Genomic DNA, 139,475 nt, shown 5'->3' with positions numbered 1-139,475 from the left:
CTGCAAATGCTTTCATACAGTGTCATCTGTTTTAAGGATAACACATTTCAGATGTTTATGTCTAGAACAGAAAACATCCTGTGTAAGAGAAAATAATGTGTAGCTACTGTGTTGAGGAAGACAATCCTTATCTTACCACTGGAATAATTATTTTTCAATGTGATCGTGCAAACAATAAAGCATTATGGCCAACAAGAGCCAAGAAAAGCACACACCTGCTTTGGAACCGTACAGTGGTCCAGCTGAAAGCCACGGTACGACCTAATTTCCCAACACTTCAACAGACTCTTGAAATACCAGTTTAGGAATTAGTCCAATAGAAAAGGCCAAAAAAAACAGATTCACCTTCTTTTCTCATATTGGAGAAGAAAGAGAGAGAAACATTTCAAAAATGTGTTGGTAGACCTAGTGAAAACATGTACCAAACAGGAGTCCCTGAAAGAAATGTAGGATCTGGGAGAGGACAAAACCCACCTACTAATACCAAAATAATTCTGCCTAATAAGTAAGTCTCATTTTGATCCTCATCAAATTAAATCAAAGCAGCTCATTGTGACTTGATCTGGTCTTAAATTACAGACAGCTCTGGTAAAAAAAAAAAAAAAAAAAAAAAAAAAAAGACAAAAAACAAACCCAAAAAACCAAAAAAGACAAAAAACAAACCCAAAACTCTAAAAACTCAAGATATAGCTAGAAGATAAAATGAAATGGTAGAAAGGAAACACAAGAGATTAAACAATTACAGTAAGTTAATGTGAATGGTTTATTAAAAATTGGTTTTACTTGTCCTGAAATACTTTTTGTTTGGTTTTGATCTTTTTGCACTTATGCCCGGAAGGCTTCATGCAAGTCCTTATGCAAGGACTTATGCCCAATGGCTTTTGCAGCTGTAAAACTGGCAGCATCAGAGGGATCAATTCTCATGATCAGCTATTTACTGGTACAGAATGAGTGAAATAGTTTTAATGCTTCAATTTTTTTTTTCTTACTGTGATCTCTTTTTTTTACTCGGATTAGAAATCTGCCTCAAAAACTGCCTTTCAGTTTTATGTGTGTGCACACATGAACCAGTTTCTACATGCATAATGTGCTCATGCTCTCATAAGGGCTTTTGAAACATCTGGAAACAGTAATGTGCTGTACCAGTTGTAATTTAAAAGTATAACACTTATATTTTTATTTAAAATTCATGTCATTGATTAGTATTTCAAGTGACTGCTGACACTTAGAATAGTAGCCTCCTTGCCATGCAAACCCAGTACCCCTAGTTAGCATTGCTTGCTCAATAACCCAAGATGAAGTATTGTTAAATTACTAATTTCTTTGTCAAAAACCCCATTTACCCCAAGAAATTTTCCTATTCACCTTTTGGCTAAGTCTTCCTACAGATTCTCCTGTAGAGTATAATGATTTCATTTTAACAGGGAGATGTCTCCCTGCTCATATTTTTTAAAAACAGCTTCTTGTGTAATCATTCCTTTCTGACAGTTCTATTAAACTTATGTGTTACAAAAGCTTTATTTTAAAAATTCTCTTTTTAGGACATATTTGGAAATTAAAGCAAGAATGAAGTGCCTTCCCACTTAGTGTAAAAAATATCATCTCACAATCCATCATAGGACACTCCAATCAGTGTGGTCAGGCTTCCCTAATAATTTAATACTTATTCAAGACCAAATACTTAATTCAAGACTTATACTTCCTATGGGCTGCTGTGGGCTTGCTGTTAAAAAGAAAAGAAAATACAAAAGCCCTGTCCTGCCACCTTAACTCAGATGTATTCCAACTAGTTTTTGATTATTTGAGCAAAGGTGGTAGGGGCAACTTTTACAGACAGAGACAAGCCAAATTAGAAAATTGCTATTATAAATAAAACACAACACGGAGAATTTTTCATTTATAACTCTCAAACTAGTTTACCAAAACAAATATGACAAATGAGAGTTTTAAAAAAGAAAACTCAGCTAAGTGACATGCCCAGGTCTGTATTTCTCACCAGCAACATAAAGAAATGGAAATCAAGCCTACCTAACATTCAAATCCTCCTTTCCTCAGACACTTGCCAGGCCTTCAAAAAGCACAGTATGCAGTTTTTAGGGCTTTACATGAAATTGGATTATTGCCCTGCATTTCTAACAAGTTGTCTGCATAATTCTCAGTCTAACCACACTTGCCTTGATCTGAAGTGACTGCCCATATCCAGCCCAGTGAGGCATTTTGCATACGCTCATTATTGGCTTTTGTTGTATTCTGCCTTTCCTTCTGAAAACATCTTAGACAACTAACTGTGAATGCCAGAGAGATAACGGATAATTAGTCAAGAGGTAATTTGGAGACTAACTGTGAGGAAAAATGGATTGCATACTAGATATGGCCCACTAATGAGTATTTTGATCTTTGTTAACGGAAAGATAATGACATTGAACAATGTTTAACAGAGGGATCTTCCAAAAGCATACACTTGGGTGGCAATTTCCAAGAGAACAGAGCAGGACTGCATCCAAAGCAGGACTGCACCCAGTCTTCAAGCAGCCTGGGCAGCGATTCTGAGCTTGTAGACCTGCTGAGCAGAATTTCACCCCTTAATTCTTCCTAGCAGACACAGAGGGGAGCAGCCAAGAGACACCTCAGCCATAGAGGTGCCACAAGCAGGCACTGCCTCAGAGTTCAATAAAAGAGGCATTTTTCACAAAGTAGTATCTCATAGAGGTGGATAAATACTTACAACTATTTGTAAGTATTTAAATACTTAACCTATGTCCATTCACAGCTCTGCCTCTCAGTAACACCCACTGGAGTTTGTGAACACAGCCTGTAGCTTAATCACCGTCAAAGAACTGAGACTAAAGTGTCCTCTAGTTAAGCTGGTCTCAAATCTGAGTTTACAGGACACTGCATAACAATTTTATGGGTCTCTAGACTTAAGTTACAGCAGCCACTACATTGCTTCCACCAGTCATTTCTAGGTCATTATACCCAAATCCTAACTTGTTTTGTTTTCATGTTTCTTGCAGAAAGGAAACCTCTAAGCCCTACCCCTGTACCATTAACTATTGTCCTCTACAAGATCTGGAAAACATGAAGGCTGTAGCCCTCTTCATTTGTCTTGTAGGACCAGTTTTTGCTATTCCAGTAAGTCCTCACCATGCTATTATTATCAGGCACTTTATTTCCCATTCTGAGAATATTCTATGCTTATGGATGTGCAGATATTCATAGATTTGTCTTTTTTAGACCCACCCTGTAAACCACAAGCTCAGAACTCATATATGGAAAATTCCAGGAAAGGTACTCTTCTTGTTCTTTAAACAAAATGAAGTAACTTACATTATTCATCTTAAATATAAAAACGTATTACCACATATATACTGGTTGGCAAATTGATTTATGTTAAAAAATTTTATGCCCTCTCACATCAAGAATTAGTGCCAAGTATCTCATGCCTTGCATATTAACAATTGCAAACAGGACAAAATCTAAATCTCAAAATGGAAGTTTCACTTATTGACAAAATTACCTTAAATGAATCCCCACATATCATCATTACCCATATTTGTACAAGAAATAAGCTCCGGTGACAGTCAAAATTGTTGTTACCACAGCTCCAGTATAGGAGGAGGATGAAATCTTCAATTTATCACACCAGAGTCTCAAATATGCAGTCTCAAATATGTAAGAATTTTAGCCACCATATGTTTCATTATTCATGGTGCAGAGCAGTAGGCACAGCTTATCCTGGCAGAGTATTCTGTGGCTGACAGGCCAGATGCCCTGATGGCAATGAGACAGAGGATTTCACCAGCCCTCCCTGTGCCACATATGTGTGCTAATGATGGAGCTCACAGTTTTGTATTCATGACTGAACCAAATAAAAATTCCTTTTTATTGCACTGTTCTGGTGAGCCTTTGTGAATCAGACACAATGGATCTTTTCTCCAAGCCACTGGGTGTTTCAGAACTACTAAACTTAGATCATGCTCTGTATTAAGAGATTCAAAATCCCAACTCTTATGCTAACCATTTTTAAAATTTTTAATTTTAAACTATATCCCACTCTGTACAGCTTTCCAGATACATTTCATATCAATCTGGATCATGCTCTGCACTACGAAAACAAAAAATTAACTTTTCCTAATGAAGTAACCAGCAGAGGAAATGGTATAAAGATTAGTTTGCAGCCTACAGCTGTCTACCAGAAATAACACATGTAAGACACTTGCATCAAAACAAAACCTTGCAACAGCCAATGAATCATCAGTTCCAAGTGTGTGCATCATCTATCAAAGGCCAGTTCTCCCCCACAGCATCTAATCACAGATAGTGACTAAAATTTGCCCAAGTTCCTTCACGAGCACCTGAGTTCTAAAAGCTGATTTTTCCCAGGGGACAAAGGTATAACAGAAAGCAGCATCTGGAAGCTGTATCCAGGCTCATCTCTGCAGAACTGGTGCAGGACAAGGCTTCCTGTCGAGACATGAGCCAAATCTTTCTCAAACTGCTGCTTCAAACACAGGTACTCACAACAGAAAATCTTAAAGACTGTTTAGCCTTGTGTTTTCTGAATCTGTAGAACTTTGAAAAAGCTCCACAGTGGATTTCTGTTAGATTGGAGCAAACATACAATCTTCCCCTGAAAAAGTCAGATTTGGAGTTGATACAGTGAATATAGTTCCCAGTGCTATTTCCACATCAGCAAGGACACTGGGCAAAAGACAAAATTGTAAAACATTAAGATACCACTTTGACATTAGGAAATAGGATATAGCTGATTTACAATAATCAAATTAATATTTCCAATCCTACCTTTAAAAATAAAATAAATATAAGCATTTGTGAGTAGAATGCTTATTTCCAAGCAGTCAAACTAAAGGAAAAAGCTATTCCAGCAACTTGGATGGACCAAGTGAGAAGGACCATTCTTCCCAAATAAAATCTCCCAAAAGCTTTCAGAAATATCAGCATCGGGTGCTATGTGGTTGTAAGCAATAAGCAACACTGAACATCCATACGTGTTGTTCAGAAACACACACAGCAGCAGAAAGGTAATTACTTCAGCAAGACCTGACAGTCCTTTTAGTACCTGCTTTCTCCTCAAGCATTTGAATCATTTCCACTGAAGGTACTACTTTTGCTATTGGCTTGACAGATTAAGAAAAAAAAAAAAGACATTCAAATATCTATTGTTGATCTTGTAATTGTCACCACACACAATAGTTCCTGGTGACTTCAGCCAGGAAGTAACGAAATATCGGACTCAAAGTAGATTTATATATGGATTATAAAATCAATGCAGGGCACTTCTCGGGAATTACTACCACGACACCTTGTGAAAGGTACTTTCTCTTCACCTGCTCCTCTTTTCCCAGGTCCCTCATTTTCCCCTTATCTGTGCAGAAAGTTGTGTTTCCCTGAGGTAAGTGATAATTACTGCAGCCTACAAATATCTGTGGTTATGACTAAAATACTAATTAAGCATTTTGAGATTTCACAAGACACCCATATGCATCTGTCTCTGAAACAGAGTTGCACAGACCTCTCCAGAAACTCCATCAATAAAAGAAGGGACAGATAAACAGATTTTCTGAGAAAGAGAAGGCAGATCAGCTGTGAATGTCATGCTCTGGGCTAGTTTAAGAGGAGCACATACAAAGAAAACAAATTAAGCCAGTGCCATGCTTTGCAATACAAGGCAAAAACAACACCACATCAGCTTCAAATAAATCCTGATATTTATTAATCTATTATTTTAATTTTTTTTTAAGAGTGAATATATTCATTCTGAAGCCTCAAAGGAAGAGAACACAGGGTATGTAGACAAGGGTGATTTGCTGCTTACTCCCAGAAACTTAAAACCAGGCTCTGAAGACAGGGATGAGCCCCAGACCATTAGGAAACAAAGAAGAACTGGGAGCGAGCATCAAGTGAAAAACAGCCTGAAAAGCATCGATTTCCTTGTACTGCACAATAAACTAGGTTTGGCTTCTGATAACCAGGACAGTGACTCTGGGAGCAGCAGCAGAGAACAGTCCAGCTCTGAGCACGACCAGCTCAGGAAGCATGAGAAACACGGGAACACGGCAAACCGACACCTTCCAGGCCACGCAGAACACCCATTGGGCGCTTTCAGCCTTCATCACGAGCATAACATGTGGAAATATAACAAAAATGCTGTTGGCCTGTCAAAAAAAAACAGTGAAAGCGATGAAGAGGAAAGCATGGAAGAAGAGGATGAGAAATGGGATGAAGAAACTGATTACAGAGACACAAAGCACAAAGACCATCAGACACGTCAAGGTGACCAATACAAAAGACAGCAACATGAGAACAGCATGCAATTAGATGAACTCCTGAGAGATTCCAGCCAACCAACCTGGAAAACCAAGAGACACAGCAAGAAATTTGACCTAGAGGAAGAAGAGAGGGAAAACAGGAAGAAGTCCTATAAAGAAGAAATCCCCCTCTCTCAAAAAACCCGTAATGAATATCAGGATGGCAAACAGCAAAGTCAAGAGAGAAAATACAATATTCAAGTGAACTATCAGAATGATCGTGACACAGTGGTGAAAATAAAAGATAGGGAAGACAGTAATGATGATGACGGTCACGACAGTGGTGACATTGATGGTGAGGAGTATCTCAGCAATACCTGGAAAGACACAGCCTATGAGGAAGAGGAGAGAATCCAGAGTAACGACCAGGAGAACACCAGTACTGAGTCTGAAGGGGAAGGAACCACTGAGGATGACACTGCAGTTCGCAAAGAGACTGAGGATTACCAAATTGTCAAGATTAAAGACCTTGCTCCCTCTGAACAAGATGATCATGAGCCACCTGATTCTGACAACAAGCAGCAACTGAAAATGAGTAGCTCCATTCAGAACATGAATTCAATGGACAGTGAAGATAAGGTAAATTATCTTTAAAATAAAACTTGAATACTACAAAAAGGGGGAGAGGGACTAGTTCCAATTTTAAATTCTTGATGATTGAAATGATCTGTTGGAGAAAAACAGGTGACTTCTTAATATGCAGAAGTCTCACCTCCCCTTATATTCACTATTCCTCTGGTTCATGCTGTGTCACTGCACCCAGAGCATTTAGGTGAATTGGATCAGAAAGGACATGAACACCATTTGCAGAAGAGCTCCAGACCCAGTGGGCTGTGTAATGAAACACACAAATAAATACAGATACACAGATGCAAAGCCTGAAACCCAGTCTCTAGCTTACTAGGCCAGCCTGTTCACTCATCTCGCACAAAGATTTTAAATGCTACTACACAAAAGTGAACAGCTTGGAAAGGCAGGACTAGAATCCATAGAATAATTATAAGAAATTCAGGCCTTACTGAGCTCCCATTTCTCTCTCTCTCTCTACCTCCTACTCTATTTTTTTCCCAAATAACAAGAGCATGGTAACACTACCAGAGGCTTTATGCTCTTCTCACAGATTTTGCATAGCAACCTCTCTCTGCTGAAAACAGAGCAAACTGTGCCTCAGTCGGCTCTGTATTTGGACCTGAAAACAAATTAGTCCAAGTATTTTTTTTCTTCCCAAGATTTACCACAACTTTCTGTTTATGCCTCTGTGACTGTGCAGGTTAAGACTACAAACAGTTCCCGTGGTGAGATGGAAAGTGTCAGCAACAGGAATGAGCAGGCTGTCCTTGGTAAGCCCCAAGCAAAGCTGTCATGTAACTCCCAACTCTCTGCAGCTGGGCAATCTGCTGGTCTGCATTTCTTTTCTGCCTTTTGCAGCACAGGATTTCACATGACTGAACTGTGTTTGTACCTAATCCTCTGTTCCCAGACAATCCCTTTCATACTCCCTTGGACTTAGTAATTTGTTAGTGAAAAACATTTGTAGGCAGTGCACAAATTTTTGTGTCAGACATAAATGGGGATTACCTTGCACTGAGAGCTTTCAGTTTCAGAACAGCAGCTGGAATTCAAATAGGAGTGGGACAAAGGCCAGTGCTTGATTCAGCAAAGACAGATGGGATATGTTTCACCAAAAGAAGCTGGAAGTGAACATCAAACAGAACAAACAGCTTTTTCTAAGGGAAAAAAATATTATTTCCCCATCCAATACAAACCGGGTACTGCTAGAAGTTTCATAAAAATCCTCATTTAAAGTTTGGCTTGTTTTATTCAATACAAAATCCAGCTTCGTAACAAACTTAAAAATGCAAACTTAAAAATGCATTTGAACTTTTTGATGAATACTGGGCTGTGTTTTGCTTTTGCTCTCAGAAGTATCTGACAAACACTTGGCTTTATCCCATCACCCCTAATAGTCCCTCTTTCCTGCTAGGACTGCCAGACACGTGTCGGAACTTCCACTGCAAAAGAGGCAAAGTCTGTCATGCAGACAAACAAGGGGAACCCCACTGCATTTGCCAAGATCCTGCTGCTTGCCCTCCCACCGAAGACTATGAGCATGTGAGTATTTCACCCAGTGCACAGGACTGGGAAAAGCCACCTGAAGTGTTCACAAGGTAACATATTCCCCTGCTATTATTTAGCATGGTTCTATAGCCTAAAAAGCATGCAAATGAGTTTGAGTGATTCCAGTAATTGAAAAATTAAGTATAAAGCACCCAAACTTACTAAGTGTGGTTTGAGAGCAATATGAACCCACATAACTACAGTAACTGACTTGCTTCACTCAGTCTCAGGGATTGTAGCTTGCTAAAAATTCTGTGTATCCATTTGGTATTTTAGAGCACCTGCTGAGTACACATCCAGTGAAATAATCCCTCAGCATCTCAGAGGCTATATCACAACCATAAAATTAAACTGAAGTGTTGCATAACTGGGCAAACAAGTACAGACAACTAGTCCTCATGCGGGCATACAACAACTACTAATTCCAATACTTCTGATCACATGTAGTCCCTGAGGTATTCACCACATGATGCTTTTATTACTGTAATGCCTCTGAGTGACAAGGATTTTTCTCAACACAGTGGTGGGGTGATGGTTTTCCTTCCTCTAGGTTTGTGGTACAGATAACAAGACTTATGACGGCACATGTCAACTCTTTGGCACCAAATGTCAACTGGAAGGGACAAAAATAGGACGCCAGCTGCACCTAGACTATATGGGCTCCTGCAAACGTAAGCTTGTTTTCCTTTGAAGAACTGAAGAAAGAGCCAGTAGCCTTAACCCATCTGCCAGCCCTAAATTACCCTTCTTCCTGTAATCTGCCACTTGCGCATCCATTATCTGCTAATTAAGGCCTTCAAAACCCTAAACATGTTTAAAAAGTATTTGAAACCTAGACATCTCTCCTGTGCTTACACAAATTTGTTGTTGACCTTATCTTCCCCCTGCACTGTCTTATATGCTCCTATTGCTATAGCCTCTGAAGATTTTTGTAAATCCTTGACCAGAAAAACAGTGTTTACAGAGAGCTAATAAATGAACATGTCCATCTCAAACCCCCATGGAAAACAAAAAAACAGAAAACGTCAACCAAACTTAGATGCCAAATGCAGCAGTCAGGATCTAAAAGCCAGAACTGATTTCCAACCTCTTCGACTGCTGCATATGGTAGAAGGAAAGTGCATTTCTAGCCAGAATATTCCTTTGCTGTCAAAAACTCTGCTTTCATGCAACTGACTGATTAGAGCTTCACTGCACAACTATGCTCAAAAGTTGCACAGATATAAAAAGGCTGTGGCTTGCACAACTGGTTAAGCACGTGCACTAAAAAAATTGTAGATTTATAATTGAACACATTAAGTGCATTCAAAATTTTATGTATTAACAGCTCCATCAATTCTAATTTTTACTGGAAGTAGATCTCAAATCTCAGAAATGCTTGAATGGGCACTTAACAGATGACTTGTTAACAAAAGCTTTTCTCTTTGGCACAGACATCCCTCCCTGTACTGATTATGAAGTGGATCAGTTTCCCCTCCGGATGCGGGACTGGCTTAAGAACATCCTTATTCAATACTATGAACGTGACCTGAGCACTTCTGGGATTCTAACCGAAAAGCAAAGGAATAAGGTCAGCAATCCTTTCCAAATAAGATCATGCAGTTACATGGACTAGCCCAGAACATCTCATACAAAATGGCATGAAGTAGATGACTTCTGAGATGGCTTATTTCCCACCAAAACATGCATTGTTTGCCTCAGGACAGAAGATGTGATAAAACTGGTTTAATCTCCTAATAAGCTGAGGCTACTTCCCCCCTTAGCTGAGTCTGACAAGCCACAAGAATTCCACCTCCTTTCTAGTTACTGCCAAAGATGACATGGACAGCAGCAAAATTGTCCTGGACTACCTAAGGCAAGCTTGTCATGCTGCATATGGTCACCAACACTAAAACACATTTCCCTAGGGGTATTTTATTAACAAGTTTCATTTCTCCAAAACATCTTCTTGCCAGACAGCTCTCTTCAGGACAGATCTTCAACCCAAAACAAAAAATAACAATTTCTGTGTTGAGTTCAGGTAAAAAAGATCTACCAGAATGACAAGCGCCTTGTGGCTGGTGACCACCCAGTTGAGCTGCTCCTGCATGACTTTGAGAAAAATTACCACATGTATGTGTATCCTGTGCACTGGCAGTTTCACCAGCTTGATCAGCACCCTGTTGACAGGTAAAAGAATATCTGTGGTTCAGTTCTGATTTGCTGATTAAACTCAGGCTGTTTTACTTTTCTAAACACCTCAAGGGATTCTCTACATACAGAACCAGTCCCTTAGCTGTTAGAAGCCAGTATCACTCCCTCTCAGAACCTTTTCCCTCATTGTTTTTCTGATCATATCCTAGGTCAGAATCTGCTATCCTCTTGCCTTGCATGATCATGTATTACACTGTAAGCTCTACAGTGTCCTAATACCTACCAATGCTCTCAGCCAGGAAGAAGTCCTGTTATTACTGAAGCTAAGAGAAACAGGCTAAGTACAAAGGACAGAGCCCTGGCAGCAAAAATCCATCAGTGAGGTATCCACAGTTTTCAGCTAACAGCACAGAGGTCTCTCAGTTTAAGGAGCAGATATAGTCACAGTTCAGAGGAAGCTTCCAGCTTCTGAGAACATAACTCAGATTTCAAGCTTTTGGTCATATCATGCAGTGATGGGATCTTTATTTCCAAGTTCAGACCTTCAATATTCTCAGGACAATGATACCTACTGTTTTAGAACACAGTTAAGCACTTTGAAAGCTTGATATCCTGAGAATTAACAGCAAAACTCCACAAGTGATGAGTTGTGAGCAAGTTGTTCCTTTCAATACCTGTAATTACTACAAAAGTAATACTTGTTCTAGGAAAAAAGATGTTGGCAAATAAACATGCAGCAAAAGCATTTTAGCTCATCAGATATTAGACATCTTTATCATGACCTGGGATATATTCACTACAGAAGCACCATAAAAAAATCCATTGGGGCATCTCTGATAAAGCCATCGTTGTTGTCTTCTAGCATTTTAGATCAGCTTTGATAATCCTGCTGATTTATTAAGGAAATGCAGCTCTCCATACCTGCCCTTTCTTTCAGATTATTAACACACTCGGAGCTCGCACCCTTGAGAGCCTCCCTTGTTCCCATGGAACACTGCATAACCCGTTTCTTCCAAGAGTGCGATGGAGACCAGGACAAACTCATCGCTTTGAAGGAATGGTGCCACTGCTTTGGGATTAAGGAAGGTAAACCCAAAAGAATAGGCAGATGTACCTGACAGAATGTTCCCACCAAGAACATTACTCACACATCAGCAAAGGTCTGAGGCAAAGAAATTGTAAGCAGAAGCCCATGGCTACTGTGCCGAGAGGAAAACAGAACACTAATAACAAGACTGCAAAGGGTCAACAAGGGTTAAGGGTTAACAACATAGCACAGGTTAATCCCAGAAGAGTTATGGGACAGAAGGCATTTGGCCAAACAGGACTGAAGAAATGTGTTCAAAATCCTACTAGCAAGTCCCTAATTTTAAGCAGAGGCTGATTCTAGTCAGAAGTCAGACACACGGAACCTTTGCTCTTCCCAGAATTTTTCAAGCTCTTCTGATGACATTTTACCAGTCATGAAGGACTAAAGCTGCAAGGACTTATCTAAGTACATGTATACTTCTGCCAGTGATTGCTCATTCATAGCATCAGTCACTTTATTGATAGTGATACAGCATAAAAATGTCTCTTTGGCATAAAATGTTAATAATGTTTTCTTCATCTTTGTTGCAGAGGACATAAATGAAAATCTCCTTTTCTGAGCCCGGCTGAACAGACTCCCACTACTGCACTAAAACTGATGAATCCTGCTTACTTCTGTAATTAACAGCTGAACAGCTTTCAAGAAAATGGTGGAATAAGGTTCACTAAATTCTTATCAAACAACCCAAGTGCACAAAATTTCTACATTCATTAACAGCAGAAAAATGTAACTACTTCATAGCTAAAAAAAAAGTGTTTCCCCCCACATGTATCCATGATCTTTCTGAACCAATAAATACTACTAACCTAGTGACTAAGCTGTTCACAAAACTCTTCAGCAGAATTATAGAATGTAGATTTTATCACTCACTGAAATGGGACCTGTTTCCTTTATTTACTGTATTGTCAACACGCTGCATAGAAGTCTCAAATAAAATAGAAGTCTATTGGATATACGGGTATTCTCACAACTTTGTCAAAGAAAATTGTGTTTATTTCACCTCTGCCCATCTTTTGCTCTCATCAAGAGAGGCACAATTCAAGCATAAAAAAAACCCAGGACAGGATGAGATTATTCCTGAATCTCCGTAAATTTGTGATTTTAAGGTAAGCACTTCACTGAAAACATTCCAGGCATATTCTGCTTTAAGGAAAAAGCCCAAAATTCTATTCCTACAAAGGATGATCAGCAAACACCTTTCACCTGAACCACGTCACCTCTCCAAAGAAAAGAAGATGGGAGTCAGAAATGCTATTTTGGTAGCTTAAATAGTGGAAGTCCCATCCCCCTCTGCTAATTTGCCCTGGAAGCAGCACAGGCTGATAATCGTAGTCCAACGCCAGGTTGATGCCCTGGGATACAATGAATCAAGCTGTGATTATTTTCAACACAAGAACTTCTTATACAAACCAGAGATTACTTCCTAGCACTGCCATTTTTTTTTCCGTAATCCTTGACTTGTTGCTCACTTCACATTCTGCAACATTACAAAGCAGTGTGTAAATAACTCAGACTGGATGGCATGTACAAAAGCACATTCTCTATGCAAGTTCCATTTGGAAAAGATCCTTTCTCTGGGACTTCAAATGTCTTGGGGGAGAAAGTAATTTTGACAGCGCTTCTCCAGCCTGGCTGCAGCCTATTGCTTATTTGGTCTTTCTGGTTTTTGTTTAACCCACACAGAGTTGGGTGGCAGAAAACACAGCTCTCAAACTTCAAGTACACTGCCAGTTTACACAGCTGGCCTCAAAAGGTAATGACTTTAACCCACAAATTCCCATTTCTTCAGGAAAAAGAATTTATGCTGTCTCTCAGTTTGCAACTTCAGTACTCTCAGTATTATCACCTGAGTACTCCTCCAGCATCACTACAGTCAGAGTATCTTCAGTGAAAAATAAACAACAAATACTCTTTCCATAACACATTTCCTCTGCCAAGCCTGTCAATCCTCTAAGGGTTAGTGGGGTTGTTACCAAAAACACCCTGCCGTTTTTATTAGCTGAGAAGTAAACTAATAACCCAAAACATCTGAAGAAGGCATGATTCATGACATTTTGTGGTTTCCTGATGCAAGACAGGGTATTAAAAACTGTATATAGAGACTGCAGATCCACATCCCCTGACTCTCGAAGAAGGGTGTGCTCTTGTGGGTCACTCTTTCAAAACCCAGCTACACTGCTGGGAGTCTACTCTGCATAATGCATCACATCACAGAAGAAATCAGATAGGCAGGAAGAGGTGAGCAAGGGTTGAAAGAAAAATTAATACCTTTTGACATTACCTTTTCCTTTGAAAGGAGCATACTAATAACTCTGCAAGAGTCCCATGGTCTCCTGCATAAACACCCATAACTCCTCCAGGTTTCTCTAGCTAATTGGGAGGCAGGGGTAGGGATGAAAAGGAGAAAGTCCTAAACCCATTAACTAGTTAAGCAGGGTGTGGATAAAGTCTCAACAGTGCATGAGTGTGTCACAGTACTGTTACACACAAAATAATTCCACACCATGACATTTATCACCAACTTACTTCAACACATGGATCAAAATTCCTGATGTCCTCAGGTCTCAACATCAACTTTCATCTGTCACTGTCACCAACTCCTGACACCAGTACACAATTAACAGCTATTGATTAAAAACACAGAGAGAAATGTCTGCAACTGTTGTGCAGCCCCTGTTAGCAGCATAAATGCCATAGAAGGCCCCCATCAGCCTCCTGACTGCAAGTTACTCACATCACCTTTAGGGTAAGAAACCAGCAGCATTTACAAGATTATGCTTCAAGGCTGCTCTTTCCACTGATTCTGTTTATGATGCAGTCTCCACAACAGCTGTACTGTACCCCACAAGCTGTGGGAAGAGAAGGAATCACGAAATTCAGCTCCTCAAATCAGTCATGAAGTTTCATCTTCCAAGTTTTCTTTTGACACAGAGGCACAGTCACACATTCAGATGTGAATCCCAGCCACACTGTAAACTAAAAAGTAATTGAATGTGAAAACTAATTTCTCAAAGCAGAAAATCCCTGCAAAGATATGTTAAATGAAATGACTCAGAAAAGAAATTTCACTTTATTATGCAGCACTTAATTTAAGTCCTTATTCAGGTTATCCTACAAGTCTCTCATTCCTTAGGGATTCATATTCCTGAAAAGGAATCAGTGCAAAAACAAAGAGCCTGTGAACTACCAGCAGTCAGAATGCCAGTGCTGTCATGCAGATCTGCAGACATTATGAAACAGCTGCAAATAATGAAGCCAAGAAAGCAAAGCGAGAGGTCCACATTCTTCTCATTTCACACTAGCTAAGAAATCAAAAGAAGCAATCTGAAGTCTCTGAAAAAGCCTGTGTTAATCACTGTCCAGTGTTTCTCCCAGCTGAATTTCACAGCATTTTCACTGAGGATGACAAGGACATCTGTTTCAAGGCTGGAAAACATATTCTCCTCTCAGAGTCTGTCAGTTCCCAGTTTCCATCACTTGTGGCACTCAGAGCCAGGATCCTCACTCCAGTGGGCTCCCCGTTTCTCAGTCACCAACTTGATGAAGTAGCTGTGACTCGCATACAGCTCAAGCTTCTCACTGATGTCAACCCACTTTACCACTCCGGCATCATCACCTGCTTCCAGAGGCAAGTTATCCATCGTCTCACCTGTTCACAAAACGAGAGTTAGAACATGCTATTGCATCTTTTCTTCCTGCTTTTTCCCCTCTCACATCCTATTAGTTCTGCCCTTCCACAATGCTCCTTCACTGGCAGCAACCTTCAATGGCTTCTCAGAGAAAAAACAACTAAATCTCTCACTGATTCTGTGCTGGAAACCTTTTTCAGACTTGCACTATTTTAAGGCAAATCTGAATGGCAGAAATGGTGTTAACACCCTGTCATTTTTCCTAGGATATCACCAGCAGCATGAGAAGTTACTTTAAACGATCATGACAACATGTACTTATTACCCCAAGTTTAGCCAATACACCTGCCTGGATTTTTGCTTGTTTCCTTAATATTTGACTGCTCCTTTTCTCACATACTATTCTGCAGGACAAACTGAATTCTGAAACATATACAATTATGAAAAAAAAAATTAAATTTTACAGAAGGCCCCAAAATAAAAAATACTAGTTTTTAAAAGGGGATGCATAAAGGCTTCTGAATTGCTTTTTTTTCCCCCAAATTTTCACTCTGTTTTTAAAAAGAATCTCAGGACTTCATAGACAACAACCAAGGAAATGCTCTTCTATTCTGTATTGTAAACACAGGCCGAAGATACACCATCTCCAGTACTTCTGGGGACTGAAAAGTCTAGGACCAGTGACATGTGAAACTTCACAACTGGCACCTACTATCCAAAATTCAGTGGAAATATCATTGCATGAAGTCTCTGGCTTGAACATATCAGAAGCATCTAAGTAGATTGATTTGTCTTACAGGTGAAAAATGGGAGTCCAAGATAAAAGATCAATTTAAGAATCTAGTCCCATATTTTACACCTGACTTTCATGCTCCCCTGATTTCACTGCCATTCTCAGCTCAACAACAGCCTCAATTTCAAACTAACACATGGAGTAAAAGGCAATTAAGAGCATGCCTGGAGATATTTACCTGTTTCATCATGATAGTTCACAGCCTCTGTCTCCATCCAGGCATTATCAGTGTTACGAGGGTCATCCACATATCCTCTGTACACCTATAAGGCCCCAAACAAACCAGAACAAGCTCAGTGTCAAAACAAACAAGGTGGAATTGGTCACACTTTTTTCTTTCCCTCTGAGACATTTGCCCTTACAGAGTTTTCAACAGCCCCTTCCATTTCCTACACCTCAAGAAGATGAGCATCACAACTTATTTTCATTTCAGCTGCACTTCTTCAGGTTCCATACAACTGTGAGTTACATGAACAGCTCAAAAGGCTACCACAAGAGACACAGAGCTCACCACAAAGTGTTCCTGGCTGAACAGCTTCTGGAGCTGCTTCTCCAATTTTGCTTTCTCCTCAGGGGATTTCTGCAGAGAGTTCAAGGCCTCCTCCTCAAATTCTCGCCTCAGGGTAGCAGTGATCTTCTCCCCTGGGTCCACCATCCCCTTAGAGGGGGGAAAGCAAACAAACAAAAAAATACTATCCCTCAGATTCTACATAATTTAACTCCTAGCTCTCAGTATATTACATCCACCTGCATCACACACGTGCCATATCTGCCTCATGGCTTCACCAGCAGGGAAATGCCAGCTGCCTCTGAAGCTTTGTCCTTACCCCTGGAATGGCCCACTCCCCACAGTCTCTCCTCTTGATGGCTACAAACTGCAAGATGTTCTTGCCAGAAACTGGATGAGCAACTTTACTGCCACTTCCATCCCTTTTCCACCTGCAGAAAATGACAAACAAGAATATGTTTTGCTGCTTCTTGACACCTGGGCCTGAGAGAGGAACAGCAAGGCACTGGAACCTGTGTGGTGACAAACAAAGCAGAGAATGAACAGTCAGGGGCGACCGACAAATGCCATCCAGCACGACCGCAACCAAGGGCAGAACACTGAGGGTTTTCCTCAGCCAAAAGGGCAGGAAATGCCCATGAGGCATGTTTCTGCAGCCAGGCTGGTAGCAGCAGTTCCTCTGAAAGCTCTCCGCGCTGCACTTGTGCTAATTCATACTAAGAGGATCAGAATGTTTCTGCTGGAACAGAATGGTCACACAAGCTGCAGCAGCGCCAGGACAACGCCACAAGCCACCATCGCATTTAGTGAAGAACTAAGAAATACCAATAGGCAGAGCAAAAAGCTGTCTAAACAAAAAATAAAATAAACCCAATTCCAGCATTTACTTTCAAGGAAGCAACTCAGTAGCATTGGCATCCTTCTGGAAAGGGGAAGAAGTAAAATGCACCAGGATGATTTTCCACAATGGTTCTGTCTTCAGCATGGCACTTTGTAGCTCACACCTCTGTTAACCACACAATCTTTTCTGAATGCTTTGTGTAAAACGGTTAGCACGTACACACACCTCCTGCTGGGAAAAGCACACCAAAACAAAGTATACAATGACAAAAAGAGCATCCTAATCCCACCTCCTCCTATCATAGACTAGATTAGTGTTTCTTACATGACAAAGGCAGAATGAGCTTACACATAGAAAACACACAGAGAAAAGGGCCATGAAATGTAACATCCTCCCCAGAGAAGCAGAAAAGAAGCAAAATGCATGGGTTTTTTCTCTACTGCAGGGTACCTTGCAGTTACCTGCACCTTACCTTGTTACAATAGGATCAGCAGCATGGTTTGGTCCCCAGCGCCCCAACAATCCTCTGCCGGTGAGGCCAGTCCTTCCCGCTGGATTGCTGAAATAAATGCCACAGTACATGACTCATGTAGTCCTGAACTGGTTCCAATTGGAAATTAAGCCCAGCCACACCCAGCTCCTCTGATCTCTGAGGACCAGCTGAAACAAAAGGGAGTTTATTTTCTGCTAAATTTCCAAACCCTTAACACATTAAACGTATTTATTTCCCCACATTCAAAACATTCTACAAAAAAAAACCCAACCAAAACTAATTCAAAGAAAACCACAAATCAAGATTAAATAACAAAAAAGGGAAGGATAGCAACACATATTTTGAGTTAAAGCACATATATGCTTTAAAGGGCAAGAGACACAAGATGTTTTTCTCATTCATCAACTTAGATTCATCAAACTAGATTCCATTTTTCTCTCTTGGCTTTGTCCTAGCAGGTACCATGTATTGGAACTGACAGACCTGTAAGACACTGAAACTACACCACTGAAATGAATATGCAAATAAAAACCCCCACACTCACCGGGGTCTCCCATTTTCGACCACATACAAGCCATTCAGACTCTTCCTCTCCACTTCTCCATCTCTCTCATTGAATTTGGGAGAAAAACCTTCATCGCTGTGTGGCAAATAAGAATTTAATAGAGACAAATTACAAAATACAAAAGCTTGTATGCCAGCCATCAGACCAGCAACACCCCTTTGAGTGTGTTGATGAGCAGATTTTACCAGAACTGGAGTTGCAGGCCCTCCCTTTTCTAAAGGAGGCCAGGAAGTCCTAACTTTTTCTGATTACAGTCCCTCTGTATTTAGTTCTGCAGGCAAAAGTGCAGAACTAAAGTATTTAATATTGCATCTCTCTCAATCTTCACTTAGACAAAGTGTTTCAAAAGCATTTTTGTTAAGATTAGAGGTGTAGAATCACAGAATCATTTTGGTTGGAAAAGACTCTTAAAATCACCGAGTTCAGTGCAGCGCTGCCAAGCCCACTACTAAACCATGCCCCCATGTGCCACATCCAGATATCTTTTAAATACCTCCAGGGATGGTGATCCCACCAGTTCCCTAGGAAGCCTGTTCCAGTGCCTGACAAACTTTTTGGTGAAGAAATTTTTCCTAATATCCAATCTAAACCTCCTCTGGTACAACATGAGGCTATTTCCTCTTGTCCTATCCCTTATTACTTGAGACAGAAGAACTGACACCCACATTGCTACACAGTCACAAAAAAAAAAATCTGTAATTAGTTCAACCTTTCACATTTCCTGAGTCAGAGCGCTCCCTTCAAAACCTACAATTACACTTTCTTTTTTCATGTTGCATTCCAACTATGAATAAACAAATAAGTGTATCACTAAAATGTTCTTCCAAATTCTTAAGGAGAATTAGATTTTTATTTAGCTCACAACACAGAGAAACACGTGCACAGCATCAACAGCTGTCCATTATTCCAATCTCAATCATCAGCTCAGTAAAGTCATATATCAAAGGCCTTCACAACAATCCAAACTACTCAGGTCTCTAACCACCACCTTCCTTAATCTTGACGTTCACACATCGCTGTAGAATCACACATCACTTAAGATGATCTTGTTAACTCCATTCATGATCATTTCCTGCTTTCATGTTCACAGGGGAAAAGAGCCACCATTTCCACTCACTTGATTTGGGGATCTGCCCAATTGGGTCTGGCCAAAACAGACTTTGCAGTGTACTCCATGGGATTATAATCTTCCCACTCAGTCATCCAGCCCACTTTATCTTCAGGAACTTGGCAACGCTCAATGTGTGATCCTGGATATGGGGATGTGAGAGCTTTTCTGTGGTGGAACTTCAAATTACAACTGTTGAACATGTTTACAGGATGAAGACGGGACCAACAGCTTGCAGATAAATTACTAAAAGAAAAGAAAAATAAAAATAACATCTCATTCATTACGTTTTAACATGCTCTTTAATTCCCAATCTTTAAAGTACATTACAGCAAGTGGAATAGACTCAGCTCTTTCACAGAATCAATTAGGTTGGAAAAGACCTTTGAGATCATCACAGCCAAACTATGAACAAATATCGTCGTGTCACCTCGATCATGGTACTGAGCACCACATCCAGTCTTTCCTTGAACACCTCTGGGGATGGTGATTCCACCACCTCCCTGCGCAGCTCATTCCCACGTCTAATGAAATTAGAAGAAATTTCTCCTAATATTCAACTCACGAAACGCCTCAAGTTCACAACAAAAACCTTTAACAGAGACGTGGGAAAGGGCAAAACCGCTCTTGTACTTTCCAGTAATTACATCACTTTAAGGGACAGCCCCGCCTGCCTTTCCCCCCAAAGGGACACCGCACACTCCGGCCAAGCTCCTCCTCGGCGGGCAGGGGGTGCACGGCAGCCCCGGGATCTCGGCCGAGCCATGAGGCGGCTGCTCCCGGCGGAACAGGCCGCCGGCAGCGACACCAGGGCCCGAGCCGAGCTCCCGCCGCTCCGCCACCGCCACAGCCCGTCCTACCTGTGGGCGGGACGGCGCTGGGCAGCGCTCCGGGCGCTCAGCAGGACGGAGAACGAGAGCACGGCTAGGGCCCGAGGCAGAGCTCCGGCCGGCAGCTGCATCGGCCCCGCCGCGACCGCACCGCGAGCGATGCCGCCTCAGCCCCGGGGCCGGGGCCGGGGCCGGGGCCGGGCCGGGGCGCTGGGCCGGCGATGCGAAGCAGCCCGCTGCAGGATGCCACTTCTTGATCCCACTGCACGATGCCGCCCCTTGATCCCGCTCCTTGCCGTCCCGCGCTGTACAAGCTGGCCCCGCATTGGCGACGGGGACGACGTCAATGGCAGCGCCCGCTGCCGGCTCCGGCTGGGGCGGAGCTCCGTCGCCGAGGCACCGCCGCGGTGCCGGGACGTGCACTGGCACTCAGGAGAGGGTTGGTAACACGCCCGTGTTTTGGCTGCCGCTGGGCAGCGCTCCCACATCAGCGCTGTGTCCCCAGCATTCCCAGCCGTATCAGTGGGCAAGATCCTGGCCCAAAACAACTAAAGGGTTATTCCATGCCACATGATGTCCGCTCTGACATAAAACATAAGGAAAGGAACGGGAGGGAGGGTATTCGTTATTTACAGTGTTTACCTTCCGGAGCGACCGATGTGCGTGCGGAAGCCCTGCTTCCCGCGGGGAAGTAGAGAACAACCTTTTCTCTTTTATATCTTTTCCTTTAATCAACTACCTCATCCCAGGGTAGGAGTCTCCACTTCCCACGTTATTGTCCCTGCCCTGTGGAGCCCGGAGAACGAACCCACAGCGCAGTTCGGAGCGCGGCCGGGCCCCCGCACGCCCGCGGCGTCGCAGCGCCCCCGCCGCGCTCTGATTGGGCGCCGAAGCCCGGCGGCGCGGCCTCGGCAGGCTGAGGGGCGGCGGGCGCTGGCGGCTCTAGCGCGGGTCGAGCGCCAGGGGAGCTCCGGGAAAACAATGAATCTGTTTCTGGAGCTTCTCCTGTTCCTGGTCACGCTGCTCTACTCCTACCTGGAGGCTTTTGTGAAGCTGTTCGTGCCTGTGAGGAAGAAGTCTCTCAGCGGGGAGCTGGTGCTCATCACGGGCGCTGGCCATGGCGTCGGGAGAGCGACCGCCTTGGAGTTCGCCAAGCGCCAGAGCAGACTGGTTCTGTGGGACATCAATAAGGTAATGGGCACACTCGTGCCCTCACTCCGTGACCTCGGAGTCCGCGGGGGATTTAGGGACGTAAGAAGGGCAGCAGCACCACATTGCACCCCCATCGCCCAGCCCCTTGCAGCCCGCTCCCATCGGCTCCCGCTTGGCTCCCCCGGCTGGGATGCTGAGCGCCAGGAGAGGGTTTGGCCCCACTTGCAGCGGAGGATGTGGGGCTCTGGTCCCACGGTCACTCGGTGCTCCTCGGCAGGGAGCGGGCAGCAGCCGGCAGAGCACGTGCGAGAGGGAAAGAAGTGCTCGGGAAGCTGCTGGAGGAGCTGCTGCCTGGGCTGGCAGAGAAAGCCCGCTGGCACCAGAAGGCTGTTTGCAGAGAGGAGCAGGGCTGCCTTCACTTGTTCTCTCTGGAGCCCCGGGTGTTTTGCGTGCACTGCTGGGAGATGTGTTTTCTCTGCACTCTCATCAGCAGCATCACTGTGCCGGGCTGTGTGTGAGCCCGGCTGCCCTCTGGGCAGCTGCACGTGTAGATGGCACCTCTCGGAATGTTTACACTGGTCCAAGCTCAGATGATTTGACTGGAATGCAAAAATGCCGTGGCAAGTGGAGGATCGGCAGATACAAACATGCAACATGACATTCTGAAGGAATCCAGGCCAAGTGCTGGGTGTAAGTGCAACAGGGTCGGTGAGACGTTTCTGATTCTGACACACTGGGTCAGCAAAAGAGCTCATCATGAAGCTGCAAAACAGAACCCAGCCTTCCACAAACAAAAATATGCCAAACCTGAGACAAGTTGAGTGAGAGGATGGATAAAAAGGGAAGATAGTGCTGAACATTTTCAGTGTCTGTTCATGGTACCCATTATGCCTAAGACCAGACATTGGAGGGATGGGAGGAGGCATAGCACCGCTCTCCCAAAGTGTACAGGGCTGCAGTGAAACAGAGGATTATCCATGTTCACTGGATGGAATGGGGGAATTTAGGTATAAATCTAGTAGCGAGCGACACCTCGCTTCAGTGCTGGGTAATAGATTGTAAGCGTGGGTGTCAGCAGGAACTGAAATATAGTATCAAGGGAGATTGTGGATTCCAGAGGATTTAGGAGTATGCTCCTCCAACCCAAGTGCCTTGACAAGGCCTCCTTCTTGGGGGCTCTCAGCATTAAACAGCAGCTGGTGTTGAGGACAGCTGCCCAGTCACCCACCACGGAGATTGCTGAGTTGTCCCAGGCTGTTTGTGACCTAGAGCTTTTCACTGCACATGTTCCACTAGCATGGCCTTCTGGCGCCTGGGAACAGGGATACAACAAAGTCACCTCTGCTCTGGCTTAGCGAGTTGATGTAATGACTTCAGGGAGCTTCTGACCTGTGTGCATCAAAGGTCATTCTGAAATTAAAATCTTTCTACATTCTGAAATGTGGAGGGCGCCTCTCTTCTCACACCCAGCATGCAAATGCAGAAACACATAGAGCCAGTTTTCATATCTCAGGGTGTCAGCCAGGCCTGTATTTTACAAGCTGTTTACACTCACAGTGCTGCCTGCTGTGCTGTGATGGGCACCATGTGCCCCCTTTCTGCAGCCTTGCTCTGTCTGCCTTACCAAGCTAAACTCACTCTTGTTGCCACCTTTCTGGCTGTCACCACATGCAGATCCTAAATTTAAGGCTGAAATGCCTGCCCTCTCAGCAAGCCCACCTATAGCTCTTTCCTTGGGTAGCCATGAACTCTTCTGGGGCTGGGCAGTGGTTGCTCAGTCCAAGGACATCTTCAGCCTCTGCTGCTCAGCTGTGGTGAGGGGACAGCTGTGCACGGTGTCTTTCTCTTTGCCTCTTCCAGCACGGCATTGAGGAGACGGCAGCAGAATGCCAGAAGCTGGGAGCCACCGTTCAAACCTTCGTGGTGGACTGCAGCAAACGGGAGGAGATCTACAGCGCTGCAGACAAGGTGGGGCAGTGTCGTCGCGACGGGCTCCCAGCCGGGTAATAATTAGCATTGACTCCATGATTCACAGAAGGCTGATCAATCTCTTTATCATGTTATTATAATTATTAAGAAACCCATTGCATGTATAGACAGTTACAATACAGTTAGACCAAATTAATCCTCCAATCCAAACACCATCACCATCAGCTAATTAAGAAACCGCCCTCTGGTAAACAAATCTCACAAAAATGTAAAAATTGTAAACAAATGTTCACAAAAACAGGTGCAACAAATGAAGATAAGAATTGTTTCTCAATATTTTATCTGATCTTCTCACAGCCTTGCCCAGAAAGGCCTGGGAAAGTTATGTTTTGCTCTCTGTGGCCAGAGAACTGCTGCCACAGGGCAACAGGGGCACGGCCAAAGGCTTTCCCAACCATGCTTGATTTCCCAAGAAGGCAGGAAAACTAGAGAAGACATGTTGTGCACAAATCCTGCAAGCCCTTGGAAGCTCTCCACTCCTCACTGCTCTCTGGACACAGAGTGCTGTAGCATTTCCAAGATCACAGCCAGGCTCATCCTATTTGGGAGGCTCCAGCATATCCCATCCTCTTGCCAAGTTTGCTCTCTAGGGTTCCAGCCTCTGAAGGAACATAGACAGCACTGAGAACATATGAAATATTTTATTGTAATGGCTGTGGCCCAGCTGCCTCAAAACAGTCTGTACCTCCGTGGTCCCAAGTATGACTACACGGTCCAAACTGTGCACAGTTTGTGGAACACAATAAACAACACTGGCATTAATGAATGGGGAAGAATCAGATCTAAACCAGATTCCATGGCTCTACTGCAGAGTTCCTGCCACATCTAGAAATGTGGCATGATCTTCCTCTCTCTTGAAGATGCAATGTTAAGAATTTAATTATGGTTCATCTTCCCCACCCTTACTTTTCTTTTTTTTTTCCTCCTGAGTGACAGACAGAATTTTGGGCTTTTGTTTTCTCTCCCAAAGGTGAAGAAGGATATTGGGGATGTGACTATCCTGGTGAACAATGTTGGTGTGATTACAGCTGCTGACTTTCTCTCGACTCAGGACCACCAAATAGAAAGGATGTTTGAAGTCAACATTCTGGGTCACATGTGGGTAAGGGCCACCACCATCTCTAGCTACAGTTTTTTTGGGAGTGTCAATGAGGATGCTTATTTAGATCAACCATTATTAGCAGTGCATTACCAAATGAACTGTTAGAGCACAGGGGCACCCAGGCAGACTGTGCTGGGAAACTGGAATGGCCTCTTGCTGATGTGAGCTGGCTGGTGACAGCCTCATCTGCAGCACACACAGAAGGCCTCTGTCAGAGGTGTCGTGGGGCTGACAGGCTGGGAGGCTTTCAGCAGTACTTGTTTGTGGCAGAAGAAAAGAGAAGCCATAGATTGACAAGTGCTTTATTGTACGTGCTGGGTTCTGCTGACACCTGAAACCTTAAAAGCAGCAAAGGAAAGATGTGAAAACCATCTCTTGTTTATAGCCCACTGCTGAAGCCTTTGTTGAGCAGGTTGCCAGCTGCACCACTGGTCAGAGAGCAGGTATCTCTGTGGCTCTGGGAATCTCGTAGCTTCAGGGATAGCTTTGGCCACCTAGTGGATAACACTGAGAGTCAGTGCTGAGGATGCCTAAGAAAAGAATGTTCTTTTCCTCCTTCCTGTGCCCTGCATTTTGCCTCTTGGTTTAAATGACTTCCAAGACCACGAGAGCTTTCCTGCCAGTCATGATGGACAACAACTATGGGCACATTGTCACGGTGGCTTCAGCAGCAGGTCATTTTGTGACTCCTTTCATGGTGACATATTGGTAAGTGATTTTGAAATCAGCTTGCTTATTTTTAAAAAATCTTAATTGCATCTTTTCCATCAGGAAGTACCAAGTATTTAGCTCTGACTGAATCGTGGGCAATGTTTGTATGAAAGAATAGTCATGTAACATATCTCCTAATGAAAGACTCTCCTGTTTTCTCTCCCCACCAATGCAGACTTTTGCTTAGTAAAAAAGGTATCCTCTTCCCTTCTCGTTAGAATGTATTTTTTCTGATTTGTTGTAGTGTTGTCAAGTAAACCCGTACTGAGGTGTCCCTTTCTGTCCCAAGCCATTCCTCACCCAGCCTGTATCACTGCATAGCTCAGGTGCAGAACCTGACACTTCACCTTCTTGAGCCTCCTGCAGCTGTGTCCTCAGCCCACTGATAGAGCCTGTCCAGGTGTCCAGCAGAGCCTTCCATCCCTTGAGCACATCAACTCAATGTCTCCTGCACAATTACTGAGGGTGCCTTTGATTCCCGTGTCCAGATCACCCATAAAGACATTAAACAGGACTGGCCCAAGGTGGAGCCCTGGGGAACACCACTGGCGACCAGCTGCCAAATGGATTTATCTCCATTCACCACAGCACTCTGGGCCCAGCCATCCAGCCAGATTTTTACCCATTTTTACCCATTGAAGAGTCCACCCAGCCAAGCTGCAAGCAGTCAGTTTTTCCTAGGAGGATGCTGTGGTGGATGGTGTCAAACATTTTACTGAACTCTAGATAGATCCTGGATAGGCGCATCCACAGCCTTCCCCTCATCTACTTGGTGAGCTACTTGGTCATACAAGGAGATCAGGTTGGTCAAGCAGAGCCTTCCTTTCATAAATCCATGCTGGCTGGGCTTGATCCCTTGGTTGTCCAGTATGTGCCTTGTAATGGTACTCAGGATGATCTCTTCCATAACCTTGCCCACAACCAAGGTTAAGATTACAGGCCTGGAATTCTCTGGATAATCCTTCCAACCCTTTTGTAGATGGGTGTTACATTTGCTAATTGCCAGCCAGATAAAACTTGTCCAGTTAACCAGGACTACTGGTAGGTGATTGAAAGTGGTTTGGCAAGTTCTTTCAACAGTTCCCTCATTACTCTGGCATGGATCCCATCAGAAGTCATAGGTTTTTGAATGTCTAATTGGCACAGCAGATCACTATCCATCTCCTCCTGGATTATGGGCCCTTCCCTCAGCTCTCTGTCACTAACTTCCAGCTCTGAGAGCTGAGAATCCCGAGGGACAACTGGACTATATTAAAGACTGAGACAAAGAAGGCATTAAGTTCCTCTGCCTTTTACTCATCCTCTATCACTACACTATCTTCTACATTCAACAAATGATGGAGATATTCCTTGACCCTCCTTTTGCTGTATTTATAGAAAAATTTTTTATTGTGTCTAAGGCCAAGTTCTAGTTGGGCTTTGGTCCTTCTAATCTTCTCCCTACATGACCTTGCAACATCTTTATAGTCCTCCCAAGTTATGTGACCCTCAGTCTGGAGAGAATACATTGGGTTTTTTTCCTCAAAGTTCCAGCCTAAGTTCTCTGTTTAACCAGGCTGGTCTTTTTCCCTGACCACTTGTCTTTCAGCCACAAGGGGACAAGCTGCTCTTGTATATTTCACAATTCCTTCTTAAAGCATATCCAGCCTTCCTGGACCCCTTTACCCTTCAGGACTGACTCTGTCAATCAGTGTCCTAAACAAGGCCAAGGTTTGCCCACCAGAATGCAAGGTGGAAGTTCTGGTGCCCTTCTTGACTTCACCCACTATTGAAAACTCTTGACATTTCGTGGTCCCTTTGGCCCAAGACTGCCACCAACCACCACATCACCTACCAGTCCTCTGTTCACAAACAACAGACCTACCAGGGCACCTCTTCCAGCAGGTTCTTTCACCAGCTATGTTAGGAGGTTGTCTTCCAAACATTCCAGGAACCTCCTAGGCTGCTTTCCTCTCTGCTAAGTTGTATTTTCACCACACATTTGGTAAGTTGAAGGGCTGGAAACCATGAGGCTTCTGCCAGCTGCTTGTAGAACACCTCATCTGCCTGCTTGTCCTGACTGGGTATCCTATAACAGCCTCCCACCATGAGGTCCCCCCTGCTGACCTCCCCCAGCCTTCTGCTGTCATGACATCAAATTACTTTTCTACTTGAAACGTGTCAGGAAAATCACGGTGCAGGCACTAAAAACCTCTTCGACTGTGTGTTGCCATCCTGCATCACATCCAGCCTTCTATAAAGGCAGCTACAGCTGCAGCAATGTTCCCCAGGAACACTCCTCCTTAGAACAATCTTTTCCCGGGAATCCTCGTTCTTAGAGAGTCACTCACTGTCAGCAGTGTGAGAACTCTTCAGCCAGGGATTTTACTGGGATTACACTGCCAAATTAATAAACTGATTCTGTGGTTTTCCTTTTTTGGAGTTGATTTAAACCTCAGGCCCACACCTATTTCCATGGTAGGTTGTTCCTCATTTCTGCTTGCATAATGCTTCTCTATTTCAAAAGTCACACAAAACTGTTACAAGATGCTTCTGTGTGGTACAATAAACAGTAGTGGGTTAATTTCCATTTCTACCCTGCCCATCTTTCCTAATTTTAGAGATTCAGGCTGCATTCCTTCTAGTAATCTTCTCTCATGGGAAAGAACAGGATGTCCATTGATTGATGCGCTTCAGTTGCAATTTTCTGAGAATTCCTAACATCTGTCTGTCTGTTTGCAACTAAAGTGCCCTTTTTTGAGATACCTGCTATGCATTGTGCAATTAATCCACAAGTTTCAATGTCTAATCCACCACTACACTCTGGCACAGGCAAACTTAGAATAGTCCCTGCCCTGTCTCTCAGATGGATTATATTAGTTGGAGGATTTTGCCTCCACATATCAAGGAGCAGAAAGAGGAATAAAGGGATAGAGGGCTAGAGAGCACATAGTGAAAATAAGGGGTACAGGTTAGGATGTAAGGTAGTGCAGAGGTGCACCAGCCCTCACCCCTCCCCTAGCCCTTATCTTGAACAGCACCTGAGCAACTAAGAGGCAGGTGATGGTCTAGGACATTCGCAGTGGTAGAAAGGTGGAAATAGGATTTCTGCCTTCTCATTTGTACTTGCTCCCTTGCTGCAGCTCAAGCAAGTTTGCTGCAGTTGGATTTCATAAAGCTCTGACAGAGGAGCTGTCTGCCCTGGGAAAGGATGGAATAAAAACAACGTGCCTTTGTCCGGTTTTTATAAACACTGGATTTGTCAAAAACCCCCGTACAAGGTAACTCTCAATACTCTGCATTCCTGCCTTTCCTTCTTTGCATCAAGGTACTGCATATTATCCCCAGCTTTAGGCCTCTGTTCCAAGTGGCTGTATAACAACCGTTTGTATCATTGGCTATAGAAAATCTGCAATGTCCTTTAATTGTTGCTTTAATTGTTGTTTAATTGTCCATGTAATTGTTGCATTTGTGAAGCCTCCTAGATCAGCTGGTACCACCCCTTTTTATCACTGCAGCTCTTATGTGTTTGCTCTCCTGTGTAGACTTGGAAAAATTTTGGAGATTGAAGAAGTCGTAGAGGCTTTGATGGAAGGAATAGTGACCAACCAGAAAATGGTTTTCGTTCCACCACAGCTAAACATTGCTTTGCTTTCTGAAATGTAAGTACAAAGGAAAATTAAACAATGGATGTGGAAGCAACTATACTACCTGAGTATAAAAGGTTCAAACTTGTAACCTCTGAGTCAGTAAAAGTTCCAGAAAGAGCTGACAACCTGCTGCTTATTAGTGTTTGTTTCTTTATGTCAGCACTGAGGCCACAGAGGCTGAGAACATTGCTTCAAAAGGGCTCTGCTATGTAAAGCAAGATTTATCCTCTCACACAACTTAATTATCCAGTGCAGCTGCTCTGTTAAGGAGGTACCAGAGCTCCAGAGCTCCAGTTCTTTTACCCGAGCTCCAGTTCCAAATCTGGAATTCACATCCGAACAACTAAGTTAGATTCTCAGTTAAATCTATACTATCTCATGAAACACTTGGTAGTTTCTTGTTTACCAAACCAAACACCAGACAGTGGGAAAAATATTTGAAATCCTTTTGCAACTCCAAGAGTTGCTTGCTGAGAGTGCAAGTCTGCAGAAACACAGGCAAGTCAAAACTGATGGTGTCAAAGCACTTAGAATAAATTTGCTTTTTTGGTCATAATTTAGGACAGGGGGATAAAGAGACAAAGCTCTTTAAAAGGAGTAATCTTAGGAGTGAAAACTGCACCTCAGTTTTAAAATCTCATCCTTCCACAGGCCTACTGCATGTCAGAGCATGAAATGTAATACACACCTACATCTGTACAATATTGAAACTTCCTGGATCCTGCAGCAATATCGCAGTTCACATACTGCCCATAGCTACCTGGCATTGGAACAGTCCTGAAAGGCCAGGAATGGACTTTAATTAGTCAGAGATTGATGAGAGCTATGGAAATAATGCCCAGTTTAATACCTAGTCTCAGTTCATATGTGTGCATGCATTCTGCTGCCAGACCAGCTCTTCCCTCACCTGCAGTGACACTTCTTCCCATAATTTAAGTTTCTATCCCACTTTTAATTTCATGTTACTCTCTCTTTCAGGGTGTTTCCAGAACGTGCCCTGAACCTTCTGAAGAAGATGACCATTCCAAAGTTTGATGCAGTCATTGGGCAGAGAAGCCCCCAGTGAAAAGCAAGAATTGATTCTCATTTCCCAGAGGCACCAGTGAAAAGAGAACATGTGCTGAGCCTAGTTCAGCTGGCTTGATTCAGAACAGAGCCCAGGCAGGTGCTTCCAGGCCACCATTCCCAGGCACACCTAAGGGCTCATCCCACACCTGCAGCTGGAACACACCTGCATAACAGGGAGTGTTAGCAAAGCAGTGATGCAGCTCCAGAAGGGCTGCTTTTAATGTACATCCCATCACTTTTGTCTCATTGTGCTGAGGCAGGCAGGATGCTCACAAAACCCGTGTTTGCCCACAGCTCCCCAGTTGACTGTAAATGGATTGCCTGACAACATGTTCATCTGGACTCATCCCTGAGCAAAAGCATCTTGCAAGAAGCTATTTATAGAGGAGGTGGGTGGCCTGTTTCATCTCTCTTAATAATTTTAAGTTTACAAAAGTGTGCTCTAATGAACACTTACAGTTTCGTGTGCGATTGTAATGAGCATAATTGAATTAATTATTTGTATTATTAATTATATGTAATGATTTAAATTATTAATTATATGTGATTATTGAAATAATACAGCCTTGTTTGTAATGTAATGCCTAATTACAACATTTATCAATTATGCATTAGCACCACCAACACTCCATAGTACAAATAAATACATTTTTCTAACCCAAAGATGTCTCTCAGCAATGAAAGTGGTAACCGGGTCCAGCACCAGTGGAGCACGTGCCGCAATGCTGAAAGGATCAGCCCCATCCTGCCAAACACCAGCCCAGGCTGCAGGGATGAGGCAGTCCCCAGGCACACGGGGAAGCCACATCAGGATCAGTGAGGTACAGGGCCGGGCAGTGCAACCCATGCAGGGGCCAGGGCTTAAAGGCACTGCCAGGGCAGGGGGTGCAGGAGAAGGCTCCAGACGAGCCTTCACACAGCTTCTCACAAGCCAGGGGCCTGCTCTGATGGCACAGGAGGTGAAATTCCTGAAGGTTTTTGGCCTGGGGTCCAAGAGAGCAGCAGCTGCTGACACACAGGTCAGAGACCCCTCCACAGCACACAGAATCTGTGCCCCCACTTGTGCAACTCCCACCCGCTGCAGGCACTGCTGGCCCACAGCCATCCCAGGCAGGCCTGAATGCACTGCCACCTTTGACACACTTGGAATCTGTCCTGTTCACCTGAGCCTTTCAAGTTGTTCTGTAAACAGGCTCTTCAGAAAAGGGAGAGCCCTCACCACCCAGCCACTCCTGCTCTTAGCTGGCAACAGGTAGAAGCACTGTTGACAGCTTAAATAACATACAACTGTTTTCCATTTTGCCCATGGAATATTCACGTAACAGGACACTTCCCAGCTTCAGCTCTTGTGCTTCACAGTGCAAGATTCCTGCAGCTGAGACAGGAAAGTCAAAAAGGGGGTTCACAAAATTCAGGACGTTAAAAAAAAGGTTATAAGCCAATCAAAGAATACTTAGGCATGGTTTCCATTTAAAAACCAAGCCAAATGCTTCTTTCTGAGCTGCATATTGCCCTCTTGCTACCATGACAGTCCTGTAACATGTGAGACACTTGAAGCCACATCTCTGTGGCTTTTTGATTAGGTTCACTTCCACCTATTCTCACCTTGTAAGGAGTCAAAAAGTCTAAAAATACAGATGCTTCAGAAGTTCAAAAGACATGTCAGAGCAAGCAGCATACCAGCCAAAATGTTTGTGCTTAGCACTCACTGGAACATAAGGGCTAAATCAGTACTTTACAGATTTGTAGGTACTTAACAGTTGTCTCTTGTATGACTGGTAAGCATTCTTAACTTCCCATCCAACTTAGTCTCTCTTAGTACCCACCTTCCACATTTCTTCTGTTTCATGACTTGAATCCTTGCTCAAAGGAGTCACAGTCCAGTGACTCCACAGAAAAAAGCTTAAAAAGACCCTGGAGAAAAGTCAACCTTGGATGACTTGGCCCTGAAGGACTGGCTTCAGTAGGACACATCAGACAAGATGCTTGGCTTCTCCTGGCACACCATTCCCACTGGCCCTGTATAACATTTAGACTCTGATTGCAGCATTAAATTGGAACAAAAATCCATCCAGGGGATGACAGTGCTCTTCTGCAGAGTCTGTTTCTTAGCACACCTGCTCCTAAGGAAGGGGAGACTCTAGTGATTCCTGCTTTGCCAGATCTAGTCCAGGGTCTCAGAGCTCAGAATTACTGGGCAAGGCAACTTCTGCAGTACTCCCCGTGTGCGGCTGTGGTTCTCTTCTGTGTCTTCTATGGCTGCAAATCTTTGGCTTGGCATAAAGAAACATAAGCAAAAGCAAGGATTTCAGCCTTCATCTCCTGAACACCAGTGACAGAATTGAGGCACCAAGCCTCCCAGGCTCCTCAGTTCTCTTTCTGGACACAACACTCAGCTGAAGCTAAGCCCAAACTCTGGTCAGGCGTGGGCGCCCAGCAGGAGTCCATGTGAGTAGGTTTCATGCAGCCACCTACAGCTAAGTCCCAAATTTGAAGAGGGCTACCTCACACCCTGGCCTAAGGACTCCTTATGAGTCAGGTTAGTGACTCTGGCCCTGTGCTTTGCCTCCTGCTGTCTCTTGGAGTTGGTGCTTCCATGTCCTCCCTGCCTCCTCTTCCTTGGCCCCAGCACTGACTGGAGCCGTGTGCCAGGAAAATTACAGCACCAGTGAGCCGTGCAATTGGGGTCTGGCCCAAATGCTGATGTGTTAATTAAGCAGGGAACCAGGTTCCAAGAGAAAAGTAGGAAGGGCCTAGATCGAAATCTCTGTGCTGGAACTGACCCAGTCTCCCACAGACAAGGTGAGCTGCAGCTAAACCACCAGGACAAAAATAATACTTTTCAAAAACTGTAATCTTAACTGGATGCGATTTTGGTCAGTTGTTAGATGTTTGTGAACCCTTCACACTTCCCCGCCAAGCAGCTCAAAAGTATCCTTAAATAAAATGATGAACATGACTGCGATACATCAGATTTTCTAACGGAAAAGTAAAGGAGTAAGGTCAGCAATCCTTTCCAGGAAAGGTCATGAGTTACATTGATAGAGCTGGAAGAAACACCTGAAAGTACTTTTCTCTTATTTCCTATAAGCATTCCTGTTCTGCTTAAGGTTCTGGATACTCCATTACATACAACGTGAGTCTATGTGTGAGTTGTGTGATTTAGACTAAATTAGATAAAAATATCCCAATTCATGCAACTTAATGTCATTTTTCAAATGACTTATGGAAACTAAGCAGCTGCAGCATAAAATGGAAGGTCTGAGTATGGATAACTAAATAAAAGACATAGTAAGACAAACAGCTAGGCAAGAGCTCACCTGTGGAGTTCCAGAAGTTGAAAGGACTTGTCTCATTCAGCTTTCCTTAAGGGACCTGGAAGAGGATGGTGGGGGACAAAGCCTGCTGACCACGCATAGAGATGCAATGGAAAGAAGGACCGTGAATAAAACTGCTCAAGGACCTCATGGCACTGAGCGACTCAAGAGGCACAAAGCACAAAAATTGAAAAGAATTGCAATACAGAGTTGAATGGACCTTCAAGATGTTTGTGTCAGTAAACTGGATGAGCAATTTTATTGCCACTTCCGTCCCTTTTTCACCTGCAACAAGTGACAAACAAGAACATGTTCTGCTGCTTCCTTGATACAAGGGCCTGAGAGAGGAACAGGAAGGCACTGCCACCTGTGTGGGGACAAACAAAGCAGAGAATGAACAGTTGGGGTGACTGACAGATCAAAACCAAGGGCAGAACACAGAAGGGTTCGCACACCTCTATCGGCTGTTTTCCTTAGCCAAGAGGGCAGAAAACGCCCTAAAAGCCACATGTCTTTACCACGTCCGGCACAGTGTTAGCTGCAGGGCGAACATGGTTCCGCGAGGGCAGGTTGGAGTGCAGACTGCAGCTCCCCTGCACCGCTCACCCAGCGCCACCACGGGGACACCGGGAGCTCAGGGTGGGACAATTGGGCGGAGCAGGCGGCGGTGCGGGCGGTGCGGGGGTGGATCCTGCGGGAGCGGACTGAGACGGCAGCGGGTAAATCAACAGCCCCATTGCGGGTCCCCTCAAAAGAGATTAAAGTTCAGTTCGGGCCTCAAAAGAGCTCCGGGAAAACAATGAATCTGTTTCTGGAGCTTCTCCTGTTCCTGGTCACGCTGCTCTACTCCTACCTGGAGGCTTTTGTGAAGCTGTTCGTGCCTGTGAGGAAGAAGTCTCTCAGCGGGGAGCTGGTGCTCATCACGGGCGCTGGCCATGGCGTCGGGAGAGCGACCGCCTTGGAGTTCGCCAAGCGCCAGAGCAGACTGGTTCTGTGGGACATCAATAAGGTAATGGGCACACTCGTGTCCTCACTCCGTGACCTCGGAGTCCGCGGGGGATTTAGGGACGTAAGAAGGGCAGCAGCACCACATTGCACCCCCATCGCCCAGCCCCTTGCAGCCCGCTCCCATCGGCTCCCGCTTGGCTCCCCCGGCTGGGATGCTGAGCGCCAGGAGAGGGTTTGGCCCCACTTGCAGCGGAGGATGTGGGCTCTGGTCCCACGGTCACTCGGTGCTCCTCGGCAGGGAGCGGGCAGCAGCCGGCAGAGCACGTGCGAGAGGGAAAGAAGTGCTCGGGAAGCTGCTGGAGGAGCTGCTGCCTGGGCTGGCAGAGAAAGCCCGCTGGCACCAGAAGGCTGTTTGCAGAGAGGAGCAGGGCTGCCTTCACTTGTTCTCTCTGGAGCCCCGGGTGTTTTGTGTGCACTGCTGGGAGATGTGTTTTCTCTGCACTCTCATCAGCAGCGTCACTGTGCCGGGCTGTGTGTGAGCCCGGCTGCCCTCTGGGCAGCTGCACGCGTAAAGGACCTTGGCAAGTGGAGGATGGATGGGCAGATACAAACATGCAGCATGGCATTCAGAAGGGATCAAGGTAAAGTGCTGAGTGTAGGTGCAACAGGGTGGGCGAAAAGCTGGGCTTTCTGTTTCTGGCACACTGGGTCAGCAAAGAACCTAATTCTGTTATCCTGAAGCTGCAAAACAGACCCCAGCACAGGGCCCCACTGGCACGGCCTTCTGGCACCTGGGGATAAGACAACAGCAAAATCATTTCTGCCCTGGCTTAGTGAGTTGATACAGTAACAGAGGGAAGCTTCTCTTCTTCTGTGTGTGTGTCAAATGCAAACCTGTAAGGAAAGTCTCTTTGCACTGCGCACAGTTGTTGTAGATTGACCTTGGGTGCATGCCAGGTGCCCACCAAGCTGCTCTGTCATCCCCTCTTCTCAGCTGGACTGGGTAGAGGAAATAACATGGGAAATGATGACTTGTAGGATGAAATAAAGCAGTTTGCTAAAGCAAAGCTGAAAGATTGTGCACACGGAAGCAGAGAAAAAAAAAATTACTCTCTACTTTCCATCAGCAGGAGATGACCGCCCACATCCTGGGGAGTGCTTGCTCCGGAAGGCAAACATTTTAAATACCAGATGCCCCTCCTCTTCTTCCTCCTTTTCTTGGCTTTTATATCTGGCCTGTCATATGATATGGAATATCCCTTTGGTCAGTTTTGCTCTGCTTTCCTCCTTGTGTCCCCTCCCAGGCTCTATTGACGGGGCAGGGAATGTTGGGAACACAGCAATGATGCTGCACCAGCACTGCTCAGCAGCAACCAAAAAACAGGTGTGTTATCAACCCTTTCCTAGGAGCAGGTGCAAAGTACAGCCCTGTGAGGATGCTGTGGGGAAATGAATTCCATCTCAACCAGGCCCAATACAATTAGGGCTCTTCTCACAGCCAGCATGTGAATACAGAAACGCATACAGCCACTCTCCACACCTCGGGGTGTCGGCCGGGCCTGCGTTGCATGAGCTCTGTTTACACTCACAGTGCCGCCTGCTGTGCTGTGATAGGCTCTGCGTGCCCTCTTTCTGCTGTTATGTGTGCCTTACCGAGCCAAACTCACTCTTGTTGCCACATTCCTAAGGTTAAGAGGATTGGGGTTGTTCAGCCTGGCAAACAGGTGGCTTTGGAGTGACTTAATTGCAACCTTCCAGTATATGAAGAAGGGTTACAAAAATACGGAGAGAGAGTATATCCAAGAGTGTGTAGTGACAGGACAGAGGGAAATGGCTTCAAAGTGAAAGAGAGGAGGATAGACTGGATATTAGGAAAAAATTCTTTACTGTGAGGATGGTAAGGTACAGAAACAGTTTGCCCAGAGAAGTTATAGATGCCTGATCCCTTGAAATGTTCGAGGCCAGATAGAATGGAGAACTTGATCTAGTGTCCTGCCCATTGCAAAGGGATGTTGGAACTATGTAGTCTTTAAGATCCATTCCAACACAAACCATTTCATGATTCTGGGATTTCCTTTCTGGTAGTCAGTCTACAAAGATCCAAAATTTCCAGCTGGAATACCTATTCTTTCAATGACTCCACCTATAGCTCTTTCCCTGGGTAGCGATGAATCGTTCATCAGTTCAGCTGGGCAGTGGTTGCTCAGTCCAGGGACATCTTCGGCCTCTCCTGCTCAGCTGTGGTGAGGGGACAGCTGTGCACGGTGTCTTTCTCTTTGCCTCTTCCAGCACGGCATTGAGGAGACGGCAGCAGAATGCCAGAAGCTGGGAGCCACCGTTCAAACCTTTGTGGTGGACTGCAGCAAACGGGAGGAGATCTACAGCGCTGCAGACAAGGTGGGGCAGCAGGGGCACAGCTAAAGGCTTTCCCAACCATGCTTGATTTCCCAAGAAGGCAGGAAAACTAGAGAAGATGTGTTGTGCACAAATCCTGCAAGCCCTTGGAAGCTCTCCACTCCTCACTGCTCTCTGGACACAGAGTGCTGTAGCATTTCCAAGATCACAGCCAGGCTCATCCTATTTGGGAGGCTCCAGCATATCCCATCCTCTTGCCAAGTTTGCTCTCTAGGGTTCCAGCCTCTGAAGGAACATAGACAGCACTGAGAACATATGAAATATTTTATTGTAATGGCTGTGGCCCAGCTGCCTCAAAACAGTCTGTACCTCCGTGGTCCAAGTATGACTACACGGTCCAAACTGTGCACAGTTTGTGGAACACAATAAACAACACTGGCATTAATGAATGGGGAAGAATCAGATCTAAACCAGATTCCATGGCTCTACTGCAGAGTTCCTGCCACATCTGGAAATGTGGCATGATCTTCCTCTCTCTTGAAGATGCAATGTTAAGAATTTAATTATGGTTCATCTTCCCCACCCTTACTTTTCTTTTTTTTTTTCCTCCTGAGCGACAGACAGAATTTTGGGTTTTTGTTTTCTCTCCCAAAGGTGAAGAAGGATATTGGGGATGTGACTATCCTGGTGAACAACGCTGGTGTGATTACAGCTGCCGACTTTCTGTCGACTCAGGACCACCAAATAGAAAGGATGTTTGAAGTCAACATTCTGGGTCACATGTGGGTAAGGGCCACCACCATCTCTAGCTACAGTTTTTTTGGGAGTGTCAATGAGGTTGCTTATTTAGACCAACCATTATTAGCAGTGCATTACCAAATGAACTGTTAGAGCACAGGGGCACACCGGCAGACTGTGCTGGGAAACTGGAATGGCCTCTTGCTGATGTGAGCTGGCTGGTGACAGCCTCATCTGCAGCACACACAGAAGGCCTCTGTCAGAGGTGTCGTGGGGCTGACAGGCTGGGAGGCTTTCAGCAGAACTTGTTTGTGGCAGAAGAAAAGAGAAGCCATAGATTGACAAGTGCTTTATTGTATGTGCTGGGTTCTGCTGACACCTGAAACCTTAAAAGCAGCAAAGGAAAGATGTGAAAACCATCTCTTGTTTATAGCCCACTGCTGAAGCCTTTGTTGAGCAGGTTGCCAGCTGCACCACTGGTCAGAGAGCAGGTATCTCTGTGGCTCTGGGAATCTCGTAGCTTCAGGGATAGCTTTGGCCACCTAGTGGATAACACTGAGAGTCAGTGCTGAGGATGCCTAAGAAAAGAATGTTCTTTTCCTCCTTCCTGTGCCCTGCATTTTGCCTCTTGGTTTAAATGACTTCCAAGACCACGAGAGCTTTCCTGCCAGTCATGATGGACAACAACTATGGGCACATTGTCACGGTGGCTTCAGCAGCAGGTCATTTTGTGATTCCTTTCATGGTGACATATTGGTAAGTGATTTTGAAATCAGCTTGCTTAATTTGAAAAAAAAATTAATTGCATCTTTTCCATCAGGAAGTACCAAGTAATTAGCTCTGAATGAATCGTGGGCAATGTTTGTATGAAAGAATAGTCATGTGATATCTATTTTCTTTGGAATTCATTGAAACTTAAGGCCCACACCTATTTCTGTGGCAGGTCCTTTCTCCTTTTTTGTTTGCATAGTATCCTACTATTTCAAAGCAGACACAGTTGGATTTGAGATGCTCCTGTGTGGTACAATAAATAGTCAAAGGTTAATCTCCATTTCTACCCTGCCCATCCTTCCTAATTTCAGACATTCATGATGCATTCCTTCTAAGAATCTTCTCTCATGGGAAAAATGGGATGTGCATCGACTGACACACACTAGTTAATGTTTTCTAAGATTTCCTGATGTTTTCCTCTCTGTTTTGTCTGCCTGTTCATGCCCTGTCTGCTTTCCACAATTACTCCACAAGTTTCAATATTTAATCCAGCACTACAATCTGGCACAGGGAAAGTTAATATAGTCCTTGTTCTGCCTCTCAGCTGGATTATATTATTTGGAGGTTTTTGCATCCTACCCTGTACTGTAAGTGTATGATTGTTTAAGCCATTTGCAGTGGTAGAAAGGTGGAAATAGGATTTCTGCTTTCTCATTTGTACTTGCTCCCTTGCTGCAGCTCAAGCAAGTTTGCTGCAGTTGGATTTCATAAAGCTCTGACAGAGGAGCTGTCTGCCCTGGGAAAGGATGGAATAAAAACAACGTGCCTTTGTCCGGTTTTTATAAACACTGGATTTGTCAAAAACCCCCGTACAAGGTAACTCTCAATACTCTGCATTCCTGCCTTTCCTTCTTTGCATCAAGGTACTGCATATTATCCCCAGCTTTAGGCCTCTGTTCCAAGTGGCTGTATAACAACCGTTTGTATCATTGGCTATAGAAAATCTGCAATGTCCTTTAATTGTTGTTTAATTGTTGTTTAATTGTCCATGTAATTGTTGCATTTGTGAAGCCTCCTAGATCAGCTGGTAACACCCCTTTTTATCCCTGCAGCTCTTATGGGTTTGCTCTCCTGTGTAGACTTGGAAAGATTTTGGAGATTGAAGAAGTCGTAGAGGCTTTGATGGAAGGAATAGTGACCAACCAGAAAATGGTTTTAGTTCCACCACAGCTAAACTTTGCTTTGCTTTCTGAAATGTAAGTACAAAGGAAAATTAAACAATGGATGTGGAAGCAACTATACTACCTGAGTATAAAAGGTTCAAACGTGTAACCTCTGAGTCAGTAAAAGTTCCAGAAAGAGCTGACAACCTGCTGCTTATTAGTGTTTGTTTCTTTATGTCAGCACTGAGGCCACAGAGGCTGAGAACATTGCTTCAAAAGGGCTGTACGGCTCTCTGCTATGTAAAGCAAGATTTATCCTCTCACACAACTTAATTATCCAGTGCAGCTGCTCTGTTAAGGAGGTACCAGAGCTCCAGAGCTCCAGTTCTTTTACCCGAGCTCCAGTTCCAAATCTGGAATTCACATCCGAACAACTAAGTTAGATTCTCAGTTAAATCTATATTATCTCATGAAACACTTGGTAGTTTCTTGTTTACCAAACCAAACACCAGACAGTGGGAAAAATATTTGAAATCCTTTTGCAACTCCAAGAGTTGCTTGCTGAGAGTGCAAGTCTGCAGAAACACAGGCAAGTCAAAACTGATGGTGTCAAAGCACTTAGAATAAATTTACTTTTTTGGTCATAATTTAGGACAGGGGGATAAAGAGACAAAGCTCTTTAAAAGGAGTAATCTTAGGAGTGAAAACTGCACCTCAGTTTTAAAATCTCATCCTTCCACAGGCCTACTGCATGTCAGAGCATGAAATGTAATACACACCTACATCTGTACAATATTGAAAATTTCTGGATCCTGCAGCAATATCGCAGTTCACATACTGCCCATAGCTACCTGGCATTGGAACAGTCCTGAAAGGCCAGGAATGGATTTAATTAGTCAGAGATTGATGAGAGCTATGGAAATAATGCCCAGTTTAATACCTAGTCTCAGTTCATATGTGTGCATGCATTCTGCTGCCAGACCAGCTCTTCCCTCACCTGCAGTGACACTTCTTCCCATAATTTAAGTTTCTATCCCGCTTTTAATTTCATGTTACTCTCTCTTTCAGGGTGTTTCCAGAACGTGCCCTGAACCTTCTGAAGAAGATGACCATTCCAAAGTTTGATGCAGTCATTGGGCAGAGAAGCCCCCAGTGAAAAGCAAGAATTGATTCTCATTTCCCAGAGGCACCAGTGAAAAGAGAACATGTGCTGAGCCTAGTTCAGCTGGCTTGATTCAGAACAGAGCCCAGGCAGGTGCTTCCAGGCCACCATTCCCAGGCACACCTAAGGGCTCATCCCACACCTGCAGCTGGAACACACCTGCATAACAGGGAGTGTTAGCAAAGCAGTGATGCAGCTCCAGAAGGGCTGCTTTTAATGTACATCCCATCACTTTTGTCTCATTGTGCTGAGGCAGGCAGGATGCCCGCAAAACCCGTGTTTGCCCACAGCTCCCCAGTTGACTGTAAATGGATTGCCTGACAACATGTTCATCTGGACTCATCCCTGAGCAAAAGCATCTTGCAAGAAGCAATTTATAGAGGAGGTGGGTGGCCTGTTTCATCTCTCTTAATAATTTTAAGTTTACAAAAATGTGCTCTAATGAACACTTACGGTTTCGTGTGCGATTGTAATGAGCATAATTGAATTAATTATTTGTATTATTAATTATATGTAATTATTTAAATTATTAATTATATGTGATTATTGAAATAATACAGCCTTGTTTGTAATGTAATGCCTAATTACAACATTTATCAATTATGCATTAGCACCACCAACACTCCATAGTACAAATAAATACATTTTTCTAACCCAAAGATGTCTCTCAGCAATGAAAGTGGTAACCGGGTCCAGCACCAGTGAAGCACGTGCCGCAATGCTGAAAGGATCAGCCCCATCCTGCCAAACACCAGCCCAGGCTGCAGGGATGAGGCAGTCCCCAGGCACACGGGGAAGCCACATCAGGATCAGTGAGGTACAGGGCCGGGCAGTGCAACCCATGCAGGGGCCAGGGCTTAAAGGCACTGCCAGGGCAGGGGGTGCAGGAGAAGGCTCCAGACGAGCCTTCACACAGCTTCTCACAAGCCAGGGGCCTGCTCTGATGGCACAGGAGGTGAAATTCCTGAAGGTTTTTGGCTTGGGGTCCAAGAGAGCAGCAGCTGCTGACACACAGGTCAGAGACCCCTCCACAGCACACAGAATCTGTGCCCCCACTTGTGCAACTCCCACCCGCTGCAGGCACTGCTGGCCCACAGCCATCCCAGGCAGGCCTGAATGCACTGCCACCTTTGACACACTTGGAATCTGTCCTGTTCACCTGAGCCTTTCAAGTTGTTCTGTAAACAGGCTCTTCAGAAAAGGGAGAGCCCTCACCACCCAGCCACTCCTGCTCTTAGCTGGCAACAGGTAGAAGCACTGTTGACAGCTTAAATAACATACAACTGTTTTCCATTTTGCCCATGGAATATTCACGTAACAGGACACTTCCCAGCTTCAGCTCTTGTGCTTCACAGTGCAAGATTCCTGCAGCTGAGACAGGAAAGTCAAAAAGGGGGTTCACAAAATTCAGGACGTTAAAAAAAAGGTTATAAGCCAATCAAAGAATACTTAGGCATGGTTTCCATTTAAAAACCAAGCCAAATGCTTCTTTCTGAGCTGCATATTGCCCTCTTGCTACCATGACAGTCCTGTAACATGTGAGACACTTGAAGCCACATCTCTGTGGCTTTTTGATTAGGTTCACTTCCACCTATTCTCACCTTGTAAGGAGTCAAAAAGTCTAAAAATACAGATGCTTCAGAAGTTCAAAAGACATGTCAGAGCAAGCAGCATACCAGCCAAAATGTTTGTGCTTAGCACTCACTGGAACATAAGGGCTAAATCAGTACTTTACAGATTTGTAGGTACTTAACAGTTGTCTCTTGTATGACTGGTAAGCATTCTTAACTTCCCATCCAACTTAGTCTCTCTTAGTGCCCACCTTCCACATTTCTTCTGTTTCATGACTTGAATCCTTGCTCAAAGGAGTCACAGTCCAGTGACTCCACAGAAAAAAGCTTAAAAAGACCCTGGAGAAAAGTCAACATTGGATGACTTGGCCCTGAAGGACTGGCTTCAGTAGGACACATCAGACAAGATGCTTGGCTTCTCCTGGCACACCATTCCCACTGGCCCTGTATAACATTTAGACTCTGATTGCAGCATTAAATTGGAACAAAAATCCATCCAGGGGATGACAGTGCTCTTCTGCAGAGTCTGTTTCTTAGCACACCTGCTCCTAAGGAAGGGGAGACTCTAGTGATTCCTGCTTTGCCAGATCTAGTCCAGGGTCTCAGAGCTCAGAATTACTGGGCAAGGCAACTTCTGCAGTACTCCCCGTGTGCGGCTGTGGTTCTCTTCTGTGTCTTCTATGGCTGCAAATCTTTGGCTTGGCATAAAGAAACATAAGCAAAAGCAAGGATTTCAGCCTTCATCTCCTGAACACCAGTGACAGAATTGAGGCACCAAGCCTCCCAGGCTCCTCAGTTCTCTTTCTGGACACAACACTCAGCTGAAGCTCAGCCCAAACTCTGGTCACGCGTGGGCGCCCAGCAGGAGTCCATGTGAGTAGGTTTCATGCAGCCACCTACAGCTAAGTCCCAAATTTGAAGAGGGCTACCTCACACCCTGGCCTAAGGACTCCTTATGAGTCAGGTTAGTGACTCTGGCCCTGTGCTTTGCCTCCTGCTGTCTCTTGGAGTTGGTGCTTCCATGTCCTCCCTGCCTCCTCTTCCTTGGCCCCAGCACTGACTGGAGCCGTGTGCCAGGAAAATTACAGCACCAGTGAGCCGTGCAATTGGGGTCTGGCCCAAATGCTGATGTGTTAATTAAGCAGGGAACCAGGTTCCAAGAGAAAAGTAGGAAGGGCCTAGATCGAAATCTCTGTGCTGGAACTGACCCAGTCTCCCACAGACAAGGTGAGCTGCAGCTAAACCACCAGGACAAAAATAATACTTTTCAAAAACTGTAATCTTAACTGGATGCGATTTTGGTCAGTTGTTAGATGTTTGTGAACCCTTCACACTTCCCCGCCAAGCAGCTCAAAAGTATCCTTAAATAAAATGATGAACATGGCTGCGATACATCAGATTTTCTAACGGAAAAGTAAAGGAGTAAGGTCAGCAATCCTTTCCAGGAAAGGTCATGAGTTACATTGATAGAGCTGGAAGAAACACCTGAAAGTACTTTTCTCTTATTTCCTATAAGCATTCCTGTTCTGCTTAAGGTTCTGGATACTCCATTACATACAACGTGAGTCTACGTGTGAGTTGTGTGATTTAGACTAAATTAGATAAAAATATCCCAATTCATGCAACTTAATGTCATTTTTCAAATGACTTATGGAAACTAAGCAGCTGCAGCATAAAATGGAAGGTCTGAGTATGGATAACTAAATAAAAGACATAGTAAGACAAACAGCTAGGCAAGAGCTCACCTGTGGAGTTCCAGAAGTTGAAAGGACTTGTCTCATTCAGCTTTCCTTAAGGGACCTGGAAGAGGATGGTGGGGGACAAAGCCTGCTGACCACGCATAGAGATGCAATGGAAAGAAGGACCGTGAATAAAACTGCTCAAGGACCTCATGGCACTGAGCGACTCAAGAGGCACAAAGCACAAAAATTGAAAAGAATTGCAATACAGAGTTGAATGGACCTTCAAGATGTTTGTGTCAGTAAACTGGATGAGCAATTTTATTGCCACTTCCGTCCCTTTTTCACCTGCAACAAGTGACAAACAAGAACATGTTCTGCTGCTTCCTTGATACAAGGGCCTGAGAGAGGAACAGGAAGGCACTGCCACCTGTGTGGGGACAAACAAAGCAGAGAATGAACAGTTGGGGTGACTGACAGATCAAAACCAAGGGCAGAACACAGAAGGGTTCGCACACCTCTATCGGCTGTTTTCCTTAGCCAAGAGGGCAGAAAACGCCCTAAAAGCCACACGTCTTTACCACGTCCGGCACAGTGTTAGCTGCAGGGCGAACATGGTTCCGCGAGGGCAGGTTGGAGTGCAGACTGCAGCTCCCCTGCACCGCTCACCCAGCGCCACCACGGGGACACCGGGAGCTCAGGGTGGGACAATTGGGCGGAGCAGGCGGCGGTGCGGGCGGTGCGGGGGTGGATCCTGCGGGAGCGGACTGAGACGGCAGCGGGTAAATCAACAGCCCCATTGCGGGTCCCCTCAAAAGAGATTAAAGTTCAGTTCGGGCCTCAAAAGAGCTCCGGGAAAACAATGAATCTGTTTCTGGAGCTTCTCCTGTTCCTGGTCACGCTGCTCTACTCCTACCTGGAGGCTTTTGTGAAGCTGTTCGTGCCTGTGAGGAAGAAGTCTCTCAGCGGGGAGCTGGTGCTCATCACGGGCGCTGGCCATGGCGTCGGGAGAGCGACCGCCTTGGAGTTCGCCAAGCGCCAGAGCAGACTGGTTCTGTGGGACATCAATAAGGTAATGGGCACACTCGTGTCCTCACTCCGTGACCTCGGAGTCCGCGGGGGATTTAGGGACGTAAGAAGGGCAGCAGCACCACATTGCACCCCCATCGCCCAGCCCCTTGCAGCCCGCTCCCATCGGCTCCCGCTTGGCTCCCCCGGCTGGGATGCTGAGCGCCAGGAGAGGGTTTGGCCCCACTTGCAGCGGAGGATGTGGGGCTCTGGTCCCACGGTCACTCGGTGCTCCTCGGCAGGGAGCGGGCAGCAGCCGGCAGAGCACGTGCGAGAGGGAAAGAAGTGCTCGGGAAGCTGCTGGAGGAGCTGCTGCCTGGGCTGGCAGAGAAAGCCCGCTGGGACCAGAAGGCTGTTTGCAGAGAGGAGCAGGGCTGCCTTCACTTGTTCTCTCTGGAGCCCCGGGTGTTTTGTGTGCACTGCTGGGAGATGTGTTTTCTCTGCACTCTCATCAGCAGCATCACTGTGCCGGGCTGTGTGTGAGCCCGGCTGCCCTCTGGGCAGCTGCACGCGTAAAGGACCTTGGCAAGTGGAGGATGGATGGGCAGATACAAACATGCAGCATGGCATTCAGAAGGGATCAAGGTAAAGTGCTGAGTGTAGGTGCAACAGGGTGGGCGAAAAGCTGGGCTTTCTGTTTCTGGCACACTGGGTCAGCAAAGAACCTAATTCTGTTATCCTGAAGCTGCAAAACAGACCCCAGCACAGGGCCCTACTGGCACGGCCTTCTGGCACCTGGGGATAAGACAACAGCAAAATCATTTCTGCCCTGGCTTAGTGAGTTGATACAGTAACAGAGGGAAGCTTCTCTTCTGTGTGTGTGTCAAATGCAAACCTGTAAGGAAAGTCTCTTTGCACTGCGCACAGTTGTTGTAGATTGACCTTGGGTGCATGCCAGGTGCCCACCAAGCTGCTCTGTCATCCCCTCTTCTCAGCTGGACTGGGTAGAGGAAATAACATGGGAAATGATGACTTGTAGGATGAAATAAAGCAGTTTGCTAAAGCAAAGCTGAAAGATTGTGCACATGGAAGCAGAGAAAAAAAAAATTACTCTCTACTTTCCATCAGCAGGAGATGACCGCCCACATCCTGGGGAGTGCTTGCTCCGGAAGGCAAACATTTTAAATACCAGATGCCCCTCCTCTTCTTCCTCCTTTTCTTGGCTTTTATATCTGGCCTGTCATATGATATGGAATATCCCTTTGGTCAGTTTTGCTCTGCTTTCCTCCTTGTGTCCCCTCCCAGGCTCTATTGACGGGGCAGGGAATGTTGGGAACACAGCAATGATGCTGCACCAGCACTGCTCAGCAGCAACCAAAAAACAGGTGTGTTATCAACCCTTTCCTAGGAGCAGGTGCAAAGTACAGCCCTGTGAGGATGCTGTGGGGAAATGAATTCCATCTCAACCAGGCCCAATACAATTAGGGCTCTTCTCACAGCCAGCATGTGAATACAGAAACGCATACAGCCACTCTCCACACCTCGGGGTGTCGGCCGGGCCTGCGTTGCATGAGCTCTGTTTACACTCACAGTGCCGCCTGCTGTGCTGTGATAGGCTCTGCGTGCCCTCTTTCTGCTGTTATGTGTGCCTTACCGAGCCAAACTCACTCTTGTTCCCACATTCCTAAGGTTAAGAGGATTGGGGTTGTTCAGCCTGGCAAACAGGTGGCTTTGGAGTGACTTAATTGCAACCTTCCAGTATATGAAGAAGGGTTACAAAAATACGGAGAGAGAGTATATCCAAGAGTGTGTAGTGACAGGACAGAGGGAAATGGCTTCAAAGTGAAAGAGAGGAGGATAGACTGGATATTAGGAAAAAATTCTTTACTGTGAGGATGGTAAGGTACAGAAACAGTTTGCCCAGAGAAGTTATAGATGCCTGATCCCTTGAAATGTTCGAGGCCAGATAGAATGGAGAACTTGATCTAGTGTCCTGCCCATTGCAAAGGGATGTTGGAACTATGTAGTCTTTAAGATCCATTCCAACACAAACCATTTCATGATTCTGGGATTTCCTTTCTGGTAGTCAGTCTACAAAGATCCAAAATTTCCAGCTGGAATACCTATTCTTTCAATGACTCCACCTATAGCTCTTTCCCTGGGTAGCGATGAATCGTTCATCAGTTCAGCTGGGCAGTGGTTGCTCAGTCCAGGGACATCTTCGGCCTCTCCTGCTCAGCTGTGGTGAGGGGACAGCTGTGCACGGTGTCTTTCTCTTTGCCTCTTCCAGCACGGCATTGAGGAGACGGCAGCAGAATGCCAGAAGCTGGGAGCCACCGTTCAAACCTTTGTGGTGGACTGCAGCAAACGGGAGGAGATCTACAGCGCTGCAGACAAGGTGGGGCAGCAGGGGCACAGCTAAAGGCTTTCCCAACCATGCTTGATTTCCCAAGAAGGCAGGAAAACTAGAGAAGATGTGTTGTGCACAAATCCTGCAAGCCCTTGGAAGCTCTCCACTCCTCACTGCTCTCTGGACACAGAGTGCTGTAGCATTTCCAAGATCACAGCCAGGCTCATCCTATTTGGGAGGCTCCAGCATATCCCATCCTCTTGCCAAGTTTGCTCTCTAGGGTTCCAGCCTCTGAAGGAACATAGACAGCACTGAGAACATATGAAATATTTTATTGTAATGGCTGTGGCCCAGCTGCCTCAAAACAGTCTGTACCTCCGTGGTCCAAGTATGACTACACGGTCCAAACTGTGCACAGTTTGTGGAACACAATAAACAACACTGGCATTAATGAATGGGGAAGAATCAGATCTAAACCAGATTCCATGGCTCTACTGCAGAGTTCCTGCCACATCTGGAAATGTGGCATGATCTTCCTCTCTCTTGAAGATGCAATGTTAAGAATTTAATTATGGTTCATCTTCCCCACCCTTACTTTTCTTTTTTTTTTTCCTCCTGAGCGACAGACAGAATTTTGGGTTTTTGTTTTCTCTCCCAAAGGTGAAGAAGGATATTGGGGATGTGACTATCCTGGTGAACAACGCTGGTGTGATTACAGCTGCCGACTTTCTGTCGACTCAGGACCACCAAATAGAAAGGATGTTTGAAGTCAACATTCTGGGTCACATGTGGGTAAGGCCCACCACCATCTCTAGCTACAGTTTTTTTGGGAGTGTCAATGAGGTTGCTTATTTAGACCAACCATTATTAGCAGTGCATTACCAAATGAACTGTTAGAGCACAGGGGCACACCGGCAGACTGTGCTGGGAAACTGGAATGGCCTCTTGCTGATGTGAGCTGGCTGGTGACAGCCTCATCTGCAGCACACACAGAAGGCCTCTGTCAGAGGTGTCGTGGGGCTGACAGGCTGGGAGGCTTTCAGCAGAACTTGTTTGTGGCAGAAGAAAAGAGAAGCCATAGATTGACAAGTGCTTTATTGTATGTGCTGGGTTCTGCTGACACCTGAAACCTTAAAAGCAGCAAAGGAAAGATGTGAAAACCATCTCTTGTTTATAGCCCACTGCTGAAGCCTTTGTTGAGCAGGTTGCCAGCTGCACCACTGGTCAGAGAGCAGGTATCTCTGTGGCTCTGGGAATCTCGTAGCTTCAGGGATAGCTTTGGCCACCTAGTGGATAACACTGAGAGTCAGTGCTGAGGATGCCTAAGAAAACATTGTTCTTTTCCTCCTTCCTGTGCCCTGCATTTTGCCTCTTGGTTTAAATGACTTCCAAGACCACGAGAGCTTTCCTGCCAGTCATGATGGACAACAACTATGGGCACATTGTCACGGTGGCTTCAGCAGCAGGTCATTTTGTGATTCCTTTCATGGTGACATATTGGTAAGTGATTTTGAAATCAGCTTGCTTAATTTGAAAAAAAAATTAATTGCATCTTTTCCATCAGGAAGTACCAAGTAATTAGCTCTGAATGAATCGTGGGCAATGTTTGTATGAAAGAATAGTCATGTGATATCTATTTTCTTTGGAATTCATTGAAACTTAAGGCCCACACCTATTTCTGTGGCAGGTCCTTTCTCCTTTTTTGTTTGCATAGTATCCTACTATTTCAAAGCAGACACAGTTGGATTTGAGATGCTCCTGTGTGGTACAATAAATAGTCAATGGTTAATCTCCATTTCTACCCTGCCCATCCTTCCTAATTTCAGACATTCATGATGCATTCCTTCTAAGAATCTTCTCTCATGGGAAAAATGGGATGTGCATCGACTGACACACACTAGTTAATGTTTTCTAAGATTTCCTGATGTTTTCCTCTCTGTTTTGTCTGCCTGTTCATGCCCTGTCTGCTTTCCACAATTACTCCACAAGTTTCAATATTTAATCCAGCACTACAATCTGGCACAGGGAAAGTTAATATAGTCCTTGTTCTGCCTCTCAGCTGGATTATATTATTTGGAGGTTTTTGCATCCTACCCTGTACTGTAAGTGTATGATTGTTTAAGCCATTTGCAGTGGTAGAAAGGTGGAAATAGGATTTCTGCTTTCTCATTTGTACTTGCTCCCTTGCTGCAGCTCAAGCAAGTTTGCTGCAGTTGGATTTCATAAAGCTCTGACAGAGGAGCTGTCTGCCCTGGGAAAGGATGGAATAAAAACAACGTGCCTTTGTCCGGTTTTTATAAACACTGGATTTGTCAAAAACCCCCGTACAAGGTAACTCTCAATACTCTGCATTCCTGCCTTTCCTTCTTTGCATCAAGGTACTGCATATTATCCCCAGCTTTAGGCCTCTGTTCCAAGTGGCTGTATAACAATCGTTTGTATCATTGGCTATAGAAAATCTGCAATGTCCTTTAATTGTTGCTTTAATTGTTGTTTAATTGTCCATGTAATTGTTGCATTTGTGAAGCCTCCTAGATCAGCTGGTACCACCCCTTTTTATCACTGCAGCTCTTATGTGTTTGCTCTCCTGTGTAGACTTGGAAAGATTTTGGAGATTGAAGAAGTTGTAGAGGCTTTGATGGAAGGAATAGTGACCAACCGGAAAATGGTTTTCGTTCCATCAAATCAGAGCATCGCTTTATTGCTTGAAAGGTGAGTAGGGCAAAAAAAAAATGTATCAACTGTAACCTGCTGTGTGTACCACCCTCAAACTTGTAAATCTGATTCAAGATTAAGTTGTATTTTAGAACATATCACAAGGTAGTTAATAATGCAGTGGTTCTTTACAGTGACAACAGCAGACATCATCTTGAGATTTTGTTGAGTCCTCTCACAGGCCTTTGCATTGAACAACTTGCTGCAGCTGACTGGTGTCAGTGCAGAGCTTCACTGCTCTACCGGCCACCACATTCTCTGAAACAGCAGCCCCAGCAAAGCCCCAGAATGAGATGAGGACCTGAGTGTTTGTTCCTCCGTGTCAACACCAAAAATTCAGGACATTGATGCTGGAAAATTGCTTTTAAAGGACTCTTGCAAAGAGAAAGGAAATACTTGTGTCTATGTTCAGTATGAAAACTTTCTGGGTTCTGCAGCAATATTGCAGCTTAAATCATGGTTGGTACATAACTGTCCTGGAATTGTCATAAAAAGAGAAGGGTGGGATTTAATTTAAAACATGTCAGAGATTGATGAGGGCTACATGTCCTTAGGAAATAATGCCCAATTTAATACATAGTCTCAGTTCATATGTGTGCATGCATTCTGCTGCCAGACCAGCTCTTCCCTCACCTGCAATGACACTTCTTCCCATAATTTAAGTTTCTATCCCACTTTTAATTTCATGTTACTCTCTCTTTCAGAGTGTTTCCAGAACGTGCCCTGAACCTTCTGAAGAAGATGTCTGAGGTCAAGTTTGATGCAGTCATTGGGCAGAGAAGCCCCCAGTGAAAAGCAAGAATTGATTCTCATTTCCCAGAGGCACCAGTGAAAAGAGAACACGTGCTGAGCATAGTTCAGCTGGCTTGATTCAGAGAGCCCAGGCAGGTGCTTCCAGGCCACCATTCCCAGGCACACCTAAGGGCTCATCCCACACCTGCAGCTGGAACACACCTGCATAACAGGGAGTGTTAGCAAAGCAGTGATGCAGCTCCAGAAGGGCTGCTTTTAATGTACATCTCATCACTTTTGTCTCATTGTGCTGAGGCAGGCAGGATGCCCGCAAAGGTGGGTAGCCTGTTTTCACCTTGATTTATATTTTTTAATTATAAAACGCTCTAATGAACACCTTATTTCCCATATTTTTGTAGGAAATATCTGAAATAATACAGGTGTATATGTAATATGCCTAATTACATCAGTTATCAATTATGCATTTGCACCATCAATATGCCTTTATGTGAATAAATGCTGTTCTTTAATGCAAGGACCACAGTGTCTCTTGGCAGTGAAAGTCATAATCAGGTATTAGGGATGCATTTATGGTACTGTATCAAGGAATACACCTTTCCCTGTATCATTGCTCACACTGCTCCTCTGCACTTTCCAGACATCTTTAAAACCCCTTCTCATGAAAACAGTGCAGTATTTCTCTACAAATGACTGGGTGCCACAAGTGCAGCCCATGCAGCCACCAGGGCCAAGGCTAGGGCTGGGGGTGCAGGAGAAGGCTCCAGACGAGCCTTCACACAGCTTCTCACAAGCCAGGGGCCTGCTCTGATGGCACAGGAGGTGAAATTCCTGAAGGTCTTTGGCCTGGGGTCCAAGAGAGCAGCAGCTGCTGACACACAGGTCAGAGACCCCTCCACAGCACACAGAATCTGTGCCCCCACTTGTGCAACTCCCACCCGCTGCAGGCACTGCTGGCCCACAGCCATCCCAGGCAGGCCTGAATGCACTGCCACCTTTGACACACTTGGAATCTGTCCTGTTCACCTGAGCCTTTCAAGTTGTTCTGTAAACCAAGGTTATTTTTCTTCAGAAAAGGGAGGGCCCTCACCACCCAGCCCCTCCTGCCCTTAGCTGGCAACAGGTAAATGTTTTTTGCTGCCATCAGCACAAATAGTTGCTAGATGAGCTAAATGGCACAAAAATAGTTTCCTTTTTGCTCACGGAACATTCATGTAACAGGACACTCAGGGTGAGTGAAGCTCAAGTTCACAGCTTTGGATTTTTTGCTTCATAGGGAAAGCAAAAAGAAAAGACTTAAAAGGTAAGCAAATGTCAAAGAACTAAAAAAATCCAAAAAGTTAAAAGTCAATTAAGGAGTGTTAGATGTGGTTAGTATTTAAAACAAAGACCCTCCAACCCCCAAAGCATTTGAGAGAAGCATGCTTTGACCTCTGAAGGACAAAGGAGTACAATTTGTACGCATTTTCAGTAAGCTATTTCATAAGTCTCTTTTTCCTGCCTCGGTGGCATCCCCCAAATCTGAGAAGAGTGACTTAGTGACTTTTTCTGCTCTGAAAGAAGTTGTTTTTTCTTCCTTCTATTTGATCTACATGCTCAGCTCTTTCTGAGAGGACAGGCATGTCACAACTGAGAGCTACTTGCTCTTCTCCTCATTGCCTGAGTTTCCAAGTCTTCTGCTTGGCATAAAAACCAGACAAAAACCAAGGACTTAACCCTTCATCTCCTGAATACCAGTGACAGAATCCCAGGCTCCTCAGTTCTCTTTCTGGACACAACACTCAGCTGAAGCTAAGCCCAAACTCTGGTCACGCGTGGGCGCCCAGCAGGAGTCCATGTGAGTAGGTTTCATGCAGCCACCTACAGCTAAGTCCCAAATTTGAAGAGGGCTACCTCACACCCTGGCCTAAGGACTCCTTATGAGTCAGGTTAGTGACTCTGGCCCTGTGCTTTGCCTCCTGCTGTCTCTTGGAGTTGGTGCTTCCATGTCCTCCCTGCCTCCTCTTCCTTGGCCCCAGCACTGACTGGAGCCCTGTGAATGTATGTGTGAGCAGGAGCAGCACCATGGCAGTAAAAGCAAACAATGGCATCTTTGTGGGTTGAAGGCCTGATCAAACTATGATTGAAGTCAATCGCAGCCTTTTTGGTGGTTTCCAGGAGCATCGGATGAGAGACACAATACATTACAAGCAGTACCACTAACTCTCAAAGCCAGAAATAAGAGCACAAAGTTCCTCATTTAGAACAGCAGTCTGCCCACTGATGACTTCTACCTTCCCACAGACCTTGCTTCAATCCCCAACACTTGTCTGAGGAAGCTGGAAGGTAATATTTCCTCCCTTGGCACTTCTTAGGTGTCAGGCTTTCATCTTGAAGAGAACCAGTCTGGGGAAATAAAGCAGCTGCCTGGCTGGAGGTTGTGGATATATGATGTAGAAACTCTGAGGCCAATAGGGAATATAAGTGTACACTGTGATAGAAGGGGAGAGGAAATCCGCAAAACACAAGTCTGTACAGGTCACTTTGTACAATTCCAGCCTTCTGGAAATTCCACATGGAAAGCAGCATCTCTGCCACATACATTCAGGTTAGTACCTTTCAAAAATACAGATGAACTTGAGGAGGATTGCTTGAGATTTTTGTGTTCAGAAAAAAAAAACAAACCACAAAAAACAAACAAACCAGAAAAAATACATTGCCAAACAGGAATTTTCTGAGATGTATTTATGCAGAACCTAAAATGTGCTGGGTTGATCACATTTTTTTTGATAAGCATGTCATATAATCAATTCAGCTGTTTGCCACTGAATTTTCACTGCCTCTGACCTCTATGGAATAAAAGGTACAGAGGTGTGGAATAACAACCCAAACCCGTCAGATATATTTGCAATAATAACAATGATCCCCATATCTTCATGGACAGTGTTCTGTCTTTGTCAAACAGACCACCTCAAATAGAAGTGTTATTTAGTTGGACATTTTTGCCTTTAATTGTGCATCTCCTCCTAAAAACAGTATATGTATACTCTGTGTGGAACTGCAAAGCTCCAGCCACTCATTCTCAGATAAATATGGATTTATAAAACACCTTCGTGCTTTTCAGCAGAACTGTGTTGGATTCAGGAAAAAACGAAATCCTAGAATTTTTATGCACATTTGTAGAAGTGAACTTAGCATCCAGTGGGAGTCCAGCTTTCAGCTCTGCAGTATGGAATTGGGAAATCTACTGGGCTCTTAATCAGTGGGGCTGGAGGTGACTGGCATTTTCATTTGGCAAGCTGTGCTTGCTTTTGTGCAAGGAAGACTCCATACTCCTCAGGGCATCTATTTCTTTCATAAGGTCTTTCTTTGGTTCTAGCAGCCTGTGGAACTTTCTTGGCCAATTCTTTTCAAGTTCTGAAGTCAAGCTTTGACCAAATGGGACCAAGGCTTACACTTATTATTCCACAGGCAGAGAAAGATACTACTAACAAAGGGACTAAATCAAATGAGGGGGAAAATGTGTATTGGGGAAATGTATTCCTGCACTGGAGGGGCTGCATGTATCTCTCTGTATGATATATACATATATATATATATAAAATATATACACTTGTAGAGATCAGAGCTGGTGGACAGGTGGAGAGGAAGGAGCTGACATAGATTGCACTAACTAGGGGGGACAGGATCATGGAATTTCTCAGGAGCTGCTCTGCCTGCTTCCGCTTCCCGCTGAAATCAGCCCTGTTATGCGCCAAGAACCGGGAAAGTCTATGTGAAAAATGCGTATTTTATGATTGGCTTTTTGCAAATATTAAAATGAATATTATATGTGTAATGTTAGAAAGTTGTGCTCTATTAATTCTCTTAAGTAGTGTGTTAAATATAGTTTTGGGTTGTAACATAATGTTAAAATAGAAACTCTGCAATGTAAGATATTTTTTATTAGCTCAAGAAAAGGGATAAGCTAATCAAGAAACTCTTCGCACAGAGATAACAGCGACAGGGCACATAAAGAGTTATAGCCTCCTTATCGGAAAAGACAAACATTTTTCCATCTTCTCTCTCTTTTTTATGGAACCACCATATGGATTAAGGGGAAGAAGTTGACAAAAAAACGGGAAAATTCTTAATTTGCAAGGAATTTTTGCATCATGTATGAGATATATGAATATGCAACAGGCTATTGCTTTTAAGGGTTATTCCTTTGTTCACAAGGCATGTTTTCGGCAGCTCAGTGCCCAAAAACATCGGGACGTCCGTAATTCTTTGCTCTTTATTGTCTCGTAGTGTCCTCATCCTCATTGTCCAAATTTTTATCACCCTAATTTTACTGCCATTTTTTTTATAACTGCTTTATTACTAATAAACGTTTAAGGTTATTAAAAAACAAGTGATCGGCGCTTTTCACACGCTATTTCCCGCAAACACAGAACCGTCTTCCCCCGGGAACGCGGGGAGGCGGGAGCGCGGGAAGCGCCGCCGCGCCTCCCGCCTTGCCCCCAGCCCACCCCCGCCCCTCGGCGCATGCGCGCCGAGCGCCCCCTGGCGGGCGGCGGGCGCTCCGCCGGACCCGCCGCGGCGGCAGGGCCAGCGCAGGTGAGCGGGGCGGGCGGCGGGCGGGCACCGCGGGGTTCACCCCGGCTCTCCCCTCACACCTCCCGTTCCCCCCGCAGCCGGAGGGGCTCCGTCACACCCCGCGCCCTTCCCCCGCCGTCCCTCGTACCGCCATGGCGGCTCCCCCCGCCCTTATGTAACGCGCCCCCTGCCCTCAGGTTCCGCTCAGTGGTCCCGGGAGCGGGCTCGGCGCGGCGGGCGGTGTCGTGGGCTCCCCCTCCTCGCAGCACCGCCGAGGGCTCCGACCCCCGGGGCACCCCCGCTAGGGCGGGACGGGCCGTTCCCGTTCCCGGGAGGGCCGCAAGGCCGGCCCGGCTCTGTCCTCGCCCGAAGGGAATCGCCGCGGTGGGAGCCAGGGAGCCAGATCGAGTGCCGGTGTTGGGGGGAATTAAGGTGGAATCGGTGCAAATGGTTACCAGGGCCGGGCTGTGCTTGGAGAGCGCAGAGGCGGCGCCGTGCCCGGGCTCGGCGTTGGGGGGTTTGTGCTGCGGGGGCATTCACAAGAGATGCGGCAGCCATACCGTCCGAGAGGGAGATAAATGTCAATTAAAAATTAGCTGAGCCGGGATTCGGCGCGTTTCAAGCTGCTCCGTGTGGAGACCACAGCCAAAGGTAGTGCCTTAGTCAGCTCACTATGGGCATCTCGTAAAGGATGAGTAGTCACTTAGCTTAACCCAAACCAAATATTTGTATTAAAAGAGCAAGAACAAACAAACAAACAAACAAAAAAAACCACAGCAAGAAATTGCCCGTTGCTGCTGGGGAGAGCCTCAGGAGTTCTAGCTTCTCCTCCCTTCTCAAATAAATAAGAATTGAAGATGTCACAGCTCCCCCAGCTCTTGGAACTGCCTGCTTGGCTTTTCTTCCTCTTTTGGTAGGTTTCCCCCTTCCCACTTCTATTTAAGACAATTGCTTACTGGCCACTGGGAAGTGTATCTGTGTTTCCTCCTTTGCCTTAGTCATTCCTGTATATCATACACTTGCCAACGTTACAAAACTCAGAGAAACCTGGCTTTCTGTGATGTTTGCAAAGGCTTCTGCAAAGATAATCAAGAAACAAATCACACTGTGGCGAAGTACCACAACAAGTAAAATAGCTCATCAAGTGTTGTCAAATTGAAACCACAACAGACGTGTCTCATGTGTCTTTGCTGGAAATGGAGATTGAGCTGCAAAAGGTTCAGCCACCTTCGAGCAATGTGGTCTGAGGTTTTTGAGTTAGTTTGGGCTGAGTCCCCTGTAATCTCTGCAAACTCTTGTGCTGTGAAAGAAGTGTGACTGCGTTGTTACCTGGCAGGGTTGTGCTGGGGTTTCTGTGCAGTGTGCTCATAACTTCATTTATTTTTTTAATTGTTAGTGCGATGTCAGGAGCCTGGCATTCAGTTTTGTAGTTGGCTGTTTATTTGTAAAGACAAATGTAATCAGTGTGGTCACACCAAGACAGGGTCATTGTGTAATGACTGCCAGTAATTTGATGCAAGGCAGCACAGCACCACATTAGCCAGTGCTTTAGTTCTTCCCCAGCGCGTTTCACCAAACAGATTTTCGTAATAATAATTAACTACAATGGTTGTAGCATCTTGGGTTGTGAAGCCTTTTGTCTTGTATTACCTCTGCCATCCTTGATTTCAGATTTTGAAGGAGCCTTGCAGCTCTGGGACAAAAGGAAGGTGATACTGCTTTATGGTTTGAGCTGTTTGTCTTGTGAATCTCAGCTCTAAGGGAGAGAATGTGATGATGGTTGGCAGCTAAGGCAGAGAGTCCTGGGAGGAAGGGACTGATGTCTGCATGGGAAGCATTGTTTGGCTACATTTCTGGAATGCTCTGGTGGATATCGTGCCTTGATTTACATATCCAGGATAAAGGAAGATGCCAAATGACTTAGAAATAATTTTACTCTCTGTTAATACTTCCCAGGAATGGCTGAATTAAATGTTGCTGTGAAGACTATTAAACTATTGTTATTTTTAATATGGTCTATCAGAGAAGACCATAGTGCCTCTCCTTGCTAAGGGACTGTTCTGTCTTCTTGTGAACGTAGTAGGCTAGTTAAATTTTGTATTTATGCATCAGCACTTCACTACGCTCCCATTGCACTGATTTTCAGTGGTTTTTATTTTGTGTTCTATTTCTTGGGCCTTCCCAAGTTTACGTTGTATAAATAATCCGTGCCTTAGTTACCCCTGTATCTGCAAAGCAGAGTCCTGCTTCGCTGTTTTGTGACTTCTGAGTGATTTTGCTGGTTGTTCTGAAGTAAATGTGAAGCATAAATAAATCATGGCATATGAGGGTTTTGGGGTTTTTTTATGATGCAAAATTGAACAAATTGTCAACTTGTCATTCTGTAAATCCCAGGAGACAGGTGGCCTTTCTGGTGTTTCATGGAAACTGGGATTAAACTCAGGAGAACTTCACTGAGCACTGAATCAAAGCGAGCTGGGAAGAAGCTGTCTCAAAACAGCATGAATGGACTGCCAGGAAGAATTATTTCCAAAATGAAATTTTATCTGACTATGTTTTTCGTGCTCTACAAAACACCTTTCCTGTTGCATTTTTCCAAGGAAGAGCAGTCCTCATTCATGGTGTCTGCAGCACCTGATGGGATTTTCATTATACAAATTTAGGAGAGATGGTGCTAGCTATACCCATTTCACTGTTGCTGAGCTATCTGTGTGACAAGTAAAATAAAACAATAATGTCACTTTTTGCTGCAAAGAACCTTTGAAATGCTGAAAGAATTTAGAAACTGTAAATTAGGTGTTGTCTAAGAAACTTTTCTGTGTGTTTCTACAAAAGCAATCCTGGTGGTTTTAAACAAGCTAAACCAGTTAGATGGGTGGTTTCTGACTTTTTTTCTTTCTGTTAAATAACTTTCTGCTGAAAAGTGCAGTAGGCTTAGGGTTGTAATAAAGCATGTAATTTGAACGTTGCCATGTTTTCCAGCCTTGTCTAATTTGACATAATTAGTGTGGGCATCTGAACAGTTTTGCATAATGTTTCCACATCGTCTTTAATAGAGTTAAAGATGAGAAGGGAGAATGGGAGAGAACTGAGGATTTCTACACTATTTTTTCTTATCAGTTTTTCCCCCCCCCATGTTCCTTCTCGATGGTGCAGCTGTAGCCAGACTGAGCAGTGAAACAGCTGCCGGCACGGTCCCTGCCAAAGCTGCTGCTTGTCTGCAGTTTGCACTGCAGCTGCCTCCTGCCCTTAACACTTCTCTCCCTCCCTAAGGTGTCTTCCTTAGCTCTGACAGCTGTCCTTTCTCCAAACGTTCAAGTTTTCTTTGCACAGCACAACAACTTGAATCTCTCTGTTAGCTGGATTAAACTGGATAAGATCTTGTTGCTGCCTCTGCTGTTCTGATCTTGTGGGTGGCAGTGACAGCATTTCAGGTGCTGTGTTAGATGAGTTAGTTTTACACAGCTGCACGTACAAAGACAAATTTCTTGTCTCCTTCAATTAAAAAGTTTTTGGTTTTTGAGGGAGGCTCACCACCCTTCTTTGCACACGATTTTAGTTCATCTTGGGGGTAGGTAGTCAAAATTACACACAGGATACTTGGGAAAACTTCATCTGTATCTTTATTTCTCCTGCACATCTGCCACCTTTTATCCAGCTTCAGTACCACTGATCATAAGGAGTGTTGGATTTACAGGTATCATAATATCGCTTATCTGAACACTGACTAGTTTTTGTTACAGTGGCAATCTTGGTTTTGTTTGTTTTATAACAGGAAATAAGTATCTTCCTCCCATGTGTCAGAGAAAGAATAAGGATGATCCCTTCCTTCTGGGACACTGCCTCCTGAGGTGCTCCACAGGGGAAAGGGTACTCCAATGTCCAGATTAGCTTGTTGGCCAGGATTCCTGGGATTTAATTTCATGATGGGGGAAAACAGAGCGATGCTATTCATGTCCTACCGCTGCCTATTGCCTTCAATTTCTTTTTGTTTCAAAATGGAGGTATTTTGTCTCTACTGAACTTAAGTACTCAATGTACTTGAGAAATTTTACACTTTATTCAGTTTTAAGATTTAGCTAGAATGTGTGAGTCAAAATCATGTCACTTCCAGATGTTACTGAATTCAGATGTTGTCTGACTTAGAGCAGTTGTATGATAGCTTTTTGTGCTCTGACCTCCCATCCTTTCTTGTTTTTATAAGTTTGAGGAACAGTTAGGAGGAGATCCTCAGTCCCTTGCCTGAGGACCAGCGCTGATGACCAGAGCACAGACTTTGGGGTCTGGAACAGCTGCCCTCTTGAGAATAGCAGACATCATCATTATTTCTAAATATTTGACTTTAATAAGGAAATTGCTGACTGGCTTTCAGCAAATGATGGTGAGCTGTAAACATGTGTGGGATTTGTTTGTTTTGTTTGGTTTTTATTTTATTCAGACAGCTACTTTTTCATGGAAAGTGTCAAGTAGCTGTTTACAAGGAGTGATAGATGATGTTATGAATGAGGTACATCCTTTAGTTTCCTTAGTGTCAGTCACTTGCTGTGATGGTCAAGTATGTCCTTAATGTCATCAAAATATTAGACTGTATGCAGGCTGGAAGACTTAATTGTCAAGGTGAAAAAGGGGGCATGTTATTGCAGCTCTGAATGGCCATGGCAGTGTTTTGTTCTAGAGAGGAAAGACTGTGTGTGTCTGGCATTCACCCAGGATGAAACTAACCTCAAGTAATTGGATGTTATTGTTGAGTTACTGTTGGTTTGGGGAGTAAAAATGTGTAAAGACTCTTCTCCTCGTTTGTGGAGTTGAAATACACTGATTTTCATGAATTTGGTGTGATCTTCAGATTTTCAGAATTTAGTATCTTGAGTCAAGTGCTGCTAAAATTAATTTCTTTTTAGTTTGAAATCTGAGAACAGAAAAGGCTTACGGCTAAAGATGAGCCCAAGCCAGTATTTTCTGGCAAATGAAACGTGGCTACAGCTGGTACTTTCCATAGCAGATGATTTGTTTGAACACTCAAATTGTGAGATGCTGTAATTAAGAACAGTGGAAGATTTGGGGATAGATGTCTAAAAATATTTTCATGACCTAGGTGTATGACAGAAACAGGATGCTCCTGAATTGTTGACTGGGGGAAGAATAAAAAATCTACCTGCCACCATCAGAAAAAAGCTGAAGTATATCAATCGATTGCTGTCTGAATATTTCTGAAGGTTATATTACACATGTTAATTTTTAACATGTTGCAGAAACTTCTCTTTACCTGAGAAACAGTAACTGACTTCTCGTGTTCTCATACACATATTTGATATCATAATACTGGGCACTCTCTCATAGATGTGATTTTCTTATTTATGGCTGTGTGCCTGAGTAACACCATTTCTTTTCTCTAGGGTAATTTCTATTTTCTTCCCCTACAATATCAAGTCAGTACTTAGTATCAAATATATAAATCCAAATATGCACTCAACATCTTTCCTTACAGGCAAGAGCTCAGAGCATCTCAAAGACCTTTATTTGCTATGAGCATGAGCTATGGATGAAGAGCATTGCTTAAAATCAGTTATCTCTGGCTTTTGTACTATTGCTTAGTTTATTTTTAGCATAAAAAATTCACCCCAGCAGCACTGATTTTTTTCTTAAGATTCATGGGTTTTATGTTGGTGTTAACAGTGGCATATGCCGAATAGGTAAAATGTACACATCAGCCTTTTTTACCTTGAGACACAGACTAGATGAGGCAAGTCTGTGTGCAGCTGCAGTTAAAGCAGGAAGCTAAATGTAGCATATGTGTCAGATGGAAAAACCTTATGACTTGGGAGCTGTGAACTCTCATTTAGCAGTCAGTGGCAGTTCTGTCTGAAAGCAGTGTCTTTACTCGCTGTAGCAATGGTTGGATGTGAATAAGCAGGGAGTGATGAAACACAAGTGTCTGTCAAAGACCAAAATAAGCACGAGTTCCCTGCAGGTGTTGGCTAGAGATGCTGTATCTTACCTTACCTTACATGATGCCTTTCAGCATCTCTGTGCAGCATTTCAACATCAGTCTTTTCCCTCGTTTGTCCATGTTAATTTTTATAACCTCAGGAGATTGTGTCTGAAGCTCTGTCAGCTTCAGATCTCAGTGCTATAGTGACCTCTTTGAAGGGTGTGTTAAACATGAGTACCAGTCATGGAGAACTAATTTGAAACCCAAAATATCATCATGAACTAGAAGAATACCTTAGTAATTTGTCAGATCTGGCATAATGAAGCTAAGTTTTCAGCGGAAAAAAGTATTCATTGCTATAAAATGTGTAAAGACGCCATCATCCATAATATCTTTGAGCTAATTTGTAGTTTTGGAAGAAGTAAGATCTTTCTCTTACATATCTTTTAAAGGAAGAATACTTGCCTTGCTTAAAGCACCACAGGCAAATATTCCATGTTTGATCTCACTTGAACCTACCTAGCTCAGTGCAGCCACCAGCTCTGTCACCACACAGGATGTGGAGCTGGCAGCCAACCCTGTGACCTATAGCAGGAACAAGTACGGTTGCCTCAGGCCACTTCCTGCTTTTTCTCCAGTAGTGATGCATGAAGAGCTGTAAATGTAGTAAGAGACATGGACACTTCCAAAATCTCACAAAGGAAAATCAGTACTGCTCTCAGACATGTGACTTACATTTTTATTGCAGAAGAATTTTTTGTTCTTTTGTGTCCAGTCCACTTCCTCCAGCACCAGAGTCCATGACCAGAAATCCCTGAATCATAGCAGTCAACTCTTAGCATAGAATGAAGAATGAATGCATCATAAATTAATGAAGAAGCTGTGAAACCAAAGGTAGTCAGTGTAAGAGTCATGCTTCTCAGTATACTCTGGAGTACCTTCCAGCACTTAAAGGTGGCTCATGAAAGACAGGGAGAGTTGCTTTTTACACAGGCAGGTGGTCATAGGACAAATGGGAACAGGTCCAACGAAAAGAGGAGAGATTTGGATTAGAGGTTAGGAAGAAGTTCTTTGCTGTGAGGGTGGTGAGACACTGGAAAATGGTTTCCAGAGAAGCTGCAGATACCCCATCCCTGGAAGTATTCAAGGCCAGGGTGGATGGGTCTCTGAGCAACCTGGTCTAATGGAAGGTTGGAACTGTATAATCTTTTAAGTTCCTTTCCAACCCAAACAATTCTACGATTCTGTGGTATATATTTGCTTTTTCTTTTTCATGTCTTTATCAAGAAGTGAGGACAAAAAGTTCATAAATAATGGCTTTTTCTAAAGGTACCTACATAGGATTCTTATCTGTGGGTCTCTTTTTTGGTCCCTTCACCTCTAACCTTCCCCAAGTATGATCACAGGTAGTATTATAATGTAATCGAAGTGTTACGTACTAGCATTACCTAATGTCTTGTTTTCTTTTTGTGTGTGTGTTTTTAAACAGGAAGATGAACAGAACTGAATTTTAGGACCTAACTCCTGATGGGCTGGATTTTATCTTGGCAGGAGGTTTTGAAGATTGATACAGTGAGAGAAGCAACAGCCAATGGCTTCAGAATCCATGGTCCCTGAACAGGCAAAACAACATCTGATAAAGGGGAAAAGGCGGCAGCAGCAGCAAACTCAGCCTTCCAGCAGTGATGGGGATGAGGATGTCTTTGTGTTTGAGGCAAATGAGGCTTGGAAGGATTTTCACAGCTCTCTTCTTCACTTCTTTGAAGCTGGAGAGCTCTGTGATGTTACACTGAAGGTGATCCTTGTCGCATATCTATTGCATGTATCAGTCTGAAGATTAAGCTGCAGATAAGTGTGTTGGGAGTTGGCTGTGAATATTGGCAGGGGTGTGGAAACCACAGAATACCAATTGGATCTGAGACATCTTTAGAGATGCTAGGTTTTTTTTTTTCCTTATTTAGGAAGTTTACAGCTGAAATTTAAACACCTAAAATATTGACAGTCTGAGAGAGGAAGTACATGACTTTGAGCTCATCCAACTTGCCTTCTCAGCAAGTTCCCACAGTTGGTCACTATTTACTGTGCGATTCCAGCTACTTGTAGCCTCTTTTTTCTCAAGATACTTTCATCCCCAATTTTACCTCCATGTCTGCATTTTCTGTTGTTTTGCTTGATTCTTCTCATCAAACAGGATTTCTGGAACAAATCTAACTTCCAGCATTCTCTAAAAAAAGAAAGAAAAAAAAACCCAGACAGTTGTCTTCTTCAGCTGATCAAAGAGTAAAGAAAGAGAGACAGAGGAAGCAAATTTTATGATTCTTGCATAGCATTGCTCTAAGGCATTATTTGTAACTCAGCTGTATATTACTTATATCTTGATTACAATAAATTTGTATTTAGCATGCATAGATGTTGGTGCCAGCACCTTTAAATATTAAGTATTGCTTAGCTAAACAACATATTAGTTCAAGATAATTATTTAAGGAATGGTGATGAAGCACAGTTCCTGAACCAAGAATGAATGACAGATGCCTTTAGGAGAAGTTGTTAGCCTGCTACTTTGACTGTTAGATATGAACAGGGAAAATCCTTGACAGATGTATGTCCCTGGTGTTACCAACCCTCCTCATCCCTTTTCTTGTTGACCTCATTCTTACCTTCCTTCTTTTCCACCTACCCTTGGAAAGGAAAAAAAAAAAAGGCAGAAAGTCTTATTTTATAAACATAGTTCAATGCATATTCCTGCTACGGAAACTTGCATTGGAAAAAACACTTTACTAGGGCTGCAGTTTAACTTTCCTTAAGTTAGGCTTGTATTAATGTTCATTTGTATGATCTGTGTGGAGCTATTTTGGTAACTTAAGAATGTTAGATGACATGACTTGGCCTCCAGTGAAGGCTAGAGCAACCTGTGGATATACATCTTATTGTATGGCTTCCTAAATGAGGGATTTTCAAGTAACTGCTAACTATGTACTTGAATTAGAATTTTCAGGGGGGCTTGATTTTTCTTCCTGTAGTGCTCAGGCCTCACTCATGTTGTAAGAATAATCAGATCTCTACTGAACTTTCTGCTTTTGTGTGACCTTAGTTAGTGAGCAATTCTAGCATTGCTTTTATCAGACTAATTATTGTTTTAACTGCTGGCTCTTAAACTATGATAGTTAGTAACTGGAGGGGAACTCTTAATTTCAAAATAGCAAGAACATGCTATATAACTGGTGGAAGGTCTCTCTGCCCATGGCAGGGGGTGGAATGAGATAACCTTTAAGGTCCCTTCTAACCTAAACCAGTCTGTAATTTAAAATTAAGCAGATTTGGGTAACATAGTAAAGCCACTTAATTCAAAAGGAAGGTTTAATTAGAGAGTGGGATGATGGGCAGAATTAAAGTGTCTGAGAGTAAGAATGGCCTGGGAGCTTTCCCTGGTACAGCAGAGCAGTATCTACAGCATCTTTCTGTATCAGTGCTGTAGTTAGCTGGAGTGCTGATGGTGTAACAGTGATAAGCCGTGGGAGCACACAGGAAGACTCCCTCTGCTCCAAAAGTTAAATTCTGGAATTTCACCTACTCTCCTGCTGCTGTCATATGAACAGTCTTAGAAGGCTGTTAGAAGGTGGAGAGTGGCAGATGAATACCATCTGCTTTTCTCTTGGTGGTTTGCTTTTTGTTCATTTGGTAGGTCTGAATTGTTCCTTCTGGGATGATCTGAAGTAATCACATTGAACAATCCATCTTTTCCTCTTTTTTAATCTGCATACACTTTCTTGTGTGTTTGCCCTCTGTAGTCAGCTCACTGCTCACCAGGTAGGTTACACTTGTGTTGATCATACTCTTTAAAAAGGTAAGAGCAACTGAGTATTGAATCAGAGCTAAAAAAAAAAAAAAACCCAAAATATCCTTTATAATTTAGTATCTTTTTATTTTCTTAAATGCATGACAGCTCTCTGTAGCACCTTCATCTGAAAATGAACATGTAATTTGAGTCCATCAGGGGAACTGGTTGCTTATGTCAGGCAGCCATCCCTTTATGTTAGTGCAGAGTGACAAAGGCTGTAAGAAAGCACTCCTGGAACACAAATAAGAAGTGGATTGCTCATTTACCTTTAATACTTAGATTCTTTTTTAATGTAGTGGAATTCTAGAATTTTGTACCTGAAAAGCTTATTTTACATTTTCTGATCAGAATTTTGAGAAATACCTTTTCTTTATGCTGAGTACACTGTCTTTTGTGGGTAAACATTCTAAAAATATTGAAGTGATTGGTAACTTTTAATAACCCCTGAAACAGCTATTATTCCTGTGTTTTTACATGAATTTACTTCTATAAACATGAATTCTTCAACAGTAGTAAAAGTCCAGAAATCTAAATTATGTAGTCTAAAAATGTCCCTTTCTAATTTGCCCCCCTTAAAGTCTCTGAGTGTGTATAAAACAAGTGTCTAGCAGTCTCCTGCTGTCTCCAAGATGCATCTAGAATATTTCTAAGGACATTTCATAAGGCTTTTAAAGGCAAGTTTGGTGCATCTCTGCAATTGCTTACCTGTGTTACAGCTTTGCTGTACTCTCATGGCCAAGCTACTCCTTAGAATTCCTTGGGATACTTGGATGTAATGTCAGAAATACAGGACAAATGGGGTTAATTTGTGTGGAGAAAATACATGGAGTCCAGAATTCTTATTTCAGCTTCACTGTTCCTGCTTGCACAGCCAAAATGGACGTTCCAGTAAAACATTGGGGTTTTTTTTTTTGTTCTTTTCTCTTTCAGGTTGGTTCAAAGCTAATCTCCTGCCACAAACTGGTGCTAGCTTGCGTTATCCCGTACTTCCGAGCCATGTTTCTTTCGGAAATGGCTGAAGCCAAGCAGAAGCTGATCGAGATCAGGGACTTTGATGGCGATGCCATCGAGGACCTGGTGAAGTTCGCATACTCCTCGCGGCTCACGCTGACGGTGGATAATGTGCAGCCCCTCCTGTACGCCGCCTGCATCCTGCAGGTAGAACTGGTGGCAAAGGCCTGCTGTGAATACATGAAGCTGCACTTCCACCCCTCCAACTGCCTGGCAGTCAGGGCGTTTGCCGAGAGCCACAACCGCATCGACCTGATGGACATGGCTGATCAGTTTGCTTGTGAACATTTCACAGAAGTGATGGAGTGCGAGGACTTTGTGAGTGTGTCACCACAGCATCTCCATAAACTCCTGTCCTCCAGTGACCTGAATATTGAAAATGAAAAGCAGGTTTACAATGCTGCTATCAAGTGGCTGCTGGCCAATCCACAGCATCACACTATGTGGCTGGATGAGATCCTTGCACAGGTAGGGCAGACTGAGGCATCAAGTCCCTGTCTCATCACTGGTTTAGTTGTGCAATCAGCTCTTTGTACTTGGGTAGATCTAAAGGTGAAAAATGTTCTTAGGTTTTGGTGCCTCATCTGGTATTAAGGGTTGGGAGTTGACAGTAGAAGAAAGTTAGAGTGCTTGAATATTGGGGAGAAGTGATACTCTTTCTTTAGAGAGAAGAGTACTCACTTTATGCTCATGGCTGGGAGGTGGGGAACCAACAAAAAGCTACATCTGTGGTTGAGCAGAAATATTTTGTACTGACACAAAACAGAGAGAATATAAATCCATCACTTCACTTGTAGCCTGATATGCTCGCTGTCCTTGCTGTTATATATTTGAACTTAAGAAAGGAGGCAAAGCTGTTGAGTTTTCTTACATGGCTAGGGAAGGAAACTAAGAGAGATGTGTTACATCAAGTTCTGTCACAGTATTTGAGACAGTTGTGGAGAGCCTGTACTGGGAAGAATTTGCATACCATGTGCTGCAAAACATTCCTTATAATCAGTCTTAGCAGGTAGGATTGGCTGGGCAGTTTTAGTTGTCACTGAACTCCAACTTGATTATTTTGCATTTGGCTGAATTGATAATACTGGCATTATGTGAGTCTTCATGAATAATTTTTCACATTTCCTAGGAAAAGATCACAATGGTCTATTAGCTGTCTTCCAAAAACCTTCAGTTCCATCTAGACTAGCATGAGGTTTTTGGTACAAAACCCCCTTCTTTATTATGCTATACTTAAACTTACAGGCAATATAATTATAGATTTTTTAAAAGAAATTTGTATTTATTGCCCTATTAACTATTTATTTATAGTTGTGCTAGCAGATGAGATTAACAGTTGTATTCTGTTGATGGAAACCAGAGACTAGATTCAAGCAAAGAAAAAGCCCCTTCTTGTAAATATTAGCTATTTGCCAGAGCATATGGAGACATCAGTTGACTTAGACATTACTGCTAGCAGAAGACATGCCTGGGCTTCTAGACAGTGATTATCTATGTCATATTCAGCCTTATGGGTTTCACTGTTCTGAATTTGAATTTGAATTTGCATGAGGTTCTGAATTTAACAGCCTGGAGTTCTTACCATGTCACTAACCTTAGGAGCCCGTCAGCAGGGCTACAGTGGTGCTTTAAAGTATCCTCAAATAAGCTGGGCCAAAATAAAGGAAGAAGTGGGACTGAAAGCAAGGAGGTCAGGAAGAGTAGGTAGAGACACATGCTTGCTTCAGGACAAAGATGCTTGTCAGTGCTAAAACAGCCCCATCCTGCTGCTCTGAGAAGCACTGGAGGTACTGGACTTCTGCACCATTGCTGTTGAGCCAACTGGGAGCTGCTTGACAGTGTTGACTCCAAACCTTAGGAAGTCAGGTGGAGATTCGCTTCAGTTCCCTTCACTAACATCTGTCCCACATTTGCCTCTGATTGTACTTTGTATTCTGCACTGTTTGTCTTAAAAAGAAGGATGAAAGGTTTGCTAAAATAAATGGCATGAAGGATTTAGAGAAGGAAACAATTAGCTGTCAATATTTATTACCTTTTTTTAAGCTTGAAGTCTGACAAGTCTGCCTTAAAGAGAGGTGTTACTGTACTAGCAATACCTCCTTTATAGACACTTAATTCATGGTGACTAAGTGTTTCCTTTTTGACTTGCCACCCAAAGAAAATGAACCATTTTAGCACAAGCCCTCTTATACTGGCATAGCAGTGAGCTGAAGATTCATACCCAACAGCAAACTAACCTGATAAAGCCCTGGTAAAGCCACAGGTGTTGCCTGCATCACACAGGGCAGCTGCAGGTGCAACATGGGCAGCAGCTTGTCTCTTTCCTCAGCACAGCCTGGGCCAAGGGACACTTCTCCACTGTGGCTGAAATGGAACTGGTTGTAGCAAACATTATCACCGAAAAGAACTGTTCATATCGCTGTTGGTCTGGAACAACTCTGAGAGCTGCTCTCCTTATTGAGGAGCACGAGGCTGCATGTGCAGCGCTGCATGGTGACACTCAGCAGTTCAGCCACTTTCTCCAACTGTGTTCATTTCTGTGTCAGGTACGGCTGCCTCTCTTGCCCATTTGTTTCCTTATGGGTGTTGTGGCAAAGGAAGAGATTGTCAAGCAGAATCTAAAATGTAGGGATTTGCTGGATGAAGCAAGGAACTACCACCTTCACCTGAGCAGCAGGGCAGTGCCTGACTTTGAGTACTCCATTCGCACAACACCAAGGAAGCAGACTGCTGGTAATTAAATGTGTGTCTGGTTACCCAGTAGGGAGTGGTATGGAGAAAAAGCAGCACATCTGTGCAGGTGTCTTAATATCAAGCAGGTATAGCTTGATATTGAGGGTTGTTCATGACTTAATGCAAAATTGGGAAAGCCATTATGTACTTCTGGTATTTGGGTAATGTGCTGCATTTTCCTAGCAGAACGTTAGCAGTCATTTTCTTTCTTTAAAGCGTTAATAATTTATCCATATTACCTCTATCTGTATTAAAGCCAGAGCTGTTATGTATGTTATGACCAGGCAATCTGTTCAAAGCTGTACTGAAAACAGTGGACAGTTATCTTTTGGTGTTAAAGGTTCAGCTAACTTTTAAAGTCTGTGACTAGCCTACACCAAAAGTGAGTGATGAATGTTGACTGCACATCATAATTTCTACATCATTATATTTAACAAACAATGGATTTATCTCCTTAAGCCAAATCACAAAATGTATATTTAAAATAGGCATTGTTTTTACAAGAGTATAGATAGCTTATTGGAGGTAGCAGTATGTCAAGCAAAGGCCAAAATCCAGTTCCCAGTTATGAAGGGCAATGACTGTGCTCCTTGAAGTGAAATACAACTTCCCCCGAACTATGTAATTTTCAGTTTGCTCTGCTATACAGCTGTTTTTGCCCATCCTCCTGCTAGTTCTCTGGAAATGTGTTTTGTGTTCTCCAGGTGTGCTGTTCTGTGTCGGTGGCAGAGGTGGATCAGGTGACCCCTTCCGCAGCATCGAGTGTTACTCCATCAGTAAGAACAGCTGGTTCTTTGGCCCTGAAATGAACAGCAGGAGGAGGCACGTGGGTGTGATCTCTGTGGGAGGTCAGTAACCCTATTCAAGCAACCCCAGGCAAAAGGCACTTGTTTGCTCCTTTTGCTGAGTTGGTACTTTTACTAGCTGTATGAGAAGTAGACTAATTGCTTAATTGTTGGATAGTCTTCAGTTTGAAGGAGTGTTTGGTCCTGAGCCAATCTGAGGCTGTGCTTATGAAAAAAAACATTACTGCGAACTGACAGAATTGGGCTGTTCAGACCTGGGAAGAGACCTTATTTTGTCCTTTCTGTACTTTAAATGGAGCTTACCAGAAAGATGAAGACGTGCTTTTTAGTGGAGCCTGTTGTAATAGGACAAGAGGTAATGGTTTTAAACTAAGAGAGGGTAGATTTAAACAAGGTATCAAGTAGAAGTTTTTTACAGTGAGGTTTGTGAAAACCTGGAAGAGGTTGCCCAGAGAGGTGATAAATGTCCCATCTCTGGAAGTGTTCAAGGTCAGACTGGATGGTGCTATAAGCAACCTGAAAATGAAAATGTCCCTGCTCATTGCAGAGGGTCTGGACTAGATGACCTTTAAAGGTTCCTTCCAGCCCAGCTGAACTGTGTATAGCTTCTGGCCTTAAACAGGTGATTTACTTTTTTAAAATTCATTTATAAAGAAATGGCCTTACACAGCAGTCACCCAGAATTTGCTAGTACTCATACTGGCTCCCTTCCTACTTAAATCCATCCTGTTACTATGACCATAACTCTTCCAAGAGCAGACCTAGCTTTATTTTTGGGTCTCCATCTTCTGAAAACAGATCTGTGCAGTCCAGAGCAGCTTAGCACAAATAACGTAGCTTTCTCTTGTACTTAGCAGCCCCTCATTGCTGCAGCAGAACAGAGATAATTTTTCTTCATATAAAATCTGGAGAGACTGGTAATGTGTGTGAACTGATTTGACCTGCAATACTTAAATTATGGGAAGGTTTTTTATTTGCATAATCTCAAGCTTTGTGTAAAAGTTCGCATTAGAATAGATTCCTGGTTGAGTACAATGCTGTACTGATACTGAAAACATTTTAAAACTTTCACCTCTATTTGACCTCTTTGTCTCCACATAGGCAGGGATATTATATAAATGAAAACTGAAATGTTGCCAAGCAATCTCTGTTTTAAAAGATGTCTGTGTGTTCAGGTAAAGTCTACGCAGTAGGTGGACATGATGGAAATGAACACTTAGGAAGCATGGAAGTATTTGATCCTCTCACAAACAAGTGGATGATGAAGGCATCAATGAACACAAAGAGGTATATGTGTCCCACATTCCAAGTCCTAGTCTGTGGTGTACCTTTTCTTGCTGATGCTGAAAAACATCCTGTCTGTCCTGCTTTTTTGGGGGATTTACAAACTGTTATATTTCTAGGAATTTCTTTCCCCTATTTTGGAGCTTTATGCTATGAATGTATCACCCTTCTGTTCTTTTTTTGGAGGAGCTGGCTTCTGGACCAGGGACATCTTCTACTCCAGCTATGTTTGCATTCTGGTATCCAGGGCCTTTCTGCTGTGCCCAATAAACAACTTGGGTTTATAATGCTTCTTTTTAGGGAACGAGTCAGATAACTGCCAGCATAACATGAGAAGTGAAATACTTCATAGTGAAAAAAAACGTGAAATACTATACCAGGAAACAAATAGCTGCCTATGTTTTTTACACAAAAGGCCAGAAGCACACAATCTGAAAGTCAGATTGAGGACTCTTTTTTGCCTTGACATTTAAGATTCTTTTAAGGAGTTACTGGACTCACAGATCTGGAATTTTTTTTCTGCTTTTAATTTAAATTCTTCATTGTCTAATTCTCCATTCTCTTGTGTCGTTTGTTGTTTTTCAAAGTATCACATATGAGTAGGAGTGAAATAATAAGTATGGCTTAAGTCCAAAAGCTATTTGTAGCTGTGACCTAGTTAAAGTAGAAGACCCAGACTCCTAGAAGTGGCTTGCTCTACTTCCTCCATCCTGCCACCACCCCAGGGCATAATCTCAGCAACAATCAGCCCTAGATTTCTGTGACATTTATTACTGAGTACCCAGGTAAATGAAAGGGCTGCTGTGCCTTGCCTACCTCTCAGCTCCACTCCTCCCATTCATGGAGGTCTTGGAATGTGGAGAAAAATGGTGAAGTGGTGTCTCTGTTATCTGCTGAGGCAATTTAAGATAAGGCCAGGATATTGCCACAGTATTTGTTCTGTAGAAAGATTGTGCCTCCCTTGCTCCTGCCTCAGTATCTCTGAACCTTCCCTCTTTAGTGAGACAAGAATGTTGTCAGTAACATGGTAATTTACTTCTCTTTGTGGTTAAAGTAGAAACTTAATGCTCACTTTCTAGACCATACTTTCAATTTTATAATACTGATTTTATTGGTAGATTTATTAGAAACAAATCTGATAACCATTTTAACACTCAATTAAAAACACCATAATGGAAGAAACTGCAGTTAAATCTTGCTAGAGTTCAGCTATTTAATATCTAGCACAGGTTTGTCTTTTAATATGTATTAGTATCACCCCCAATTCTTCTCAATTGGTAGCAGCCAGCTATACCAACAAAGTTAAAACCAGTAGGTTTTGGTTCATCTTCACATTTAATAAGATAGAGAGATCATAGCTAGGACACTGTTGTGTATCCAAGTATGTGAGCGGAGGGCTTGGCCTTAGAGTTGACATTCAGTCAAAAGGACACAGGTGGGCAGAGGGCCAGTGCCATGATTTACTACAAACGTCACTTTTAAAATTCCCATTACTCTTTTCCCCCTAGTTTGAAACAGGTGCCGTTCATGTACCATGGCACTTGCAGTGTGGCTCCCTCTGGTTAAGGACTTGCACTGAGGTGTTGCTGTTATGGTTCCCTAGGAGAGGCATCGCCCTGGCGTCCCTGGGTGGCCCCATTTACGCCATCGGGGGTTTGGATGACAACACGTGCTTCAGCGACGTGGAGCGCTATGACATTGACTCGGATCGCTGGAGCGCCGTGGCTTCCATGAACACTCCCCGGGGAGGCGTCGGCTCCGTGGCCCTGGTGGTAAGTCACTGCTGGGGAGCCCACCTGCTTTTCAGAGCTGCGTTCACAAGGCAGAGCACAAGGTCTGAAACAAAATGCAGCTGGTGGGTCTGAGCACTTCTAGTCATCAAATTCCTGTGCAAAAAGTGAGGATACTTAGGATAATACTCATAGCAAATTGAACTGTTTCAACAGTATTTGAGGTACTGGGAGGAGTATCGTTCTAATGACATGGATAGTGCTTCCTGTCTCACTCAGCTGACTGGTTTGTCGTGGTCACTCTGTTTAAAGGTACCAAACGCATGCTCTAGTTCAATCCCCCTGTGCTCTGAAAAATAGCTGCAACACAACAAAACTGTTGCACTTCTTTCATTGGAAGAGATAGCATTTTTGTTAGATAATTAAATCTGTTGTTGGAATTCTTAAATGAAAGTGCATAAACCACATTTTCGTATAATTTTAACACTGCTTATGGAAAGCTGAATAAAGACAATTACATCACAAATAATCTTTGTACAACTGTTTTCCAGAACCATGTTTACGCCGTGGGTGGCAATGATGGTGTAGCATCTCTTTCCAGTGTGGAGAAATACGATCCCCACTTGGACAAGTGGATAGAAGTAAAAGAGATGGGTCAGCGAAGGGCTGGAAATGGTGTCAGTGAGCTCCACGGCTGCTTGTATGTTGTGGGTGAGTAGGGATGTGGCATTTTGTAGTGCTGCTGTTGCTGCCAAGTGCTTGGCTTTGGAAGAGGCTGTTGTTGCTAGAGGAGCCAGGAACAGATGGAGCTGACCTGTACTTGGTGTTCTTGGGCAGAAGAATGCAAGCACACCCAGGGCATGCTTAAATGAAGGTACGTTAGCAAGGAAATTAAAAGTAGCTCCTAACCCACATTTCAGGAGAAATTTAATTGTTCAGGACAATATGTCTTTATTAGAAAATCCTCTGAAGACTCACTACTCTTGAGTTTCCTTTTAGGAAAAGATTCTTAAGTTCACATGCTTTCAAACACAATTCCAGTTGTGTTCTGAGTGTAGACAACAGTAGCTTTTTTTGCACTTAGTCCACAGCTTCTTGTCTTGTGTGCTAGCTTGTATTTACCTGCTTTCCTGAGAGAGGAAGATGCCAAGATGGTGTGCCACAGTGATAGTTTAAAAAGCTCTGACTTGTGTATTATTGTAAGTGCTTAAATAGGTTTTGAACAAAATGCTCCTCTGACAGTTTCCCCAGAAAGAGGAATGCATCACTAAGTCTTACACAAAATTTTCTTCCCCTACTCAAATATTTGCCAGTGCTGTAATTTGAGAACACTGCTAGAGTGTGTTTTGCATAAAGTAAAATAAGTTTGAGACCATCCTTTTGCTGGTGTTAGGTTTCTTTCTCTTCTGATTGGGAAGCTGTTTAATTATAAATAGATTAATTCAGAGAGAAAAATAATAAAATTAGACTCCTTGCAACTTGAATAGAAGAAAATTATTGCTCTGGGTGATGCATGAGCAGTGAGAAAAGGGTGGGCTGTAAGACTAATTTTTAGGAGCTTGCAAAGTTTTGGTAAGGAGAGCGCTGGACAGGACCCCCTGAATGCTGAGAATGATCTGATAATGCCAGTCTTGGATATCCCCCGCACCAGCAGTGCCAAAAGCTGACCCTGTGATGGTTGTTTGCAGGTGGCTTTGATGACAACTCGCCCCTGAGCTCAGTGGAGCGGTTTGACCCACGCTGTAACAAATGGGAATACGTGGCAGAGCTCACAACTCCAAGAGGTGGTGTTGGCATAGCAACACTGATGGGAAAAATTTTCGCAGTTGGAGGCCATAATGGCAATGTGTACCTGAATACAGTGGAAGCATTTGATCCCATAGTGAACAGGTAATTTCAAATGTTTTGTTTGTCCTAATAAGACAAGGAAATCTGCCTGTATGAAAACACAGCGGCTTAGAAACAGTGTGCAGGAGGAGCCTAGCTGTTGTTTCCTGGTAATAATTGAGTAATATCCATGACTATCAATGCAGGACTGCTGCTTATATCACTAGTGCAGTCTTGCACATATTTAAGCACCTCCTTCTCCTCTGCTTCTCTCTATTCCTCGTCGTCGCCGTTTCATTCAGTAGCAATCTATATTCTTCTGCTTATTTCAGTCTGATTTTGCACTAAATGGGGTGCATTTTTGTGCAGAGTGAAGAGCTAGGCAGTGTAATAAAATTTCAGGCACAGAAAATACTTTCAGGTTGCTCAGACAGGGCAGGAACTTATTTTTCTTTTCTCCTGTAGGTGGGAACTTGTGGGCTCAGTGTCACACTGCAGGGCAGGGGCGGGTGTGGCCGTGTGCTCCTGTCTCAGCAGCCAGATCCGGGATGTGGGCCAAGGATCCAGCAACGTTGTGGATTGCATGTGACCTCTGCTGCCTCCTCCAAATTCCAAAGGAATGCTACAAGGGAGGCACTGCAGAGCTTTTAAACACTGTGTTTTGTATGGTAGGTTAAGGAATAAATCCAGTACATTTTCTTTGTGAAAATGGTATTTTCCGCAACTGTAAAGCTTTTGGTGGCTTTCTATCAATAGTGATACAGAAAAGCCTGTGAAAACATGGAATAAAAGTGTGACTCACAGGAACAAAACCTGCCAAGAACTGCAATCATCCCATTTTTGAGAAGCTGCAATTTCAAAATCATTTGAGGCAGCTGTTGCAAGGACTCAATATTGAACTGTAAATCAGGCATGTAGTAAGGAGAGCAGCAGCAGCTACTGCTGCTGCTGAGCTTCCCCCAGCAGCCCTGCTACATGTTCTCTGGAGGACTGGAGTGACATTTTATTTAACTTATTTTCTGGAATGGAGTCTTAAACGTTTCCCAATTGTACAAGAGCTTTGTAACAGAAGGTGTCTCTAGTTTTAGAAGTAACAACATCAATGATGTACACTGAGATAACTGAGGCAGAGAAGTTCACTGCTTACCTCCCTAGGGAATGCTGGCAGCAGTGGAAATTGCAGGGATTGTGTCTGAAAATTGTCTTTCAAAGTACTTTCTCAAGCTAATAAACATGTTAGAAAGCTGGAAAGATTCTTGACCTGAATTTAGCCGCTGGAATACTGCCATTCCCTAGTCTTCCATAAAATGTGTAGTTACTACCCCCACTTTCCAAAGGAGAGTTTCTGTTGAGAGGTCCTTCCTGAAGTAACCAGTATAATTTGTCCTATTTTGAGATGATAGTGTGTGAAAATGTAGACTTCAGTGGTGTTTGAATCACCATTTTTATAGAAAATGGAAATTCATAATAAAATTTGTGGTATTCTGTAAAACTTTTTAACTGCAACTCTAGAAGACTTGACCAATTTCTGTATCCAGAAGCAGCTCTGGTAACATTCTCAAGTTACTTGCTCTTTTAAGGGAGCAGATAAATAACCTCAAAACCTTAAATGAACCAAAGAGAGTCAGCAAGACAGATAATTGGGAATAAACCAGTACTTCCATCAAAAATTGAGATAGCAATGCAATAGCCCTGCATACAAAGATGTCTTCTTATGCCATTACAAACCCTGAATCCCGAGTAAAGTCCTGCAGGAAAGACTGCAGATTCCTGTTCCTGCATCACCTTGAACAGATCAACAACTGGCAATTCTTTGTGACCAAAGTTTCACAATTACCAGGTTGTTCCAAATGCCCAGGGAGAGCAGCAAACTTCTCTGTATTCAGGACCTGGAAGAGGCAGGACAGCAGGAGTGAGGAGGCACAGTCGTGTTTTTCTAAGTTGCCATCATTTGGCTTTCCTGACCAAAATGGCTTTGCACTTTGGTGCACTTTTTGCACATAGGGACAAATGGAACGGTACTGTAAATAATGAAATATTGCAATAAAACGTTTGTACTTCAAAGCACCTCATTTGTTGTATGTCTGGAGCATACTGGTGCTGGGAACCATTAGAGCATTGAGTATTTTTTGGTTTCTGCAGTGAGTATTTCTCAACAGCTGATGCATTTCTCCTCTTGGTGGGAAAGTGTGGCACCCGTGGGTGCAGCCTCATGGGTGACTGATGCGTGTTGACCACACTGACCACATCACCTGCCAGGCACCAAAGGGAGAAGTGTTCAGCAGGGAAATCAGGTTACAGCAAAAGCTCTGGGATTCTCTGCTGTGTGGGAAGAGCTGGAAGTCACATGGTACTAGCTCTGAGCAGGATCCTAAAACAGGCATCTCATTTGTATTTCAATGCATACCCCCGCCCCAACACTGTTGTTCAGGGCTCTGGAGGTGTATCCCTAAGGACTGGCAAGAAAACTGCAAAGCAGGTTTACAAGGAGCAGCCCTGTTCCCAGAACAGTGGCCTCCCACATTGTTAATCTTGGATGGCACCACAGCTAAATGCATTTTGTATAGAACTGATTTTAGAATCTCTATTGCTGGAAATGTGCTAATGATGACAAAGTATAACGAATAAAAATACAGGATTACTGTGATGACAAACTGCAGTGACCTACCTGCACATAAAACTGTTGTGATTTAACACCTGTCCTGGCAAGGGGACAGTGATGACAAAAGAATATCCCCCTCCCCACTCCATGCTGAGAGACAGAGCAACCACACAGTGGTAGGAGGCCCTACCCCCCACACCTTATTTATTTATGTTCAAAGGAGATTGTAGTCTGTTTGGTTATACTTTCCCAGCTTCAAATACTATTTAATACTCCTCTTTCCCAATGGAATCTCATTCCTAATAGGGCCTTTCTGGCAGCAAAACTCTTTGGATTTGGCATCCTGCTAAAATATTCAGCTAAGAACAGAAAATTTTAGAAGGCAAAGCACATGATACTTGCATTTTTTTAAAATATAAACCAAATACATGCATGCACTTCTGTCAGAAAGACTGCAGTCTTCCCTCCTGTTTGAACACCAGCTGGGAAAATTATTTCTAGTAGAAATGCCTGCCTTCAGAGGGGGATGTAGCCCTGTGGAAACCGGGCCTGCCCTGGCAGAGACCTCCATGCACAGGAGAAGCAGCAGGAGGCAACAATGATCCCAGCCAGGAGGGATACCCTGCCTGTCTCCAGGATCTTGCAGATATGGTGGGATTTGGAGGCAGTTACTGCAGTGTCAGTGTTGGTAAGCCTCATAGGCTTACCACATCAAATGACACCGAGACTTATTTCACAAACAAGTTGTCAAACAGGCGATAAAAATTCAGCCAATTAGCTCATTCAAGCTTAATTAGAACAAATGACTGAGAAATTCTTAACTCTGAATTGTTCCCACAATCAAATGGGGCTTTCTGTCCTTATTTAGGCTGAAACTGTTCTTGGAACTATTTTCAGCATCGCTGCAGTGCAGTTTTGCAAACCCAAATACTCTGTTCCAGATACTTCGCTTAATTTTTTTTGCTGGCTGCTTTTACCACATCTGTATTTGTTTTCTAAAGCTTTGCACATTTTCTCTATTGGAACTGGTAGCCAATAATGCACAGCCAGCCAGGAGATGAAACTTGTTTTTGTAATTCCTCCTTGGCTCAGTCTGCAGGGCTGGTGTGGCTGCCATTTTGTGACATTTTAACACAAGTATAAGCAGGCAACTGTGCAGCTCTGGCTGTTCCTGGAAGTGACAGCAGGGCCAATGAGAAACATTTGCTTGACAGGCAAGACTTAACACAGGCCAAGAATTGCTCAGACATTGTCTTCCCCTGCATGCATTTTCCAAGAAAGAAAAAGAAAAAAAATAGGACAGTGCAAATCAACATGCCAAACTGGGAGAAACTGCAAATCCATGCACAGCTCTGTAAAGCCCATGGCCACAGGAACAGCCAGCACAGCCCTGCTCAAGTCACACAGGGCACTGCTATCTCCAGCCCCTTGGCATCAGAGTAAAAGTCACCCCTCTGCATGTCTGTGGTGCTGATTCACACCCACTGGCTTTGAGCAGAAGGTCAGTTACTGTCCTTAATTAATGTTTTCATCACTGACAGAAGGTCAAAGCTGGCAAACAAAATGAACAAGTAAAACAGTCATCTTGTTCATGTCCTAGAATAGCCCCAAGTGAAAACAATGAGCATCTTTCCTAACCCATTGCAGGCCCCTGACCTGGCTCAAGGTTGAAATACAATGGATTTCTTAAAATTTTCTGGTTTTTCATAGAATCGTAGAATGGCTTGGGTTGAAAGGGACATTAAAGATTGTTTAGTTCCAGTCCTTCTGCTATGGGCAGGGACAACTCCAGGGACAAGGAGTAAATAAGGTTTGACAGGTAAAATGGGGAGAGGGAACATAGACCTTCCTTCCTGCCATTAGGGCAGCTTATCCCTGAAATGCACTAAGGCTTTTAATAGAGTGAACATAAAAAGCCAGTCCCTTGAAGATGCAGAAAGACCCAGCCATGATCCTGGTGGTCCTGCAGGGCCAGAAGGCAGAATGACTCCAGGCAGGAGCCCTTTCTACAGAAACTCCTTTTGGAAATGTAGGCATTTTGCTAGTATTTATTTCCTGTTCATTTTCTTGAGCCTCAAACCCACGAACAGGTGGCTACTGCTAAATCTGTGCAGACATGCTCCCACATCATGAAATGTTGTGGAAAAGGGAGATAATTCTTTCTTGTAATCACAATTATTTTGGGATACCATCCTTCTCTCCATACTCGCACAGGTCTTCAGAGATAGGGAAGGCATGTGACAGCATCAGGGCTAAGGCAGACACACCACTGGATGTGAGGATGGCAGGATGCCACTGTCACACACCAGGAAATCTTTGTGTAGACAAGGGTGTCAACACACTGGACTAGCATGTTGATAAATCAAGATTCCAGAATCTCTCACTGATATCAAGCATCCGTGTTTTATTGACTGTCTTACGACCAGTATCAATAATTTGCTTTCATATTTCAATACAGTGACTTGAGTGGTAAGATGGAGGAATATGACTGTAAAAAGGAACCTGCTCAGCTGTGTTTGAGGCACAATGAAACTACTTGTGCAAATAAAACTTCTTGTTTAACAGTTTTTTGAACTTGCTTCTAAATATCTTGTATAAATAACATTGATCCAAAGCCCATCAAAGCCAACTGAAGGGTGACTGAAAAACTTGAAGGGTTTTGGGTTTTTCTTTTTTTTTTTAACAGAAGTGTGATTTCTCTGAAAAAAATAACTCCTTGAGCCATACTGCAAAAATAATTTCCAGGAAATCTTTGGGTAGAGAAGGGTGTCAACTGAACACACCAGTGCTGTGGATGCTGCCTCCACTGTTAGCGTGGCAAGGGAGAAGTACTTGCAAACAGCTCATTTTTCCCTTTTGGGTTCCCTTGACAGGTTCTAAGTCACTGTGCCCATCCTAGGATGTGGCTGAGAGGGAGCCAGAGTCCTCTCCCATAGGAAGGATGCCCTACTTTGGTACCAGATTCTGCTCTTGGACACTCACTGAGACCACCAGTGCTTGTAGGCAAATATCCAAATGCAAAATGTGCCTTATGTTCCACATTCAGCCACTTAATCCCTCCTTTATCAGAAGAGATTCCTCTCCCTGGAAGCTCTCAGACTCACAACAATGTCCAAGCAATCCTAAGGACCCCTTGCAGTTTTCCATTGCCACCAACCCAAATGCCAAAACGCAGCCCAAGGAGGAATCCTCCCTGTGAGTCCCATCCCTCCAGCACAGGAGAAAGACAAAGCTGTTTCCAGCCACATTTTGGGTGTTATTTTGCCACCCAAACTTGGGTCTGTCAAAGCTGAAACTGAGCAAGACCCTCAGTAACACAGTCTGAGTGCAGATTTCCTTGTCAGCAATAGGTGTGAAAATTGCCCTGTTATTCATAGTGGACACATTTATAGACCATCATGACATGGGCCCATTCAGACAATTCATTGCACTAGGTAATTTCATAGGTAGGTGTCACACTACGATACTAAATAACTCACACATGGACATGAGATGTAAAAGGGGGAAGAAAAGAACTCAGAGAGGATTTGATTTTCTGACTCCACTATATATAGAATAGCAAAAGTGACAGTGGATTGGAGGATGAAATTGCCACCTCTCTAACCACACTGGTTAAACTAACAGTTCATCAATTCTTTCTACCCACAAAGAAGAATGTAAAACAAGCATTATTTACAAGAACAGTGTGAGAAAATTCAGTAGAAATATGTAAACATCAGAAGGTATAGAAAACTTTTAGAACTTTAAAACTTTCAAAAGAACAGGGTGACAGTAGGTACCACCCTCCATCTCTTCTTTTGCAAGGTAGAAAAGCATTACCCTCAAAAAACACAAAAGTTTTCCAAAAGTAACCAAAAAAAAACTACAACTGTATTTAAAACAAAAAATAATATGCAGGTGCTTTGCATTGAACAATAAGAAAACAAATAAAACAAAAGTTTTCTAAGGCTTCAAAAGAACAGAGAACTTGGAACTATTTACATCCTGGAGACCCAGTTAAGGCACTTGGTTCCAGTTGTAAATTCTGTCTCATTCTGTGTATGAGGTCAGGCCAGTTCTTGGTCACGTCACTTGGCTTTCAGCAGAAAACTCTGGAACAAAAGGAGGAAGAGAGAAAACATTTGGTTGGATTTATCCAACAGGCACACTTGGCAGAACACAATCAATGACTGGAGTGACTTTACTCCAAGAGGACCTGCAAAACTTTTTGACTTTCAGCAGCTGCCTCTTTCTGGAGAGGATTTTTACAGCCTCCCAGCCACTCAGCCAGGCACATCGTGCTTATTTTCTCTTGCAAGTTTGCCAGCAGACCATAGCAATGCATCCCTTTGCTCAGAGGGGTCCACAAAACTTGGTGTTTTATGGAAAATGACACTGCAAAGGCCCCATGGGATGGCAGGTTACAGCTTTTCAGTATTCCCCACTGCTTGTACCACAGGACAACACAACATTTGTAATGATTAAACTGTACAATCAAAAACGTATCAGCAGCTCTAGGAATTCCTTTTGGCCAATACTGATCAAAGGCCCAGCAAGGAGTCAAAAGTTCAAGTGCTGTTCAGCTGTAGCCAGGCTACTTAGCAGGTGCTGCCCTGACAGGGCAGCTCTCCCACATCCCTCCCTCTCTCTTTGCTCCCAAAAGAAGTGCTCATAAGGAAGCAGAAGCTGGGGTAGCTGCAGGGCCAGCCCTGTTTGGTGTCTTCAGAAACTACAGGCAAGGCTGTAAAACAAACACTTACTGTTCTAACTTCAGGTCTTCTTGTCTTGTCTTTATGTGGCAGAGAAGTCACTGGAAAAGGATTCTTATCATCCCCTGCAGATCCCTGAGAAACCACAGAGAGAAAGCTGGTCAGAGAGAGATGCCTAAAGCAATTCCAAAGCCAGGCTTTCCTAAATTTCCAGAGAAAATGTTCATTTGTCCCAGGCTTAGTCTATGCAACAGGCTCTCCCCCTCTTGCCTTCTTTCCTAGCAATCCCTCCAATAATCAAAATGGAACCTTGGCTTCTCGCCTGGCAGCTCACAGTGCTTTGTACCATTAAACTTTTCCCAAGCTCAGAAAAATTCAGCAGCGGGTTTCCTTGTTCAGTGGCTGAGAGTGCAGTGAGGACTGGAAGCAGAGAAATTGTCAGGAAAAGGCAAGCAGTTAGAAGGCAGCTAATGCAGTGTGCACAGTCTGGCCTAACACATAGCCCTGCCCCCCCCCCCCCAACATCCTTGACCCCATACCTCGAGCTGTCAGTAAAGAGCCAAATTTTTATAAACAGCCAGTAAAATCTAATTTTTTTTAACGCATAAATGCAATAATTTTGTCAGCATGCTATAAAACCTGAGGCCCAGGTTGCAGTTGCCTACAGTCAGAAATTGTCACTTATCTGAGAGGATGCTTCTGAAGTGAATCACACAGCACGCGTGGGTTGCAGGAATCCTCCCACCAGCTCTCCTCAGTACCAGTGTTGATGCCCTGGGATTGCTCCTTGTGGTCTTCCTCCACTTTCCTGTGCTTGGCAAACAAAGGATCCAGGTTCCTGGCAGGGTTATCCACGGCAGGCAGGTTCAGGTCATCAGTCACAGTTCTGGGTCCCTTTTGGGTCGTCATAGTCGAATTTGATGCACGTTGTGCAGCAGTCATGGCCGGTAGTGGTGGCAGCACCACATTTTTCCTCTCAGTTTGGAATGAATTTTCTGATGCTCTGGACAAGAGAAGCAAATTCGTGATTATGATGTACATATAACATAGGCATTTCTTAAAAGCTTGCCTATATCCTGCCACTCATGCCAATGTCTCAACTAGACATCACTTCCAAAGCTGAGAGGCTTCAAATAAGAGGGAGTTTGAATTGGCAGAGACTTTCACATTCAATAACAGTGCCCTAGCAGATTTCTGATCATCTGAAATCAGGATGACCAGGGAACTCTGGCAGCAAGAAGCAGCACCAAATAGCTCTCAACCTTGTTTCACCACTGCTCATTTCCATCATTTTTAGCCAGCTTCGCAAAGTTTCCAAGAACGCACCAAGCAGTGAATCCCAGCTCATGGACTGCAGCATCAGAAGAGCAGGAAATGAAGTTAAACCCAGTGAGAAGGCTCAGGTCTGAGGCTGCACTTCTTGCCTAACTCTGCTGTGCATGGGACAGTCCTCTCACCTCTTTCAGCACCCACTTTTCCCGTGTTTTGGTCCCTACTCACTGCACACATGCTCTCCAGCTGCTCTGCCTTGGCTCAGCTGATGCTGCACCAAGTATGATTTGACACAGAGCACAGCACCATCCTCGACCTGATCCAGAGCCCTCTCTGCCCAAAACTACCTCCTACCTTTCCCACTCCAAAAGCCAGCACGTGACTAAGACAGCTGCTCATTTTCCCTGAGGAAAAGGGAGGAAGGAACTCCAGAATTAAAGCTCTTCCATTCCTACTGCAATTGGAACATCCCTTCCCCCAGCCAATCATCAGCCCGGACACCTCTGTGCTTTCAGAGGATGTCAGAAGGGAAAGGCTCCCTACCCTTAATCACCTACACCTTCAGAGCTGCTTTCTGCATTGGTTGTTTCTGTGGGAATTCTCAAAATCAGAGAGTTTTAGGAAAGCTACAAAAAGCAAACCTCAGAGACAACAAAACTACAATTAGAGCTAAGCAATAGCTCTAAGATTTATCAACAGAAAAATTATATAAGAAGTAGAAAAATAAGGACAAATAAAACAATAGTCTGTATATTAAGACTTGTCTAGAATAACTCCCTAAGCTACAGAAAAGGATATCTAGCAAGATATTAAGAAGTTCTAAGCTTAATAATAAGAGCTCTGTGCATGGTGTTTTAAAGCTTACAAACAAGTATTACATTCAAAATAAGGAAACATTGTTTTAACAAAAAAATACATGTACTTATAGTAGTTAGATACAACTACTGTCAATATGCTTTTGTTTTGTGTGATTAGTCAAAAAACTTTTGAAATTGTTAACATTAAGTTCTTTGTATGTTACCAAAAATGTAAACTACTAATATCTTCCCATTGTCATAACCATGTAATAAGACTAATGCTAAAAAATAAACTTAACACACGTTCCACAACAATCCCATCCCATTCGTAATTTATACATAAACCCCCAATCAACAGTAGCTTCCAGCATGTAAATGCCAGTCTGCAGCAGTTGTAGTTGCAGAATGCACATCATGTTAGAAGCGAACTCTTGAGTGTCTGGACAGGAGATACAGTTCTTCATCTTTCCCTTCTGAAGAGAGACTTAGATTTACACATCTTTCTGACATCCCATCACTGCATACTCACTTCAGCTTATTGGAGCCTTTGTTTGCTGAAAGCTGAAATTATTTTGTTGGGAATTTTTTGTCTCATTCCTTTTTCTTCCTGGGAGTATCCCCCTTGTCTTCCCTCTAGCAAGAAGAATAAAAACAGGGAAAAAAATTCACTCAGGTCTTGAAAGTTCACCTAAAGTACAGACCAATACAGCTCAGTTTGATAGATTCTGTTTGAAAACAGGAAAAAGTAACAGACTGGAACTCCCTTTAGAGGAGAAGCATCGTGGGTCTACTGCCAATCTATGAATGGGAAACTCCACACAGGTTTTTCAAACACCACCTTGGTCATTGTCCAAACCCACTTCCTCTAGCCTCTCTCACCTTCTTTCTGGGGGACTCCTCAGGACTCCTCATGGCTTTCCTCTTCATGTCTACCTCCCTTGCAGGCGGGAATAACTTCTTCTCCCCAGGAGGCAAGGGCACTTTCCCTTTGTGCAAATCCCCAGGCCTGTGGTCACTGGGCATGAGGGCATCATACTCCTGAGCATGTCTCAGGAGCCTGGGCTCCAAAAAGCTTTTGGTGTTGACCTGGTGGGAGCCCTTTCTCTTCTCAGAGGGCTTGTGAAGTGCCGGCTTCAGGTCTTTTTTGTCGGTGGCTTTTGGCTTCACTGTGACTTTGGGCTGGTCCTTGCAAGACTGGTCTATGACCTGCAAAAGACCAGCCTCATTCTTGATCTTCCAGACTCTCTTGGATTCGTCATGTACCTGGGACATACTTGGCCTTTTGATGCCTAGAGTATCCTTGGGCAAGGCCTCCTTGGTGTTCACAGGAGGCTTCAGAAAGCTGGGCTTGGATGTAACGTCAGATTCGTGAGTAGGCTTGGCCACTTGGCCACGACTCTGGTCAGGAACCTTGGGCACGTGGACAAAGCTCTTGTCAGGGTCCTTGTCCTTCCTGTTCTTAGAGGGGTTTTGCACTCCCAGCTTCACGCCTTTTCTGAAAGCAGGATTTGTTTTCTCTGCTTCTTGGACTTTCAGCTTGTCTTTGAAGGACTGGTCTCTGACCTCCAACTCTGACCTCTGAGAGTGACCAGGCTCACTCTCCAGCTTCAGGAGTTTTTTGGATTTGTCATGCTCCAGGGGCTCGCTGGGCCTTTTGATACCCACAATCTTCCTGGGCAAGGCCTCCTTGGTGTGCACAAGAGGCTTTAGAGAGCTGTGTGTGCTTGTAACATGAGATTCCTGAAGAGCCTTTGTCACTTGGCCAGAGGTCTTGTGAAAATGCTTGGTCACTTGGCCAGAGGTCTTGTGAGTGTCTTCGGCCACTTGGGCAAAGGTCTTGTGGAAATCCTTGGCCACTTGGCCACAGCTCTTGTAAGAAGGCTCCCTTGCCTTGGAGTGCTGCTGGCAGGAATTGCTGCTGATGCTCTGCTCCTGCTTCACACCCTCCTCATGTCCATTCCCACGGGTAATTTCCCTGAGACCCTCTCTTTGTACTGCTCCTTGCTTTATCTGGGTCACTATGTTGTGAAGGTACCACTTGTTAAAAGCTGATGGCTCAGGCTGCCAACAAAAGAGAAAAGAAGGATTCAAGACTGATGCCTTTTTTGACTCTTTCTGTCCTAGCACAGCTCCCCAGAGCCCAGGGACTCTTGCCCAGAGGTCTTAAAGTCTGGCCTTTGGCCTGTGACGAACTGACTCTAAACTAACAGGCCACAGGCACTAACTTGCTCCTTGAGCACCATGGATGCATATGTGATGAATAAAAAACCCATAAACCAGTCAGTGGCAAATACCTAAGCCTTCATTGGAGTGAGAGGGGTCTTACAAATCAGTATTTCCAGGACAAACCAGGCAGAATTTGGTAACAGAGAAGTACAACATCTGCTACCTTCCTAAGGCACCAGCCCTGCAGTGGGCAAGGGGCTGTGGAAGCAGCCTCTCCATGGTCTCTCTATTCACCTTAGATGCTGGGAGGTCCAACACCCTTGGAAGGCTGTCCTCCTCACTGTCACTGGAGCTGATCTCTCTGTCACAGACTGAGGAGCTGTGGCACTCCCCGGTGCTCTTTGACTCCGAGATGCTGGGCTGTGCTGGTGCCATCCTCTTGTGCTGGGACTGGAGAGCTCTGCAAGGCCACCAGGAGACAAAATTAGGAAGCAGCAGGGGGGAAGGTTACTTACTTATTCCACTGACATGGCAGCATTCATAATTAAGACTGAACCCTGTGTTTGGGCACTGAGAACAGAGGGGAGAAGGCCAGATGAATACATTGCCATACTCAAAATACAAAGCACCAGAATAAAAAAAAGCTTGGAAATTATCAAACCTCCAACTCACACCCATTCAGACAAACATACACAATTTCCATAGGTTATAGAAATTTTGTCTTTATCCCACTCTACAACTAGCTATATTATTAGCACATAAAGTGAGGTTTTTAGACTGTCCATGTGAAATACTATATTTCTTTGTATTTCTTTTTAAATAAAATAACAACAACATTTTTTTGAAAACTTCTACTTGGGAAATTGAAGAAAGTTTTACAACAAAATAACTTTAAAATATCATCAGTAGATCTACACAGTTTAGGTAGCTGTAGCTTTACTTGTCCTGCCTGGCATCAAAACCATAACCAGGAAAGATCAGATTCAGCTGGTGTGCCTTAGCATTTATATCAGCCTAATCCATTATCAGTAGGTTGACGAGTTCAAACAAGATGTTAAGCACCACAGATTAAAAGAAGAAAAAACTTCAGTCTGGTACATGAAGACTGGGGTTTTTTTCTCTTCACTTTTATTTTGTTTTGGTTTTAATTGCAGTCATTGCAATCATGACATGGTTTATAGTGCACTTGGCGTTGCTGCGCTAATGATAGGACTTGATGATCTTCAAGGTCTTTTCAAACCTAAACAATTTAGTGAGACCGTCATAAAATAATAATTTTTCTGTTGGTGAAAATTCCCTGCAATGACGTTTTCTGAGAAGAATCTGACTGATAACCCAAATTTTTGTGCATTCCAGATTATTTTAAGTAACTGCCCAGTAGAGATAGGAACAGAGTCTGGTTACTTACGATGTCCTTGGCTGAGAACTCAGCAACGTTTCTGAAGCTGTGCCAGCCTGCTCTGGAAAGCAAAAATGAAAAAGTTGCATTTATGTGCCTCCCTTGTAGCCATTTTACCCTGTGGTCTGTCAGCATCAGTTAGAGAGTCACTTTTTGCTAGGGAGGGGTTTGCCACCAAGATTGTTCCTCACTCCAGATGGGAGTTTCCTAACTAAATACTGCTTATCCTCTGCTGAACAGCTACCTTGAGGTCTAGGTAATGATTGGTTACAGTTTCTTAAGCCATTCCTAAATTCATCCCTTTTCAGCAAAGCAGAGGAAATCACACTGCTGAATAAGTGTAAACATTCTATGGTCTCTGCCACATATAACATTTAAAAATTACCTGTCAGCATGCAAAGAACTGTGTTTTCTTTGCATCTCTACTTACTCTGCTTCTGTGCTGCAGATCCATCAGGTTGGAATTCCTAGAATAAAAGGACAAAGTAGCTTAGCATGTAGCTAAACAACACATCTACTGACACCAAGACTGTGTTAATGGCACGTTATGGGCATGTGCATTTTTGAATAAATATTTTTAAAGCATTCTAAGAGCTGCCAAACAGCTGAGCTGGATTTCTGCTAAGCAGAAAGATCTCTTGTATTTAATCAGAAGCCCTGGCATAAATGGGCTGGGTCACCTTTGCTGCCAATGGAAGTTTGGAAGTCTCTGCTCTTGTAGGCATCTGGAGATGTGACAGAAGAGGTGGTGGTGAGCTGCTCATTTCCTGGAAAGAGAGGGAGAGAAGTGGCTCTCAAAATGTATTTTGTCCCCACTCATTTTGTTAATGTATGCAAAACACAACCAAACACAGAGATCTTCTATTTAAGAGCACTTACCTTAAAAATTTCTTCAATCAATGGCACATCAGAGGGCTTCTTTGCCTGAAACAAGAACAAGGGAAACAGAAGGAGTTTGTTTGGGTTTTTTACTAATTGGCAGGAACTCAGCAAACCTTTGCTTACCTACAGCTCTATAAATGTATTGCAAGTGTATAAATAATAAAATTAAAGTAAGGATGAAAAGCCTATCTAAAGGGGAGTTAATAATGGAGACCAGGCATGGAGAGAGCTGAACCCAGCAATGCCAACTCCTCCTCTGAGGTGTCTGTCTTCCCTTTGGAATCTGGCAGTCAGGGAGCACTGTTTCCATTTCGAAACTACTACTCATACTCCTACTTCTCTTTGTTACTATTACTATTTTTATTTTTTATTATTATTATTATTATTATTATTATTATTATTACCATCATTATCATATCCTTATTATCACTATTTTTCAATAAGGTATATTATTGTAGTCTGCTCCCTTTATGAAACTGCACTTTCCCAAAGATGCTGTTGAAGCAGTTGAGCCTTGCCTGCAAAGGCACAGGCTGCCTCTGCATGTAAGAGTTGTGCATAAAGCCTCAGTAGTTTAAAAAAAAAAAAAAAAAAAAAAGTAGTTAAAAAAATTAGAAATAATAGTTCCCAATTCTTCTAAGATAGTTCACAAGTGACAAGAATATTTGTCATTCACACAAATAAAATCAGACTCTTTCTTGTACTGAAGTAAAAAAAACCTCAAAACACCTGGGTAAAATGGAACCCCACACAACGTGCAGTTTCTGCTTGGTTTCTAACTCTCAACACTGTTTATGGTCAAGGAACTCAGGCTGGACTCCAGGCAGGCTCCTTCTGCCAAGACTGAACTTCTGCTCAGCAGAAAGATCTCTTGTAATTTATCAGAATCCCTGGCAAAAATGGGCAGGGTTACCTTTGCCTGCAGTGGAAATTTGGAAGTGTCTGTTCTAGCAGCTGACTGAAGAGGTGGCAGGAGAGGTGACAGGGGGCTGCTCATTTCCTGGAAAGAGAAGGAGAGAATCAGCTCTCAGGAGTTTTGCTGATGGACACAGAGGGATTTTCACCCTTCCCAGAGTCAGAGGGATTCACCTCCCCATGGATTTGTACTGGCTTTCCCATGTTGATCTGGTATTGAAGAGCACCCACCTTCATTATTTCTTCCACGGACTGCGCATGAATGTGCACGATGGGCTGAAACAAGAAAGAGGGAAGAAGCACTGTGAGTTTGTTCAGGTATTTTACTCCTTGATACCAAACAAGCATGCACTCAGCAAACATTTGCTGACCAACAGCTCTAGAAATGTCATACAAGTCCGTTCATAATGAAATGCTAATAAGGAATAACAGTTCCATCTGAAGGGCAGTAAGGAACAGAGACCAGGCGGAGCAAGAACTGAAACCACCAGTCGCCTCCTGCAAGATCAATGTCTGGCTTCCCTGGCAGTCAGGAAACACTGTTTCCATTGCTGACTTTAATTTAACATTATTAAGAAAGTATGTTTCTGCAGTCTGCTCCCTTTATTAAAAATCACTTTCCTTCAGTTGCTATTGTAGCAGCGCAGCTTTGCCTGCAAAGGCACAGGCTGTCTCTGCATGTGAAAAAGTTGAGCAAAAGGTTTCATTAGTTAAGAAAAAACTGTTAGAAATAAAAGTTCCCAATTCTAGAGAAATTCCCAGTTCAGTTCTAGAGAAGGAGGAATATTTGTCATTCACCCAAATAATATCAGACTCATTTTTCTGAAGTAAAAAAAAAAAAAAAAAAAAAAGAAAAAGAAAAAACAAACACCTTGACCAAAATGCAACCCTTGCAAGGTGCAGTTGGTGCTTGGCTTCCAGTTCAGAACAGTCAGGTAACTTGGGCTGGGTCCTCCTGCCAAGATTGAGCTTTTGCTTGGTAAAGCACTTGACCATCATCACTTGGGCTCCTGGAAAGACATCCTACTACGTATTACACACATTTGAACACAGGAAAAGGTTCAGGCCTTCAGACACAGGAACTTTTCTGAAGGACTAAAGCAGAGACCACAAACTTCAAACTAAGCCCAGCTAATGGACCAGCTCTGCAAGGTTGCTTTAATTCTGGTGAGGATTTGATTCTGGCACAAGGAAAGCACCCACACATGGAGCTCGTGCAAGATAGAGTAGACTCTTCATCTGTTTTCAGCCAACTTCAAGGGAGGCCTCTTCATTCTACCTGAGAATAGAAGTGCTCTTGAGTTTTCCTGAAATTCTGCTTCTTGGCTCCAGATTTTGCAAACTGCAGAGGAACACAGCTTGACTTGCCTTTTTTTTTGTTTGGTTTTTTTTTTTTTTTTTTTTTTTTTTTTTTGTTTTTTTGTTTGGACGGGATTCTTTTGACTTTCCTTTTTAAACACACTCCAAGGAAGATGCCACATTCCTGTTCCTTTCTGCACACTGACACTCCATAATTCCCTGCCAGTGCAGGCAATACAAGGCTCTCTGTTGGGGTTGAGGGATTCTTAAAGACCTGAACAAGAAGGTTGGCTTTACAAACAGCTTTGTTCAGGTGCTGGGAGAAGAGGTAAAAGCTGGCACAGAAGGACAAGAGATACATCTGAGCTTCATGTGTGCTGTATTTCTAAGGCATCTCACAGTTAATTTGGAAAGATGCCTTAAAGAGACTGGGGTGACACAGGAAAGTAAAGGTTCTGCTTTGGGGAAGAGAGGAAAGAGCTGTTCAGTGACTCTGTGAAGGCAAAGTGAATCCCCTGTGGATTAGTTCACTCTGCACTGGATCTGCTTAGCTATTCAGGCTGGAAGCCTCAAGTTTTCAGTGCTGTCAGGAAAAGAAGGCATCAGTAAGGAATTCCCAGCTGCAGGTGACACACGCCTCAGACATTGAATGAGCCAAAATCCTGGCCTGGAAGAAATGGCTTTCCTAAGGGATGTCCAGGGAGGTCACAGGAAAAATCCTATTTGGCATGTGGCTGTTCAGTATAACTGAGGCCAAACAGTTCAATTCAAAGCAGGAGGAGGGAAGAACAGCAGAGTTTCTTCTGCTCTAGAACTCTTCAATGTCAGGTTCCCTGCAGGGCAGGAGTGTCCTCACTGCTCTTCTTTCACCCAGAACAGGAGTAAGGGATGAGCTTTCAGCCAAAAGCCCCCTCCATCAGCCTTCCCAAGTTCCTTTGTCTGTCTGAATCTCTCTCCTCCATGCAGTACAGCTCACTGGATGTTTCCCAAGAGCCAAGCAGCCCAGCCTTGTTGCCCAATCACCTCTCCCATAGCTGTTACATGCAGCACACAGGCCATAGTTCCAGGGCTGCAGCCTCACTGTTTCTTCCTCCTCCTCCCTCTCCAGGCTTCAGCACTGGAGGACTGTTTTATCAAAGACAGGTTCATCTTTGAGAGCAAGCAGTATTAGAAAATATGGCATTGACAGGACTGAAATACGCAGAAAATGAAAGAAGGAATTTTTCAGTAACAGAGCCAGTACTCAAAACACCCATGAAGAGAAATCAGGGGCCCACAGCCCCGAGATACCTACAGCAGAGAAGGATCATTCAGCATATGCACTCAAAGTTTCACCTCTCAGCTGCAGAATGGATTAATCCTGGAGTGGAAACTCCAGAAGGGCTAGACAATGATGCCAAAGGACAAGGGGGAACCCTGCCAGGATTGGCACCAGATGTCCAGGAAGGATTTATTAATGACGAAGTATGGAAATGAAGCAGAGGGCAAGGAATGTCTGATGCTGCTGCAGAGGTCTCAAGGGAACACCTGCACAGTGACAGTATTTAAGGTCTCCTGTCCTGACTGCCCTCAGACAGCAGAGAGCGTGAGGCAAGGGGCTCTGCTTTTGATTTGCATTCACCTCAGATGCTGGTGCTCTTGGAAGTGCAGAGACTGAGGAGCTGTGGCAGTCCCTGGTGCTCTTTGACTCCGAGATGCTGGGCTGTGCTGGTGCCATCCTCTTGTGCTGGGACTGGAGAGCTCTGCAAGGCCACCAGGAGACAAAATTAGGAAGCAGCAGGGGGGAAGGTTACTTACTTATTCCACTGACATGGCAGCATTCAAAATTAGGATGAACCCTGTGTTTGGGCACTGAGAGCAGAGGGGAGAAGGCCAGAGGAATACATTGCTATGCTCCAAAAATAAAGCACCATATGAAAAAACCCTCTGGGAATAATAAAACCTTTAATTCACACCCCGCCAGACAAGAATGTAAACAGGAACTCATTGCTACATTGTGAAGTTGCATTCAACCAACTAAAGTTAAAAAAAAAAAAAAAAAAAACCAAAACAGCCCAGTGCCTTTCTGAAAGCCTGAACCCCCAAAAGATACATTTCCAATAAAGGGTAACAAATTTCAGGATGGATTCTTGGTCAATACAAAAACATATGATCTACAGATACACTGGGGCCAAGGAGGAGAAAAGAAAGGAACACCTGGGGAAATATAAGTCTGGTTCACAGGTAAACTCCAGCATGCCTGGATTATTCATTTCTAATGGGAGCTCTCCGGAAAACCCCACAAAAATGAAACCAATTTTTAACAGCAGCCCTGAGAATAGCCTCAAATCAAAGCATGCAGCTTCAAGGGAAACCAGGAACCTCTTCCCCTCTCCCCCTCAAATGAAAAGTAGTTTGTTTGGTCTAGAGGGTGGTTTGGGAACACAAGTGTACCTTGGAGCAGCAAGTGAAGAAGATGGCTTTTCCACAACCTGTTCACAAAAACAAAGAGGAGAGGGGGAGGCAAGGTTAGCTCAGGGAACTCAGCACAGTGCAACAAGAAAGGATGATTTAAAGGCATATCTGTGTGCCTGGTGTAGGCACCACCAAAAACTGACTTGGTTGTCAGCACTCTTTGCACTCCCACTTGTGTCTAACACTCTCAGATAATGCTTTCGCTGACAATCAAGATAAAATGGGGTTTGTGCTTCCACAGAGATGACATGCTTCAAGTGTTCATGAAAAACATCACATTGGAGATCACAACTGTAACAAAAGTGCGTGTCCCTGAAGCATTTTCCACTCATCTGCCTCCTCTGACTCAAACATGTTACATCTCTACAAATACAGAGCCTACTGAAAACAATGGAAAAGAGGAAAGAGAAGTTTGCTACCACATTGGCCCACTCAGACACACTCCGAGGCACAATGGCATCTGGTTCTCAGTGACACCCTGCACTGGAAGCATGGGGCTGGTTTCCCTTTGTTTCCCAAATGGAAATTTGGAAGCCCAGACACGAGACAGCAGGTCCAGAGCCTTTGGACAAGGGGAGCTCAGGAAAGGCAACCCCCAGCTTGAGGGAGGAGCAGCTCTGGCTGCCTGGCATGAGTTGTCAGTCCGGCTCTTGAACTGCTCTAGACAGCATTATGCTCACAGACTGAGAGGAAGGCTGATCTTACAACTCCAGCTTTTATCCCTACTTCTCCTCAGCCCACCCCAAAACACACTTTCAGGGAGGGCAATGTCTGAGGAGTGAATAGGAGCTGAGCAATGGATTTTTTCCCCAGCCATTTCCTTAATGCATGCGAAACATAAGCAAATACAGAGATCTATTATGGAAGAGCACCAACCTTCAAAGTTTTTCCAGTGGATGGCACATCAATGAGCTTCTTTTTCTGAAACAAGAACAAGGGAGGCAGAAGGAGTTTGTTTGGGTTTTTTACTAACTGACATGCACACAACAGCATTTGGTTACCAACCACTCTAGGAAGTCATGCAATTCCATTAATAATAAAATGCTACTAAGGATCAAAAGGCCTATCTGAAGGGGAATTGATAACGGAGGCCAAGTGGAAAACCAGTTGAAATTCCCAAAGTCATCTCTTCTGCCTCTGAGAAAAATGTCTGTGCTCCCTTTGGAACCTGGCACTCTGGAAATATTGTTTCCATTCTTAAGCTACTACTACAACTACTGCTATTTATCCTTACTGTTATTATTATTATGTAAGTATGCCTGTGCAGTCTTCTTCCTTTATGGAATTATACTATGAAGCAGCTAAGCTTTGTTTTCAAAGGCACAGGCTACCTCTGCTTTTAAAAAGTTGTGCAAAAAGCTTCCTTAGTTAAAAAAAAAAAAAAAAAAAAAAAAGTCAGAAATAATAGTTCCCAATTCCTCTAAGCCAGTTCTAGAGTAAGAGGAATATTTCTCATTCACCCAAATAAAATGAGACTCCTTATTCTTCTGAGGGCAACAGCAGTCTGGACAAAACACTGACTTCTGACACTTCTGGAAAGATGCAACACATTTTATGCAAATTCTGGCTGACTTTTCGCATCCTCTTCTTGCCCCTCTAGGATTTGCATATCCCCAACTACCATTTCTCACTCTCCCATTGCTTGGCAAAGTGATGGACTTAGCAGCCAAATTTGGACCATTGGAGGTTCTCCAGGGGTGCCCAGAGATGCACTAAGGAGAGAAGTTGGCTTTGGGCTACCCCAGAGATCTGAGTCCACCCCTAGCTGATGGCAGAAGCCAGCAGGGACTCAACCCCTCTCTCAGAAACACTTTTTCTGGGCACCCACTCCTTCCCCTCCATCACCGCACTCTCCAAGGAAGATGCAGCATCCATGCTCCTTTCTTCACAGTGATCCTCCCTCAAGTGGGCCCCCAAGCAGCAAGGACAAACACTGCCCATTGCTGGTGGCCTGAGGGCTGATTGCAGCACTCTGCACTTTCAAGAGCTTGAGATCCAGAAAGGTGCTTTATCTTTTTGGCATGAAGAATGGCTCCTGCAGAAGGCAAGGCCCTGCAGTGCTTTACTTCTCTCAGCTTCCTCTCATTTTCCACAAGATGTTGCCTCCAGACCTTTGCAGCTGATCAACACCCTTTTCCAGGAAAAGCTGACTGCAGCCTCCAGCTCTTCCTTCTCCTTCCAAAGGCCAAACACAGTTTGAAATCCATCTCCACAGCCCTCCTGGACCAGCTGCTGCAACTCAGCACTGTGGACTCCTAAATTCCACAGGGCACAGCAACATCCCAGTGCGGATGGATGAGCCTGGCAAAACCCCAGCTTGCACCTCGGAATCAAGTGCCTTTGACCTCTGGGAAGGCAGAGCCACGAACCAGGCAGGGCCTATGTGCTGGTCCCTTGGCCTTGAGGGACTGCCAACAACAGAGGCCCCAGCCAATTGCGCTCACCTTGACAGGCTCAGGAAGGATTTCAGATTGTGGAGCTTTGGCTTCTGACCTCTGCTTTGAGAGATCTGTATCACAGGCATCATAGCTCTGCTCAGGTGTGAGGTCCAGTGATTCTGGTGAGGATTCTCTCCATATGTCCTCATATGGGTTTGTCTTACTGGAGGCTGGCCTATGACTCTGGGTCTGTGACTTGATTTTGGGCTTTTTTGGAATCCATAGGGGAATCAGAGGGGAGTCATGGCCCAGGAACAAGAACTTGGGGTCTACATCGCGCAGCACGTTCTTAATGCGCCTTGACAGCTCATCTTCTTTATTGGTCTGAAACACAAGAATAGAGCGGGAGAAATGTCAGAAACACCCCAAGCAAGAGATCCAGCTCAGCAAGACATTGCTCAGCATCTTCATGGAATCGCCATGCATCCCCACAAGGGAAATTAGGCAAGCTCAGTGCATCAGATGGGAAAATGCTGTGTTTGCAGGGATTGGGCTCAAGTCTGCTACAGCCCATGCAGAAGACACAGCTCACCTCTCCCACCCCAAGCCTCCTTTCTCCTCTCCTTCCAGCCTGCACCCCCCTCCCATTACCTTGTAGGGCTTGGGAAAGATGGGAGTATTCCCCAAGAATGGATCTTTCTCTGGAGCCACCTGCCTCCTCCGCCTGTCTTGCTCTAGAATGCGGAGCAAGTCTCTGTTGTAGCTCCAGCTTTCAGACAGAGAGACAGAAAAGAGAGTTAACACTTGAACCCCTGTTTTTACTCCATGCAGAAACTGGGGCTTTCTCACAAGGGCACATGTCCAGCAGCAAAGCAATGTTGAAATCCTCAGGAAGCTGACAGTGGACAGATCGGTTCTGTCCAGCATGTGCTGTGCCCCAGAGCAATGAGACACACAGGGGACAGCACACATCCTTCTCAGGGATTGCTACTCCTGATACCAACCATCAAGAAGGTTGGGAAGGGAAAGACCCTCCCCATTTCCTTGTGAAACAAACGCAGAAGCAGTAACTAGGGTGATCAGCACATGAGCTGGCTAATCTACTTGCAGTGATTAATGGGAGAAACCATCAGTCTTGTTCTCCTTCAGATCTCTCACCCCAGTCTCCCCCCTTGTGAGTCAAACAGAATCCTCTATTCATATTCTATTTATAGCCACTTTATAAACAACCTTGGAAATTTACTCTCTACTTTAAACAGACATTTGGAAAGCTGCTTCCCTGGAAAATCGTATAGCTGCATTTAAAGCCATCCCATCGGCGTAATTAGACAGAAGATCTCAGACATTCAGAAAACACCAGGTCAAATCCCCCTGTTCCTCCTCTTCCACATATGCATGTACTCAATCCCACCTGCCCCACAACAAAACACCAATAAAGTGTCCCATCATGGGAAACCAGAACCTTTAAACTGTCCCTGGCCTTTGAAAGACTACTGCAAAATGAGGGAAAGCTCTGGCTCTGATATTTATGGACATCAGGGAAGGAAAAGCATGCAGGCACAGTGGATGCAGGTATCTATTTCTACTCTACTGCATAGTCTTCTCTATGCATACAATTGCTAAATTCTTCTTTGCAAATCCAACTTCCCAAGTGTCCCAGGTTGCAAGGGGAGAGCCTTGTCTGCCCCAGCAGTCACACTTGCTCCAATAATCAGCTCCTGAAAGTTTAATCATTCCTAGAGCAGAGGCACAGCTGCCTCATCTCATACTGAAGGGCTGTTATTTACAAAAAATCAGGTTTTTGCACTGGATGACATTCCTAATTTGGAGTATATGAGTCTGCTGTAGATCTCCCAGTCTCCCCAGCCCTGGAGACAGCTTTGCTGCCCATGTCTGACCTGGCCATTGAAGGTGTTTGTCAAGATGCTCTTCAAAGCCTTTGCAAACCTGAGCTCTGCTACCACTCAACCCTGCACAGTTCCCTTAAGGTCAGGGAATTTTGGAAGCTTTGGGAACTGCACCTCCAGGCTTTAACACCAACATGCCCAGCACCTAGGAGCCTTGGTGCAGGGGGACTCTACAATCCCAGCCCTTCCATCTCCAGGGGGAAAACAGGTCAGCACTGGAGAGTTAAAAATAGTCCTGTATTTGCTGCAGCTGCTCTACACTTGATGTGTCACCAGGAAAACCCCAACAACCTGACTGTTCAAAGAGGCAGATGAAACTGAATGTCTGCCATGAAACATCAGCTCAGTCCTCATCATCTTCATATATGTTCCACAAGAAGTAAAAACTCGCACAAATTGCCCTCACCCCAAAAAAAAACACAACTCGCACTTTGCTACAGACTGAAACAGGAAAATACTCCCAGGCCAAAAGCATCCCAAACTGCAGAAGGGAGTGCCCTGGCTCCAGTAGTAAGAGATTGGCTTCAGAATGTTCAGCAGAGAATCTGCCCTGACCCACGATAACATCCAGGCTGGGGTCTGTAACAGAAGCTCTGAAAATACCAATGTGCTCTGAAGCCACTCTCACTGACAGGACAATCCTTACTTCATTTGTCCCACTCTGGAATTCTGATTCTTGCACTGGAGGGGGAATTCTTTTTCTAAACCATCACAACATTCATCACAGCACCTGGGAAGCCAAGATTACATCAAATTAATTCCTACCTATTGTCACTGTTCTGGTTGTCTGTTGGTTCCATTACGAAGCCTCAGTTTGAGTCAGCCTCTCTGGAAGAGAACAAACAGATATTCACCATCTGCACAAGTTCATGCCTAAAGGGGAGGTCAAGATCTCCAGGGACTTGCTACACCCAGAACCTGGAGTGCCCAACTGGGAGTCATTGCAGCGCTCCTAAACATAAGCCATCCAAACATGAGGATCACACGTAGCTGAGAATGGGAGAACCAAGAGATCCATTTTCCTCTTCCCTCAGGAGTAATGCTGCATTTCAAGTCAGCTCTTAACTCCAGATTTGGCCAAGAGCACGACAAACCAGACCACTGCTATAGGCTCCAGGAAATTTAGTTCAGTTTTCAGAACAAAAGTGCCGCTGCCTGTAGACCACAAAATGGGCCCCACATGAATGGCAGCATTTGTGGAAAGAGGAAGGAAAGAAATGGAGGGAAAAAAAAACCTTAAAAAGACGGTTGTATATGAACAGGTAACAATATTCCCTCAGCAGATACAAAAAATCTCAAAAACGCAGAAATAGGATTGAAAACATTTACATTTCAATTTGTGACATTCACTTGCAGCATCTCACACTCCAGAGGGAGCAGAATGATTTCTTGCTGGGGAGGAGGCTACAGGAGCATTCAGTGAAGTCTTGTGAACCACCCCACTTAGGGCAACTGGGGTGAAAGAGGAGCACAAACACTCGGGGGAAGAGGTGAAGCAGCTGTGCTTTAGGCCACGGCTTTAACACCAGGGAAGGGATGAGCAGGGAACCATTCTGCAAGCCACAGAGAGACACAGGCCACTACAGATGGGAATCCTGTCAAACACCCACCTCCCCATGCTGCTGGGAAGCCTAAGAATGGACACTCACACTAAGCTCAGAGGACACATCTGGAAGCAAACAAACACTGCATCTTTGCTACCTTCTTACCAACATGAAAACCAAAATGCTGGCTGGAAAGCAAACTGCTTAAAAGAACACGGCGCTCCCTTGAATTTAAAGATAAACGAAGGTGGGAGAAGTAGCAAGTGCATACAGGGAGAAGTCATTCCAGCTTTCTTCCAACTTCTCTTGAATGGACCTGGCGCTGGCATAACTTGCGTGGAGAGACATGCACATCCGCTTGTGAATAAACAGCATGGCTTGGAGGCCTGCTCCGTCACCAGTTTATCCTTAACACAACCACAAAGCACACAAGTGGCCAGCAGGAAAATCTAAATTTCACTAAACAGTCAAAACATTTTTCAATTCCTTTGACAGGGCCAGGTTTTCAACCTCACTGACATCCCATAGATTTGAGGTTGCGCAGGCGGCATTAACCTGACACTATTCGTGCAAGGCAAAAATGCTCTTGCAACCAAGCTGTGCTTCTGAACACAAGCTTTCCTCACTGTGGAGAGGAAAGCAGGCACCCCTGCAACCCTGATGGGAATTCTTACAAGCTTTTGACAACGCTTTACTTGGCCAGGCTCATTTCTGCATCCCCTAGCAGGACGTATTTGATTGTTCTTCTCTCTGCCTTCTCCATCCAGCCACAGGCAAAGAGCTGCTCTAATGAAACAAGGAAGCTTGGAAGCTGCTTGGAAACTTAAAACTTTTGTACCCATCTCAAGAGCTTTTCCTTCAAATGTTGCTATCACTAAACTTCACATGATATTTTTATGGGCAAAGCTTGGTGTTTTGCATATATTGAGGTATTTGAAGGAAAAACTTGACATACAGTCAGAGAACACACCAGATTCATAGAACCACAGCCCCATAAAGCCATAGAAGCATAGAATGTTTTAGGTTGGAAGGGGCCTTAGATTTCTCCTAGTTCCACCCCTCTGCCAGGGGCAGGGATACCTTTCACTAGACCAGGTTTCTCAAAGGCCTGTCCAACCTATCCTTGAGTGATTCAAATATTCTGGTGGCCATTGTTGTTATACACACATGATACACAAATATGGATATACAGAGCCATTGTAATTACAATGGCCTTGGTTCCTAAAACTGGAAACATTAAAAATCAATAGCTTTGGCTTTACTTTGGGACGGGGGTGTTTCCACACGAGCTTTGCAACCTCCCTCTGGAGTCCTTGCCTGCGACAGTTCAACTGTAAGAGCGGCCCCTGGCAGCTGCTCCCACTCCCAACGGGGCAACCCCAGGCCCCCAGCTGGAGCACCTGCTGCAGGCACTGCCCAGGAAAAGCCCAGAGTTCCCCCTGCCACACATCTGCTGGGTCTGCCCTCAAGCCTTTCCTTCTCAGTGCTGGCACCTTTTGGCAGCACATGGGGCAGAACCAAGGGGCCTTTGCCATGGCACCCTCCTTTCCTAGGGATTGCCTGGCTCTCCTGCTCCTCAGAGACGCTTAGGATTCAAGCTGAATCAGCAGCACGCCCTCCTGCAACCTTGCCCTTTCCACTTGAAAGTGATTTGCCCCACTGCAAGCTGGAGAATAATACTGCTAAATATTTGCCTAAAGAAGGCCTTAAGGCAATTTCCCTGGTCAGTGACTCCCAGCAAACTGCTGTCAGCTTGCAGAGGCAGGAGAAAGAGCCTGGGTTTGAAACTGTTCCCATTTGGGCCCGGCGCTGGAATGCAGCAGAGACAGCCGTGGCTGGCCTGTTTGCACCCTGGCAGCCAAGCGCGGAATTACCTGGCACAAGCCGGCCTTGGGGGCGAGGGATGGCTCCCCGGTGGCAATAAAGGCGCTGCGAGCAGGCTTTCTGGCCAAGCAGTGCTCCCCGAACGGAGCTGCGCTCGCTCTGTCCTGCTGCAGCCAGCGGGGCGCTGCCCAAAGACGGTTCTGCCGTTGGCAGAGCCCGAGAGCCAACGGAATGTCCCAGGCGCGGTGTCCAGGTGCCACGGAGGGGTCAGAGGTCATGGAACCCTTGGAACCCTGCTGGAACCTGCCCACACCTCCCTCCCCCCGCTGCACTGCGGGAACCCAGGCCAGCCTGGCAGCAGCACCCGGGCTGTCCCCAAGGCGGGAGCCAGCCTGTGCCACTGAGCCCCCCTGCCCTGCCCAGCCTCTTTCCCACCTAACCCAATGGCTCCATATGAACTTCTACAGTCTTTGGAAATAAGAGCAGAGCTTTCGTTTCACTTCACATTTCTTCTGTGTTTTATTACAAAATTTCTACTTCATCCTCCTTAAATGTACAGTTTTGTTTTAAAGGACATAAAACCCCGCGTCTCGTTTTCCCTTGCCTAATGCTGGATTTCCAAGCCTTAAGGGATTCTCTTACTTTAAGCACTAAAGTACTTACTTAATATTGCCTCCTGGCCTTGCAGTACTTAAAAGGTCTCCTTGGTGTGCAAAGGAGGCTTCTGGCTGTTGCATTTTTGTGGGCAGATGAGTGTCCTGAGGAGCTCTGGCCTCTTGGCTCTTGTGAGGAGGCTCCCTTGGCCTGCTGTGCTGCTGTGAGGAAGTGCTGCTGATGGCCCACTCCTGCTTCTTGCCTTCATCATATCCATCCCCACTGGCAACTTCCCTGAGACTCTCTCTTGGCATTGTGGTCTCTTCTCTGGCTGCAATCTGGGCCATCTATTTTTTTTTTCCTTGACTTTTTTATCCCAGAGGCATTACTGCCATTATTGATGGCCTTCATCACGGCCAGTGGCAGGTACATCTTGGTGTTATTTTCAAATGAACTGTTTCATTTCTACTCAAGAAAAGGAAAGTGACAAATGCTAAAAACCAATCACACAAAGCCAAGTTTTAAAATGATGGAAAGCAATATATAAATAAATTAGGTTTATTCCATCATAACCTATTTCTTCATTTATGAATTCAGGTTGTTTGATGCTCTGATATCAAAAATGTCTTTCTTTCTTCTGCTGCTCCCAACATTTGAACACCACTGTGAGAATTTTTGGCGTACTTTAGGATCAATCCTCATGGATCCTTTCCATCCAGCTCAGAATATTCTATGATTTAGGACCAATGTCCTCTGCTGAGAGTGCATCTGGAATCATGGGCTCAGGTTTGGGACCGCACTATGAGGCTGGGGCATGTCCAGAGATGGCACTTGGAGCGGGTGCAGGGTCCGGAGCACAGGTGTGATGAGGGGCAGCTGAGGGAGCTGGGCATGTTCAGCCTGGAGCAAAGGAGGCTCGGGAGGCACCTGCAGGAGGCTGCAGCTGCTGAAAGAGGCTGCTGCTGTTCTCCCTCGCAGCCTGAGGGGCAGCTGCGGCCCCCCAGGCTCAGAAGGGCTGAGCAGCTGTGCCAAGAGCTTCCTGCTGCATCCCCTGTGGGAATCCTTAAAATCAGAGGGTTTGGGGAAAGCTGCAAAAGGCAGGCCATGGAGACAGCAGAGCTGTGATTAGTGCTAAGCAGTAGCCATAAGATTTGTCAGCAGAAAAGTTATATAAGAAGTAGAAAAGTAAGGACAAATAGAACAATGGTCTGTGCATTAATGCTTGAATAACTCCCTAAGCTACAGAAAAATATATCTAGCAAGATATTAGGAAGTTCTAAGCTTAATAATGGAGCTCTGTGCATTGTATTTTAATGCTTACAAGCAGGTATTGTATTCGAAATAAGCAAGCACTGTTTTAACAAAAGGTACGTGTGCTTACAGTGGTTGGATAGAGCTACTGTAAATGTGCTTTTGCTTTGTGTGACTGGTCAAAAAACTTTTAAGTGGGTTGTTACACTGAGTTTTAGTCTGCTGTCGAGGACATGAGCTGCTGGCATCTTCCCATTGTCATAACCATGTAATGAGAGTGATGCTGGATAATAAACAGCTTGAGACACGTTCCCCCGCAGTCTCATCCTGTTTGTAATTTGTACATAAGCCCCTGGCCAGCAATACTCTGCTGCTTCTTTCTTCACCTTCTATGATCTGCACAGGACTGAAGCTGAGCGAGGCTATTCAGCTTTGCCACTTTTCAGCATCTCTGCTCCACGTATGCACTGTGACATCTCTCGGGTTTTTTTGACATCTTTCCTGGGCTTCTACCTAAAAAAAATGGGACAGCACGTCTAGCTGAGAAGGGGAGTGCCAAGCAGCAAAGTGTTGTGCATTCTTCCAAAGTGAGACTTAATTTATGGAACTAAAAAAGAAATGGCACGTGGGCACGCGGTACAACTCAGATCTGTAGATCACCTCCACACAACCTTGGACCTTGTGATTAATTAGGCATTGAGAACATGAGCTGTGTACAGGACACACTTCAGTGCCTTTCAGAAATACTGGAGCAGTTTTTGTGGTCAGGCATTGCTTGGGCAGGAGTGTCAGAGCATCCCCACTGCCTCTCTGCCTCCCTCCACATCCACCATGACGTGCCATACTGTCTCACTTGACCCTATGTCGAGCAATTTTATTTCTTAAATACATTATTAATTTCATAAACGTTGATGTTTGGGAGGTATTTTTTTTTTTTTAACCCCAGCTAAAGCCAAGAGGGGCTTAGAGAGAAGATAATCACTGCTTGTAGAGAAAGAAAAATAGGCCACAAGGGATCATTCTGATACTCTTGTCTGATCTCCTGCCATCTCCCAGCCAGGTCTGAACAGTCTGCAGTAAATAAAATCTAAGAACATCTGACCCTAAAATGACCGGTCTTTGACAAGGGGTCACCTCCTCTGGTATGGATGTCCCAGGAATGGAAGTCAATACCAGTCAAACAGGCTCTACATACTAATATAAAAAAAAAAAAAAAAAAAAAAAAAGTAGGCTTGAAAGAGCAATATTCAATATGCATCAAATTCATAGGTTCAAGATTTTACATTATTTTAAGAAGTTAATCCCAGCTGCCACTGAAGGGCTAGAAGAAGGCAAGAACACCAAGGACCAAGGTCAGACTTCTCTGAGCAACATGTTCCAGAGCCTCACCACCCTCACAGCGAAGAATTTCTTCCTAATATCTAATTTAAAACTTTCCTTTGTCAGTTTAAAGTCATTCCTCCATGTCCTATCACTGCATGTCCCTGTGAAAAGTCCTTCTCCAGCTCTTCTGTAGCCCCTTTAGGTACTGGAATGTGTTCTAAGTTCTCCCTGGATCCTTCTCTTTCCCAGGCTGAACAGCTCCAGCTCTCTTATCCTGCCTTCATAGCAGAGGTGCTCCATCCCTCTGATCACCTTCATGACCCTGCTCTGGACTCACTCCAATGTGTCCACATCCTTCTTCTGCTGAGGACCCCAGAGCTGGACGCAGCACTGCAGATGGGATCTCACCAGAGCAGGGCAGAATCCCCTCCCTCGACCTGCTGCCCACACTGCTTTGGATGCAGCCAGGATAATTTATGAAGATTACTTTTCATTTTGGACCAACCCAAATATAGAAACCCCACACTCCTCTTCAATAAGTTATTTGCTAAATCATATTGGGTGGCCAACACCACACTCAGATAGATTGCTCCAGCCCTGACCCTGGAATGTGCTTGTGGTAGAAATTGCAGATAATTCAATTAATTCTTTGTGCTGGCTCAGCTCAAGGCTTCTTTTGAGCCCAGAGTTCAGTGCTATGAAATTGGCATCCCAATAAACCAACCTTGTGATAGAACTAGTGTCCATTTGCTTTGGGCTGGAACCAACGTGCTCAATAATCCCAGTGCCTCGGGATGGACTGGGGCTGGCTCACCTCAGAGGAGAGGTCACTGCTTTTTCAGCTTCACTCCTCACATCCTCTCATCAAATTTCCATCTAAGTCCCACAAATTTGGCTTGCTAAGAAGCAAGGATTTTTTATTTTTTTCCAATTAGCTTGATGTTTGCCAAAGTCCAGGGGCCCTCAGTTTGGGAAGGACATTGAGATGCTTGAGCGCGTCCAGAGGAGGGCAACGAGGCTGGTGAGGGGCTTGGAACACAAGTCCTCTGAGGAACAACTGAGGGAGCTGGGGGTGTTTAGCCTGGAGAAAAAGAGACTCAGAGGCAACCATATCACCCTCTACAGCTTTGTCCTGGTTCAGGGCAAATTTGGGAGAGAATCCCCAAAGGGGTTCCTCTAGGAAACAGATTCAATAGGCCTCTCTCCCAACCAGTTTGGGAAAAAATACCTCCTTGGAGAAAAGTGGAAAAAACTGTCTATTAAACAAGAAGACCTAAACAACATTAAACAATAATATTGCCACTCCAAAAGAGAGACAAACTCAGAAAAGTCCCCTCACTCAGCTCATCTCACTCAGTCTCTGATCAGTCCCTCCAGCGCTGGAAATGCCGTGGCCCAGGCCCAGCCCGGTGGCCACAGGTGCGAGCTGCCGCTGCTCTTCTGGGTGTTCAGTCCAGAGCAGGTTTGAACAGTTCCAAAGAAAAGGGAAAAAAATAAAAACACAGTCCAGGGAACTTCTTTGCCTCAGCTAGCTAAAAACTAACTAAAAGCAAAGGAGAGCTCTGTCCTGCTGTCTGTCCGTGCTGCAGACAACACAGTCCAGCAAACAGGAATGTGGAGGAGTGAGTGCAATTTTCTGAACACAAACTGTGCACTTCTTCTCTCCCCCCTTTACTCTCGGAACAAGTCTTAAAGGTGCAAAACTTATTATTCAGCACAAACAGAACAGACATTTGGGGGTAAAAGTATCATATAGTCAACCCAGAACAAACTTTCTGAAAGGAGGCTGTAGTCAGGTGGGGGTTGGACTCTTTCACCAGGCAGCACTGACAGAACCAGAGAACACAGTCAAAGCTGCACCAAGGGAAATATAGGTTGGATATTAGGAACAAGTGTTTTACAGAAAGGCTGATAAAGTTCTGGAATGGTCTGCCTGAGGAGGTGATGGAGTCACCTTCCCTGGATGTGTTTAAAAAAAGCCTGGATGTGGCTCTCAGTGCCAGGGTTGAGTTGAGCTGTTTGGGCATGGGTTGGACTCGAAGATCTTTAAGGTCTCTCCCAACCTAGTCATTCTGTGTGTGTGAATTCTGTGTGTGTGAAAACAGCTCAGGAGGCTTTCACGGCTCACAGTGATGAGGACAGAGCACAGAAGAACGTTAAAGGTGAAGTGTGAATTAATGCCCTGATGTAGCCAATTTTTTTGCTGAGAGACATAACAGTTTCTTCCCTTTGTTTCCAAGTTATCCCGTAATTCGTAACCTGCACCAACCTGACACAGCTAAGTGACAAATCTGGCTCCTGTGCTCCAAGCCACGTATCCCCAGACATGAAGGGAAGTCAGGAATACAGAAACATCTGTGGAAGAAAGATGAGAGGAAAATCAGAACAGATATTCTTCTATTTCCACACAGTATTACCAAGCCAAGCTGCTTGGTACCTCCAGGACTATATTTTAAAAGAGTTCCCCTAACTCTTTTCCTAGCTGGAAAATCTGGAGTAGCTTTGCCCATGCAAAGCCAACGATCCTACTCACAAGAAGGAACAAACCAGTTTGCTGTTAAATAAAGCAGTTGGAAATCTGACCTGTCAGATGCTCTCACTGACCAGCAATAGGGATCAGCATCCAGGCCCACGTGGAGTTGGGTTGGGTTTTGCAGACTATTCTCCCTCTTGAAATTATATTTCTTTCATACCTTTTGTTCCATTTTAGTCCCTGAAAGGGAAGTTTCTTAGAGGGAGTGGGAGTGTTGTAGTGTCAGAAAACCTCACAGTGTGACCATGCTCTGTGCTGCCCACCCTGGCAATGTTCCCAATCCACAACCACAGATGACAATTCATGGAAGCTGTAGTGAGTGTGCAGCGCTCCAAGCTGGAAGAACAGCTCAGCAACTGCAGAAGGCCTTTGCTCTGAGGCTCATTCCAATTGCTGCCCACCCTCCCCTTTTCTTCCCCAGAAGGAAAAGCTCAGTCAAGAGCACACAAGCAGGTGAGGGGATCAACACTCCCCAAGGCTCTGTTTTTCACCCCAGCAGTGACACACGCAGCAAGTTCCAGTACCTGGCTTCAGGATCTGCTGTGCCACACGAGCAGCATAGAGGGTCAGGGAGAAGGTGAACCTGAGGTTTGGCTGCCTGATTCCATTCTGCACAGCATCCAAGAGATACAGCAACTGCAAGAGCCCAGGGAGAGAATCCTGAAGCACAGCCCAAATGAACACAACAGGAGCACGAAGACATTGACCAGCTTTCCAGGACATTTCATGAGCCATACAGGTAAGATCCCTAATTCAGCAAACTTGAGGGTTTGGTGATGTCAGGATCAAAACAGCCAGAAACCTGTGAAAAAGAAACTGAACTAAAGCCAGCTAAAAGCTGTCCCTGCCGATGACTCCTTCAAACAACTTGTTCACAAGAAGGCAGGGATTGATTCAATACTCACCAGCCCATCTGGCCAAGGTCAGAGCTCTCTGGCCACTGAGGACACGGCAACCAGCAGGGACCTTTCTCCCACTCTCCAGCACAGACCTGTGAATCCAGAGAGAAGAAATAGCCAGAAGATGCTCTCTGCTTCCATACACTCTCTGATTGATCATTCCAAAGGAAAGTCCCCACAGATCGGAAGCAACCACCTCTCACTTTTCCTCTGGAATCATCACTGCCTTGCCTTTCTCTGCAAGTGTTTCCTCCCGTGCCCACCCCTGGAGCACATTTAGTCCCTCTTTTCTTCCCCACTGCAGCTCTCCAGCACAAATGCCACTTCTCACAGACACAAAGCAAACAGTCATCTGCTACAGGTTTTGGCTTCGAAAATAAAAACTTTAGTGCATCTGGCTACATAAAATACATAGATACATGGGTGGTCATAGATGGAAAACTTTTCAGGAGAGAAAAGAGCTGTTTCAATAGCACACTTCCATACACTTTCAGAAAAATCAGAATTCATAGCAACTCCTAAGACCCCAGCTGAGGAACCCAGCCCTCCTGGGGACACCTAATGCAGCAGCCTTGGGAAAAGGATGGGAAAAGCCAAGGTTGGAGTGAAAAAAAGATAACATCAATACAGCAGCCTGTAAAAAGCCTTCACACAGCAATCATGGGAACCAGCCCCTTTTGCTCCGTCCTTGCTTTTTGTGATGACATAAATATGAAATAAAAACACATGAAACACAAAGCAGACCTAGGATGTACCTTCCTCGCCTCCCATTCCCCAGCGCTCTGCTCAGGGCTTTGGAGCTCTTGCTCTTTCCTCCCACAGCAGGAGGGCAGCAGAACACAGCGGGGCACAGCGTGACAGAGCCGCCCACCCTGCATACCTGTCATCTCACGGCGGCGGGCAACTCTGGCCCTGCGAGCAGTCATCGTGTCCCTTAGCACTCCTGAAACTCCGTCACCCATCCCCTCTATTTACAGACACCGCCCTGCTCGCCGCTCGCTCCCGCCCCTTGCCCTCCCCACGCTCGGCAGCCGTCCTTCCCCCCGGCACCCAGCGGCGAGGGGCAGGGCGCGGGCGATGGGGCGCTGCAGAGGTGCTCTCTGTCCACAAGATGGCAGCACTGCCGTCCCTCCACACTCTTGACAGCCGTCTGTCACCCCGGCACCCAGAGGCGAGGGGCACGGCGCTGTCTATCGAGGGCTGCACTACTGCTGCCTGTCCACAAGGTGGCAGCACTGCTGCCCTCCACACGTTCGGCAGCTGTCCGTCAACCCGGCACCCAGCAGTGAGGGGCAGGGCGCTGGCTATGAGGGGCTGCATTACCTCTCTCTGTCCACAAGGTGGCAACACTGTGCCTCCCCAGCTCGGCAGCCATCCTTCCCCCAGCACCCATTGGCAAGGAGCAGGGCACTGGAGATGGGGTGCTGCAGTATCGCGCTCTGTCCACAAGGCGGCAACACAGTTGCACTCCACGCGTTCGGAAGCTGTCCTTCCCCCCCGGCCCCTAGCGGAGAGGGGCAGGGTGCTGGCGATGGGGTGCTGCAGTACCGCTTTAAGTCCACAAGGCGGCAGCACTGCCGCCCTCTCCACGCTCGGCAGCTGTCCGTCACCCTGTCACCCAGCAGTGAAGGGCAGGGTGCTGGCAATGGGGCTGTGCACTACGGCTCTCTGTCCACAAGGCGGCAGCACTGCCACTGTCCCCATGATCGGCAGCCATCCGTCATCCTGGCACCCAGCGGTGAGGGGCAGAGCGCTCGCTTTAAGGGCCTGCAGTAACGCGTTCTGTCCACAAGGCGGCAGCACTGCCACCCTCCCAACGTTCGGTAGTTGTCCTTCCCCCCTGGCACCCAGAAGCGAGGGGCAGAGCGCTGGTGATGGGGTGCTACAGTACGGCTTTGCGTCCACAAGGCGGCAGCACTGCTGCCCTCTCCACGCTCGGCAGCTGTCCGTCACCCTGTCACCCAACGGTGAGGGGCAGAGCGCTGGCTATAAGTGGCTGCATTACCTCTTTCTATCCACAAGGTGGCAACACTGCCACCCTCCCCACACTCAGCAGCCATCCTTCCCCCGGCACCCATTGGCAAGGAGCAGGGCACTGGAGATGGGGTGCTGCAGTACCGCGCTCTGTCCACAAGGCGGCAACACAGTTGCACTCCACGCGTTCGGAAGCTGTCCTTCCCCCCCGGCACCTAGCGGAGAGGGGCAGGGTGCTGGCAATGGGGTGCTGCAGTACCGCTTTGAGTCCACAAGGCGGCAGCACTGCTGCCCTCTCCACGCTCGGCAGCTGTCCGTCACCCCAGCACCCAGTGGCGAAGGGCAAGGGGCTAGCTATAAGTGGCTGCAGTACCACTCTCTGTCCACAGGGCACCAGTACTACCACAGTCCCCATGTTCGGCAGCCATCCGTCACCCCAGCACCCAGCAGCGAGGGGCAGGGTGCTGCGATGGGGCAGTGCACTATGGCTCTCTGTCCACAAGGTGGCAGCACTGCCACCATCCCTATGATCGGCCATCCATCACCCCAGCACCCAGCAGCAAGAGGCAGAGCGCTCGCTATAAGGGCCTGCAGTACCGCATTCTGTCCACAAGGCAGCAGCACTGCCGCCCTCCCCCCGTTTGGCAGCCATTCGTCACCCCTGCACCCATCGGCGGGGAGCAGGGCGCTGGCGATGGGGTGCTGCAGTACCACTCGCTGTCCACAAGGCGGCAGCACTGCCGCTGGCCACACACTCGGCAGCTGTCCGTCACCCTGTCACCCAGCAGTGAAGGGCAGGGTGCTGGCGATGGGGCTCTGCACTACGCTCTCTGTCCACAAGGCGGCAGCACTGCCCATGATCGGCAGGCATGCATCACCCCGGCACCCAGCGGCAAGGGGCAGAGCGCTCGCTATAAGGGTCTGCAGTACCGCTCTCAGTCCACAAGGCGGAAGCACTGCCGCCCTCTCCACACTCGGCAGACATCCGTCACCCCTGCGCCCAGCGGCGAGGGGCACGGCACTCGCTATAAAGGCCTGCATTACTGCGTTCTGTCCACAAGGCGGCAGCACTGCCGCCCTCCCAATGTTCGGCAGTCGTCCTTCCCCCCCCCCGACACCCAGTAATGAGGGGCAGGCTGCTGGCAATGGGGTGCTGCAGTACCGCTTTGAGTCCACAAGGTGGCAGGACTTCCGCCCTCTCCACGCTCGGCAGCTGTCCGCCATGCTGGCACCCAGCGGCGAGGGGCAGAGCGCTCGCTTTAAGGGCCTGCAGTACTGCGTTCTGTCCACAAGGCGGCAGCACTGCCGCGCTCCCAACATTCGGTAGTCGTCCTTTCCCCCCGGCACCCAGCAGTGAGGGGCAGAGCGCTGGCTATAAGGGGCTGCATTACCTCTCTCTATCCACAAGGTGGCAACATTGCCACCCTCCCCACACTCAGCAGCCATCCTTCCCCCGGCACCCATTGGCAAGGAGCAGGGCACTGGAGATGGGGTGCTGCAGTACCGCGCTCTGTCCACAAGGCGGCAACACAGTTGCACTCCACGCGTTCGGAAGCTGTCCTTCCCACCCGGCACTTAGCGGAGAGGGGCAGGGTGCTGCAGTACCGCTTTGAGTCCACAAGGTGGCAGCACTGCCGCCCTCTCCACGCTCGGCAGCTGTCCGCCATGCTGGCACCCAGCGGTGAGGGGCAGAGCGCTCGCTTTAAGGGCCTGCAGTACTGCGCTCTGTCCACAAGGCGGCAGCACTGCCGCCCTCCCAATGTTCGGCAGTCGTCCTTCCCCCCCCCCGACACCCAGTAATGAGGGGCAGGCTGCTGGCAATGGGGTGCTGCAGTACCGCTTTGAGTCCACAAGGTGGCAGGACTTCCGCCCTCTCCACGCTCGGCAGCTGTCCGCCATGCTGGCACCCAGCGGTGAGGGGCAGAGGGCTGGCTATAAGTGGCTGCAGTACCGCTCTCTATCCACAAGGCGGCAGCACTGCCGGCCGCCTTGGGGCTGCAGGCAGGGAGGGCGGACAAAAAAGGACAGGAGGGACGCCCTTCCAAAAATCCTCCAAAATAAATGCCCCAAATCATCCCACACAGAAAAACAAAAAAAAAAAAAAAAAAAAAAACCACAAAAAAACCAAACCAAACCAAACCAAAACAAAAAAAAAAAAACAAAAAAAAAAAAACCAAAAAAACCCAAAAAAACCCAAAAAAACCCCAAAAAAAAACCACAACAAAAAAAAAAACAAAAAACAAACAACAAAAAAAACCAAACAAAAAAACCCCTGCCTCTAACCCAATAAGAACCAAAATAAAAACCCTTTTAAAACTATATTTCAATAGATTTTATTTTTATATTTTTCATATTTATACTCGCATTTTGATTTATAATGTATGCTGATGTTTTTAGTCTATCTTACATTTATTCCTACTAGTTATATTTTATTATATTTTATATTTTTATACATATCTTAATATATTGATTATATATTTCTGTATTTAGATTTATATTCCTAAAAGGCTTACATTTTAATATAAATTATAATATATTTTAAAATAAAACCCCTGCCTCTACCCAAGTAAAGACTAAAAAAACCATTTTCTTTTAAACTGTGATTATTTTTTTTAATTTATATTTTTTGCATTTATATTCACATTTACATTTTAAATGTATATTGATGTATGGTGTTATTTATATTCCATCTCTTCCTATTAATTATTTTTATTTATATTTTATATTTTTATATATATCTTTATACATTGACTATATATTTTATATTTAGAATTATACAAAATAAAATATATATTCATGTTTTTTAAATAAAATCTCTGCCACTAACCAAATAAAAAACAAAAAACAGCCCTTTCTTTAAAACTATATTTAAATGGTTTTATCGATTTTTTCATAATTATATTCACATTTGCATTTATAGCTTATATTGATGTATTATACTTTTAAATATATAATATATAACAAGATAGATAAATTATTACTTCTATTTCATATATACTGCTAATACTTATATTTACTTAGATTTTAATTTTTATATAGATCTTAAGGTTTTATGATATATTTCTATACATAAATTTCTAACTTGATTTTCTTTATATTTATAATTTTTATAATAAAAACCCTGCCTACTACCAAATAGAAAATTAAAAAAAAAAACTTTACTTTAAACTATATTTGAATATTTCTTTATGTTTTGATATTTACATTTATAAGTGCTTATATATTACAATATATTGCTGTACTATATTTAGATTTATAATATATATGACATATAATATGTTACAATAAGATATATACAGTATAATATGTATTATGTATTGTATCGATTTCTATTATTTTGTATTTTTTATATTTTATATTTATAGATCTACATCTATTTATCATACATTTCTATATTGATGTTTTATATGGGTTTTATTTATATTGATAATCTATATTTATATGTATTTATATAAATATATAAAATACTCTATATCAAACATTATAATGTCATATAGTAATATATAATATTTCTGTTACATGTTTTATTTATATGCAGTCTGTTTATATCTTAAATTTAAGTTTTATATCCCCATTTTCATACATATATATTTGTTTTGTTTAATTACAAGTTACAGTTTTCATTTTGCATTTAAAATCCATCTCCTAAAAATAAAATGCCAAAGCAAACAGCTTTAAATTCCCACGAATACCGTCACAAAAAATCAGAATGGCTCCACCAGCCAACCAACTACCAGTAAAAAAACCCCCACACTACACTCTTTCCACGAATAATTGTTATCACATCACAAAAAGGAAACAAAAATAAAAAACAAACCTATAAAAATCCATGCAGCAAATCACAAAACCACTAAAAAAAAAAATCCAACTCACTAAACTCCAAACCGTACAATTGACCCTGAACGTTACTAAAAACAAAATAACCAAAACTTTGCAGTAAATTATAAAAACCAATACTCCATAAAATTAACTAAAAAGCCCACCAAATTAATTAATGATTTAAAAATCCTAAACTACTAAAAAGTAAAAAAATCACTACCAAAATAAAAAACTACCTTAAAAAATCCACCCTGTAACTACCCTTCTTCCCAAAAATAAAACGAATAAAAAACAACTAAATACATCAAACTACAAAAATGAAAATAATACAAAAAAACTTAAATTAACAACAAAAAAAATTATTCCTAACTCAACGAATCCATAATGCCTCAAACCGTCAAAAAAAAAAAAAAACCTAGAAATAAACACGACGCCAAAAGATAAATATAACCATAAACCATATCTCCCAAATGATCCGTAACCATAAAACGTACACTACAATCAAACAAACCAAATCCATAAAACCCCTATAATATAATAAACAATAATGTGATTAAAAATAATGCAAAAACCTCACTATTAACTACGGGACACTACCTCAAACCCACCAAAACCAACACTACGTACTCTAATAAAAGCCACCACAACAAAATTGAAAGCCTACCCTCTGCTTCATGCTGCGAGCCACAAAAACCATTGTGAACCTTAAAAAACATATCCTTTAGAAACACAATACAAAAAAAAAAAAATCCAACAACAAAACTCAATTCAAAAAAATATCATCGGCACGTGAAGCAAGAACTGTAACATTCAAGAAGAACACAATTTCCCGTATCACACACCATCTACGAACAGCATGAAACGATACAATAAATCCCTAAGAACCACCTCGAAACCACGAGGTAAGGGAACTTTGGAAAATAAAAAGCCGCGCTCCCGGCAGCGGGCGGAGCGCGGCTCCCGGCAGGAAAGCGGCTCCTGCGGCGGGCAGAGGCGGCGCCGCGCCGGGTGCCCCCCGCCCGCTCCCCCTGCCCGGCGGGGCCGGCACCGGGCCCAGGGGGAAGATCCCCGCCCGAACCCCGCGACCGGAGCGGACGGAGCGACCGGCACCGGCGCAGCACCCGCTCCGCGTCCCCCGCCCGCCGGCCCGGCAAAGCTCCCCTCGGCTCCGCACGCCTCGCTCCGGCGCGGCTCTGGCAGTCCCGCGGCAGCCCGGCCGCGCCAATTCCCCTTCCACCTCGGCAGCTCCCCGGGCAACGCCAGCAGCTCCCGCGCCACAGCCTTGGGTGCCGGGCCAGGGGCAGAGGAAGCGCCCTCCAATGCAGCGGCACAGCCCCGATTTCAACCCTTCAAACGCTGCGAGAGCTGCAGCCTCCTTCAATTCAACCCCCGAAACTGACGCCACACTCAGGTGCTCACCTCACTTCAACAAGGGCAAATAAATGTGTTCTGCCCCTCAATTTTATCCCCTAAAATAGCAGGAAAAGGGGTTTTCCTCAAATGATGGTAAAAGGGGGATTTTTACTTCAATCCAAACCCTTTTAAAGGAGGGACAACAGGGCTGCCCCCTCCATTCAAACCTTAGGAAGATGAAAATGGGGGGGCTACCCTCAAGTCAAACCCATCATACGACAACAATATTTTCCCCCTTCCATTTAAAATAGAACACAGGGATTCCCTGACACCTCTGTGATACCCCTAACACCCTGGAAAAGGCAGGTTTTCCTTCAATCAATACCCTCAAAACCACAAGTGAAGGGGGATCCCTCCCAGTTTCAAACACAGAAAATAATGGAAGAAGAGTTGCTTCCCTCAATTTGAATTTCTTTTGTCCACATAACCCTTATTTTGGTTTTTTTCCTAGGGGCACCAGGGAGGGATTGGCAAGATGAAACTTAAAAGGGAAAGAAGTCCCCGCTACAAATGCACACCGGCTCACCTGTTTGGCTGCTGCTTCCTGGCACAAAGGTTTGTCCCTGGGCATCTCCTTTGAGCAATGCTCCACGTATCCAAGTGCATATCCAGGTGATCCCCCAGACCCTGCCAGAAGCTCTTGCCGTCCTTCCATGAGACAGCCCTGGAAGCCCCCCATAAACTCCTCTCCTCCAGCAGCTCCATGCAAAAGTGAGCTGAGGTAAAACCCCTAAAAGAGCCCCCAGCAGAAGCCGCCCCCTCCTCATCCTCACAACTCACACCTGGGACTCCTCTGGGTTTCTTGCAAAATGAATTGAGATAAAAATTCCTATTCTTTACCAATACCTACAAAAACGAAACACTTGCCAGGTTTTAGTATTCTACACACACCCCTCCCCTGTGAATTTTCTGGCAGCTTTGGGTCCCTCTGGGGATGGCACCCAGCATGACCCCCCCTCAATTGCCACTCACCTGCTCCTCCACCGCAGTGTGGCTCCCCCTCCTAGGGACCTTGGGGTGTCCCAAATGACATCAGAGCCCTGAGTCTTCACCCCCTTTTCCTGGCCCCCAAAGAAGGCACAGAACGAGTCAAACTGCCCTGGAGAGCAGCGCAGCACTTCCTTCAATCCCTTTCCACATGTACATCCCCCCCAAAAGGGACTCTGCCACAACAAGAAAGGGGGGACAGCCCCCAGAAGGCTTGAAGTTCCTCCCCAGGTTCGCTGTCACAGGCAAGGGACAGAAAGAGGGAGTGGAAGCAGAGAGGACACAGGAAGGAAAAGAAGAATGGGGTGCAGAATGAAATTGGAAACCACTCCCGACCACACAAAAAAAAACCAAAACAAACAAAAAAAAAAAAAAAAAAAAACAAAAACAAAAAAAAAAAAACCAAAAAAAAAAAAAAAAAAACAACAAAAAAAACCAAACAAAAAAAAAAAAACCAGAAAAAAAACCCCAAAAAACTGGGATGGGCAGTATGATAGAGAGGGACTAAAAAAGAACAGGAAGAGACTGGGATGCAAGGCTCACATGAGGAACAATGGCACGGGGAGCACCACAGAGCCACAGAGGTTAAAAAGGAACACAAGCGAGGCGTGGAGAAGGACAGAATAAAAAACAGAGTGCCAAACACAGGGCAAGGATACAGAGACACAGAGGGAAACAGGACCCAGAGGAGAAACAACCACTGCACATGCCAGTGGGGGGATGACGGGCAAGATGCTTCTCCTCCAGTCACTACACAAGTGCAGGTTCCCTGCAATTTCATGATCAGTGTCTCCTCCAAGCTCAACAGGTGAACAAACAGGTACTGCCAACATCTCCTTCCTTTGGCCAGCACAGACCCACCAGGAAAATCTGGAATCCAAGGATGGATCTAAACATGGGAGTCCCAGCTTGCTACTCTCTCCACCTTTTCCCCAGTTTAGCCCTGGGCTGGGAAACAAAAGACAACAAACATTTAAAAACCAAACTAGAGGTGTCTTGAGGATGCCCAGGCCTGGGAGAAAGCCCTTCCCACCCCCCTCTTGGCCTTTTCCCACTCTGAGGAACTGTGGAAATGCACATCCAGAACCGGGGTGGACAGCCCGGGTTGTTTTCTGCCACAGCCCCAAGCACCAGAAGACTGAAGATGCTCTGGGGATTGCAATTCACAGCCTCAGTGAATCCTGCATGGGAGAGCCAAGTCATTTATGCCCAGAGAAAATACAAGTCACCATTTTTAATAGTTAAAATATCTGTGGAAGTTACTGGCTGCTTACAGCAGTGAGCTTCATATGGCCTCCCATACTTATGGATTTATCAGAACCAGTTTCTGGTTCCTTCCTTTTGGAGCTCAGCTTTCCACCTTCATTTAAATGTGCGAAGCCTGCAAGCTCTGCCTCCAGCCCCAGCTGCATCTTCCCTGCACCCCACAGCACTGCCCCACCTGCTCAGGTGCTGCTCCCCCCTCTGCTGCGCTGCCCCACAGGGCCGAGGTGGGAGAAACTGCAGGTTTTGTTTCCCCGGAAAGGCTCTGCCTGGCAGCCTTGAATGTTCTTGGAAATGTCTGAGTGCCATACAGGAAGACATGGATTTTCATTTTAAAGTCATTTTATTTTACGCTTCTCTGGAATTCCAAGCACAACGTCCGCATTACTGAAGGAAAACAACACAGACCAGACAAGCTTATCCATCAGCAGTGAAACATGCCCTTCACACTGTGGGCACACCTGTCCTTTGGAGCTCTCCTACAGTCCTGGCAGTTCATCTTTGCACTGACAGAGAAAACTGCATGGCTGAGATAAAGGAGGATACATTAGTAGGGCCATGGATATAAAATAAATTAGAAGCATCTGTAAAAGTTTCTTTCCATATACAAAATAACTTTTCCTTTTTTGGGGGTGATTTTCACTTTTTTAAATTGACAGACTATACACAGATAAACCTTTCCCCAGAAATCATTTAAAAATGCTGGTTTTACACGGAAAGAGGAGCAACTAAACAACCGATCCTGCAAATTCACATGCCTCTCCTCAACTGAGGGTGCCAATCTTTGGAACCAGCCCAGTCCCAGGAGTGGCACTGCTGCTGATGAGTTCAGGGCCCCCAGAGTACAGAAGAACCGAATCACCACCTTGCTGGCTAAATCAGAGCACGGAGTACCCCATCCAGTCCTCTCCTGAACAGCTCCATAGGGGGTGACTCTAGCTCCTCCCTGGGCAGCCCCTTACACTGCCTGACCATCCTTCCCATGAAGAAATTCTTCCTAATGTCCAGCCTGACCCTCCCCTGGTGCAGCTTGAGGCTATGACCTCTGGTCCCATCACTTGTTACCTGGGAGAAGAGGCCACTGCGCAACCTGGCCACAGCACCCTCGCAGGCAGACACCCCACAGATTATTTGCAAGTGTGTTCTGGGACACGTGGTGACCAAGTTATTCGGACACTTGACTGAGCGTGGCATTCCCACAGCCCTGGCCTGCTGAGTTTCCGTAGCAGAAGTCAGAGTGATGCACTCAGCAGTCCTGCTTTGAGCTCCTGTGCCACTGAGCTCCCAAGAGCTGAATTACAGAGTACGTGTCAATGGAAAGGAACTTGCACACAAGGTGGGTAACCTCGTACCAAGGAGATGCACAGTAATCTACAGCTTTTAGGATGTCAGATTTGTTTTGCCACCTTGCTGTACTACTCTAAAACCTAAGGCAAGAAACTTAGCTTTAAAATGAAGACTATTACATTTCTAACTTCCCCTGCCATTAGTCACCATTAGAACAGAGACAAGAAGTACCAGCCTGCGCTGCTTCCAAAATCTTGTACAAAAATAGATCACTATGTCCTTTGGGCAGTCTCAAAAGTCTTCAGATTCTTCTTTCACCTCTCGCTTCCAACAGGTACAGTCAGGTCCCATTGCCAAGCCTTGTGTCTCGGTCAGAATCACAGACAAATGAAGTTTGTATTCACTTTCCAAGGAATTGCTATTTGGAATCCATCCTGTTCCCGTTCTCATTGCTTGGATTTCTTTATGTTTTCTCTTTCTTGTCCAAAGGAAACGCATTGGCAGTGCAAACACGAAGCAGGTATGATGAGACTCCTGCCCACCCCCCTTCCCCAAAGAGCAAGCCATCACCTGGCATTGCCCAAAGGCCTCCCAAGGCGTTATCTGCACGCACAGGACTCCACTGTCATGTTGGGGTACACCTTCAGAACCACGTTCTTGTTTTCATCAAAGAACAAGATACTAAGAGAAGACATTTTGTCAGGAACACAGCAAGGCTCGGGAATGCCGGGGACGACTCCGACAGCTCTCACAATGCTCTGGATGGTGGCGTGGTTGGATGGCTTCATGGCCTGCAAGAGAAAGACATAGAAAACATGTTACTGCACCCACATTGCCATGGATTCATGTACTCTACAATAAAATTGCTTTGTTGAAGGGCCCTGTAGAGACCCCTCAGCTGGAGCATCTGTAGCCAGTGGCACTGCTGAGGAAGCAAGCGTCCAAGACAGCTGTGCCTCATATGAAAGAGACAATTTCCTCAGGGAATAAACTTCAAAAGACAAAGATTCCTAAATTTATGGAAAGGGACACACTTGGGTTTGCTCTGAACAGAAAGCAAATTTGCCTGCTAAGATAACTGCTTGGTCACAAAACCAGAAGCCATTAATATGTTCATAAAAATAAAAAACCAACACAGAGAAATGAAAATCACAAAGTTTTTCTCTGAACCCTGAAATACTTCCTGATCCAAGAATCTGTACAAGAGATAGAAGGGTATGAAAAATGCACAAGATATAGCTTTTAGCCAGGGACTTTTGCTTTGGTTTTTAGAGTTGTTCTTATACACACAATCTGGGGAATCAAAACAGTTCAGTGTGTATCCCATCACATGTCGCTGAGAAATATACAGAATGAGATCATTTTGGCCAAACGTTCAATTTGCAGTTTTGCTGCAATGAGAGATGATTTAGTTCTTGGGAAAAAAGTCAGTCTTAATGGTTAGATATGGACCTGCAAAAAGCGCAGGAATAACTGTGAATTCCAGCTCGTCATATCCTTTGCACAGCACATTAGTACATGAAGTTGTAAGTCTCCATCTAAGCTGATCAAAGATATTTCTGTCAGTTTGTTTTGAATGCAAGAGTACCTATACTCCTCAGCAGAAGCAGCCAGGGATTTAAAAACATATTTTGGATTATCATACAACTCAGATTTCTGCATCATTTCTGTCTTCAAAGGGACGTGAAAGCTCTGGTAGCGCCCAGCTACGTTTCCTTACTCAGGTGCTGGGCAGCATTCTCCCCAAAATAACTGGGAACCCAACAGCTGTTCTGAGCCTGCTGATTACATGCCAAAAGGTAGAACACCTACTGAGATCCCATTTCCTGTAGCCAGTAGTACTAAAACCAGGACTCCAAACATGCCACGCAACATCTCCTCATAAACCTTCTCTTTCAGATATGAAATCCATGGCCCCAAAAAGCTAAATTGCACCAAAGCAACTTCAGGCTAAGCAGCACCAAATGGATTTCAAGCACAGCCTCGGCTTTCGGTGGGAACAGCCTGGACACATGCTGTCCTAAGAGAGGTACCTCTGTTTGACTGGGTAGGGTACAACAGAGAACATCCTGCACGCTGACCCCAGCCCGTGCTGAGCACTGCACCCTGAAGGATAAGCAGCTTCAGCTAGTGGGAATTTAACCGTGACTGGAGCAAAAGCCAAAGTCCCATGCTTCTCAGGAACCCCAAAGCCCTTTGGGCGTACTAAACTGCACAGTGCCCTGCACAGGGGCTGAGTCAGGCTGCTGCCTGTGGGCCGCCGATGCTCCGTGCAGCACGCAGTCGTGGAAGGCAGGCAGGAGTTTGCTCAGCAGAGGGGAGAAGCAGGAGAGGCCCAGAGGGGAGATTAAAATGCTGAGCTGCCTCCAAAGCTGCCTCCAAGCCTGTGAGCAAGCCTGGCTGCGGTGGGGCCGCACCTGCCAGGCTGCACGGCCCTCGGGAGAGCCTGGCTGCCCTGTGGAGTGTCACTGCAGCTGGGGCACAAACAGGGTGCACAAAGACACCTACGAGCTCTCATTCCTGACCAGGAGAGCGTCACTGCAGCCCACAAGCTCCACGCCAGGTCATGCTCTCAACACATGTGGGTTTGACAGCAGTCAACCAGCTGACTCAAACCAGGGCATGGCTAAAAAAATGCACATCTGGAGGTATGGGGGGGGGCACATCTGTTCTCCATTACCCAACAGGTTGTTAACTCCAGGGGCTTGCCCTCAGCAAGGGGACATGATGTACACACAGGCACACACTAGTCTGTTATTGCCTGAGGGTCAGGGCATCCTTCTGCAAACACAGTCTCCATAGTAGCAGATCCTGTGCTGCTCAGCTTTGAGGCCTGCCTCTGGAGCTGGAGGTAGGCAAGTTGTCTTCTCCTCCAAGCTCCTTCTGCAGCTTGCTTTGTCTGGGTGCCACCCCCTTTGGTGTAATTCTTCCATCCATCACTTTCAAAGGCTCCTTAAGACACTGAAATGCCACATATATTTTGGAACCAACTGCTCTGGCTTCACTGTGGCAGGACTAAAGACTCTGGAATGGAATGCTGCAATGAGTCCAAGAGCCCTGCATTTACTGATGTTTCCTGCAGCTGTTACTTGTGCATACCCCTCGTTTTGGGCCAGCCTCAAATCCCATGTCCTACTCCCAAGTTTAAGCAGCCTCCAGGACCTATGTGTTGCTAAGAATGACACTGGACATTTGGAGCAGAGTTCATCTATCTAGGTCACAGGGCTAGGAGCACATCCCTGCTAGGAGCCTCCCCTGCTACTCACATGCAACCAGAGGATATTTTGAAAGTGAGCGAGCCCAGATCCATTGCTTTTGGATCCCCTCAGTGCAGTGAATCAGAAGTGATTTGCTCGACTCTGTGGCACCCCAACCACAGCTGCCACTGCCCGAGCTGGAGCTCTCTGCCCTCGGGGCAGCCTTGTCTCTACCTGTGGTGGGGCTCTGGCCTCCCTTTGGGCACAACAAGCGCTGCCTACCAAACAGTTTTCCAGATCTGGCTTGTATCACTGGCTGCCTTTTACTAACATGGGAAACAAAATGCCTCATTTATGGTAACAGACAGTGAAAAAGCATCAATAGAGACCATACCTTTGGAATTGGGAATTGGCATTCTCCTGAGCAGTAATAGGCATCAAAGGACTTAGGGGAAATAATCCACTCGCTCCAGCCGATGTCTGCAAAGTCCACCTTGAGATAGCGCCGGGCGCAGTTCCTTGGCTCATTCCATTGCTTCCTCCTCGCCTTCTTCAGTGTTTGCTCATCAAACTGCAGAGTCTGGGTCTTCTGGAGATGACTCTTCCTCTGCTTCTTCTTACTCCTGGCCCTGTCTGCTAGCTGCGGCTGGAAGGTCTTGTAGGGTTTTGTGCCTTCCCATCTCTGGTCCTCACCGTACTGGTACTTGGCTCCTGGGAGCTCGTTGTTCTGCAATGGCAACAGGACGTTGGCAGAGCGTTTCCTCCGGCGGTTGTTGACACTGCTCCTCCTGTGGTCCTCTGGCTTGGGAAGGATCCTCGCCAGAGGATGACGGTGTCCTCGCAAAGTGGAGACAACACTCTCTGGCTCTGAGATAGCAGAATCATTGGCGTAAATCAGGATGTAGGGTTCGTAGGAGGAAGACGCTCTTTCCCAGGGATGATGGCTGGTCAGATCCATTTTAACACTGATCAGCAGCTCGTTGTTTTGCTTTGCTTCATGCAGGAGCTGAGTGATATCCTTCCACTGCCAGGAAAGGACATCTTGGTAAGCAGAGGAGACATTTATGAGGAAATGTCCCAGGCTTCTAGTTGGGTTCCCAGCTGAAGGAAAGGTCCAAACTGAAAGACGTATCTGAATTTCAGGTTTCCTCTGCCGATGATGAGAACAGCCACTGGGCTGGGAACAGTTCCACTTCACATGCAGCAGATCACCAATATAATAATATACCGAAGCTGACAGGACATTTTCAGATTCCGTGAGTGATGTCAAGTTAAAAAAGTACATCTCCTGGCCTTCGGGGCTCCCTAGAAAAAGAAGTAATCAGAAAAAAAGAATATGGGCATCAAAAAATCTCATCCAGAGGAGACACATGGCTGCTCTGACAGCCTTTTGGCTAAGTCAGATACTACTCATGCCCGAAGTTTCCCTCTAGAACAATTAGTTACACTGGGTACATTTAGACATTCCATCCTGGACACTTGGTCAATTTTCATGTGAGAGTTAGAAGGTATTTACTAATACAGCTGAAGGCTGGCAGACGGTACTAGAGCATCCCCAGCAGCCCAAAGAAAGCCAATCCAAAAACCAGATTTGAGGTGTCGCGAGGTGACACACCCCCTCGTGTCTTTGCAGGGATGAACAAGGCAAGGACAACCCTTCTTACGCCTGGGATGTGCCTGTGCCAAGCAGGAGTGCACACTTTCCACAGCTGCGAAATCCAGGAAGCGGAGCTAACCGCAGGTACCATGCCCGAGCCCAGGGACAGGCTGCTGACACGGGCTGGTCTGGAAAACATGTGGGGGATTCTAACCCCCACAAGGTGCAACAGCAAGGCTCAAGAGGAAGGTGTAATTTTTCTTTTAAAATTCCCTGTGTGCTGCGGTTATGTCCATCCTTCAGAGAAAGAGAAATACCGATCAGAATGTTAAGCTGTAAAACCAAGCTGGTAGGGAAAACTCAAATACAGTATAGCTAAGGTATGGTCTGCAGCCCTGCCAAAAGGGCTGGAAACAACCTGACATGTTAGGGAAACGAGGGCATGCAGAATTAAATGCATTTTGGACACCACAGCGTGTGAAAAGCCTCTCCAAAGGGTCAGTCCAAGCAATGACAAGCACAGAGATGGCCATGGACCAGTCCCACCATACACCACTCCCACCTTCTACACAAGGTAGGAAGTCCCTTGCCCAGGCAAGTAAAAACACCATTTCCAATACTCACCTTTCACAGACATTGACAATTTCATGTTCTGTGTGACATTCAGTGCCTCCAGCCTGTAATATCCCTATGGCCAGTGCCATTCAGGTAAGTGTGGCAAAAGCCTGGACTCTCCCGGTGCTGCCCCATCCCTACCCCAGCAATCCAAGCAGCTTCCTCCTCTTTTGAACATTTTTGTGAAATAATATTCCAATCAGTATGTTAAAAAAGCAGGAATTGGTCCCACTAGAAAGAGAGAACCTTCTCCCTGACCTAGTAGATGCACTGCTTCATGGAATTATGGAAAAAAAAACTTATTCAGCGGAACGTCTGCACGTCTTCTTCAGGAGAACAGGGCCAAAACAGTGCAAAGGCCAAATCATCTAAGGAATCATCTTTGTTTACACATTCAGCCTAATCTGACAACAGAGCACATAGGTAACTTGCCACATGCTGAAATCTCACGTACCACTATAACAGATGCCTAGGGAACTAGATTTACCTGGAATTCCATCCTGCCTTTTATTCCTCAAGCCAAAACCAGCTCTTGACTACGCTTGTACTAGGCATACACGAGGACCTGATCTCTGCTTGCTTTGTAACCACTGATGTAATAAGGTTAATATGTAATTTAGCAGAGCACTGAGCAGACCAGTCTTAGAAGCCAGAATTCTGACAGGTGTCTCATGGGCACCTGTTTAAGAAGTTACTATTTGAATCACTGCTGTATGTTGAAGGACAAGTTTTCATCTTAATTTTTATTACCAATGCCTCTTAAAAAATCCTGCCTGTTCTAAACTGGCATATTGTATTGGAAGACAAAGGAAGCTACTTTTGTTCATCAAGAAATTCTGGACAGCATGGGGCAGACAGAGAGGGAGTCTGTAGTTCTGGTTAAAAGCTAAATTCCTGTAGCTTGTAGCTCTGTGCCAAGACAAAGCACTTGCAGTAGATGGTGCTATTTTCCTACACTATCACCTCCAAGCTTCAGCGGCTCTGAGTTCTACCATCTTTCATCTCCAAAATCGTCTCAAAAACAGTTACTAGAGGCCAGCATAGACATCTGTGGATTCACTAGATTCTGCCTCAAGAAACCCAACTGCATGACCTGGGGTTCCATCAAAATTTGGGAGTACTGGGTCCAGTACACCACTTGTGCGACACCGATACCCGACTCCCAGGTGTGAGCATTGCACTGAAATAAGTGTTCCCCGGGCTAGAAACTACCCTTTAAAATTACAGGCACACCAAGGAAGATGCAACTTTAAAGTAACTACAAACACATCATCTGCTCAGGAAAACTTCATTTCATTGAAACGAGGCTTTGTTTTTGCCTCATAGGACATGCTCTGCTGGAAACCATTCCAGACTGTTTACTAACAGCTGGAACCCAGCTCCTGGCATGGCAGCTGAAGTACCTGTACCTGCTGGATCTTAGGGGCATGGCCCACACTTCGTCGCCTCCCCACACCAACCCATAGCTGTAAGGCAGGCTTGTGACTGGCATTAAAAAAGTATTTTTAGGGAAGTGCAATGGGTCTGTCAAGAGCAACATTGCCGGCACAAACAGATTCCCATCACAAGGGGGATTTCAGGCATCAATAAGCTGGAATGAGTCTGCTAACATGTGGTGTATTTACCTTTATAGAGGATGCCCTGACATTTTTATGGACTGCCAAATCTATCCCACGGGTGAAAAAGGATGCAATAACAAGGACTATTTAGTTATACAGTCACCATTAGCCATCATTTAAAGGAGATATTAAAGAGGTGCCCTTGTGCCAGGGCCTGGTTAAGAACGTGTCGGTGTTTCCGGTGTAAAACATTGTTTTCATCAGTTCACAGCCCACATACAAAAGTTCACTCGGAGCTGGAAACAGGAACAAGTTCCTCAACAGAAACAGATTTGGAAGCCAGATTTTCTCTTTTCTCCCATCTTCCTCTTACTTGGCTGCTGCTTCACTTGACCTCTTTTCTATATATTTTAAGCAGGAGGACCACAGCAGGTGTGAAAACTAAACACAACATCTAAGCTAGCACAAGCCAAGCAAGCTAAGGGGGTACATCCACAGTAGACACAAATACGGGCAGAAGAGCCGACCTCACTCTTCCTCACAGCCAGGATTCATTGCACTTCAGCTGCTGGGGTGAAAAGCAACTTGTGCACAGCCTGTCCTCTGACGCCACAGCTCCTCATGCTGAAGCAATGTGTTCTAGAAACAGGGACCGCCTGGGAGCTGCGAACACATGTGGCTCATGTGCATGGCACTGCTGTGAGACACACAGTGACAGAAGACAGAAAATTCAGTCCTGAGGGGCCAAACCTACAGATCCTGCCCATTTGCCTCAGAGGTTTGCAGATTTGGGCCCATCCGCCCAAATCATAGCTTAATGTTTGTCAAGTTCCTGAAAAATACCAGGACGCTACTGCTTGCATTGTGTTTACAGCAGTGCAGAAAAAAAAAAAAATACAAACCAAAGAAACACACAGAACAAAAAAACAGAAGTCCCCTGACTGAATATTTTTAAAGCTCTTGTTGCAAAGAACCCCTGATACTACTGGTGCTCAGAGGGGCCAGCATTTGGCCTGGACTGGTTTCTGCAGGCTGATGGCAGCTGGTGAGGCTCTGCTTTCCCTGTGTTCGCTCCATTTCCCCTGTTTGCGTGGGCACTTTGCACCACAACAAAGGAAAGAAAGACCTTTGGAAAGGGAGGAGAACATAGTTCTAAAACCACAAGAATTGGCCTAGGGGCAGGTGTAATACCTGAAATTACTTGAACTTCAGTCAATAAAAAAGAGTTTAAAGTAATTTCTGACTGTATAGCTACACTATAACACCATTAGGTGGACCTTCCAATTAAAGTCAGGACTCATTTGCAAGCAGTGTTCCTTAAGTGATGCTAGGATTAAAAATGCTTTCAGAAGCAAACCTAATCTGCATTTGAGGCTTTTATCTTTCCGCTCTCTTTTATTTTTTCGTGCTGTATCTGACCTCCAAATCCTGAGCCTGGGCAACGAGCTGCACACCTCCAGAGGCAGTGCTGAGGGTAAGCAGACTTCTGCTCAGATCTCTTTCAGGAGAAGAGAACAATCGTGTACAGACACTGCTGCACGGGCAGGACCACAGCTTCAGAGTTCCCTTGCCAGAACTGCCCGACTGTTCCATTGTGGCTCACAGATCACCTGACCTCCTACCTATATGTCTTTTAGAGCCACAACAGATGGAAAACCACTCAGTCCTGTGGCACCCACAGGTAAAGAACTGAAAAATGCCCATCCAAAGCAACACAAGGACTACCAGAATCATCCCAGAAATGTCCTGCAACAGTGAGAAGAGCTGCAGCAGAAATCACAGGCTGAACATCCCTTGACTCAAACACAGAGAAACAAATTACAGCAGTTAAGTCCATGAGAGAGAACAGTGTTAAAGTGTAACTAAACACTCTGAGAAAGATGTACATCATTACTGCACTCCTCATGGATTTCAGGCCTGGGGTTTCGTTTCAGCTTTGTCACAGGCAAAGGTTCCTTTCTCTGAGCTATTTAAACTGTACAATTATACTCTCAGATAATTTAGCAAGGTTAACAGGAAACAAATTTACCTGAATGATCACATGAACATTCATCAAAATCAACGGACAAAACCCCCAGCCCAAACAAGCAACCATCCAGCCTGGTTGTGAAGTTTGGTGCATGAGAGATTTGAGGGCAGTGTGGGATGAAGGCTTCAAAGAGGTGCCACACAGGGCTGAAGCTCTGGTCCCATCCCCTCAGAGAACTGAGCCACAGAAAGAGAAACTTGCTTTTAAGGATGCTTGTTTTGATTAGTCAGTCTTAGCTGGGTTTTGCTGGCTGTTGGTAACAGGGCCAAAGCTGCCACATGCGACACCACTGTTCTTTGACTAGAAAAAGGGATGAGTTTCAACAAATCCTATGAGCCTTTGGCCTCATCACACAACACTCCAGAGTCTCAAAAATTGGTCTGCTGGGTTACCTGGGAGATTTGGGAAGGGCCTTTCCCATGTGCTGCAGAAGAAGCACAAGCCCCTGCAGAGGAAAAGCAAGGACAGAAAGGTTTCACAGCTACATTTGAGAGTTCAGAAAATTTGTGCTTCAGAAAAGGAAGTTTCTCTCCTGAAAATGTCAGACTAAGTTGCAAAGTTAAACTGCAAATGAAACCACTGAAAATTTGCTTCAAGACCTCCTGCTGTAGATGTAGGAGACACAGGAGGATTTCTGGGGAACTTCTGATCCTAGCAGACAAAAAGCTGAGTCCTGAAGGGGCCGGCAAAGGGACTGGTAAAATGTGAAAGAGTAATAGCAATGTCACATATTGAATTAACTTATGCGTCCCATTAAGGAGAAGGGGAAGCCCGTGGAAGACTGAAATTTGGAGCCAAGGAGTGCAGCAGTCAAAGCAGAGGATCTAGAGACAAAGTACTTGAAAGGGAAATACTGCTGGATGTGCCATTTTCATGGCAGGCCTTGTCAGGCAGTTGGGCCCAAGGAAGAAGTCAGAAAAAGTCTTTCCATTGCACCCACCGCCCTGAGGCGCGTCAAATATAAGGGCTTTCTGGAAACCGACTTTTCTGCCATCAATAACCACACAAAATAAGCTGCTGCTGCTGCCAACAGCAAGAGAAAGACAACAGCTAACTGGTTAAATATTTTGCATAAGTACTAATTAAAGTGTCAACAATTTTTAAAACCAATTTATTGCTTTGGCACTTGATCTGTGAAAGTATTGGAGGAGGAGGAAAGGGATTAACAAGCACTGTGTTTATAGGACTGCTGCCACTCAACATCAAGTGAGAGTACAAATATAATCAGAAAGACCACAGAGATGGAATTTCAACCAACAACATTCTAGGTTTAGAGCAATAAATGGCTTTAATCAGATATGTATAACAGAGCAAATATTGCTCTTCTAGGGTCATTAACAACCTCCCCTTTTTTGGGGGGTGTGAGCTGTAGTGAATATTATATCCTCCCCTCTCTTGGTAGGCTTAATTCAGCATCAGTTATCGACATGAGACTTCACAGAGCCAACAAGTCAGGTTGGAAAGGCAAGAGAGCTCTTCAGTAAGAGCAGCAGCTGGGGAGTCCTGGCTCTCAATGCTCCAAACCCAGGGTAATTACTCCTCTAAAGCCTCTCCTGTGGCCACAAATACTTGCAGGGTTGAAACCTAAGACACCAAAAGCCACTGATTCCTCATTGTATTTGATCTCTGCACAGAACTGCCTTATAAAAGACATTGCTGCTTTTGAAGAAGCAAGGAAGCCTGCCACCCACAGCTCTCTTTCCGAGGATGGGAAGGACTTGAAGCAAGTCACTGAAACTCACAGTCAGCTCTCCTTTTTACTGATAGATGCTTGTTTAGGAAAAAGCCACTGGGTCAGTGCACCAGTGTAAAGAAGAGACTGGCAAATGGGGCTTCTGCACGTGCCGTGACAGCTGTCCCACATGCAGCAAGGTTTTGGGGTGCAGCAGATAAGAGAAGGACATGCCAGCGATGCTCATCTTTGGGTTCTGGCCATTCCATTTAGCTCTTGTGGAGCTCACATGCACAAAAACCACAAGAGGGAAGGGTTAGGATTAGCACCTAGATAGTGACTTCTTCTCTTTCTGCTAGGACATCGTTCTTTTGAGATGCTGGCATGTTAAACACGTCCCCCTCCCTTACAGAAAGTGTTTTTACATTTCCACCCATCTACCTGTGCATGCCAGTGTGTGTAATCACGGAGAGACGCAAGCGCCCCTTCCAAAGATGCCTAGATGAAGTATTTATGACACCTAAGTCATGCTTCAGCTGAACTCATCTGCCACTGCATCTCATTGTCAGTAAACCCCAAACCATGTCACGGCTCCCTCACGCACAAATCAGCCCTTGGCTCCAAGCGAAGCTACACGTGCAAAACACCACTAACAAATGGGGGACTCCGGGGAAGATCCGCTAATTGCTCCACCTCCCTCGCACTGTACTCAGCCATCGTGATGACAGTGATGCTTCAAGCAGAGCAGAAGCGATAAGGCAATAATTAAAGCACAGGACATAACGTCAAACACGACAGTCCCCGCAGGAAGCGATACTCCTCCAATTCTCTCATCTCTTCCCTCCACCGAGCCCTCCGGGCACCGCCCCAGCGATGCTCTGACGCCGGCGCTCAGGGAGCACGGGGCTGCCCCGCGGCCGAGCGCTCCGCACCGGGAGCCGAGCGCTGCCCCGACGGGGTCCCCACCTCGTTCCCCGGCCACGGTGCGCACTCACCTGCCGGCAGCGGGCGGAAGCCGCGCACCGTGTTGCCCCGGCGAAGCCAGGGCCCGGGTGGTGTCGGTGGGTCCCGGCCGCCGCGGTACTGCTCGTAGAGCCGCAGCATGTGCTCCGCCACTCTGTCCGCCGCCGCCGGCCGCCCGGGCCGCCGCTGCCCCGGGCCGTCGTCACCTGCGGCCGCCCGGGCGCGGCTGCTCCGCACGGCCCCCGGCGCAGCCCGGCGCCGCAGCCCGACCCGGCGCGGCCGCAGCGCGTCCCCCAGAGCCAGGCACAGGCAGCCCCATCCCAGGCACAGGCACAACACCCAGCGGGCCGACGCCGCCATCCCGCCTCTCCGTCCCGGCGGCGGCGCCCGGCGCCCCCAGGCGAGCCCGGGACTGCGCGGAAAGCGCGCTCGGGGCGTTCTCCTCCTGGAGAATGAAAAAAGGGGAAAAGGGAAAAAAAAAAACGACAAAAAGCGGAGCGGAGGAAAGCTCCACGGTCTGGACCGCCCTCCCTTCCCGGCGGGAAGTGAGGGGTTTTATTCCCAGCCGTGCAGGTTGCTGTCGGGGAGAAGCGGCGGTGCTGCTCCCGGCACGGCCGGCACTCGTTCGCCGCTCCCGCTCCGCGGCCGGTGCAGCCCCGCGCCGCGTAGAGACGGGGGAAGCGCGGCGATCGCCCCGCTCGCCCTCGCTCCGGCGGGGGCGAAGTGCGGGGAGCCGCCACCCCAGGGGAGAGCAGCGACGGGATGGGACGGAGGGAGGGGATGCTCTGGAAACTCCATCCCCCTGGGCGGACGGCGATCGAGGACGATCCCCAGCCCGCCTCCACCCAGCCCCTCCCAAAGGCCGTACAATAACGTGATCGCATTAAAAAAAAAAAAAAAAAAAATCACGAGCAGTAGCGCACTCACGCTTCTCCCCTGGAACGTCTCAAGGCTTGGCTGGGAGCAGAGCACAGTCCACCGCGGGCAGGTGGAAGCGATGCTCACCGGGTTGTGCTGGGGTTCTGCCTGCCTCTCCTGAGTACCAGCCCCGCTCAGTTACCTTCGGCTTCCTCCAACCCGGCCGGGACTGGCAGAGATGCCCACAGCAGCCTGGAGCCAGTGGGAAGAGACGTGCACCCAGAGAAATCCTGCACGGGAGGACTCCTCCACTACAGCAGGGTGCGGCAAGGTGTTCCTTGCTCGGCTGAGACAATTCCAAGAGCCTCCCGCATTTGCTGTCTTTCAGCACCAAAGTACAGAAATGTCCCACCTGCCCTTGCCAGTGCCACAGCCTCACACAACAGCCCTGCACACATTTTTCCCTTACCAAATCTGCCTTGCAACAAAGGGGTGCCTCATCTGTACATTGGGCAGGGAACACACAGGAGGTGGAAGTGGAGCCTCACTGCAGCGTCATAGTTAATAAGCATGCTGGTTCCCAAGATCAACTTGGTTTCTAAGCTGAAGAAAGGAGATAATAAGATTGGCCTATAGACCAGCACATGGAGATTAACACATAGCATTTTCAGCACAGGGCATTTGGCTTTTCCACAGGCTACAGCAAATGTATCATTATCCAGCCCTAAATAGAACACTACGACACTTTATGTATTGCTTCTCAAATTACACTGAAATTAGGATCAGTAGCAAGCACTGTTATGCAGTTGTATAAGCCCATCTGTAACTACAAGAGGCGAGTGCCCACCAGCAGGTAGGGAGGAAAGTGAAGATTCTCAGCAGCAGAGTAGTGATTTTTATATGCTCCTACATTTGAAGGCTCAGATACAACCCATGGCAGTGACTCATCTTCAAACAGTGCTGAGGCACCGAAGCTGCCATGTGCATCTCCAAATCCTATCTGTAGATGTGGAAACACACACCATGTCACTATCCAGGCAAGTAGTACCATTACCTCTACTTTTTCTAGGTAAGAAGTGCACATTAGTGCAATATAAAAGCTAACAATACAAGCAAACATAATTAATAAGTTCATAATTAAAACATTATGGTATAATTGTTTTTTTGTGGACACAAGTAATAAAACAAACGCGGATCCATGCAGAAAGAAAACAAAATTATTTAAACTAATGGCTAAAAAATTCAGCACAAGCAGCAGTCCCTGGTTTATACACATGGCAGAACAGTCAATCCCAAAGAAGAATCTCTATGCAGCTGGAAACTACCATTTCAGGACAATTTCAGGATTTCAGTTTTTTCCTAATGTTGAAAGAAGCAACATTAAAAAAAAAACCAAGCAACAACACACCACAAGTCTTTAAACAAAAACTGGCGTAACTGAATCCTGTCCTATACCTACAGCACCCAGCCATTTGCTGGAAAATGTCATCTTTTGTACATCTCCAACACATCCTCTGAGCAGCTTCCTGACTCTTGAGATCAGACCACTGTAAATTGAGAATTATCTGAGTTGAAAAAAATTAAATAAACCCTCAGAGACACTGTATACCTTCAACACCATTCTCAAGCAACAGGGGATTAGACAAGAACTACTTTTAGTTCAACATGGAAGCTCAAGCACCCTATGGCTGAGCTTTTATTTAGAATCCTTTAAGTGTTAGCAGAAAGCCGTGTTTATGCAAAATTAAATCCAAATTCAGTTCCCAAAAACTTGCCCCAGCACCTGATTGCAGCTAAGTGCCTAAAATAGAAAGTTAGCCCTATACAAACCTGTTACAGCCAGCAAGGAGAGAGAAAGAGGACACTGCATATGAAACAGAAAGGAAAAAGTGACTTCTCGGGGCATTAGGATCCTTCCCTGAATCTCCCTTTCTCAAACAGCCACTGCAGCTCTCAGGGCGTGCTAAGCAGGCACACATAGGGTTTTAAAAATCCCTCGCTTTATGGGCTGTCCCTGTGACATATCAGGACACTCATTACACAGAATTCTGCAGCTTGCAAAGTTTAAGAATGCTCCCCATTCCATGAGATTTTTAAATGCCAGACCCTTGTGAGCACACCATCCAAACCAAAACCATGTCGGGAGCTCCTCTCCACAGCCAACAAACTCTCACAACCTGACCTCCAAGGCAACAGTGCTTCTCTGCTATTCCTTTGCTGCTTCTTCCACAGAAGTGCTGCAAACCAGTTATCCAGACACATCCTGCCTTCCAGCTACAGCCAGCACAACTCCAGGCCCTACTGGGCCTGAGCAGCTCCATCCTGATCACCACACTCTCCAGCCTGTGCAGCAACCTGGCCTTTTAATTCCTTAACCCCTGGCAGAGAGCAGACTTCAATCCAAATTAAGTTCATTTGAATGGTTAGCAAGTCCTGTTGCCATTGTCAGGGCCAGCCTCACCACCCTCCAGCAGCCCCCTCAAAAGTGTTATTCAAACCTCCACCAAAACTTCAAGGTTTTCACTTTCTCAGAGCTTGCCACAGAATGCACAACCCAGTAACTTTGCAGCTATTTGTTCCCTTTACACAAGCACTCGGAAGTCCCAGGGAACAGGAAACCACAAATACTCCTTCTAGAGGAAATGAAATAATTACATATTTGCATAACAAAGTGATATTAGCAAAATCTGTTCAGCATGTGAAGGCTAACCCCACACTCGTGCTGCTATTTGCCTGGCTCTCAGCCGCTGCAGAGTTCACTCAGCACAGCAACCTCTGCTGCTGTGGCTCCTGCATCCAGCTCTCCTGGCTGTCATCTGGAGAATTCCCCACTTCAGCTCTGCCTCGGCTGCCTCACACCAGCCCTCTGCACATCTGTTTGGCTGTCTCAGAAGGGCTTCTGTGTGCTCTGCTATGGCAGGGCTCCTGACACCGACTCTTTGGGTCAGTGACACCAGCTCTGCCCAGTGGTGTGTTCCCAACCCCACAAGGCCACCCCACTCTTAGCAGACCCCAAGCACAGGTTAAGGTGTGCTGTCCCACATCCAGGGACCTTGTCTCTTCTCCCTGGGGTCACTCTGCTCTGCAGGACCACTGTGTCCTGGTCCATATCACTTCCTTGCATCCCTGACACACACACATTCCAGGTACCCCAGGTATACAAATGAGAATGGCTGAGCAGTTCATCATCCAGCAATGCCTGGAACCACAGCACCCATCCAGCAATGGATCCAGCTCAGAACCATGTTCCAAGGACCTCAACACCCTGTGCTGCCTCTCCCATTACTGGAAACAAGGAGGCACGTGCTCCTTGTAATGTTCCTGCTCATGGCCCCAGAGATGTATACAGAGAACAGCCTTTCACGAGGCAGGCTGAGGTAGGAAGCCCAGAGCAAATCCCCTTGTGCACAGCCATTCCCTGTATCCCCTGTGCTGGCTTTTCGAGGCTCGCCAGCTGGGCTGGGTGTTTGCTCAGGTGGCCAGCAGCAGCCTTCCCCCTGGAGGGGCCCTCCAGCAGAATTTCTTCTCTCGGGCCCCGGGATCACATGTTTCTCTCACCACAGAGAACTTCTGCTGCAGGACCTGTAACAGCTCTGCCTGGAGGCGAGCTGAAATAAAACATGCCTTGAGCGAACAACAGCCACACAACAAGAACCATGCTCCCCTTCCGTGCAAAGCCGTGTTCTGTACACACAGCTCATCTGCGTGGCCACAGTCCGTTCAGCACCTGTGTTTTTGTTTTCTTTGCGGTGGGAACTGTGGCTTGGCCTGCACTGCTTGTCCCTGCCTGCCTCGCAGAGAACTGCACAAAGGTTTTAGTCATCTGTAATCTGATTTCTGTGTGTGGGGAAATGGAGTTAAGGGTACAGTTTCCCCAGATGCCTCTTTCACTGAGGGCCAAAAGGAGAACATCTAATGACCAAACATTTTCTACTAAATAATAAGAACTCTGCTGTGAACATGCTAGTGGTTCAGCAGAATGAAGCTCTTCAGCACCAACCTCCTGCTACTTTCCAGCTTCACACTATGATCCAAAGCAACCACCACAACAACAGATCCCTATGTTGTTGCAAGACCAAAGATCCAGATGCCACATAAAAAGAAGAAAATTATGATTTTGGTGGGGTGCTGAAGAAATAGAAGAGAACTGAAAACATATACAGGCTATTACAACCTGCAGACCTTAACTGATGCACACAGTTCAGATGTGCTGGAAAAAGACCTACAACTTCCCCCACTGGTACAAAATCTAGATTTCCAGGGATCCACTTGCCCATCAATGCCCAAATCAGCTCCCTTACGGCAGTGTGCAAGCCCTGTACCTGCAGTAAATGTCACAATCAGTGACAACACCAGAATCTCCTTTTGGAAAAAAACTTAGACGCTTCCATGCACCTTGTGTTTACAGAAAGAAGTAGTTTTGGGCTGGACAGCTGGCATTTGTTTCTGCTAAGAAGCCAAAGGCCTAAGAATATACACCAGAAGCTTTCATGTGGTTATCAGTCCTTGGAATGCTTCTCTCTTGATTACCGTGTGTTTTGCATGTCCACATCAGTTGGGTCTGATCAGGGCTGAACAGTGACAAGACCTTGGGAACAACACCCAGTGATGTTTCAGGGAAATGGAGTGTAAGGCTGCTAAGTTACTTTTTTATGCTCTGTCCTGTTTCTCTAAGAAAATCAACCTTTCCTTTAGAATACAAGCCAGACCACAGAAGGGTTTGGGACAGATTTCCACTTAGGGCAGAGGCCAGAGCTACCTCCAGTTAGCATTGGCAAAGGATTATAGCATGTCACTTGGGAGCTTCCATTTTGTGGTAACGCTCAGGGGTCCTTGGCTTCGGACCTCAGAAGGGACACAACACCAGGAGGGCAGCTCGCAATGCAAGCACAGGTGGGCAAGGAAGCAGATGGGTTTCCTGAGCAGTCAGCAATCCTGTGCATGATGCCTGACTACCGTTCCTGCATTGCAGATCCCACAGCTCACATTTTGTCTCCAGCAACGTCCACTGCCCAAGTCAGCAATGATCAGTCAGATCTAAGGCTTTCAGGTGCTGTGCCAGGGTGACCTGGAGAAGCATCACAGTCCGTGTACTCTGTTTTTATCAAGCGTGGTGTCCTTCTGAGACTGCGCAGAAGCAAACTCAGCAAGACTGCCACTACACTAACTGGTGCTGATGAAGCCATCTTTGACATGACCACTGCAGCCAGAAAAGAACATCCTAGAAGACACGGATGATTTTTATAAAAATACTTCCTTTTTACTAATGAGATCTATGGATGAGCAGTGAAATGATTAATCACAAGACATTTACATAGAAAAGAAAATTAACTGGCACTACATGGGAGAAAAGATCAATAATCCAAAATAAGGGGAAACACGGCAATATTGAACAAGAACTTTTTGCTGAAACACTGTTTTATATGCGATCAAATTACTTGCAGATCTCTGCTGCAGTATGGGAGATGAGTAGATTTAGCTCGGGGTACCGAGGAATTTTTCAACCAAATGTTTATTCCAAGACCCTGATTGCTCAGACCTCACCAAGGATGTGGGAAGTGCAGTTGCATACCCATTCTTCACTGGATCTTTAATTACTGACATAGCTTAGACAGCAGAGCGTGGAAAATGCAGCCACAAAAGCCAGTAATCGCAGACCCACCCTGAGCTCATCAGGGGCTGTTCTCTGCCTCTTCCTGCTCCTCCCTCTCCTTAGAATTTTAGAGATTCCAGGTCTTTTCCAAATAACAATTTTGGAAGTTTTTACAAGGGGTTAAAGCAGATTCCCCCCCACCCACCATCAGTTCTGTTTCCTGCAAGTGAATCACCAAGAAACAGCCTCTGGCCTCCTGGGTGCAGGCATGGGCACAGGCTCTCTCTCACGGAGGCCAGGACTGTGCCCTGCCAAACGTTAGGCACCAACTCTTGCCTTTGGCAAGAGGTGGCTCTCCAGAGAAACCCTCACCTTGTCTGCCACAACACCACCAGTACCTGCAGCAGCTGGCACCACGAGTAACAGCAGCACTGACCGGCGCTGTGCATGAGGAGTTTGCCATAGTTTTTGCTAGGATATGGCTGGCAGCTGAAGAAAGTACTAGTTTTGCCATTCAGCCATCCACTAAAAAATCTGGATATCCCAGACGTCAGCCACAGCTATTTCCTGGTGGAACTCTGAGGGAAAGCGGTTCCTCAGACACCTGTGTGTGGCAGCAATCACAGGAGCAGCACACTGGCCTCAGGCTGATGTCCAGACAGCAAACCAGACAATGCAGGGAGGGCAGGATAGCATTTTCCCTAAGTCACAACTCTTTTTCCCCTAAGATTTTAGTCATCTGTATTTTCCATTTCCCTACTGCAAATACATACGGTTAGTTTCTCCAAAGCTGTAAAAAGACCATCTTTCCTCAGAAGAGATTTGATCTTTCTTATGAGATTGAAGTTGAAATTGTAAAAAAGAGAGAAATTTAAAGTGAAAAGTAGTATTTGCTGTATTTAAAGACAAGCCAGATGTGGAACCATTCATCTCCAAATTAAACATTTACAGAGTTGGCAGCAATAGATTTTACTTCTCACACATGCAAACGTCGAGTCCGAATGTACTCTCTACTTCCTACCTATGCATCTATCCAACATCTATCTTGCTCCCTGTTGCTTTTTGCATTCCTAGGGATTATCCCCTGGACTCCTGCATGGCAACTCCTCACATCAGCACAGTGGCCTGCTTTCACCTCCAAAAGATGTGAAGACTGTGACAAAAATCCTTGATGCCCAATGAGAGATAGCAACACGCGTGATCAGGAGACTAAGGGATGACTGACAGAGCCATAAATACTGAAAGGAACTATAGTGCAGGTACTGAAAATCTTCAAAAATCAAGGCATGCTATCCGTGAGTGAAGACATCAAGTCTCATACATGGGGACCACCATTATGCAAGGAGAATACACAGCCACATGTGAATGCTGAGAATATATTTTTCCCCATATGGTGCCAGCCACAGTCTAGGAGCAAAAGCAGCCTTCCCTGGCTTTGTCTCATCAGGCTCCCCAGTTTCACCCCCTCACCATCCATTTCCCCAAACTCTCAACAGTGACCAGCCCCGTACTATTGGTATCTTGGTCAGCCAGTCCTGAACTCAGGAGCAGGCAAAGGGCCAAGTGGTTTTATAAATGTGTGATGCCAAATGAGGAAAAAACCGCATCTACTTTTTATGAACTATAAAACAAAGTGCTGCCCTCCTCACACACTGTTGTAGCTCTTGTCTAAGAGATCCTGTGCAATTTATCAGTCACAGTAAAGTCCATAAAAAACTGGGATGTTGAAGACAGGCATTTTTTTCTCAACCCTTAATTATTTCACACTGCAATATTATGAGCAATACGGTAATCCCTGCACATTAGGGGCTGGGTAATCCTCTCCAGGACTGGAGAGTTCAGTTTGGTAACTCAGGATGTGTTGACCTTTCCGGAAGCGAAGTTTGGATTTAAATCATAGTCTGTGTCCATAGCATCTGATGAGCACCACTGAGCCAAGGACTTGCAGACATTCAGCACTGCTGACTTCCCTTGGAGCAGGCGGGACAGTGGCACACCAAGCAGGTGTGATGGATGGAACCCACGGACACAGCCAAGAGCGAGGTACCACAGGGGTTCCCTTCCAGACCCAGCTGCAGCCAACACACCACCAGGGTCACTGGAGGAAGGGCCAGCTCTGGGTCTTCCAACATAAACACAAACTCCTGTTACGTTCGCAAAGAAACCTCTGCTGATTACAAAAGAGAAAACTCCATAACCAATAGTCTTTTCTCCTCTGAACCCCCTGCAGATCCTTGTGCCCTGGAAACTGGTAGATCACAGTGACAGCTGTGGCCACTAGGCATGTGCTGTCTGTTGCATGTGACCTGCTCCTGTCACCAACTGACAGGCATCCACTGAGCATCCCATGGGTTCCAGAGGCTTTGGGCTGGACTCCGGGGTTACCACCCCTCTCCCCTGCATGGGGTCACTGCTGCCTTTGTGCTCCACAGGCACAGCTGGAGCTCCATTCGGCTGCCATTGCCTACTGCCTCCTTCCCTCTCCACTCTGGCCGGGATGTGTGGAGATCTGTGACAGCAAATCTCCTCTGTCAACTGCTCTTAAAGCCAGGGTAGAGCAGGGAAGGGAGAAGTTGCCTTCTGCCACATGCTTGGGAATGGGTTGCCGGCCGTGACTTGGCCTACAGGTCCTTACAGATTACCAGATCGTATCTCTGAATACACCCGAGAATACAAGGGGAGGGAATTCCAATCCCAGCCAGCAACTGCCTGCCAAGTGCTCGCCCACTTGCAGTGAGCAGACCACAGCAGCAGTGCGAGAGGAGAAGGGCAGAAGCAATGGGATGGTTCTTGCGATAACCGTGCCTAACACGCCGCTCGCAAGCGCCCACGGGTCCTGACCGGACCGCCCTGCTCAGCCTCATGCGTGCTGTGCCCAAAGTAAATGAGTTTCACTGCTGATGAGATAAAGGAGGGACTTCACATCATGAGTCCAGGGGAAAATCTAGGAGCCAGGTGCTGCAGTAGAACGGCTCCTTGCCTGGCTCTGGTTTAGAAAACAACATGCACACATAAGAATAAGAGAAAACACCGCAGTCACAAGCAAAGCCTGAGGACACAACACCAGTCAGCTTGCAGTTTCACAAATAGCACACCTAGCATGCTGCCATGCAAAACCAATAAACCAGGCAGTTCACACAAAACCAAAAAAGTACCATTCCACTGCAAGACATTCCCTCCATCCTCCTTCATTAGGAGAGATGCCCCAAGTAAAGTCGATCAGACAAGGGAACCCAAGCTTTGCCTTTTGCTGCACTGCTTCATTCGGAGAAGTTTTTTTGCTATGGTTTGATAAAGTGAACATTCCCCATTTTCTTTGAACAAACTGTACTACACTTGTTTCTCATCAGATTACATAAATTAGCTGAGAGGGAATGGATTCAATTACAGCCCAGATTCCAGACCTCTTAAGAACTGACTGCCTAACACATTCCTTTCATTTAACAAACTGGAACCAAATGAGGATTATCTCATATAAATAATACTCCCTCGATAGGGAGATGCAGTAAAATGGCAAAAATACTCAGAGGAACCACGCAGATCAAATATAAGAGCCTCTGATATTACCCTCTGGATTTGAAGTATGAACATCACATAAACTTCATTGTTCAGTATTTTTGCTTTGTATTGGGAGCAAGAATTTGATTCA

The 139,475-nt window shown here is 45.3% G+C and overlaps 8 protein-coding genes and 1 long non-coding RNA gene across 18 annotated transcripts in view; 5 read left to right on the top strand and 4 right to left on the bottom strand.

Annotated features, from left to right (window-relative positions):
* SPARCL1 (SPARC like 1) overlaps positions 1-12,621 on the top strand; it is a 13,242-nt gene extending 621 nt beyond the window's left edge. The window contains exons 1-11 of one of the 4 annotated variants that reach the window (XM_053940641.1): positions 3,049-3,132; positions 4,384-4,513; positions 5,367-5,413; positions 5,763-5,806; positions 5,974-6,908; positions 7,600-7,669; positions 8,314-8,441; positions 8,998-9,118; positions 9,881-10,017; positions 10,468-10,616; positions 11,518-12,621. In XM_053940641.1, the coding sequence (XP_053796616.1) occupies positions 4,475-4,513; positions 5,367-5,413; positions 5,763-5,806; positions 5,974-6,908; positions 7,600-7,669; positions 8,314-8,441; positions 8,998-9,118; positions 9,881-10,017; positions 10,468-10,616; positions 11,518-11,698 (1,851 nt within the window). In that variant the 5' untranslated portion in view covers positions 3,049-3,132; positions 4,384-4,474 and the 3' untranslated portion in view covers positions 11,699-12,621. Of the gene's footprint in view, positions 1-3,014; positions 3,133-4,383; positions 4,514-5,366; positions 5,414-5,762; positions 6,909-7,599; positions 7,670-8,313; positions 8,442-8,997; positions 9,119-9,880; positions 10,018-10,467; positions 10,617-11,517 lie in introns of those variants that run through there. The other 3 variants (XM_053940638.1, XM_053940640.1, XM_053940637.1) reach the window with 3 other exon arrangements.
* Positions 12,622-14,721: 2,100 nt separating this feature from the next.
* Positions 14,722-21,169, bottom strand: NUDT9 (nudix hydrolase 9). Of its 2 annotated transcripts, none has more exons than XM_053940649.1 (8): positions 21,080-21,169; positions 19,617-19,853; positions 18,479-18,574; positions 17,914-18,000; positions 16,920-17,031; positions 16,604-16,750; positions 16,271-16,355; positions 14,722-15,319 (listed from the first exon to the last, which is right to left on the bottom strand). In XM_053940649.1, the coding sequence occupies exons 2-8, from the start codon at positions 19,808-19,810 to the stop codon at positions 15,144-15,146; spliced, it is 897 nt and encodes a 298-aa protein (XP_053796624.1). In that variant the 5' UTR covers positions 19,811-19,853; positions 21,080-21,169; the 3' UTR covers positions 14,722-15,143. The 2 variants fall into 2 exon arrangements, with proteins under 2 accessions (XP_053796624.1, XP_053796622.1); XM_053940647.1 differs by lacking the exon at positions 21,080-21,169 and adding an exon at positions 20,468-21,014.
* On the top strand, positions 21,081-30,751 carry LOC128786914 (estradiol 17-beta-dehydrogenase 11-like). 2 transcript variants are annotated; one of them, XM_053940645.1, is made up of 7 exons: positions 21,081-21,628; positions 23,450-23,557; positions 24,549-24,680; positions 25,282-25,388; positions 28,514-28,651; positions 28,916-29,032; positions 29,999-30,751. In XM_053940645.1, exons 1-7 carry the CDS (start codon positions 21,095-21,097, stop codon positions 30,084-30,086), a joined length of 1,224 nt encoding a protein of 407 aa, XP_053796620.1. In that variant the 5' UTR covers positions 21,081-21,094; the 3' UTR covers positions 30,087-30,751. The 2 variants fall into 2 exon arrangements, with proteins under 2 accessions (XP_053796620.1, XP_053796621.1); XM_053940646.1 differs by lacking the exon at positions 28,514-28,651 and having other exon boundaries at positions 28,889-29,032.
* A 3,354-nt stretch (positions 30,752-34,105) lies between these two features.
* Positions 34,106-40,752, top strand: LOC128787419 (estradiol 17-beta-dehydrogenase 11-like). Its single transcript, XM_053941540.1, has 7 exons — positions 34,106-34,414; positions 36,643-36,750; positions 37,363-37,494; positions 38,096-38,202; positions 38,896-39,033; positions 39,297-39,413; positions 40,389-40,752. The coding sequence occupies exons 1-7, from the start codon at positions 34,205-34,207 to the stop codon at positions 40,474-40,476; spliced, it is 900 nt and encodes a 299-aa protein (XP_053797515.1). The 5' UTR covers positions 34,106-34,204; the 3' UTR covers positions 40,477-40,752.
* Positions 40,753-44,500: 3,748 nt separating this feature from the next.
* LOC128787192 (estradiol 17-beta-dehydrogenase 11-like) lies at positions 44,501-51,075 on the top strand. Its single transcript, XM_053941179.1, has 7 exons — positions 44,501-44,804; positions 47,031-47,138; positions 47,751-47,882; positions 48,484-48,590; positions 49,284-49,421; positions 49,686-49,802; positions 50,510-51,075. Exons 1-7 carry the CDS (start codon positions 44,595-44,597, stop codon positions 50,595-50,597), a joined length of 900 nt encoding a protein of 299 aa, XP_053797154.1. The 5' UTR covers positions 44,501-44,594; the 3' UTR covers positions 50,598-51,075.
* A 3,991-nt stretch (positions 51,076-55,066) lies between these two features.
* KLHL8 (kelch like family member 8) lies at positions 55,067-115,492 on the top strand. Of its 4 annotated transcripts, XR_008430423.1 has the most exons (11): positions 55,067-55,133; positions 62,534-62,839; positions 65,813-66,361; positions 68,440-68,626; positions 69,331-69,474; positions 70,608-70,719; positions 72,320-72,488; positions 72,998-73,157; positions 74,135-74,336; positions 74,739-74,941; positions 82,861-82,913. XR_008430423.1 is itself a non-coding variant. In XM_053940128.1 (10 exons), the coding sequence occupies exons 2-10, from the start codon at positions 62,636-62,638 to the stop codon at positions 114,683-114,685; spliced, it is 1,755 nt and encodes a 584-aa protein (XP_053796103.1). In that variant the 5' UTR covers positions 55,067-55,133; positions 62,534-62,635; the 3' UTR covers positions 114,686-115,492. The 4 variants fall into 4 exon arrangements, 3 of the variants coding, with proteins under 3 accessions (XP_053796103.1, XP_053796102.1, XP_053796101.1); XM_053940128.1 differs by lacking the exons at positions 74,739-74,941; positions 82,861-82,913 and adding an exon at positions 114,658-115,492; XM_053940127.1 differs by lacking the exon at positions 74,739-74,941 and having other exon boundaries at positions 82,861-83,947.
* LOC128786677 (uncharacterized) lies at positions 80,724-82,045 on the bottom strand. The gene is made up of 2 exons (XR_008430425.1): positions 81,615-82,045; positions 80,724-80,966 (listed from the first exon to the last, which is right to left on the bottom strand). It is a non-coding gene; the product is annotated as an uncharacterized LOC128786677 (long non-coding RNA).
* LOC128786675 (AF4/FMR2 family member 1-like) lies at positions 82,477-107,619 on the bottom strand. 2 transcript variants are annotated; one of them, XM_053940125.1, is made up of 20 exons: positions 107,007-107,619; positions 106,626-106,903; positions 105,838-105,923; positions 100,451-102,758; positions 97,798-97,860; positions 95,777-95,894; positions 95,192-95,509; positions 93,624-93,668; positions 92,727-92,764; positions 91,915-92,035; positions 89,226-89,270; positions 88,993-89,079; positions 88,077-88,121; positions 87,878-87,964; positions 87,628-87,664; positions 87,207-87,258; positions 86,093-86,258; positions 84,512-85,693; positions 84,162-84,265; positions 82,477-82,566 (listed from the first exon to the last, which is right to left on the bottom strand). In XM_053940125.1, exons 5-19 carry the CDS (start codon positions 97,830-97,832, stop codon positions 84,224-84,226), a joined length of 2,418 nt encoding a protein of 805 aa, XP_053796100.1. In that variant the 5' UTR covers positions 97,833-97,860; positions 100,451-102,758; positions 105,838-105,923; positions 106,626-106,903; positions 107,007-107,619; the 3' UTR covers positions 82,477-82,566; positions 84,162-84,223. The 2 variants fall into 2 exon arrangements, with proteins under 2 accessions (XP_053796100.1, XP_053796099.1); XM_053940124.1 differs by having other exon boundaries at positions 106,626-107,619.
* Positions 115,493-116,780: 1,288 nt separating the features above from the next.
* BMP3 (bone morphogenetic protein 3) lies at positions 116,781-130,685 on the bottom strand. The gene is made up of 5 exons (XM_053941432.1): positions 130,646-130,685; positions 130,303-130,485; positions 129,408-129,820; positions 121,335-122,245; positions 116,781-118,534 (listed from the first exon to the last, which is right to left on the bottom strand). Exons 3-5 carry the CDS (start codon positions 129,733-129,735, stop codon positions 118,343-118,345), a joined length of 1,431 nt encoding a protein of 476 aa, XP_053797407.1. The 5' UTR covers positions 129,736-129,820; positions 130,303-130,485; positions 130,646-130,685; the 3' UTR covers positions 116,781-118,342.
* Between the last annotated feature and the right edge of the window lie 8,790 nt (positions 130,686-139,475).

Source organism: Vidua chalybeata, chromosome 4 (genome assembly GCF_026979565.1).
Source record: "Vidua chalybeata isolate OUT-0048 chromosome 4, bVidCha1 merged haplotype, whole genome shotgun sequence".
NCBI classification, from domain to species: Eukaryota; Metazoa; Chordata; class Aves; order Passeriformes; family Viduidae; genus Vidua; species Vidua chalybeata.
This window is presented reverse-complemented; position numbering and strand designations above follow the sequence as displayed.

Excerpts from the sequence above, each read along its gene's own strand:
- NUDT9 (XM_053940647.1), bottom strand. The coding sequence starts at position 20,568 with ATGCAGCTGCCGGCCGGAGCTCTGCCTCGGGCCCTAGCCGTGCTCTCG. Across the intron at positions 18,575-19,616 it reads TGGGCAGATCCCCAAATCAA|CGATGAAGGTTTTTCTCCCA; the intron begins GTGAGTGGAAAT and ends TTTGCCACACAG. Across the intron at positions 15,320-16,270 it reads GAACTATCATGATGAAACAG|GTGAGACGATGGATAACTTG; the intron begins GTAAATATCTCC and ends TTTTGTGAACAG.
- LOC128786914 (XM_053940645.1), top strand. The coding sequence starts at position 21,095 with ATGTGCGTGCGGAAGCCCTGCTTCCCGCGGGGAAGTAGAGAACAACCT. Across the intron at positions 21,629-23,449 it reads TTCTGTGGGACATCAATAAG|CACGGCATTGAGGAGACGGC; the intron begins GTAATGGGCACA and ends TGCCTCTTCCAG. Across the intron at positions 28,652-28,915 it reads GTCAAAAACCCCCGTACAAG|ACTTGGAAAAATTTTGGAGA; the intron begins GTAACTCTCAAT and ends TCTCCTGTGTAG.
- LOC128787419 (XM_053941540.1), top strand. The coding sequence starts at position 34,205 with ATGAATCTGTTTCTGGAGCTTCTCCTGTTCCTGGTCACGCTGCTCTAC. Across the intron at positions 36,751-37,362 it reads TCTACAGCGCTGCAGACAAG|GTGAAGAAGGATATTGGGGA; the intron begins GTGGGGCAGCAG and ends TCTCTCCCAAAG. Across the intron at positions 38,203-38,895 it reads CCTTTCATGGTGACATATTG|CTCAAGCAAGTTTGCTGCAG; the intron begins GTAAGTGATTTT and ends CCCTTGCTGCAG.
- LOC128787192 (XM_053941179.1), top strand. The coding sequence starts at position 44,595 with ATGAATCTGTTTCTGGAGCTTCTCCTGTTCCTGGTCACGCTGCTCTAC. Across the intron at positions 47,883-48,483 it reads ACATTCTGGGTCACATGTGG|ACCACGAGAGCTTTCCTGCC; the intron begins GTAAGGCCCACC and ends ATGACTTCCAAG. Across the intron at positions 49,803-50,509 it reads ATCGCTTTATTGCTTGAAAG|AGTGTTTCCAGAACGTGCCC; the intron begins GTGAGTAGGGCA and ends TCTCTCTTTCAG.
- KLHL8 (XM_053940126.1), top strand. The coding sequence starts at position 62,636 with ATGGCTTCAGAATCCATGGTCCCTGAACAGGCAAAACAACATCTGATA. Across the intron at positions 73,158-74,134 it reads CGGCTGCTTGTATGTTGTGG|GTGGCTTTGATGACAACTCG; the intron begins GTGAGTAGGGAT and ends GGTTGTTTGCAG. Across the intron at positions 74,337-74,738 it reads TTTGATCCCATAGTGAACAG|GTGGGAACTTGTGGGCTCAG; the intron begins GTAATTTCAAAT and ends TTTCTCCTGTAG.
- LOC128786675 (XM_053940124.1), bottom strand. The coding sequence starts at position 97,832 with ATGGAACCAACAGACAACCAGAACAGTGACAATAG. Across the intron at positions 93,669-95,191 it reads TCCTTCCTGAGCCTGTCAAG|AAAAAGAAGCTCATTGATGT; the intron begins GTGAGCGCAATT and ends TTCTTGTTTCAG. Across the intron at positions 87,259-87,627 it reads ATCTGCAGCACAGAAGCAGA|AGCAGGCTGGCACAGCTTCA; the intron begins GTAAGTAGAGAT and ends TTTGCTTTCCAG.
- BMP3 (XM_053941432.1), bottom strand. The coding sequence starts at position 129,735 with ATGGCGGCGTCGGCCCGCTGGGTGTTGTGCCTGTGCCTGGGATGGGGC. Across the intron at positions 122,246-129,407 it reads CTTCCGCCCGCTGCCGGCAG|GGAGCCCCGAAGGCCAGGAG; the intron begins GTGAGTGCGCAC and ends TTCTTTTTCTAG. Across the intron at positions 118,535-121,334 it reads GCCAATTCCCAATTCCAAAG|GCCATGAAGCCATCCAACCA; the intron begins GTATGGTCTCTA and ends TTTCTCTTGCAG.